This window comes from Lampetra fluviatilis, chromosome 54 (genome assembly GCF_964198595.1).
Source record: "Lampetra fluviatilis chromosome 54, kcLamFluv1.1, whole genome shotgun sequence".
Classification (NCBI taxonomy): Eukaryota; Metazoa; Chordata; class Hyperoartia; order Petromyzontiformes; family Petromyzontidae; genus Lampetra; species Lampetra fluviatilis.
In genome coordinates, this window is record NC_136328.1 from 495,650 (window position 1) to 601,723 (window position 106,074).

Below are 106,074 nucleotides of genomic sequence, written 5' to 3' on the forward strand. Positions count from 1 at the left end.
GCTGCTACTGCTGCTGCTGCTACGTGGAAGATTCTCAAATGGCTTGTGTTGTCAAGGCCGAGCGGCAGCTCCCCTCTCCCCGAGACGGCGAGTGTGCGTCTCACCGCAACGCGTCGCTCTCAAGCAATCAATCACCCAACCAACCCAACGCAGTCGTTGGCTGCGCACGTTGAATGTTGTACCGGGTCATCGCGTGTTGAACATTGAGCGGGGGTTTACATCGCTATAGCAACGTACGTGGCAGAGTTTAATTTCATAAAATAGAAAAAAAACAACAAGACATATGTACAGACGTAAGATTCAAATCACAAGATGCCGTTCCACGTGTGCATTTGTAAACAAGACTGCACATGCTCGTCTCGAGTTACGCACACTCCGACTGCGATGCGAAGAGGAGAGGGAGCACGACTCGAGTCGCTGCGGCCGCCGTCGGCCACTGAGACGCGGCCGCCGCAGACGACACCACGAGGACGGCGTCCCGGGGCGGGGACGGGGAGCAGGGCAGGGACAGAGAGGTGATGGTGATGATGATGATAATATTATGCTTATAACTACCGTCATCATTCCGCATTCATCCGAGCAAAAGGTTATTTCCTTACCGAACAGGGTTACGCCGTATTATTGAACAAATGAATACAGATATATCTGTCACTGCTTCCACTAAATATATCACTAAATATGATTAACTGTTAGCGACGTTTTGCTTGTGATGTTGCTGGGGGGACGCGTTCCACGTGTGCGTGCGTTCCCTGGCACCACACCTCCTCCTCTCTGCTTCGCCTCAACCACAGGAACCAGAGCTCGTGTTGGCTGCCGCGTTGGGAAATCGTGAACACATTCGTGATGATGTCCTCGGTGTTGATCTCACGTTAATGTGCTGTATAGGTACAGCATACACATCATTATCCGTTAGCGAATATGAACATAATCGTATTCATCCGTGGTGAACATAACTCGTATTCGGGATCATTAGTCAGACCACGTGTATGATCAATTCGGTTGTGTTGCAATGAGTGCCAAGTTACAACAATAAAGATCCCCCGCATCGCCTTAACAGGCTGCATGAAAGAGCGAGTGCTGTTAGCGAGCACCTATGAAGTCGGACACGGTACACGAGGGGGTGGGTGGCCAGCACCACGACCAGCCGCCTTTGTCTCCCGAGTGGCGATGTTGACACACCGCACCAAGTTACAACAAACCCACCACATGTCAGCCCCGACGTCCGCTGCTGCTGCTGCTGCTGCTGTTGATGTTGCTGCTGCTGCTGTGAGCGCTCGTGTGAGATGCGAACTGAAATGTTCCATTGGTGCCAGCTGGAGACCACGAGGAGAATACATCGTCGGTGTTGGCGTGGTGCTAACAACAATGCCTTCGATCAACACACGCGGCTGCCGCGCCTGCACGAGCGGGACGTGTGCCTGTACACACTCTCGCGAGATCTAATCGCGGGATGAGCTCTCACGCCGAGCTAATTGCCGGCTCGCAGATGCAATGCGCGGGAATACATTCGGGCAGTCCAGAGTGTAAGGTCCTCAGCTCTTAGCAGAGTGAATTAAGGAGATACATTCATACTAAAGGTTATGAATGTACTGACCGCCTCTCGCACATTGTAGGCTTCGCAACGTCATTGCGTAAAAGAGGTGCGAATGAAAACCAAACACCGTACCGCTGTTCAATTACCATGTAATGGTGGTTAGTTGTTGTTGTTGTTTAAGACAGCATTGCACGGTTTGCGCTGTGCTCTGTAAATGCGAGTCCAGTGATGGTCCATTAGAGCCGAGACGAGCGAGCTAATCGAGGTCACCACTCTGTGCGCACCGCCGCTGAGTGACCCGGGGCCGGCAGCCCCGGGCTGGGCCACAGCCCGGGGCTGGGCCACAGCCCCAACGCCGGCGTCTCCCCTCGGGCACGAGGCGCGCCACTCGGCAGGCACCATCGGCGTCGTCGGCGTGGAGACGATAACCACCTCGATTAGCGGACAATACTGCCTCCTTCACAGATCTGTCCTTCCAGATAAACACATACGAGTACATTTGACACATCCCATCAGCCCCCACGGCCTTCTGGGAGTGCATCGTTTCAGCAGCATTGGCTCGACGCAAGTAAAAGCCGTGGACCGGTTTCGGCATTCGCTGTCTGACCAGCAGATGTGGCCTCGCGAGAACCGATGCTGGTGAACTGCCAGATGCGGTGATAGACAAGACCCCCTCTCGCTAGGATTTGTAAAGAACACGCAGCACAATCATTCTCCACATCATTCAACTCGTCGTGGAGAAGGAAGTGGAGAATAAAGTGATTGAATGAAGTAGAGAATTAAGTGGAGAATTGCGCGATCGGCCACAACACTCAGAGACCAGTTCCACAATTGCGTCTCGATGCGTGGCCCCACCGGATGAGTTTGAGCGTGAACTGAAACGTCGTCGTGGACAGACGCTGCGGAATCTCAGACGCGGCTCGAAAAGAGCAACTGAGTCTCAAAACAAGGGACGTCACACCACAACCACGGAATAAACACGCTACAAAAGTGCCTCGTCCCTAATTGATACAGCATTGATACACGATTGATTTATTGCATGCTCTTGTTCTTGTCCGTATTTCCCACGTGTGATTTACATTTTTGGCTTCAAATGAGACACGAGGAGGAAGACTGACGACACGTTGGGTCTGGATCACACGGGGATGTCGCCCGAGCCTTTGGCCAATATTCACGCCTCTGGCTTCGTCAGAACGAAGGCAAATTGGTTCTGTCGAGGATTCGATGATCACTGACAACGGCGTGACCCTGCGCTTCTGGGGCGAACGAGGAAGCTGGCCTTGCCCTCGCTTGAGCACGTGACTCGGGATGAGCGCGCATCGCGAAACCCGAGCACGTCGGAAAAGGACGACCATGGAAGTGAAATGGCCCACATCCGACTCCCCACGCCGACCGTTGCAAATCCGTACACGGTCAAGGCTGACGAATGCCCCTCGTTAAGGGACACCGTGTCGTGAAGGATCCCCATAGCGAGTGACGCCAAGTGCGCGTGGCATCAGAGGACTGAGGCTCTTCAATCAGCCGATGTCACTCGGCGGGCGGAGGTGCAGATGGAAACTTAAATCGGCCCAATCAGGCGCACTGTGGGCGCCTCGCGGTGCTCACCACAGGGGACGCTCTAAACGACAACAAGAACAACAACAGCAACAATAAGAGCCGCTTGAAGATGGCGTGAGGAAATCCCAATTCTCGTGATATTTCCATCGAACTGAGACCGGAATGGCTCTCGGGATGGAAGCGAGGGGCCGCGAGTTCTCGCCACCGGCGTCTGCAGGGCGCCGGTTGGCAGCCGCGGCGCTCGGGACCCCTCGCTCGGTGGCTGCGTCCCCACGAGGGGCCGACACCTGCGATGGACGCAGCACTATGGGCTGCGGTTGGTAACTTAGAAACAAACTGAGGTACAAACTGTATTTAATACGCTCCAAAGAAACAAAAGTTGATATAGCAAAAGAAAAAATAAATGTTACACACTTTAACCATTCCAAAAATATTTTAAAAATAGTTTTAAAAGTCCATTCAATGCAAATTAAAGAAAATTCGCAAACTAAAAGTGGTGACAATTTAAAAATAGGTTGTAAACTTCGTATGTATTAATGATTAACACGAATGAACTACAAATCATAAGAATACTGTACTTTTGAAACAAATTAATAGTGCAAATTTAAAACAACTCAATTAACTGGAATCAATTCCAGACGAATAGCTGGAAGACATCTGCTAAAACACATAAACCGCTGCCTCTCTGTCTACAATACAGTCTGTGCACGTGGTCTATAGAGTGCTAGACCTACGTCATGCTCTGGGGTTAGCCGATTGTAAGTCAACATTAACGACTGCCCCTCGTTCCCCTGGTTCACTCGTTGGGAAGAGTGTGCTCTCTGTACAGCTTCCATTCCTTTACTTCACCGCGCAAGAGGCCACCGACAACAGCTGTCATTGCCCCCATCGCCAGTCTGTATATGGGATGAGCCCTGTTGAGATTCGGCAGATGAATAACCCCATTGTGACGTCAGTATCGCGGCCTTAGTGAACGTGCCAAGTCCCTCGTGTGACGTCCGAGCTCTTGCCTCGTGCGGTCGACGCGGCGCGACACGGTGGCGTGGTGGTGGCGTGGTGGCGTGGTGGTGGCGTGGTGGTGGCGTGGTGGCGTGGTGGTAGCGTGGTGGTGGCGTGGTGGTGGCGTGGTGGCGTGGTGGTGGCGTGGTGGTGGCGTGGTGGCGTGGTGGTGGCGTGGTGGTGGCGTGGTGGTGGCGTGGTGGTGTGGTGGTGGCGTGGCGGCGTGGTGGTGGTGTGGTGGTGGCGTGGTGGTGTGGTGGTGGCGTGGCGGCGTGGTGGTGGCGTGGTGGTGGCGTGGTGGTGTGGTGGTGGCGTGGCGGCGTGGTGGTGGCGTGGTGGTGGTGGCGTGGTGGTGGTGGCGTGGTGGTGGCGTGGTGGTGGTGGCGTGGTGGTGGGGCGTCTCTGCACGAGCCAGGGAAGCCACCCGGGAGCCGCCGGGGTGTTCTCTCTCTCTTCATCTCACGGCGCCACGCGAGGGGCGAGCTGAGCGATACAAAACGTGTCCCTCGGATCCCAGATGTCACGAAACCCAGGGAATTCCACCAACAATTCCGTTCTATTCCAAACCACGTTACGTTGAAATGAAGGTCAAAACATAACGCGCGCGCTCGCTTTCCTATCGCTCTCGCAGATGTATTCCATGTTTGGTCTAGAGATTCGCACCACTATTGAGTCCATCACATTCACACCGCCCCAGATTAAAGAGAGGCGCGTGTGTCACGGGTAATCCACTCGTGGGCGCAGACGGTGACCATTGGCCAAGCTGCGGACAGTCGAGTTTGGTGAAGCCATCCGCACGGGCGTGCACGGCGTGGAACCCTTCGCTCTCCATCTCACGTCGCGAGTCTTACGCCTATAATACGCCGTCAAGTAAAGCTGAGAATTAACTCTGCTGCGTGCTTTAGAAAAAACTCCGGTGAAAGCGCCGATCACAGCCGCGACACAAGTCGCGGCTGTCGACCTGCTTGAGACGCGTGCTACGCAGGCCACGGCGCGTCTCGCTGACTCTGCACGCGGCCATCCTTGGCGATGAACTTAACTGCAACGTTCTAAACCCCCTCGCTATTTCATTGTTTGCATAAAAAGCATTAAAATGTTAAAACCGATTCCTGAATTATTTTGATCGCAATTCAGCCGTCACTGCTTAATACTTTTTTTTCTCTTCTTTTTGTAAATAAGTTGGTACGCGCGGCTTCAAGGCCGTCGTCACCATCACCGCTCGGTTGGCTCCAGGTCACCGTGATGTGGCACGGGGCACGCGCAGTTTAAAACGACAGGAGCCGTCACCGCACTCATTTCTACGAACTTTGTTCTCACACCGTAAAGTGGAAACCCTCCGTCGTTTAGTTTTTCTCAAATAATTTCTGAAACTCGTGTTTGTCACAAAACGATTCGCTCCTTCGCTAAATAACCTGTGATTTGATACTGTCCTCAAGCTCCCACTGGCAGATAAAATAAATAAAATGATTCAATAAAAAAAACTTCATGCACAAAAGAGCATTACTCTGTACAGTGATATCCCATGGCAGACTGGACCCCGCCATGAAAACATTGAATTTCCAAAGCTGAATCAAGGTGCTCTCGTACCCATTCGAGGAGGGAGGAGACACGTTGACCTACTGTGGCTCGGGCTCCTTCGCCGCCCATCCCATCGCGCATCGCCCCTCTCCTAGCGCAGGGCCTGCGTGGGTCGCTTATGGCCACACACATCACTCGTCGTCCGCTTGCGTGCATGCGGAGAGAGGAACTCGCCAACGCACACTGCAGAACCAGCGTGGTGAGTTATGGGAGACCTTCATCCAGCAGCGGATTGGCAAGGGGCTGTACAGCACTTTTGTGTTATTATTTGAACGAGCTGCTGTTACAGAGCAATGCCATTCGGCCCTTGTTGTTGTCGTTGCTGTTGTTGTTCACTACGGCATGGCCCTGTCACGTATCACTGTGCCTACATTGTGTTGGTGGTAGTGAAGACATTGGCCACTTAATGTTACCAACAGAGCGCCGATAAAACCTTTGCTTTGTTCAAAATGGCAATCTCGGGGTCGTGTTCGTTTGGCATCGCTCAGGGGCTCCTTTGCGTTCTGCGCTCGTTTCCGTGTCAACGGCCTCTCACCCGGCGCGTTCACTGCCGTTCACCTTCCCGGCAGGTTCATCGGTAGTCAAGTGTCCGTTAGCCTGAAGGTGGATGACGATGAACCATTTACTGCAAGTGGATATTCTAGATTGTGTCTGGTTTTCGCTGCGTGGCAGCGTGATTCTGTGTGTCTCGCATTACTGACATCGCGTGTGATCGCCGGTGGTTTACGCAGGTCTCAATATTGTCACGTTTATACAAATTTGTTAAACATCACCACAAAACGTGGAATCATAAGAGGGGACAATGTAAAAAATTGTAATAAAAATGAAATAGAGAACTTATTCAAGTAAATAAACATAAAATGTTTGAAACAGTTGGTCAAATAAACTTCCTACATCGCAAAATGTGAATTATATATATAAAATAACAATGATTAATATGCTATGCCTGGACATGTAACTGTAGTAAATTTAAGAAAATATAACTTTGTCGATTTTTGACGTGATAATTGCCGAGCCAAGTGCAGAAAATGAACACTGGGACCGCTGGGCCGGATCGGGACTCAACTACTCCCCATGCAAGTCACCGCCACTCCGGGTCCCCCAAATGTTGACAAACCGCACTGACGCACCGCCCAACGTGTGACTGCTCGATGGAACTTAACAAGTCTTCCGGAAGCTTGTATCTTACACATTTCGTTTCACGAGGAAAAGAAACAAATGAGTCAGATTTTTTTCCAAGTTCTAAACAGAATGCTAACTAACGGTGGGCACAGGAGCCGTCCTACAAAGTTGTGCAAAATATGGGGAACCCCGTGGAGCTCTGCAAAGCGACATTCTCCATGGCGCGCACGGACTCCCTCGCGACACTCGACGGCGAGCCGGCGCTACGAGGCGGCGGGGCTGGCGCGTCACACCCACTCGGTCATGGAGTGCTTGTAGTGAGCCACGTGGCTCTGCACGCCTTTCTGCTTGAGCTGCAGCAGCGTGCAGGCCAGAGCCAGCACGCAGATGACGAAGATGCAGGGGATGACGATCGCGATCACGTTGATCGTGCTCGTGGACTCGTCCATCGTGCCCACAATGTCCACGTCGGCGTTGGAGTGGGGCATGCCCCCGGGGCGCAGGCGGTGGGTCGTGCCGTCGCAGCCCAGCCAGTCCCTCAGGATGGACTTGGGGTAGCCGGGCTCCACCGCCAGACGGTGGTTATTGAATTTCCAGTAGTCCTTGCCCTTGTAGAAGTACGTGTAGGCTACGGGTATACAAGACACACGCGACGTGTCAGAACGTGACCACGGAAGTTGTTCAGCATCATGTTGCATGAACATTATTATTCAGATTTTTTACTCAGGAAAGCCTCACCGGGTCTCAACACCATTTTTTAGGAGGGTCCTTCCACCTTTCCAAGATATCGAACTTGGCCTTTCTCTAATTATTCTTATTAATGTTCTTGTTATGTACCCTGTTACTATCCATACTACATTAATGTCACTCATCTTGTGCCTATCATTAATTGCCCTGCTTTCACACCCATACAGGAAAACACACCTGTATCAGTAACACCGCAGTATTCTAATCTTATTTTTCAATGCACAAAACACAAATATAAGCAAAACAAAGACACAAGTACAAACATAATACACACAGCGCATGCGTACAGTTCCTTATGCTCCACACATAATTACCCTGAGAGCCAAGGCCGCCATCCATCAGCTCAACACAAGAAGTACACATTGGTCTAAGTGCAGCGGAGATGGAATATAGATTCTGAGACATTTATAGATTGCACGTTTAATGGCCAAGTCACGTGACAAATCCAATCCGAGATAATGCCACCTCCACGATGGATGGAATCCCTGGCATGTAAAAAGAAGTCTGGCCCCGTGCTTGGTTTGACGTGCGTTTAATAACGAGTGCATGACAAGAGATTGCACGGGAAAAAAGCACAAATCCGGTTATTCATTCATTCGTTATTACATTTGTAACGCGTATGAATTGAACTTAAAAGGAAAATCAGAGGAGCGGGAAACTTTATTTGAGAGAAAGTCTAAATATTCTAACAAAAGATCGACTCTGACGCTGATGTTGGGCGCAGCGATAGAGGAGGAGGAGGAGGAGGGAGTTAATTCTAGACGAGCGGAGTTGTGACAGAGTAAGCGACGTTCACTGCATCTGGTTCGGGGGACGGGGCTGGGTAAGGAGGAGGAGGGTGGGGGAGGAGTCACTCGGGGCAGATCGCAGGTTGCGAGGTGGAATATTCTGATGAGGCTCAATTGGCCGGTGGACCCCGAGCATTGAGCCAGAGCGTTGACCCAGAGTATGGCCCATAGCGTTGACCCAGAGCATGGCCCATAGCGTTGACTCAGAGTATGGCCCATAGTGTTGACCCAGAGCATGGCCCATAGCGTTGACCCAGAGCGTTGACTCAAAGCATGGCCCATAGTGTTGACCCAGAGCATGGCCCATAGCGTTGACCCAGAGCGTTGACTCAGAGCATGGCCCATAGCGTTGACCCAGAGTATGGCCCATATCATTGACTCAGAGCATGGCCCATAGTGTTGACCCAGAGCATGGCCCATAGCGTTGACCCAGAGCGTTGACTCAGAGCATGGCCCATAGCGTTGACCCAGAGTATGACCCATAGTGTTGACTCAGAACGTGACCCAGAGCGTTGACCCAGAGCGAGCCCTGCGCTTTGTAACAGAGGCCGGCGAGTCTGTGCAGGATGCGTTGTTGAACGGGAAGCCGGACAGAGAGATTTGAGAAGCTCTCTGGTCGTGCCGAGTGTCGGGCACTGTGCGGGAGGACGCGATTTTGGAGCCACTTGAGATTTTGAGATAAATATGATTACGCTTCTTTGGGAACATTATCAGCTTGCTCTTCTGAACATATACAACAACTGGCACCTGCATGAAGTTTAATCTGTGAGCGAGTTCAACCAGAACCCGCGTCATTATAATGCACGTTAATAGGAGTGGAGTTACACTCCCCACGTGTGTTTGGAACAGCGTGGACAGAGTCGGAGTGCGGCCTGCTGGAAGGCTCCATTCCGTTGTTGTATGGTTCATACGGTAACCAGTAATGAATTAGACAACACGGTGGCCTACTGTTGCGAATGATGTTAGGGGATCTTTAATGTACACTGTGAGTGAAGTAGGCGGTGAGTTTCATGGTTAATGCACACCACCGCAGTACTAATTGGGTTGGCTGCTGGATTAGAACCGCGATCCTCTGCAACAAGCGGCGAACACGCCGCTAGCGCTGGTCTGCAGGGCCGCTCGTCCCTGGTCATCGGGAGCGTTCGTGATGGTGGCGGTGCGGAGTCTGAGTCGACGCAACAGTCTCATCAGAGTCACAGCGTCTCACTACTCAAGCACGTGACAGGGCAGCACTCGTCGCCACCAGCGGCCCCGAGCTAGTGGTGGAAGTTCCACATTCCGATGGCAGTGGCCACAGAGGCTAACCTTTGTGGATTCCTCACGAAGTGCTTCATTTTATTAAAGACACGAGCCAGAGGAGTGACACTGTGGCCACGCAACAACAGACGAGGAGGAGGAGCAGCAACACGACACGAACTCTCTCTGCTGAAGCCCTCTTGTCGTGGCTAGCAGACCTCAACATTGGCATATAGCTCACGAACAAATTGCTGCCTAGAGCAAGAATAACATTTTATCTCCGCAGCCAAATCCAAAAGTAGAATGTCACAAAAAATAAAATCCATGTATATCCGACAAGCACATCACAGTCGTCAAACGCTCCTGTCATGTCATCATGGGCAGAGTTGAAAGCAAGAAATAGTTTTCAGGTGAAAACTAAAGAGTCAGTGGCCTGGATTCCTTGCACGATGCCTCGTGGCAATCTATCTGTTATATATACACATCACGGTTACTGAAACGTGCATTTGACGATAAGAAATCTCGGCATTTGACAATACTCAAACATTTATACACTTCAACTAATAAGAGGGGACCATCATGCAGTTCGTCAGAAGCTGCAATGCACAAGGCGTCGTGTGCACATTGCTGTGTGTCGTTTGAAACCCGTGGTTTTGCAGCCTGCATTGCTTTTTCTGTTGTGATGAAGGGTTTTCTCGTCATTTAGAGTTTTAATTCGAGTCTCAAGTTCACTTTGCATAACCAGGTGAGACCTCTCAAGAGGTCAAAGTTACAAGCGTGACCTGGGCCACCAACATTACAAAAGCAAACCAGATAAAGTACAGCAATTAAGCAAATATAAATCAAGACAAAAAAACAACCGTGTCACATCAACAATTTTACATATTTCACAAACATAAATTAATGTTCATGGTTTTCTTGTGGCCTGAGTCAGCATGGGCAGAATATATTTAGACTAATCACTGCACAATTCCAAAATTAAGTTACAGAAACATGATTGTACTAATATGTAAACAGGCAAGGGTACATGATGTCAAATGATCGCTTCACGATGAATGAACGCCATCACAGTGTCCGTGTAACACTTGTCTAGGCGTCATGTGTTCACACATGACACCAATAATGCAATGGTGTGAAACGGCGCATTCGTGTTGCTACTCACCTCCTTCATTCCCAACAAAGGCACCCTTAGGGGCCTCTGGGATTCCCTTCCAAATGTTAATGGACTTGGGGTAGTCTATGTCGACAGTCCGCTTGTCTTCATTAAACCTCCAGTATCTGTTCACAAGCAGGCACATCCACCGGTCCCGTGTAACGCATCACGGCCAGACCACGAACAGTGACAGATTCGATTGCTCTCCTAAAAGGGATTGTGGTGGTTGTGAAGTCGCGCCACCCCAAGACGGACCGAGGCAGGGCCGAAAGAAGAAGGCGCCGGTCTTAGCGGAAAGGTGCCGAGATGGGCCCAGTTAGCAAGGGGTGGGGCCTCATGCGTAAAGGGGCGGGGCATAGACAGGAAGAAGCGGGGCCTAAAGAGGAAGGAGGCGCAGCCTAAGAAGAGGAAGGGCCTGTGGCGGTTGGACTTGCCTGTTGATTTACGGCAATGGAAGTGCAGAATTAAACACATACAGCAGCAAGCAGCAGCACAGCTTTAGTGCTGCAGATACAGTCATGGGCTGACTGGTAATAAATATTCATTTGGAATTTAGAAGGCACAATCATTCACAGACGATTATAGACTGCCAGTAGGGAGCGATGTTGTTACGTGAAACCCAAATTTGTCAAATTTTTAAAAAATTACCTTCAAGTCACTCAATTAGGTATTAAAGATAGCAGCAATCATCACGTGACAGTCGCCGATGTATATATAAGCCTCGAAATCTAATTAAGGAATGGCCATCACCATGTCTGCCAGCAGCAACCTGCTGGACGATAGACGTGGGCGACTCCACGAGCCGCCGCACACACCGGGGCCACGCACGACAGCGCAATGGACCGCTCCTCCTCCTACCGGTCTCCCTTGAAGAAGAACGTCTTGCTGGTGGGGTCCCACCAGAGGACGGTGTCGATGCGGTCCTGCGGCAGCCCCTTGCCCAGTTCCGAGAGCGTGCGCGGGTAGCCGGGCTCCGGCCCAGCCTCGTTAAACACCCAGAACTTGTTGCCTGCAGCGGCACGGGGCGCACAGTTGGAGACCGGCGCCGAGCCAAGATTATTGGTGTTTATTTTTTATCACCGTTGCTCTCATTACACACCTGGTTTTAATAATAGGGCACGTGCGATCACAGCCCAGGGGTATGCGAACGAGTACCAAGTCTGGAATATATAAACTTAACCAAACTATTTGTATTTTACCAAGTAAGGCCCACTGCGTGAAATAGCTCTTTTTCAGAAGCGATCTGGCCACAAACGATAGTTGAACGATATGGCTTATTACGTGGAAATTTCTTGGAGTCAAATAATCTAAATGATTCTAAGTGTGGAGGGAAAAACCGGAGGACCCGGAAAAAAATCCAAGCGAGGATTTGGAGAACACAAAAACTCCAAATATACAGCAGGCGTCAGGGTCGGAATCAAACCAACGACCTCATGTACACCAGGCGAGGTAGTTAACATCTGGCCACCGTGGCGCCCCCTGCAATAACACCAGGTGCTCGAGAAGTCACCAGCCGGAATAATCCAGACTCAACCTGGATTATTCCCGCTGGAGAGGCCATACTGAGCTGAGCAGTTCTGTTACGAGGATGACCTCAGCTCAAGGCCATTGGCAGTGGCGGCGGTGATTGGAGATCGCAGGGAGGGAACGTGCAACCTAGGGGAGCAATAACGAACATTCCTTACGCGAAACACGTGGCGGTGAGTGCCGCACACGGGAGCACCGTCACCTTTGAAGAAGGCGAGTTTCCCGTCGGGGCGCTCGTAGGCGGCGTCGATCTTGGAGGGCAGTCCGCGCCAGTACTGCCCAATGAGCATCGGGGAGCCCTCCACCACGCGGTTGTTGCGCACCTGCCAGAACCACTGGTCCTGCACCGCGTCGCAGCAGCAACAACAACAATCCACTCGCAGATACAATCAACCGTGCAGCGCACACAGCTGAATGTAGATTCACAAGTTTATCTTTGTGCAGAAGCCTGGCCATGTGCAACAAAAAAAGAATGCAACCCAGTCACTGAGAGTCACGGATAGTCACTGATAGTCACTGAGAGTCACTGATAGTCACTGAGAGTCACTGAGAGTCACTGATAGTCACTGAGAGTCACTGAGAGTCACTGAGAGTAACTGATAGTCACTGATAGTCACTGAGAGTCACTGATAGTCACTGAGAGTCACTGATAGTCACTGATAGTCACTGAGAGTCACTGAGAGTCACTGATAGTCACTGAGAGTCACTGAGAGTCACTGATAGTAATAATCATTTCAACCTGTAACGTGTTGATACCACCGAGCACGTGGGTTTAACTCCGAGCGAACGAGTGCGCGAGGGAAGGTGGCGACCTCCAGATTTCTGTTAAATCACGAACAGCACGCACGAGCCATCACCGTCGTCACCATCGACCATGGTCAATCTACTGCTGGATGAAGGCCTCCCCGTGCCGGCTGCATCCCTCACAATCCCGGGACGACGCGGTCCCAGGTGGCCGCTCACACCTCCGACACGCGGCGCGCTGCGCAACTCAAGTGCGATCGTTGTGGGCGGGCGGGAGGGCCGGCGGGTCGGCGGGCGGGCGGGCGAGACGCTCACCTTGAACACGAACATTTCTCCGCGCAGCACGGTGACCGTGTCGAAGCCGCCCTCGCAGATGCTGGGCAGGGCCCCGGGGAGGCCCGGCCGCTCGTCCAGGGGGTGCTTGGGGGGCCGCGGCCGCTTGTCGGGCCTGCGGGCGCGCGACGGCGGCTCGGGCCGCTGTGGAGGGGGCAGCGACGTCTGCTTCGTCGGGTCGGGCTCCTTGGCTGGAGGCCCTACCACGCACGGGCGCGGGCACAGAGGCGAGTGGGGCAATGAGGTCACCCGGCCACTGCTACCGTAGCGTCGGGATCGCGACGGTTCGTAACGGCACCGGCTGTCTGCAACTCTCTCCCATCGCACAGGCAGCAGCAGCAGCATCCAAGCACCATCATCGTCATCATCATCATCCACCTTAAAGCAGCAACTCTAGGTTCTGACCTGTTCAGGATCTCACCCATTCAGGATCTCACCCATTCAGGATCTCATACAAGGAACTTTAAAGTCTGGCTCTGCGCCTCCGAGTTCTCGATAAAAGATTTTGTCCGATTTGCTACATAAGTGGTTAGGCACTAGTAGGACAGAGTGGCTAACCATGCGGAAGACAGAGTGGCTTGTTGGGCAGAGTAGCTAAGCAGGTGTTGGTGGAGTGGCTAAATGTACTCTACGTAGTAGTCAACAGAGCGGTCATCTGCCATGTGATCTGCAAGACCGTTGCCATGTGCAGGATGCGGGAGGGCCGATTGCCGAGACAGCTATTGGAGTGGTCTCCAAGAGTTCGGAAACAAAGGATAAGAAAAGAACTAAGAGCATATGATGACAGACTGTCAGGGCAGATCTTTGGGTCTATCTGTAAGTGAGAGCAAATGCCAGTCTCTATGTCAGACTATGTATGGGTCTCTGCGTGGGTCTATGGATCTCTCTGTGTGAGTCTATGGTTCTCTCTGTGTGAGTCTATGGTTCTCTCTGTGTGAGTCTATGGTTCTCTCTGTGTGAGTCTATGGTTCTCTCTGTGTGAGTCTATGGGTTTCTGTGTGACTTTATATGGATCTCTGTGTGGTGAGTCTATGGGTGTCTGTGTGAGTAGACTGTGTGTAGACTAGCCGTAGCTTCAGCCGCACCAACCTTACCATAATAATAAAAAAACTCCTATCCAGGGGCCTGCCCTGGCTCCTCCCCCCTCAACCAGTATATATAAGGGGTCGGATCTCTTGGAATGTCTCATTTACTTGATACAGCAAGCGTGCTGTGACGGTTCCACCTGAAGACGGAGGCTTGTGTTGCCTCCGAAACGTCGTGATTTTTATTTTATTTTTATTTTACTTTTATTAATTTTAATTTTAATTTTTTACCTACGTGACTTTACCGAAAAAACCTAAGAATATGAATCCTTGCAGTCACGAAAGCTTCAAATCTAGAACGTCTGTGTGAGTCTATGGGTCTCTGTGTGTGAGTCTATAGGTTTCTGTGAGAGTCTAAGGACGGATCTTGCAGGTCTCTGCGAGTCGACTGTGCAGCAGCTGCGGGATGTGACGGAGAGCGGAGCGCGTTGGCAGCCACGGTGAGGTGCAACGGCCGCGGCATCAACGGCGTTGGCCGCAGCGGCTCCGTGGCCGCGGTGGCGGCCGCGGTGGTGCCGACGCTCACCGTAGATCTGCTGGATGCCCAGGACGTCGTCGTGCGGCAGCTGGAAGTGCACCGTGTCCATGTACTGGTAGAAGGGCGCCATGATGGCATTGGGGTCATTGGAGTGCTCCAACCCGAGCGCGTGGCCCAGCTCGTGCACGGCCACCAGGAAGAGGTCGTTCCCTAGCAACCGCCACCACGACGAGCCATGGGGGCAGCCACGTGCGGTGCAGAGGGATGGGGCACGGAACAAGGACACCAGCAGGGCATTTACGTCACGAATCATGATCTTCAAAGAGAAAGGCATTCCATTCCACAAGTCTGACATAATCTTTGGGTCTTTCAGTAAAGTCACGTAGATCGGTTCAAAGAAAATATGAAAAAAACTACGACGTTTTGATCGCAACACAAGCGGTCGTCATCAGGAAAAGGGGGTTAGCCTCTAAAGGCAAACTGTTGATAGAGGTTTGAAATGGGCGTAGCCCAAGTGTCAACAGCATGGATTCCTGCAGTCACGAAAGCTTCAAATCAAGATTAAGCACGTTTTCTGGAAAAGACGTAACGGCCTATACTCTTTGGTTCTTTCGGTAAAGTCACGTAGGTATAAAATAAAATAATAAATCACGACGTTTCGGGCGCAACACAAGCGTCCGTCATCAGGTGGGACAACCACAGCAAGAAACAATTGCAATTTAAGAGTCACGAAAACTTCAAATCTAGAAAGTAACAGTCTCCGCATTTCGTGGTTTCAGGATACGATATCAAGTGCCAATGTGACGATCTTAGTGACATCAGTTTGCCATAACCTTGCAGTTATATTCACAGAATGGTTCAGATTCGAAAGGGGACTAAATATCTAAGTAAACGTGAAACGGGTGACGGCGGTGCCACCCACCATCGTTGTTTTTGTTTCCGAGCGTCCACGGCTCGTCCGAGTCGAAGTGCGTGTCGCCGCCGATGCCGGGACCGGGGAAGTAGGCGTGGGCGAGGAAGCCGCCCTCCCTGTCGAAGGGGGAGCTGTCCCCGTGGAACCCCGACGCGAAGAAGATCATGATGTCGGCGTCGCGCCGCCCGCTGCGGATCTCGTGGTAGGGGATCTCCTCGAAGGCGAGCGGCGTGACGCGCTGCCAAACGTCGAACGCCCGGCGGATCGCCCGCCTCGTGTCTGCCTCGCCCACCTTTGGGGTGGAGTTCTGCAAGCTTCGCGACCCCACGCGCACACGCACGTGCGCACACACACATGCACAAAACAACAACCGCCATTAACCATTAAGTGGCAGTGACGTCACCACGGCGCTTGTGCCAGGCTATGTGCACGTTAAGGCCACGTGAAGTGTCGAATGCCCGTTGGCAGGAGGTCACGGGGCAAACCCAGGTGCCATGGGTTGACTGACTGAGATGACTGGCTGATGCACCACCTGTGCCCCCTACTGTGCCAACTTGATGTGCTTTAGCCACCCGGCACACACGCGCACACGCTCGTGGGGTAGCTGCCTACGTATTATTGTTGTGATGTGGTTTGCCCAGGCACGTCGCAGGCGTGAGCCATGTTCCGACGTGAAATCCCAATTGAGTGACTTGTGTTGTAGCCGGGTGTGACGTGTTTTACACACACAGGGTGCGCCGCACCTGTACATGCCGTGGGTGATGCACCAGTATGTGCCGCACCTGTAGATGATGCACCAGTGGGTGATGCACCAGTGCGGTGCACCAGTATGTGCCGCACCTGTAGGTGATGCGCTTGTGGTGCCACTTCTGGCCTGTGAGTGCGTAGCGGCGGCGCCGCACACCGGGGCCGTGGTCGAAGCGGTCGGGGACTCCGCAGCGCGGCCTCTTCATCCACCTCCAAAGACAAAGATCCACCGTGTAGCCTTAACAGATTGTTGGGGCAAGTGTTGTTAGCAAGTAGCACCTGTGAAGGCCGGCACAGCACACGAGGGGGTGGGTGGCCAGTGCTATGCACAGCCACCTTTGTCTCCCTAGTGCCGATGTTTACACGCCACACCAGGTACTCATTTGAGGTTGAGTCGACCACCTTCACACACGTAGAGAGATATCACACACGTGTGTAGAGCGATGACACACACGTGTGTAGAGCGATGACACACACGTGTGTAGAGCGATGACACACACGTGTGTAGAGCGATGACACACACGTGTGTAGAGCGATGACACACACGTGTGTAGAGCGATGACACACACGTGTGTAGAGCGATGACACGTGTTGAGATATCAGAGTCAAGACTTGGTCAACACAAGCGTGCAGAGACAAAGATCCCCCGTATAGTATTCACAGATTGTAGGGGCAAGTGCTGTTAGCGAGCACCTATAAAGGCCGGCACGGCACACGAGGGAGTGGGTGGCCAACACCACGCCCGGCCGCCTTTGTCTCCCTAGTGACGATGTTTACACCAGTTTGGTTGTTTTTTTAGCGACGGGAGGAGTGGAATGCCACGCAGAGCAGGGGGAGAGAAGACAAACTGTGCACGGTCGGGAGTCGAACCCAGGGCCTTGTTGCTGTGGGGCGCGCGTGTTGCCACTGCGTTGCTGCCACCCTGACGCCCAAGGAAGAGTCCTTTCGCGTTCAGGTGATCTCCTCTCTCAATTGGATTCAGCCAATTCCAGGGGAAAGAACCCACTTTTAATGCCATCGATCACTTTTAATATTCACACGAGCTTCATTAGTCAAAAGTTGCACTGCGTTTAATCCACGCACGCAACGGAAGCCAACCGTTCTGCCGAACTAACTTTTCTCTCTCTCCTATAAATGCAAGTCTCGAATCAACTTTTGTTTTAAATTGTCCTTGTCACGAGGAAATGAGGTTTGAAATGAATTGCTCAAAGGGCGCCATCGTCAGCACCGCTGGGCCGAGACGCGCGAGGTGCCACCGCCTCCTCCTCCTCCACCACGCCGGAGGGGGGGGGGCACGGCACGGGCCGGGCTGGGCCCTCCCCTCTCACGGCCCGCAGCTCTGGAGGCGAGTGTTGTGTTTGTCCTGCGAGTCGAGGACCCGGAAAATAAGAGACAGCCGTCGTGTTTGTACTCTTCTCACAATCCGACGCCTGCTGCGTCTCGGCGTTGTATACTTGTGTCGTGACACCGCGGGATGTCACTGCGTGGTGCCGGCCCTGGAGGGTCACGGCGTGTGGTGGAGCGACACCACGTGGTGTGGGTGCAGCAGCAGCCCTGGAGGGTCACGGCGTGTGGTGGAGCGACACCGCGGGCACCACGTGGTGTTGGTGCAGCAGCAGCAGCCCTGGAGGGGCTCCGTGAGCGCTGACTGACAGTGCTGGGTGGCACCACGCTCTGCGTGCAGTGCCGACCCCTACAGGACAGGGTGTGGGAGTGCCGGCCAGGGAAATGGGGTTACTAAGGGCCGTGGCGCTCTGGTTGACCCCAGAGGACTCGTGACCGGTCAAGTCTACACAGGGGCCCCAGGTGGGGGCTCGGGGTGGTCACGCGAGGCGAGCGAGGGAGACGCGCGAGGGAGACGCGAGAGGGAGACGCGAGAAGGAGACGGAGCGCTGAGGCCTGCCACCTGCTGGCCGTTTGCCGCATTTGCCGGTGGAAATTTCAACCAAAAGACGAACTTCTTATCCAGCAGTGGAATGACAAAGGGCTGTAAATGATGCGTCATCATCCTTATCGTGATTATTCACCACAGTGGTGCCTCGAGATGGGCTCTCTCACGTGAGCTCTCTCTCCACCAGCAGTGGCACGAGCAGGCAATTGCGGGGCTGCGCCTCTGACCGCTTGTATCGCGGTGCGAGAGTGGGGCGCCAGGGTTTGACGGCATCGCCGTCTGGCAGAGGAAACGTCCCCCACACGAGGTGGCCGCGCTGCGGAAGCAGGAGCTGATTGGTAATGGACTGGCAGATAAATAAATCACGCTTCGCAGTTCAGCCTCTATAGGGCTCAACGTATACAACATGCATGCCAGCTAAAGCTAAGACACACACATGATAACAAATCAAACGAGGGAACGCATTTTAACAAACAAAAAACAGCGCACACATTCTAATAATACAAACACGAGATTTTATGTAACAGTACGGTTGATGTTGATGTAAAGCAACAGCTGTAATTTTCATGAAGATGGTTGGAATTCCCTCCTCCCATCATCGTCGTCTCCCCCCCCCCGCCTCCAGCTCTTACAAGAATAACCGTGGCTCAATTCAAGAAACGCTTTACCCTCTTATCAATTACACCTTGGACGGTGCTGTTAGCTGCTGGCCGCTTGGCGTTTTGGGACATTGTGCTCAGCAACTGCGTCAAAACGACGCCCATTCATCTCCCCCTCCCCTCGACTCCCGGAGCCGGCTGCTGTGAGTGGATCCTCGGCAAAGCGCAGCGGTAGCCGCGAGACAAACAACAATCCTGGTGGACGCCTGGTGGACGTCTGGTGGACGTCTGTGCACACACCAGGCGGTCCTGGCGTCGCCGCCCCTTCTATCCATGCACAGCCCCAGTTCCATCGCGCGAGGGCTTGAAGCAGCCCACTTTGCCTTGCCTGCATCGAGGCACTGCGTTTGCAGTGGTGCACAAGCATCAATAAATAATGGCTACATTGATCGTAAAGACCACCTTGCAGTAGAGAATAGGCCGTATTTGACAACAACGCGTGATATTCGCTCATCGCTCTCGGAGAGAGAGGACGACTCGGAGGCAGCAGCAGCCACGCGAAAAGCCGGCGCCAACAACTGCCCAAGCTCTGTGTCCCTCTGTCTATCGTGGTGTTAGCAGTCAATTATTGAGTGTTTACAAGAAGAAACCCCACACGTGCGAGGGGGAAACACTCTATTCCGTACAGACAGAACAGGTGGAGTCCCAAATTGTTGCTGTTGTGCGACGCAGGGTACGGGACCTCCTGGACGCGACGGCACCTTCTTCAGAGCACGGGAAGACGGCCGAGCTCCCAATACTCCAACTTCACCACCGTTGTGAGGCAGCGTTCACGACGGACGTGTTCTCTTTGTCTGTGCTTGTTTATGATTGGCATTGAAACGGGTGTTTAAGAAAGCAGCTGTTTTGTTGTGTGCTTACCGTACTGTTTGTGCTGCTTACCATTTTGTCGAGAAATCCCTTTGATAGGCCAGGAAAACAGGAAAGGTATGTCAAAAGGCAGCATGAAAGAAAGTCTTGCAAGAGCCGAGTTGTGTAGGGAACTGTCCACGCGCCAATCAGGGATCACTCCGTCGCCGCGTGCACAAGTCGAGCGGCGCGCTGTTTGCAGTTTCATCGGAGAAGCGTAAATTTGGATAAAATAGATTCGTTTAGATTATTTGGAGTTATTTACCACAACAAAATTGGACTTTTATAAACAAAACATTGATTCTCATTGAGGCTTTCCGTAGCCATATAAATGGCATTGCACTTTTTACAGAGAGTGCCAGGCAGGCTCTAGATGCCCAGTAGAGTCGTGGCAATCAGAGCAACGTCATCATTTGCGCTACGCAGAATCGCGAGAAGAGCTACCCGACGGGGGGGGGGGGGCATGCATATTGCAGGACACGGCCACTACTCGATCGAGCCGTGACCTTTAAAAGTCCCGGGGGGGAAAACCTTTTAAAATCACTTGGAGACTTATCATCGAGATGAATATTCGCAGAATGTTCCAAACAATAATGCCGCCGTGTTTGTTTCAAAGGTTCTTGAAAACAAAACCGATCCATAATTTGCGGGGCCCTCTATAAATATAACCGGCACACACAAACACACGTGCGGCTGATGTTGATGTGGAGCAACAGCCAGAATTTTAAACTGAGGTGCTTGATGAGCCAGAAGACTGCGTCAGCAGTAGCGGAGTGGCGGGTCGCCGCTGTGACGACGACGACGACGCCTCCTGTTTGTGAGTCGGGCACTCGGTCGTTCTACGCTCCACGCCTCTGTTCTGGGTGGTGATCGCAGTTGCTGCTCACCGTCCGGAGAGATTTACATGTTTCATTTGTGCATCGTCAAGTATCCGCATCTGGCACACACCGACGCCAATAACCTCAAGTGTTCTAGAGTTGATGAGAATATAGCTCAACTACAGACATTGATTTTTGAACGTTTTTTAGTATTTTGTTTAAAGTGGATGGGGATTAGCCAACTTGGCAGCTGGGGAATTGGCTGCATATTGGCTGTACGGAAATAGTCGCCCCCTTTTCAGACTTATGAGCATCATCAATCACACGGCACAGCATCCTCGCCGATAAACACTGCGAGAGACGAAAACGAAGACGTGCGAACTGAAGAGCGCGTGGGCGGGTGTCAACGTGAGCGGCTGCAGATGGTGAGAGGCACTCTCTCTCTCTCTCTTGGTGGTGATGGTGGTGGTGATGGAAGTGGTGATGGAGGTGGTGCACGCTCGCGAGAAGGAATATTTCATCCGCAGCGCCAGGACAAGCGGTGTGCAAGTCGCAGTGCAGCAGTGACTCCCCTTCTCACGAGTGCGGGACTTTTAAACATCTTTAGACAATTTATCTTTAATCATCTTTATGCGATTTGCCATTGAATATGACCTTTGCTGTATTAAAACAGTGACTATTTACGAACTTAACGGGTTTTAAAGGGCTCTGCATCTCTGGCCCTGTGTGCTGTCGAGAAGGGCCACTGACCAAAGCATCACCGATTGCATGCCGTTCCTTTTAAAGGCCACGGAGTTGGAGGACTTTATCTTTGTACTTTTTTTGTTTTAAAGGGCAAAAGAGGAGGAGGTGGTGGTGGTGACGGTGGTGGTGGTGCTGACAGCGACGGTGACGTTGGTTGCGGTGGTGGCGGTGGTTGCGGTGGTGGCTGTGGTGGTGGTAGTGGCTGTGGTGGTGGCTGTGGTGGTGGCGGTGGCTGTGGTGGTGGTGGTGGCTGTGGTGGTGGCTGTGGTGGTGGCGGTGGCTGTGGTGGTGGTAGTGGCTGTGGTGGTGGCTGTGGTGGTGGCGGTGGCTGTGGTAGTGGCTGTGGTGGTGGCGGTACCCACTCGAGCGTGCCGTGGTCCACGCTGCCCGTCACGTTGATGCCGTAGAAGCGCTGCATGGCCGCCACGGCCTGCGCCATGGCCCGCGGCGAGCGCATTGTGGACATGCGGCCCGCCCCGCCCGGGAGGTAGCCATAGCGCTCCAGCCAGCCCTGCCACCCACACAGAGACAAAGGTCACGCGCCAAGCCTTCACGGACTGTTGGGGTTGTCGGCGAGTAGCGCCACCTATGAGGGCCGGCACGACACACGAGGGGGTGGGCGGTCAGCACCGACGCCCGACCGCCTTTGTCTCCCGAGTGGCGGTGCACACAAACCGCACCAGGAACTCATTTGAGGCTGCGTCGACCTAGGGGAGACCCAGGACCGGTTTGGATCATCGTCACCGGTGTTGGCCGTGAGCGAGAATCGAACCCGGGTCGCCGGGTTCGTAATCACTTCGCGACACAAAGCGAATAATGCAACTCCCTCTGCTCCGCCTGGCGGAGCTCGGCTTGGCGCGAGAGGAGCCGCGCGCACCCGGCGCCTCTCGGCCCAGAGGGGGTCGCACATCCGAGGGCGACTCTCGCAGAGTCCCAGCGACACGCGGCGGGGTACGCGGGCGAGGAAGCCGCCGCCACCTCCCTCCGCCTACGCCGTGCTCACAGCGGCCGGCGCTCACGGTAAGAAAAGATAAAATAAAGTAAAATAATTCAACTTGGATTTGCGCGCAGTCGTGCGATGTTCGAACGTGGCGTGGAAGTGGCAACCCTCTCTCCGCTCCAGGATGTCAGGACGGAGATGGCCTTCGCTTGCCTCGTGCCTCATTCCATCTCCCACGGAGAAGCATGCAGCTTCGGGCAGGCTGCCATTCAACTAACACTCCCAACGGCCAAATAGGCAGCCTTCGATTACATTTGTGTTTGACGGTTCAAGTCGAATCCTCTGCGGAGAAGTCGAGGAGACGCGAGGAGAGAGGCCTCACAATGCCCTCCAGTCACCACCGACCAGATAATGGCCTCCCGCTTCTGCGTCTGACGCATTATGCTGAGTGCTGCACTGTGCACGACACACAGAGCACCCTCCCTACATGCTGCACGTGTAGGGTGCTTGCAGCGCGCATACCGCTCCCCCGTGTGTGCCTTCTCCAGAAATACATTTGCACGAAAAATGACTGAATCCTGCAACACGAGTTCGATTCCCTCCCGCGGCTCACACGAATGGCGAGCGATGTCTGAAGCGGGGTCCTGGGCGCTCCACCGAACCCCCTCTGCCCATCGTGGTGAAGTGGGTCAAACAACCTCCGTGATCGACATGAAAGTGGGGAGGCCTGAATCCAGCAGTGGACTGATAGAGGGCCGTGAACACACGACTACATGAATATTCAGAAACCAAAACAATGTTGGTGCATTTTACGCGTGTGTGGTGCCACGACCGTGGAGCAACTCCGCAAGCACCGCGACTCCCCCCTGGCCCCCCACCCTGAGCACAGACACGCAGCACACACACACACAGCACACACAAACATGCAGCACACACACAGCACACACACACGCAGCACACACACATGCAGCACACACACACGCAGCACCCACACACACGCAGAACACACACACGCAGCGCACACACACGCAGCACACACACACACACAGCACACACATGCAGCACACACACACGCAGCACACACAGACGCAGCGCACACACAGCACACACACACACACGCAGCACACACACGCAGCACACACACACACGCAGCACCCACACACACGCAGCACACACACACACACACGCAGCGCACACACACGCAACACACACACACACGCAGCACACACACACACGCTGCACACATACACGCAGCACACACACGCAGCACACACACACACGCAGCACATACACACGCAGCACACACACGCAGCACACATGCAGCACACACACACACGCAGCGCACACACACACGCAGCGCGCACACACACGCAGCGCACACACACACGCAGCGCACACACACGCAACACACACACACACGCAGCACACATGCAGCACACACACGCAGCACACATGCAGCACACACACACACGCAGCGCACACACACACGCAGCGCACACACACACGCAGCGCACACACACACGCAGCACACACACACGAAGCACACACGCAGCACACATGCGTAGTGTCCCGGCGGGGGATCGCCTGGCACCACGGGTTTTCACCCGAAGGGCCCCTAGGTGGGAAGTCCCGCGGTTTCCCGGTGCCAGGAGACTGGCCGTCCCCCACAGGACAGGTCACATTGCGGTGCCAGGTGATTGGTTCGACCCCCACAGGACAGGTCACATTGCGGTGCCAGGTGATTGGTTCGTCCCCCACAGGACAGGTCACATTGCGGTGCCCCAAAATTGGCTTAAAATTGTCTGGGCGCACAACGTTTCACCGGGCCAGCCGCAATGAGTCACGCACGACATCGGGGAGGGGGCTGGGGTGAAATATTAAGCGAGCCGAGCAGACAATGAGGTCAGGGGATCCCAGCGCCACACACCGAACGCACACGGTGGGCAGGGTGCGTAGTCGCCAGCCGGACGCCCTTCCAGAGTAAACGGGCTGAGTCAGGGATTAATGAGTGCAGGTGCACAGGCAATAGGTCGAGAAATAACCGTCACAGGTAGGTGCACGATTGCACGAGTGATAGGTGAGGCTTTTTCGTCATCCTCCCTCCGACTCTCACAGCGTCCGTGCGACGCCGTGAGTACGGCTGCGAGGTACGTGGTAGGGCGTGTGAGTGTTTGGGGATATCAGTATGCTAGGCTCTGCTCGCAGAATATTCCCTCCGGGCAGTGCAGGGTTTGCACCGTGAATAAGCGTTAGCACAGAGCATCGGTGCGGTGTCTGTGATTTGTGTACGGAGCGGCTGCGTGAGGGCAGAACCGCAGCTCGAGCGCCCGTTGAGATAATCGCCTGCAGGGGCGCGTGTGTTAGGATGTAATCGCCTGCAGGGGCGCGTGTGTTAGGATGTAATCGCCTGCAGGGGCGCGCGTGTTAGGATGTAATCGCCTGCAGGGGCGCGTGTGTTAGGATGTAATCGCCTGCAGGGGCGCGTGTGTTAGGATGTAATCACCTGCAGGGGAGCGTGTTAGGATGTAATCGCCTGCAGGGGAGCGTGTGTTAGGATGTAATCGCCTGCAGGGGCGCGTGTGTTAGGATGTAATCGCCTGCAGGGGAGCGTGTGTTAGGATGTAATCGCCTGCAGGGGCGCGTGTGTTAGGATGTAATCGCCTGCAGGGGCGCGTGTGTTAGGATGTAATCGCCTGCAGGGGCGCGCGTGTTAGGATGTAATCGCCTGCAGGGGCGCGTGTGTTAGGATGTAATCGCCTGCAGGGGCGCGTGTGTTAGGATGTAATCACCTGCAGGGGCGCGTGTGTTAGGATGTAATCACCTGCAGGGGAGCGTGTTAGGATGTAATCGCCTGCAGGGGAGCGTGTGTTAGGATGTAATCGCCTGCAGGGGCGCGCGTGTTAGGATGTAATCGCCTGCAGGGGCGCGTGTGTTAGGATGTAATCGCCTGCAGGGGCGCGTGTGTTAGGATGTAATCACCTGCAGGGGAGCGTGTTAGGATGTAATCGCCTGCAGGGGAGCGTGTGTTAGGATGTAATCGCCTGCAGGGGCGCGTGTGTTAGGATGTAATCGCCTGCAGGGGCGCGCGTGTTCGCACCGCCGCGTGAGCATGAGCGGCGGTGCAGGTGGGCGTGTGTGGAGTAACCCCGTGCGGCGGTGAGGCAGAAATTTAGCGATGTCCCTCAGAGAGGGCGCTAGCGCAGGGGGGGAGATCATCCGGTCGGCGGGAGCCTGGCGGGAGCCAATCGACGCGGTGAAGGAGGAGGGAGTGGAGGAGGAGGGATTGGAGGAGGAGGGAGTGGAGGAGGAGGGATTGGAGGAGGAGGGAGTGGTGGATGAGGGAGTGGTGGATGAGGGAGTGGTGGATGAGGGAGTGGTGGAGGAGGGAGTGGTGGATGAGGGAGTGGTGGAGGAGGGAGTGGTGGATGAGGGAGTGGTGGATGAGGGAGTGGTGGATGAGGGAGTGGTGGAGGGAGTGGTGGAGGGAGTGGTGGATGAGGGAGTGGTGGAGGAGGGAGTGGAGGAGGAGGGAGTGGAGGAGGAGGGAGTGGAGGAGGAGGGAGTGGTGGATGAGGGAGTGGTGGATGAGGGAGTGGTGGATGAGGGATTGGAGGAGGAGGGAGTGGTGGATGAGGGAGTGGTGGAGGAGGGAGTGGTGGATGAGGGATTGGAGGAGGAGGGAGTGGTGGATGAGGGAGTGGTGGAGGAGGGAGTGGTGGATGAGGGATTGGAGGAGGAGGGAGTGGTGGATGAGGGAGTGGAGGAGGAGGGAGTGGTGGATGAGGGAGTGGTGGAGGAGGGAGTGGTGGAGGGAGTGGTGGAGGAGGGAGTGGTGGAGGAGGGAGTGGTGGTGGAGGGAGTGGAGGAGGAGGGAGTGGAGGAGGGAGTGGAGGAGGAGGGAGTGGTGGAGGGAGTGGTGGAGGAGGGAGTGGTGGAGGAGGGAGTGGTGGTGGAGGGAGTGGAGGAGGAGGGAGTGGTGGAGGAGGGAGTGGAGGTGGAGGGATTGGAGGAGGAGGGAGTGGTGGAGGAGGGAGTGGAGGAGGAGGGAGTGGTGGAGGAGGGAGTGGAGGTGGAGGGATTGGAGGAGGAGGGAGTGGTGGAGGAGGGAGTGGTGGAGGGAGTGGTGGAGGGAGTGGTGGAGGAGGGAGTGGTGGATGAGGGAGTGGTGGAGGAGGGAGTGGTGGAGGAGGGAGTGGTGGATGAGGGAGTGGTGGAGGGAGTGGTGGAGGAGGGAGTGGTGGTGGAGGGAGTGGTGGAGGAGGGAGTGGTGGAGGAGGGAGTGGTGGATGAGGGAGTGGTGGAGGGAGTGGTGGAGGGAGTGGTGGAGGGAGTGGTGGAGGAGGGATTGGTGGAGGAGGGAGTGGAGGAGGAGGGAGTGGTGGATGAGGGAGTGGTGGATGAGGGAGTGGTGGAGGGAGTGGTGGAGGGAGTGGTGGAGGGAGTGGTGGAGGAGGGATTGGTGGAGGAGGGAGTGGAGGAGGAGGGAGTGGTGGATGAGGGAGTGGTGGATGAGGGAGTGGTGGAGGGAGTGGTGGAGGGAGTGGTGGATGAGGGAGTGGTGGAGGAGGGAGTGGAGGAGGAGGGAGTGGAGGAGGAGGGATTGGAGGAGGAGGGAGTGGTGGAGGGAGTGGTGGAGGAGGGAGTGGTGGAGGAGGGAGTGGTGGATGAGGGAGTGGTGGAGGGAGTGGTGGAGGGAGTGGTGGAGGGAGTGGTGGAGGAGGGATTGGTGGAGGAGGGAGTGGAGGAGGAGGGAGTGGTGGATGAGGGAGTGGTGGATGAGGGAGTGGTGGAGGGAGTGGTGGAGGGAGTGGTGGATGAGGGAGTGGTGGAGGAGGGAGTGGAGGAGGAGGGAGTGGAGGAGGAGGGATTGGAGGAGGAGGGAGTGGTGGAGGGAGTGGTGGAGGAGGGAGTGGAGGAGGAGGGAGTGGTGGATGAGGGAGTGGTGGATGAGGGAGTGGTGGAGGGAGTGGTGGAGGAGGGAGTGGACGGGGCGGACGTCGCCCCCCACCTGCCCGGCGAGGGCGGTGGGGTGGACGCAGGCCCCCACACGTGTACACCACGTGACAATGTGTTCGGTCATGTTGGGTGGTGGAGGAGGAGAGGGGGTTGATGGTGGTGGTGGAAGTGGGGGAGGAGGAGAGGGAGGTGGTGGTAGTGCTGTTGGTGGCACAGTAGGGGGCACAAGTGGTGCCATCAGCCAGTCATCTCAGTCAGTCGACACGTTGCACCTGCTGGGTCTGCCCCGTGACCTCCTGCCGGCGGGCGTTCGACACTTCACGTGGCCTTAACGTACACCTAGCCTGGCACAAGCGCCGTAGTGACGTCACCGCCACTTAGTGGCGATTGTTGTTGTTGTTGGAGGTGGTGGGGGAGAAGGGGGACCGTCTCGATGCAAATTGGGCGTGGCAGATTTGGGTTCGTCACATTCCCTCTCAGAATCAGTTCAGAATTCCCTCACCCAGAATATTTTTAGATGTTTTAATTAGCCACTTGGATTCAGTTTCTTTTAATATTTAAAGAGTTAAGTTTAGGGTGTTTTTTTTACTCAAAGTAAATATATTTAGAAACATACTCCATGGCTTATTTTGTTAATTACAGTTTTCAACAGAGGTGGGACAAAGTCATTGTTATGCAAGTCCAAGTCGAGTCGCAAGTCATCAAATTCATGACTCGAGTCTGACTCGAGTCCAAGTCACATGACTCGAGTCCACATCTCATAGGTGGGACAAAGTCATTGTTATGCAAGTCCAAGTCGAGTCGCAAGTCATCAAATTCATGACTCGAGTCTGACTCGAGTCCAAGTCACATGACTCGAGTCCACACCTCTGGTTTTCAACACCTCTGCCGAGAATTTCGCCAAGAATGACCACACGTGGCCTAATTCACTCGCAACAATTTGAAGCATCGCGTCAATACATCAACGTTAACTCACAGCCCTTTGCCAATGCACTGCAGAATGTGGGCCTCCCTCAGCCACCGTGTCGAGCACGCACGGTTGTATGTCCACACGTCACGACACTGGTCGGCGCGGTTTGGTGAAGAGGAAGAGGGTTTGGCGCAGGGCCAATTCAGACATCACTCGCCACTGATGTCAGTCGCGTTCCGAGAAACGATCTCGGGTCCCCTGGTCCACAGCAGTGGTTGCAATGCGTTAACCATGCAAGCCAGACGATTGGGGATATGCTCAGGTCGCTGCGCCTCGCAGAGAGAGAGAGAGCTGAGGATGGCGCGTTATGACCGCAAATTGTTCGGATGATCTGAGGGCAAAGCCATTTACGCAGATATTGACTTATCCACATCCTCATCATCCTCTCCCTCTCATCCATTAGGGACAAAGGAGTTTCGTCGCGGTATAAATCACTGCGCATCGGTGAATCTAAACTCAACCGGTGGGATACGCGCAGCGCTGAAATGAAAGACGTCTGTCCCGCGACACGAAGGCGCGATTGGGAATGATGGATATTGAAGGCACGCTGCCCAACAGGTTTCTGAGTATCAGACAATCCGTTAAAATCTCCGCACCAAAATTGAGTGACCAAAACAGCGTTCTGAAAATGTTTTTCCCAGCTACGTTGCAACTGCCCTCCCGGACTTAGGACCTTCCGTCTTAGGACCTTCCGACTTAGGACCTTTCGACTTTAGGACCTTCCGTCCATCAGCGAAACAACACCCCCAACGCGACACGTAGAGATTTTAACACCAATAATGTAACCCATGCAGCTTATTCAACAATCGATAATTATTGTCTCATTTGTAGCAACTTATTTGTCGAGTTCATCTCGCTTGTTCTCGCTTGTTCTGTCTTGAATTGGTGCGTCCCATTCCTCCGATGGGTTATTGGCGCACATCCTGCGCATCATTTCCATTCTAATATATTTTTGCCCGCATTCAGTTGCGCATCATCCATTGTGCGAGCAAGAACTGCGATCTGAATCGGATGAATGGACACAAACTTGCAAGTGTCGACTTAACGCTCAAAAGCATGCTGATCTCTCATTGCGTCGAACCCAACCCGCAGATAAAGCGCGGTGAAGGTCAGGAGAACTGTGCATCCTCCGCACGGTGCGAGAGACAGGTGCCGGCTCTTGACAGCCTTCAGAACTTCTTCTTATTCTTCTTGTGCATGATGGACACTTGGTTCAGGAGCTTAAAGCCAATGTCGAGGTCTGCTAGCCACAAGAGGGCTTCAGAAGAGTTCGTGTCGCTTTGCTGTTCCTCCTCCGTTGAAGAAGCGCAGACTACGGAGCTTCACTCTGTGGGTTCTGCCGATCCAATCTCACTCCGTCGACGTCACTGCATCGCAGCCCGCGTACAGCGCTTTTCTTTTGCAAGACCGGGTAACTGGCTGTGTATGGACCGGGGTAACTGGCTGTGTATGGACCGGGGTAACTGGCTGTGTAAGGACTGCGGTAACTGGTTGCGTCGGTGTTACTTAATCACTAGACGTTGCTGGTGGCCACGGTGACTCCACTGCCCTCCGTGTACATCCACAGCACAAGCCGACGGTTTCGCTGCGTCCATACATTTGTAGTCGGCAAGAGCACGCAGTCTTTGCAACGGGGGGTGATTACCACGGCTTCATTTCTCTCCAAAAGCAGTCCACATTATTTACAAGGAAAAAAACATCCCAGCAGTCGACCCAGATGACAATGAAAATAAACAAGCGGGCGATGCGTCGCCTCGTGCATGCTCACGGCGGTCGATCTGCAAAACTCCACCTCTCACACAAAGCAAATGGAGGGCTAAACCACTTAGAACGGAATCGTTCACAGTTGTTCTTCATTAGCCATACGAAATCACCACCTCCACGATCATCATCATCATCAGGAACAAAGTCGGGCTCACTCGAACCGAAGCTGGTGAACTTGTAGAACATTTATAGGCAATGAAATGACCCTCTATTTTTATGGTTCCTAGTTCGACGTGAACCGATATGCATCAAACAACACAAAGTAAAGAAGCAGACATTTCGCCTCCTTCCCAAATCTGCCCCTTCGCGTTCAACCACGGGGGGTGCTGCTGCTGCCCGTGCCCCGCAGGGACGCGAGGCACGGGGAGGACGCGGCGCTGCGTGCGGAGCTCCATCCTCGCAGCGCTCGCCCCGAGTGTCCGTGGCCAGCCCTGGCATCCTTACCGCTTAATGTTGTAATAGAAATCTGCACCACTAATGCAACCACTTCATGCTGGCCATCGACAAAATCGATGACTGATGATGTCAATCCTTAACGCTACACCGATGCATTTCGTGAACTACTGTGTGTGTGTGTGTATTACTTGAAATCTGAATGTATATTCTTGGTTCTTTCGGTAAAGTCACGTGTAAAAATGTATTGTTTTATATTTATATTCTTTTATTATTTCCCTTCTACGTGACTTTACCGAAAGAACCAAGAATATGAGATGTGATCTGTGCGGTGGCTTTCTTCAACCCCATCGCTCTCGCAGGCAACACGAACACTGCCCCCCCTGCCTCCACTGCACCGCAGCAGTTGACCCCTCTACCCTTCCGAAGTAGTTTACGGAGGATGTTAGCAACCTCCCCTGCTAACAGGACGTGTCTCAGTCTCCTCGCAACCCCGTGCATTATTCACAAGGCTGCACGATTCCACACAGAGTCGTCAACACCTCTGCCCTCAGAGTGGCCATGGCGACAGCGTGAGTGGAGTCATCGGGGAGTGGAGGCCGAAATGGTACCCGGCCCCAACCTGCGGAAGCCTTCAGTTGCCCGATGGCACCCACACACGAAAACAAAAAAATAAACGTAAATGTCCAACTTTAATTCATTTTATGAACTTGGATTTCTATCGCACTCGAGGTCTGTCACGAAAACGAAACGTTTCGGAGCACAGAGCCCCCTCCCGGCAGCTGCCCCTGTGCGGCACGGAGGGACTCGGCACCGGGCTGGGCGATGGGCATGAATCTGCCGGTAGGGGGCGATGATTGTTAAATAAGTAAATTGTGGGTAACATTCCAAAATGTTGCAATTTTAACCAACATTCACATTGTTTTAGTCATGCGGGAATACCAGGAGAACAACACACTCCACTCTGACTCAGTCTCTCTCTCACACACACTCACAATCTCACACTCTGCAGAACGGGGGGAGAAAGAGCGTACAAACTCCAGTCTCTCTCACACTCACAATCTCACTCGCGCACACTCTGCAGAACATACAAACTCCACACAGAAAGGAAGAAGAGGCTGGGTTCGGGAATCGAACCCAGGTGGCTCTTGCTGGGAGGCGCGGGTGGCCGCACTGTGGCCACCACCCTGCGCCAAGCCAAGCCTCGATCTCGCCCGCTCCTCGCGAAGCCTCGAGAGCGAATCTCGATCCACTGCCTTCCCTTTCTCTCCTTCGCTTTTTGCAGATACACGGAAATCTGCAGCCATTTTAGGACCGGGGGGTCCCATGAATAATGCAGCGGTGCGCTCTGCTCGTGACGAGCGCTGCGCGCCGCGTGCGGCGGTGCCGAAAGCGTCGAGCTGCGCTCAGCATCTTTGCCTAATGGGTCAAGGCTGGCTTCTGAGCGTGGACACGTGCACCCAATCCGGCACTGCGAGTCCATTACAAACACAAGGCAATGTGTTGGTTATTTCACCACACTGCACGATTCACTCAAACGGGGATGTGGTAGATTTGAATGCAGCGCTGCTCATCAAAGCGCCGTTTAAATCGCGCTTTTGCAGGGCCGCACACACAGGAATCGCGGCCAGTTGAGTCCGGCGTTCAGCTCAAGAGTAAAATCAAGATGTTGTTAAGGCTTAAAACTGCTTTATCCAGAAGAGCTCAACTAAGTCCGAGGACTCTTTTCAGGAGGCTGCTGCATTGGGTTTTTATTTTAAGATGTTTTCAGCCAAGGAATGATGATTGCTTATTATACACGAGTGGGTGGAAACCGGAGCACCCGGAGAGAGCCCGTGCACACGAGGGGGCAACACTCTATCTCCGTACAGATTGAAACAGACGGCGATTAGCCCACGCGCGGTACTGCCTGTCCTGGCGAGCCAGAGTGCGGCAACTCCTCGAGGCCCACAGAGAGGGAGTCCCACAACAACGTCGCTCTGTGGGGGGGGGGGACCCACCGACCCAACGACCCTCCTCGCCGCTGCTGCCTCCACACTGCCCCGCATGGCAGGCGGCCAGGTGCATAGCCCCCACCGCCCAGCTAATTGCACGGAGTTCTAATTACTCAAATACAATTCTGTTTGGGAATTACACGCCCCCCCTAGCACGCAGTAGCAGCTGCAGCAGCAGCGGTGGCCGTGAGGTGTGCGACAATGGGCGGCACCGTCGCCAACGCCGACGCGTTCAGCAGCAGCAGCGCCGCGCGGCGCCGCAACCTGCCAGTAGGGCAACTCGGGGAGGTTCGGCACGCTTCTACCCACAGGGCACTCGACTCGGGAAGTGACACTCACCACAGCCCCACCCTGGCACGGTGACTCTCATCACAGCCCCACCCTGGCACGGTGACTCTCATCACAGCCCCACCCTGGCACGGTGACTCTCATCACAGCCCCACCCTGGCACGGTGACTCTCATCACAGCTCCACCCTGGCACGGTGACTCTCATCACAGCTCCACCCTGGCACGGTGACTCTCATCACAGCTCCACCCTGGCACGGTGACTCTCATCACAGCTCCACCCTGGCACGGTGACTCTCATCACAGCTCCACCCTGGCACGGTGACTCTCATCACAGCTCCACCCTGGCACGGTGACTCTCATCACAGCTCCACCCTGGCACGGTGACTCTCATCACAGCTCCACCCTGGCACGGTGACTCTCATCACAGCTCCACCCTGGCACGGTGACTCTCATCACAGCTCCACCCTGGCACGGTGACTCTCATCACAGCTCCACCCTGGCACGGTGACTCTCATCACAGCTCCACCCTGGCACGGTGACTCTCATCGCACGTGGACCTGGACCCGAGCTGTGGTCTCGGTCCGGTGTAGAAGTTACCACGTGGTAACTAATGTAGCTAGCCTGGTGGTCACCACGTGACTAGCTACACCAGTCACGTGGTAACTAGTGTAGCTAGTCACGTGGTCACCACGTGGTTAACTACACCAGTCACGTGACTAGCTACTCCAGTCACGTGGTAACTAGTGTCGTTAGCTTGGTGGTCACCACCACAGGTTGCTATTCTGTGAAGGAGAACGTTACCCCGTGTGTTGGAGTTGAATAAATGTGTTGCCTCCACGTCTACGTCTGCGACAAGGTTCAACTCACTACACTTGCGCTCGGCATTCTCTTTGCATGGAAACTTAAACGACTGCTGAGCACCACACGACATAGACAGTGTCCAGCACCACGCGGTGTGCGGCAGCACCACGCGGTGTGCGGCAGCACCACGCGGTGTGCGGCAGCACCACGCGGTGTGCGGCAGCACCACGCGGTGTGCGGCAGCACCACGCGGTGTGCGGCAGCACCACGCGGTGTGCGGCAGCACCACGCGGTGTGCGGCAGCACCACGCGGTGTGCGGCAGCACCACGCGGTGTGCGGCAGCACCACGCGGTGTGCGGCAGCACCACGCGGTGTGCGGCAGCACCACGCGGTGTGCGGCAGCACCACGCGGTGTGCGGCAGCACCACGCGGTGTGCGGCAGCACCACGCGGTGTGCGGCAGCACCACGCGGTGTGCGGCAGCACCACGCGGTGTGCGGCAGCACCACGCGGTGTGCGGCAGCACCACGCGGTGTGCGGCAGCACCACGCGGTGTGCGGCAGCACCACGCGGTGTGCGGCAGCACCACGCGGTGTGCGGCAGCACCACGCGGTGTGCGGCAGCACCACGCGGTGTGCGGCAGCACCACGCGGTGTGCGGCAGCACCACGCGGTGTGCGGCAGCACCACGCGGTGTGCGGCAGCACCACGCGGTGTGCGGCAGCACCACGCGGTGTGCGGCAGCACCACGCGGTGTGCGGCAGCACCACGCGGTGTGCGGCAGCACCACGCGGTGTGCGGCAGCACCACGCGGTGTGCGGCAGCACCACGCGGTGTGCGGCAGCACCACGCGGTGTGCGGCAGCACCACGCGGTGTGCGGCAGCACCACGCGGTGTGCGGCAGCACCACGCGGTGTGCGGCAGCACCACGCGGTGTGCGGCAGCACCACGCGGTGTGCGGCAGCACCACGAGGTGTGCGGCAGCACCACGCTACTGCCGTGGAATTTCCCGTCTTTAGGGGTCCAAAGCACGCGCAATGCATTTCGGAGCTCTCTGCGTGTCTGTGTTGTTTACTTGCATAAATAAATTGTTTTAGTGTCCCCACACTTGTTTCAGTTGATGTTGACATTCAAATCCGAGATCTCCCTGGCGAAAAACGCGGTGGAGTCGTCCCGGTTTAGACGACTGAGCAGCTTCTCATCACTCTACTGTAATACACTGTACATGTACCCACATACCCTCTACTGTACTACACTGTACATGTACCCACATACCCTCTACTGTAATACACTGTACATGCACCCACATACCCTCTACTGTAATACACTGTACATGTACCCACATACCCTCTACTGTACTACACTGTACATGTATCCACATGTGCAGGAATAAAACGCTTTTGGTTTTCAATAACCGTATTTGTAAAATCCCATTATCTAGTTACGACAACGCTTCGTCTTTATTCCGTTTTGCAAAGGTAATTTAAATAAGGTACCGTGAACACCGTGTTCGGTAAAAACGGACTTCAACCCATTTACAAATGAGGAACTGCTACGTTACACGCAGAGAGTGCTAGAATACAACTCTGGAGGGTTGGGGGCGCCACACAATGCGATGTACTCTCACCGTGGTTATTTACAGCTCCATTTGGGGATATCGGTCCACAATTAGATTGGACAAACGGAAACGGCTGAAACGTTAATGGAGAAAAGTTTAGGAATCTCCGCTGTTTTGCCGATGACACGGGTCATGTTGACGAGCAATGTACATTCATCGTCGTTATTATACTTTACACGACGACGTGTCACGTGGCGCGCCAGCAGGCCGACTCTGCAAGGAGACGGCACCGGCACTTCACGGCAGTGGCCCCCGCGGTTCAGCACCACGCAGTGTGGACAGCTCCACCTCCACGCTCTCCACACAGCTCCACCTCCACTCTCAGTGTGATCAGCTCCACTCTCAGTGTGATCAGCTCCACTCTCAGTGTGGTCAGCTCCACTCTCAGTGTGATCAGCTCCACTCTCAGTGTGGTCAGCTCCACTCTCAGTGTGGTCAGCTCCACTCTCAGTGTGATCAGCTCCACTCTCAGTGTGATCAGCTCCACTCTCAGTGTGATCAGCTCCACTCTCAGTGTGATCAGCTCCACTCTCAGTGTGATCAGCTCCACTCTCAGTGTGGTCAGCTCCACTCTCAGTGTGGTCAGCTCCACTCTCAGTGTGATCAGCTCCACTCTCAGTGTGGTCAGCTCCACTCTCAGTGTGGTCAGCTCCACTCTCAGTGTGGTCAGCTCCACTCTCAGTGTGGTCAGCTCCACTCTCAGTGTGGTCAGCTCCACTCTCAGTGTGATCAGCTCCACTCTCAGTGTGGTCAGCTCCACTCTCAGTGTGGTCAGCTCCACTCTCAGTGTGGTCAGCTCCACTCTCAGTGTGGTCAGCTCCACTCTCAGTGTGATCAGCTCCACTCTCAGTGTGATCAGCTCCACTCTCAGTGTGGTCAGCTCCACTCTCAGTGTGGTCAGCTCCACTCTCAGTGTGGTCAGCTCCACTCTCAGTGTGGTCAGCTCCACTCTCAGTGTGATCAGCTCCACTCTCAGTGTGGTCAGCTCCACTCTCAGTGTGATCAGCTCCACTCTCAGTGTGATCAGCTTCACTCTCAGTGTGGTCAGCTCCACTCTCAGTGTGATCAGCTCCACTCTCAGTGTGATCAGCTCCACTCTCAGTGTGGTCAGCTCCACTCTCAGTGTGGTCAGCTCCACTCTCAGTGTGATCAGCTTCACTCTCAGTGTGGTCAGCTCCACTCTCAGTGTGGTCAGCTCCACTCTCAGTGTGGTCAGCTCCACTCTCAGTGTGATCAGCTTCACTCTCAGTGTGATCAGCTCCACTCTCAGTGTGGTCAGCTCCACTCTCAGTGTGATCAGCTCCACTCTCAGTGTGATCAGCTCCACTCTCAGTGTGGTCAGCTCCACTCTCAGTGTGATCAGCTTCACTCTCAGTGTGGTCAGCTCCACTCTCAGTGTGATCAGCTCCACTCTCAGTGTGGTCAGCTCCACTCTCAGTGTGATCAGCTCCACTCTCAGTGTGGTCAGCTCCACTCTCAGTGTGGTCAGCTCCACTCTCAGTGTGATCAGCTCCACTCTCAGTGTGATCAGCTCCACTCTCAGTGTGATCAGCTCCACTCTCAGTGTGGTCAGCTTCACTCTCAGTGTGATCAGCTCCACTCTCAGTGTGGTCAGCTCCACTCTCAGTGTGATCAGCTCCACTCTCAGTGTGGTCAGCTCCACTCTCAGTGTGGCCACGCGCTCGGGCCGTGAGGCCACCGCTCGCTTGTGCAGCGCTCCGTGTCACGTTCCGTGCACTTGGCCGCTATCGTCTATGTACGTACTGTACTAGATCGGACTTCTTTCGCACCGTACGTAGTGAACCGTGCTAGGGGAAGGACAACTGAGTTTTAAAGCACTTCTAAGGAAATTAGTTTTCTTTCACCACCACAACACCCTCCTCCTGTACCCTCGTCGCCTCCCTCAAACCCCTCGACCTCTCACTCTCCCCACACGAAGCCGAATATGACAATCACTGATACTGGCATTGGTCGCAATATTAAACTAAGATCTTTGAAATATCTTAAATCTCGGTGCGAATTCCAGTGCCAATAAGAAATGACTGCCACGCTCATCGCGACCTCCTGTACACACGATCAAGTCATCAAAACTAGCACACTATTGAGCCACCTTCCAACTTCCACACATCCGATACTGCACCCCGACTGGACATCTGTGAAAAGAGCTTCATAGCTCATCGGATTCCTCCAGGACAAATCAATATCCTGACATACGCACCCTTGCTGAAGCAACGTCTCCGTCAGCTTCACAACACTGTCGACGTGCACGCTGCCCGCTCCCACTTCTACCCCCCCCCCCCCTACTTACTGGGACCTGCAACAACGGCGCTTGACCCACGCGGCCACCCCTCGCCAGCACGCCAGCGTTAGGGTCGCTCACCCCGAGGCACCAGTTTTCAGCATCACTGCCTCACACTGCCCCACGCTGCTGCCCTGCACCGGAGAAAAGCCCTCGCTTCAAACCCGCGTCTGTCTGGATACCCTAAATAACCTATATTGGGTATGAAGGTTTCCACTGTGTCTAACCCGTCCGAAGATTAATCAAAACACAAGCATGCACGATAATACACAGCACCTTGATTGTAGTTCCCTGCGAGAGCATCACTCTTTGATGGCAACACAGAGCTTCATCTTCTTCATACGGCTGATTTCGATGGAGAGCAACAGCTGTGATTTTACATTGAGGTGGAGCCAAATGATTGCGTCAGGAGTAGCGAAGTGCATCACTGTGAAAATGCCTCCCCTCCTTCGTCCAACACAGTGCTACGAGCATTTTAAGCAGTTGCTATTTGGATTTGTGTTTTTGCAGGGCCTGAACAACGATGATACTCTGCATCCGATCTAACTCTCACTCTTTATTCCTAGATTATACTACAGTAGTCTCACAACGTGTACCTGATCTACAGCTGCACCTATTCAATATACATAATTCACAAACACAATTAGATCATAGTAGGGTATCACTTTAAAACGAATAAATACAACTTTTCTTTTGTGTACGATGAATAACTTATTCATACTACAACAACCTCAACACTTATCTTGGATTTTTGGGCGATTCCTGATGGGAGGATGTTACACTGATTTAACCACGATCGTAAACTGCGCGATCTCCACACAAACTGACGTAGGGTGACTTTAGTTCAAGCAGTCTTTAGTCAATTGTTGCGCAAGTTAACCCAGGAAGGCCTCGCCGAGTCTCGTGACTCGCTTTCAGGAGGGTCCTGCCATGCCGTCGCAGTAGGGGGGGGGGGGGCGATGGCTGTCTGTGCGTAAACGTGCGGCACGCAAACCACTTCACGAGCATCGTCTTGAATCACGATCACACTCTCTATATCACATTGTCCTGAGACAAAAGAGGGGATTGAGAAGATGGAATTACCCGTATGCTTCTCTGGCGTGTAGTTTACTTAAAGGGTTTATTGACACTTGAAATATGACCTTGAACGTATAACAACTGAGCTTAAACTATACTCATCAACCAGCCCTCTACGTCATCGCTCGATTTGCTCCACTTTGACATTGAAAAGTCTACTGTTACTCACTGGAAAAACACGCGTTTGACTCGTTAGACGCGCGTTTGAGTCGTTAGACGCGCGTTTGAGTCGTTAGACGCGTGCTGCGATCGCCTCAAAGACAAAGGTAGGCAACAGCGGTATTGACTCGTGTTTTAATTTATAATTTATTTTTATTTGTTACAGGTGTGATGTCGTTTAGCCAACTGCCCGGCTATTTTACACGGAAGATCCGTGGTGCGTGAGCAAAACAAAGACGAAAACGTACACTTAGCAGAGAACGAGTACAGGGTCCTTAACTTAATGTATGGAGAGATGGAAATACTGCGTGCAAACAGCCACACACATATACTGCACTGTATTCATGCTGTGATACTGGACGTCCACGTGTATGTTGATGGCGGTTTGTTGGCTGCTGATCGCAGCTTTGACTGCACACATTCCCTGCACGACACACGCGGACCGAAGCCCTCCCTGTCTGTGTCGGCAGGCCACGGTGAGTCTCAGGAGGGTAGCAGCAGGGCCCGTACAAACGTGAACGTCTCAGTTGAAGTACTCGTAGCCTGAGCAGGCCTGACCCCTCACCCCTGAGAAGGCCACGAGCATCATCATCATCGTCGTCACCATTGCTCGATGGGCACCATTCACGGCCGTGGTCCGGTGGTGAGCGCGTGGTCCCAGCCAGAGGGATGACTCAGAAGTGGCACGCGATTGCTCGTGCGATCAAGCAAGAGATCTTCTCCATGTTTTGCCTGGGTTGTACTAATGCACGCGAGATCCCAAGAAACGCTGCCAACGTTGGGTCAACGTCCTGCTGAGGATGTCTACTGGGACCACGGCTGTTCCTCGCTGCGGCAATGGAGAGTGCAGCAGCTCTGGTGGCGTTGTTGTCGCGACACTGCGGCTCGCTGTGGACAATGATTCTACTAATAATGCTGCTGCGTTCTTTCGTCAGCAGGCCACGGGGCAAACAACCACCCACGCACGGTCGGCGCCTCGTCTCTCCACCACCTCCACACACACAGCAGCCCATTCATCACGGCGAGCCGTGTGCCACCCACGGTCTCGTGTCCCGCATGGAGATTGCTTTGCGCCCGCGCCTTTTGTTTACAACCTCAGCAGAGCGCCGCTGTTACCCGTGCGAGGACGACGAGGAGGAGGATGAGCGGGTTAATGTGAACATGTGGAAGCAGCAGCCATCTTTACTGCACGAGACACACACGGGGGGAGCTGCGGTGCAGCGGCCACCGCGACACTTGGATACACACACAGACACCCCGGGTAGCCTTGACAGACTGTTGGGGCAAGTGCTGTTAGCAAACACCTATGCAGGCCGGAGCCATGCACGGCGGGGTGGGTGGACAACACCACGCCTGGCCGCCTTTGTCTCCCACGTGGGGAAAACCCGTTCAGATATTTCTCACCGATGTTGGCAGTGGATTGAACTTGAGTCGCCGGATTCAATTGCGCAGCTACTAACCACTGCACCACCGCTCCCCATGCAAAAACACACACAGAGACACGCGTATAAAGGGACGGATCGCTGAGAACTCAGACGACAGCGTGCACCACCACACTGCGCTACCACTTAGAGACACACTACACAGCACGACACCGAACTACATCAACAAGCACAGCCGCTGCAGGGAAATCACGGCACAGACCCAGGTGCCATGGGTTAACTGACCGAGGTGACCGGCAGTTGCACCCCGTGTGCTCCCCACTGTGCCAACGACATCATACAGACATCACAACACACATCACCACACATCACAACACACACATCACAACACATCACACCGCGCCTCGTACCACAAACCACTTACCTAACACACCACTCATCACTGCGCACACAGAGAACACCCCACACACAGCTTGTCACACCACGCACCCTCGTCACCCCACACCCCCTCGTCACCCCTCGCACCCTCGTCACCCCTCGCACCCTCGTCACCCCTCGCACCCTCGTCACCCCTCGCACCCTCGTCACCCCTCGCACCCTCGTCACCCCTCGCACCCTCGTCACCCCTCGCACCCTCGTCACCCCTCGCACCCTCGTCACCCCTCGCACCCTCGTCACCCCTCGCACCCTCGTCACCCCTCGCACCCTCGTCACCCCTCGCACCCTCGTCACCCCTCGCACCCTCGTCACCCCTCGCACCCTCGTCACCCCTCGCACCCTCGTCACCCCACACCCCCTCGTCATCCCTCGTCACCCCACACTCGGCACTCCGCCACCGCCGGCGTCCGGTAACGCACGCCAGACGGACGCCACGGCGCGCATACTGATGATGATGGTGATGATGGCCCCTGCTGCCACAGGCCAGACGCGGGGGGCTTGGACTCGGGATGGAGCTCGGGGAGACTCGGGGGGGGGGGGGGGGCGCTCACCTCCACGCTGAAGGGCGACGCCTCCACCCCGAGGAGCAGCAGCAGCAGGAGCAGCAGCGCGAGGCGCGGGGCCCACGGGGTCGCGGCCTCCATCGCGGGGAGCCCGTGGGGGGGGGGGGGCACGGGGTGGCCAGGGGACTCGGAGCGAGGTGAGGAACGGGGCCCTGAGGTGGAGGAGGGGGTGGGGGTCTGGGACGAAGCCGATCCGGGTGATTGGAGGAGGCTCGGGGTGAGCGCGGACGGGCGAGGTTGGTTCCCGGCCCGGGCTACGGCGCGCACTGAGCGGGCATCTCGCGGGCGGCGCGGCGAGACGCCGGGGCTCGCCAGGGGAGAGGGGGGGAGGCCGTGGATCAGGGGGTGGATCGTAAATTGAATCAGAATGGGAGGGAGAGACGTGGATCGGGATGGGAGGGGTGGGAGAGGAGAGGGGTGGGGGTGGGAGAGGCGATGGGTGAGGCTCGTGGAGGAATGGCTGGGGGGGTGGATCAGGTGGGGTGGTGAGAGGTGGATGGGTGAGTCTCGTGGAGGCTGCGTGCCCTGGGGGTGCGGCTGGGCGCGAGGCGGCTGGCCGGGCAGGGTCAGGCCGGGCAGGGGAGCGAGAGGCCGGGCGCGAGGAGCGGCGGGCACGCGCGGGCGGGAGGAGCCGCGCGGGGTCCCCCGTCTCGGGCGCGGAGCCGGGGCCGGGGCCGGGCAGGAGGAGCCGCGCGGAGCCGCATCCCTCGCCGCGACACCCGCGCCGAGACGACGAGGAGACGACGACGAGGAGGAGGCGAGGGATGTGTGGAGAGGGGGATGAGGAGGCGAGGGGGGGGGATGTGTGGAGAGGGATGGAGCTGCAGCAGCGGAGCTCGCCTCCTCGCGCTGCACTGCGCATGCGCGGAGCGCGGTGGGTGGGGGGGTTGACGCGAGGCGAACAACAACAATAGAGCAGAGCGCACTGAACAACAACAACAACAGGAACGCAGGGCTCACTCCACAACAACAATAGCGCAGGGCTCACTCCACAACAACAACAACAGAGCAGGGCTCACTCCACAACAACAACAACAATAGCGCAGGGCTCACTCCACAACAACAACAACAATAGCGCGGGGCTCACTCCACAACAACAACAACAATAGAGCAGGGCTCACTCCACAACAACAATAGCGCGGGGCTCACTCCACAACAACAATAGCGCAGGGCTCACTCCACAACAACAACAACAATAGCGCGGGGCTCACTCCACAACAACAACAACAATAGCGCGGGGCTCACTCCACAACAACAACAACAATAGCGCGGGGCTCACTCCACAACAACAACAACAATAGCGCGGGGCTCACTCCACAACAACAACAACAATAGCGCGGGGCTCACTCCACAACAACAATAGCGCGGGGCTCACTCCACAACAACAACAATAGCGCGGGGCTCACTCCAACAACAACAATAGCGCGGGGCTCACTCCAACAACAACAACAACAATAGCGCGGGGCTCACTCCACAACAACAACAACAATAGCGCAGGGCTCACTCCAACAACAACAACAATAGCGCAGGGCTCACTCCAACAACAACAACAATAGCGCAGGGCTCACTCCACAACAACAACAACAATAGAGCAGGGCTCACTCCACAACAACAACAACAATAGCGCAGGGCTCACTCCACAACAACAACAACAGGAACGCAGGGCTCACTCCACAACAACAACAACAATAGAGCAGGGCTCACTCCACAACAACAACAATAGAGCAGGGCTCACTCCACAACAACAACAACAATAGAGCAAGGCTCACTCCACAACAACAACAACAATAGTGCAGGGCTCACTCAACAACAACAACAATAGCGCAGGGCTCACTCAACAACAACAACAACAATAGAGCAGGGCTCACTCCACAACAACAATAGTGCAGGGCTCACTCCACAACAACAACAACAATAGTGCAGGGCTCACTCCACAACAACAACAACAACAATAGAGCAGGGCTCACTCCACAACATCAAATAGCGCAGGGCTCACTGAACAACAACAACAATAGCGCAGGGCTCACTGAACAACAACAACAATAGCGCAGGGCTCACTGAACAACAACAACAATAGAGCAGGGCTCACTGAACAACAACAATAGCGCAGGGCTCACTGAACAACAACAACATAAGCTCAGGGCTCAGTGAACAACAACAACATGGGCGGCAGTGCTGACACTCGTGCAAGAAGGTGCCGGGGTTCGATTCCCGACTGGGTAGGAGTTTGCATTCTCTCCCCCTGTCCCCCGGTTTCCATCGCTAAACACAAACATCCACCACGCAATGTCAACCCGGCGTCGGCCAAAGCAGCCCAAATCTGGAAAAGAACCCGCCCACAACTCGATTGGGGCGAACTTGCTCCACGGAGCAACTTCGCCCCCTGCCGAGAGAGAGGGGGGGGGGAGCCTGGGCAGGAGCCGCCTCAGAGAGACTCGGGACTGCGAGCTCGGCTCCACAGGGCGGGCAGGCGCCATGAATAAACAATCACCAGAGGCGAGCTGGAGGTCACACAGACAGAGGTCACACACACACAGAGGTCACACAGAGATTACACAGAGGTCACACACAGATCACAGAGGTCACACACAGAGGTCACAGATCACACACACACAGAGATCACACACAGGTCACACACACAGATCACACACGAGGTCACACACGAGGTCACAGATCACACACGAGGTCACACACGAGGTCACACAGAGATACGCGCGTGATAAGCGAACGCGACACCAATGCACAGGAATATTGTATCCACCACTTCTGTGTGGAGTATTCGCGTGTAATGTGAGCTTAAGAATCAATAATAATCGATGGATCGATCGATGATGCATCTTTACGTCCCCGGTATCGAGGGGGCTGCTGGTCGCGCCCTCTCCAAGGGGCAAGGCTGCGTTCCGCTGCCTCGCGGCGTCCGTCTCGGCCTCCCTCGGCTCAGACACGAACACCCCACTGCCATTATGACTACATCGCAGCTCGGTCACTACTGCCACAACGCTCGTTTTGTATTTCATTGGATTCCCTTCACACGCGACAGCCCCGACTCTCGTGAGGAGACTGCGCCACGCGGTGGCTACGCTGCACGCGGCTGGCTGCCGAGAACCCAGCCGTGTGGAGGCAGCAGCGAGGCTTCAGACAAAGGACAAAACAATTTAGCGATCGAGGTGCAGTACCCCGACTCGCCAGGAGGCGGCGGTACAGCAAGGGGACCAATCACCATCTGTACGGGGGTAGAGTGTTGCCCCCTCGCGCGCGCGGGTTTCCTCCCAAGTGTCTCAACATCATTAAAAGATAAAATAATTTTAAATAAATATCCAATGTACCAGCAGGACGCTCCTGAAAACTTGTGTGGCTCTCCTGAGTAACTATTTTTAATATCTGGGTGTAGTTCATGTGTAGCTCATTTACATGGCCCTATTCCTTCGTGACGAAAACCAAGAACGCACTCGGCCAGACCACAGCGATTTCTCAAGTTTGTTTATTTGCGCAAAATTCAACGGCGACACTGCTAGGTGCGTACGTGGGTGTGACGGCGGCGTGCAACGCAGAACGCAGACACACAGCGCAGACACAACGCCGCTCCCCGTATATACACACAGCGTGAACTCGGTGGCGACCGCCGCTACGATAGAACGCCATTAGTAAATATTCCCCTGATAAAACTCTACACGAAACGTTAACTTCCCTGGGTTGTAGAACGCCACGGGTGAGCCAGTGATGATCGGATAGCCTAGGAAGACGGCCGGTGATTGGCCGGTGGGGGAAGGCGGGCCCAGCCTAAAAGTGACTCCGAGTGAATTTAGAACAAAGCCAAAAGGAGCAGAGAGTGCTCGATAACCGTGACACACGTGGGTTCCGTGAGCTGCCACTCAGAGTGAAATTATCATCCCGTACATTCAAGCCCAAGTGTGTCCCAATTAGTTCAGTCACACAAAGATCCCCCATGAAGCCTGAACAGACTGCTGGGGCAAGTGCTGTTGGCGAGAACCTGTGAAGGTCGGCATGGCACACAAAGGGGGTGGGTGGCCAGCACCACGCCCGGCCATCTTTGTCTTCCTTGTGGAGATGTTCACACACCGCACCAGCTACTCATTTGAAGTCGAGTCGACCTAGCGGAGGCGCAGGGCCGGTTCAGATAATCGTCACCGGTGTTGGCCACGAGCGGGAATCGAACTCGCATCGTCGGGTTCGTAGCGCAGCGCGCTGTCCGTAATACTCCCGCTCCCCAAGGTCACTCACAACCGCACACGCTCAATCTGATGTTAAATAAGTATGTCTGGAGGTTGTGGGGGGGGGGGGACATGGTTGATTACATTGCACCTACACAAGGTGACCATCACACTTACAGATCCACACAGACCACAAAGATGCTCACACTCTCACACACATACAGACCCCCCTATGTAGTCTTTGGCAGACTGCACTTGGGGCAAGTGCTGTTAGCAAGTTCCTATTCACATGCACACATAACATTACCCAGACCCACACCCCCACACACATTCACACACACGCACTTGCACACACATACTGACTCAAATCGCACACACCCATACCTAATTGCACACTCGCACTAATTCGCAAACACTCACACCCAGGACTCGCACACACACATGGGTGGCAATAGTGCACCTAAGACACCGCCCCCCCCCCCCACGTTCCCCACATTGGGGGAGGTGGGTGGTTATCTGCACCCATCGCACGCCCCCCTCCCCACCCACACCGCCCCACCCCCCAATCACACAGGCTGCTGCACCAGCTTCCCGTCGCCGTCCGTGCCGCCCCCCGTCTCTCCGGCGGCGCCATCAGCCGGCGGCTGCCGGTCGCGGTTCCAGTCCCGGAGGCCCTCGGGCAGCGAGGTGTCCTCCTCTAGGCTGCCCGTGCCCTCCACAAACTCCTCGTACGTCGACTTCTCGGCGAACGGGCGAGGGCCCAGCAGCTCCACCATGTCCGCCTTGTTCAGCACCTCCTTCTCCAGGAGCCGCTGGGCGATCTGGGGGGAGAGAGGGCGACGGAGAGGGGGGAGAGAGAGGGGGGAGAGAGAGTGACGGAGAGGGGGGAGAGAGAGCGACGGAGAGGGGGGAGAGAGAGCGACGGGAAGGGGGGAGAGAGGGCGAAGGAGAGAGGCAGCGAGCGAGAGGGGGGAGGGAAGAGAGAGCCACGGAGACGCCACGGCAACTGTCAGACACTGCTGCTCTGAATAGCAACGGTTGGTCACCAGGACGATGATAAGCAGCCTCCCCCACGCCTTGTGAGACTGTGAGGGGTGTTTGTCCATACTTCACCATGCTGGTCACTCGCATTGGTAAAGGTGGGGGGGGGGGGGAGTCCAGAACAACAATAGATGTTGCAGCACTGCCCACTGCTGCCCACGACGCCTCTTACTAAACCTGTCCTTTGTGCTTGGTGGTAGCCGCCCACCCAAGCACAAACTCCTCTGAGACCCCGCACACTAGTGCGGGGTCGCCGTGCGAGACAACCCGATGAAGCGGAGGTCAACTGAAGGCCGCTGGCAAACGCCGTGGAGATTTCTGCCGAGGTTCCCAATGGAAGCCTCGTGGGCGGTCCCCTCACCGCTCCGCGCGGCTTGGTTCTGCCGAGAAAACCGTGGCGGCCCGACCCGACCTTGAAGCCCAACCCGACGTGACCGGACGACCCAGTGGACTCGCCTTCTCGATGTCGTCCTTCTTGCTGGTGAGCAGCTCCATGGTGCGCACGTACGCCTTGTTGATGAGCTCGCGCACCTCCGAGTCGATGAGCCGCGCCGTCGCCTCGCTGTACGGCTTCTCCATCAGCATGTCGTCTTCCCGTGGCATCTTGAACGACACCTGCCCCACTTTCTCGTTCATCCCGAACTGCACGATCTGCACACGCACGGCGGGGGGCACCAGCGGGGAGCGGGGAGCGCCGCCACAAAGGGTTCACGGCAGAAGTAACGGCGGCGGCAATGGCGCTCCGCAATGGCGCCACGGTTAACAGCAGCGAAGAGAGCAGCACTAGGAGCAGCAGCCTGGTGGCTCTGAGGTGAGAGCGCCGAGCTGGCACCGCTGGACTGCAACGGACAAAACCGACCAGACACCATGACGAGATAAACAATTAGATCGAGACGGAGCAAACTGCTGATGCTTGGATCAAATGGCACCCGAAATTCCCAGCATCCGTCTCGGACAACTGTGCGTAAATGCCAACAACTCGGGAGAAAGCGAATGCATCGTGGGCAGGAAAAGGGTGGAACATTGTGGATGGAAGGGAAGTACTTGTAGATAGAAGGGCATTACACTGGGTAGAACACAGCAGTGCATTGTGAGTACAAAGGTGGTGCATTGTAGGTCGGAGGAGGGCGGCAGAGTGACGGGGTGCGGCGAGCGCGTACCTGCGCGTAGGCGCTCTGCGTGACCTTGCGGAGGTCGTCCTGCGCTCCCGTCGTGATCCGGCCGAAGAAGAGCTGCTCGGCCACTCGGCCGCCCAGCGTCATGCACATGCGGTCAAAGAGCTGCTCCTGCGAGTACAGGTACTGCTCCTTGGGCAGGTACTGGGCGTAGCCCAAGCCCTTGCCCCGCGGGATGATGGACACCTGCCGTGGGGCGGAGGCAGGGGGGAGGCGATAGACAGACACACGCACGGTACGACGTAACCTTTAACACTGTTAGTGAGCAGAAGGACGGCATGGCACACGAGGAGGTGGGTGGCCAGCACCACGCCCGACCGTGTTTGTATCCCTAATGTTTACATATCACACCAGGTACTCATTTGAGGTTGAATTGACCTAGGGGAGGTCCAGGACCGGTTCAAATATTTGCCACTGATATTGGTCGTGAGCAGGAATTTAACTCGGGTCGCCGGGTTCGTCGTGAAGTGTGCTAACCACTGTACTACCACTTCCTGCAATTCATTCATGGTTATGTGTCCGCGTACACAAGCACGTATGTATGTGGAGGGAGGAGAGGTGCTCACAACAACGAGCGGAGCGCCGAGCGGCTAAAACACAGCGAGGTGGCAGAGGGGGGGCACAGGTGGGGCATCTGCCAGTCATTTCGGTCAGTCAACCCATGGCACCTGCGTCTGTCCCGTAACCTCCTGCCAGCAGAAAACCTTCCACACTCGTGTGATAGCCCCCATAGAGCACCTAGCCTGGCACAAGGGCTGCTGTGACGTAACTGCCACCTAGCGGTGAACTTGCGCCTGTTGTTGTTGCTGTGCGTGTCTACATGTGCGCAAATGCATCTTCCAGCAGCTGAAGTGTGGTTGCCCGCCAAAGGTATTTAACAGTCCTATTCACCCCTGCCTGACTGTCCACCACGACACCCACCCATGCCCCCCCCCCCCCGTGCCCACCGCCCCCCCCCCACGCCGGTGCACCTCACTCTGCCTCCCACTCACCTTGAGGAGGGGGTCGGCGTGCTCCAGGTACCACCCGGCGACGGCGTGGCCGCTCTCGTGGTACGCCACCGTGCGCTTCTCCTCCGGCTGCAGCACCTGGGTCTTCTTCTCCAGCCCTACGGGTCACAGGCGCTAGGTCAGGCACGTCTCAGGCGAATGCCAATCCAGCAATTTTCGGTGTCGTTTTACTAATTTTGGCAAATTTGGACCGTGACGCCGGCAAACTGCGGCCCGCTCTTGCGAATGACGCCACGGGATCTTTAACGTCCACCGTGAGTGAAGCAGACGGCGCGTAGTAGACGTAGTGTTGTACGGTTAATACCACACCGCAGTATTAACCGGGGTGGCTTCCAGATCAGAACGGTGAGCCTTTGCACCAAGCGGCGAACACGCTCCCGCTGGGCCACGTCACCGCCCTGGCGACAACGACGATGAAACACGCACACACGCACACACGCAACATACACACAAGCGCGCACACACACACGCGCACACACACACACACACACCCTACTCACCTCCGATGACCCGCTCGATGGCCTGCTCAAAGTGCTTCTCGCTGATCGCCTCGTTCAGGTGCCGCGCCGCAATGAGCGCCGCCTCGTTACACACATTCGCAATGTCCGCACCTGCTCGGCCAGGGTCGCGGGGTCACGGGACACGGGGTGACAGGGTCAGACAGCAGAAACTAAGGTTATGGCTCCCACAATCGTCGAGACGTCAAACCACAAGCACCCAGCAGCCAGCCGCCTCTCCCTCTGTGCCACTTCCTTTCTCAAAGATGTCGGCGATTGTGACCTTCCTTCCACTCAACAACTTTGCGACGGCTGCTCCCAGTTGCATTCAACTTGTTCTAATTGCTCGTGCAACTTAATTCGCTGTCTTCCCCGGCTTCTATGATGTTTTCAGTGAAAATCCATTCATATTCAGTCTCTGGCTTCCTCATCACATGTCCAAGAGGTTGAACCCGGACGCCTAAAGTCTGGGAAAGGCTCTTATCGCCCGCGAAGGACACTGGTGGCCAGCGACATCGTGCCGAACGACACGCGGCAACACGACCCCAACACGCGTTGGCGAACAGCCAATCGGCTTCCTGCGTCGCCACGCGGCAGGCGCGTCGCCGACCGCTGACCTGTAAAGCCGGGCGTGAGGGCGGCGAGCTTGCGGGAGATGGCGGCCTTGTCGAGCGCCAGCTCCGTCTTGAGCGGCTTCAGGTGGACCTTGAAGATGGAGGCGCGGCCTTTGATGTCCGGGGCCCCTGCAGCGAAACCGCGCGGCCTTCAGGGTGAGCGAGCGAGCGAGCGAGCGAGCCCGCCCCCACGCTTCAGGCCCCTTCCCCGGATTGCGTGACTCCCGGTAAAACAATATTAAAGCGGCAGGCATCTGTGTGCATTTCCATGTGTACGTGCGTGTGTATCAAAGTGGGCCTGGCACAGGCGCCATGGTGACATCAATGCCACTTCGTGGCGAATGGTGGGTGTTGTTGTTGTGTGTTAGTGTGCATGCATGTGTGCGTGTGTATTTTTGTGCGCATGCATGTGTGCAATTGCGTGTATACGTGCGCACGAATGCATATACGTGCGCGTATGTACGTGCGTGTGTACATGTATTTGTGCATACGCATGCACGTGTGTGCGTACACGCGTGTGCGCACGTACCGACAAAGATTTGCCGGTCGAAGCGTCCAGGCCGCAGCAGCGCGGGGTCAAGGATGTCGGGGCGGTTCGTCCCGGCCAGCACCACGACGTTGGTGGTCGTGTTGAAGCCTGCGTCCCAACGCGGAGAGACGCCGTGACAGATTCCACGAATTGTCACAGCTCGATTCAACACTCACTCATTTTTTACAATTTTCGTTGCGACCATCGGTGGAGCCTTCCAGCGGCTACAGAGACGACGTGAACTCATTCCACAGCGCACGCACGAATCGGAGTAAAATGAATCCTCACTCTCACAATGCTGAGGGAGTGCGCTCACCAATAACAACATCCTATAAGCCGCTGGTATTTGTTTAGCAGGCCTGTGCCGAGGAGCCCTAAATGGAACGAGGCCAGAACATTTAAAATTGGGGTTGAATCGCGGTTTTCATTGTTCTGGGGAACACCGCCAGGACGGCCGTTCTGACACGATGGGAACCGTCGCGGCCAGGCCCAGGGCACGCTGGGGCAGGCGCACGCTGGGTGAGACCGGGGCGCGCGGTGGCTCTGTAACCGCGGGTTGGCCGGGCCGGCAGTACCGTCCATTTCCACGAGCAGCTGGTTGAGCGTGTTCTCCTGCTCGCTCTGGCCCCCAAAGTTCCCACGGCCGCGCTTGCGCCCGACGGCGTCGATCTCGTCGATGAAGAGGATGCACGGAGCGTTCTTCCGCGCCAGCTGGAACATGTCACGCACCTGTGGAGGCGGCAGGGTGAGTGGGGCAGAGGGGGAGAGAAGAGTGAGGGGGTGTGGGGAGGGACAGCAAACCTAGAAAAGATATGGAGCTGAGTGGACTTGCCCAAGATTGGAACCAGCAATCAAGATCAGCCTCGATGGAGGAGGCTCGTGCAGTGCGCTATTTGGCAGATGGAGGGAGCTGCCCTCCAACAACAATGGAGGGCAGACGCTCACAACAACGAGCAGAGCACAGGGCGGCTAAAATGTTGGCACAGTAGAAAGCACAGGTGGTGCATCTATCTACCAGGCATCTCAGTCAGTCAACCCGTGGCACCTGGGTCTGTCCCGTGACCTCCTGCCAGCGAGCCTTCGACACTTCACGTGGCCTCAAAGTGCACCGAGCCCGGCACAAGCGCCGTGATGACGTCTCCCCCACTTAGTGGCGAATGGTGGCTGTTGTTGCCGTATGTGGAGCGGTGCGTGCGGCTGCCCACACCCACCCTGGCGGGGCCGACCCCCACGAACATCTCGAGGAACTCGGAGCCGTTGACGGTGATGAAGGGGACGTTCGCCTCCCCCGCCGTGGCCTTGGCCAGCAGCGTCTTTCCCGTGCCGGGCGGGCCCGTCAGGATCGCTCCCTGCGACACACACACTCGCCCGCTCACCTGCCACGCTCACTCGCCCGCCACGCTCACTCGCCACTCGCTCGCCCACTCGCTGTGCTCACCAACGAACCACACTCACTCACCACGCTCACCTCTATGGACGCTCGCTCACCACACTCAAGAAACGCTCGCCCACAATGCTTCTCTTGCGGTCCTATTTGCGAGAAATGGAACCGATAATCGGCGGGGTGATCGAGGAGGCCGCCTCGAACCACGACCTCTGACCTCGCCGCACCTTGGGGATCTTGGCGCCCAGGTCCTGGTACTGCTTGGGGTGGCGCAGGAAGTTGACGAACTCCATGATCTCCACCTTCGCCTCCTCGCACCCGGCCACGTCCTTGAAGGTCACGTCAATCTCGTCGCGCATCACCTGCGCCAGGGGGGCAGCACAACACGGCGCCCGTTCGTTCGTTCGCTCGCCCGTTTGCCGACGGGGGCCGACGCGGTCGTGCCCCTTTTTCGATGGCACAACAGAGCCGAGCCACCGCGGGAACCTTACGGCACGGGTGGCTTTCCGCCGACCGTTTGCCGGATTAAAAACTTGGCTATGCCGCCTTCGCAAGCTGTCCGAATCCGGCTCGGGCCGAGCAGGGCCGGGGCCGGGGGGTAACGACGCATGGGTCGAGCGCGACGTTGGTCGGTGCGCACAGGGGGCGTGCGGCGTGGCCGGGAGCGCATGGCGAGACCTGCCTTGGCCGTGGTCTCCCCCACGCTGAAGAGGCCGCCCATGCCACGGCCCCCACGCCGCGCACCCATGGGGCCCCGGCGCATGGAGAAGAGCAGCAGCCCGATGATGAGCACCGTGGGCAGCATGCTGAGCAGGAACGAGCTGCACGGGGGACACGGGGAGACAAGGGGTCAAGGGGGTCACGGGGGACATGGGGGGTCACGGGGAGGCACGGGGTCACAAGGGGTCACGGGGGTCACGGGGACATGGGGGGTCACGGGGGACATGGGGGGTCACGGGGGGGCACGGGGGACGCGTGTGGTGAGAGGTGAGGGGAGTGGGGGGTGGCGGGGAGGCACCCGTCGGACTGCGTGGTGTAGATGACCGAAGCGCGCTGCTCGGGCTCCAGCCCCATCTCCTGCTGCACCGTCTCCAGGTTCCGCTCAAACGTGTCCACACTGCCGATGGTGAACCACAGCTGGGCCTGTACGCACACACAAGACAAAGGCTCCATTATAGCCTTCATCGAGTATTGGGGCAAGGCCGGCACAGCACGCGCCCGGCCGCCTTTGTCTCTCTTGTGGCGATGTTTACACACTGCACCAGGCACTCATTTAAAGATGAGTCGACCTAGGGGAGGCCAAGGACCGGTGGTGGCCCAGAGCAGGAATGGAACTCAGGTGCGCTAACCGCTGCGCCGCTGCTCCCCACACAAGGGCCTGTGAAGGCCGGCACGGCGCTCTAGGGGCAGCAGGTGTCTCGCGAGGTCAAGAATCGACGCTTGTCGATGAATCGACGCAGTTTCACAGACGCAGCTCAGCACGCGACTCACCCCATCAAGACTAGCCTGGTCGGGGTGCAGGACGACTCTCACGTAGTGCTTATTCACTACCTCCAGCCGCTCCACCTGCAGGGTGGATCACAACATCACCATTAGCACCGACGTCATTGCTGTCACCATCATCGCTCATCATCGGCACTAGAACCACCAAAGTCTCAACCATCACAATGATCAAAATCCCGACTCGCGTCCACCACCACTACCAACAACACAGCCACCAACGCTGCCATCACAACCACAATCACCACCTTTGCAAACCACCATCTCCTCCACCATCGCAATAACCATCACCACCATCACAGTTGCGACTTTCCCCCCCCCCTCCACTAGGGGTCGTTTTCATGGCGACTCACGGCGCCTTTGGCGAGGTAGAGGTTGAGGAACTCCTTCCAGCTGATCTCGCGGTAGACGTCGCGTAGGAAGAAGTAGTAGATGCCGCCGGCCCATGCCGCCGCGGTCAGGAACAGGTACGAGCGGAACTCCTTGTCGTCCCACGGGAACTCGCCCTGCCGGGTTCACGGGGGTCGCACGGAGGGTCACGGGGGTCAAAATGTCACGGGCATGCTCACTATAATCGAGCACGTTTGGTATTCGCATCATTGTTACGGCGCAAGGCTATTTGCCAACCACGTGACGTTGCACAGATGGGCGGAAATGCCACCGTGCGGATTTATCTAATTAATTGGCGAGTAATTTGTCAAATTTGGCAGCTGTTGCCGTGAAGGAGGCGGCAGGAGCAGCAAAAGAAACACTTGCCATTGTGTCGCCTTGTCGCCAGGGCAGCCGGTCTCTATGGAGACTGTTGCCAGGGTAACATGGTTCCTGTGGCAACGGCGCTCACCTTCTGCACCCTAGAGTACCACGAGTCGTCCTTGCGACCTCCACCCTTTCTTCCTCCTCCGGCGCCCCCGTCACCGTTCCCACCGCCGCCGCTGCCGCCCCCATCACCGCCGCCGCCGCCGCCGCTCTTGGCTCTCCGTGCCGGCCCGGTACTGTTCTCCGCCTCTGTGTAACGGATAACGCTCATTAGTCGCCGTGACGACAGCATTAAAGGGGGTTTTCTGTGAAGTGCCCCCCCCCCCGTCCCATCTCTCCGACGTGTGGCACTAATGTACCGGGCTTGCTGGCCGGCGCCTTGGTCTTGCCGTCGGGTTTGTTTCCCCCCGGGAAGTATTTTTCGAACCCTGAAACGGAAGCATCATCATGAGCAGCAGCAGCTTCAGCAGCAGCGTAGTAATCGTCATCATAATCATCATCATCCGCAGCAATTAGGATCAAACAAGATCAGCTTCAAAATACCATCCTCTGCCGGAGCAGCATCATTGTTATCATCATCATCATAATCAGGGTACCATCATTGTTCTCGGCAACATCGTTATAATCATCCTCAGCACCATCATCAATCACATTTATAATCTTTAGCATCCTCATCAGCGTCATGATCCTCAGCAGCAGCAACATTATAATCATCCTCTGCGGCATTATCAATAATCATTATTCCCCGTATCATTATGCTCAGCATCATCATCGGTGTTTCACTGCAGTGGCACCACCACCACCACCACACGGTGCCGCAAGCTTCTCTGTCTGGTGAACATCCCCAGCTACTGGGGTCCCAGCGATGGACAATGTGCCCCCGTGCGCGTCCCCTCGCTCTCCGCACCTTTGGGGGGACGGGAGCAGAAGCGCTCGTACGACTCCAGCACGGAGCTGCAGAGGCGCGACGCCGCAGCCGCCACGATGGGGGGGCGCAGCCCGGGGGGCCCCGCAGTGCAGAACTGGAAAGGGGAGTGCAGTGGGCGGGGGGGTACAAAGTGGGGGGTATAGAGTGGGGGGGGTACAGGGTGGGGGGGGGGGGGGTACAGAGTGGGGGGGGGGGTACAGGGTGGGGGGGGGGGTACAGAGTGGGGGGGGTACAGGGTGGGGGTGGGGGGTATAGAGTGGGGGGGGTACAGGGTGGGGGGGGGGGTACAGAGTGGGGGGGGGGTACAGGGTGGGGGGGGGGGGTACAGAGTGGGGGGGGGTACAGAGTGGGGGGGGGTACAGAGGGAGGGGGTACAGAGTGGGGGGGGGTACACAGTGGGGGGGTGGGAACAGAGTGGGGGGGGGGGTACAGAGTGGGGGAGGGGGTACAGAGTGGGGGAGGGTACAGAGTGGGGGGTGGTACAGAGTGGGGGGGGGGTACAGAGTGGGGGAGGGTACAGAGTGGGGGGGGGTACAGGGTGAGGGGGGGGGTACAGGGTGAGGGAGGGAGAATGAGATGCATCTATTTTGTCTGTTTTGTCAACACAACTACCCACTGACGCACGAGTCGATGTTAGTGTTTTGTTTACACGCGTGGCGCCTTTATGGCACGAATCTGCCACTCAAAGCACCATCACATAAAACTCAACATAAAATTAGAAAGATTATAAACAACGAGTTATATATTTACAAACTATCGAGTTGTTGAAAGACACCACCACCATCGCCCCTGAAACCTGAAGAGACCGTTGGGCAAGTGCTGTTGGCGAGCACCGATGAAGGCCGGGACGGCAGATGAGGAAGTGGATGGCCAGCTCCACGCCCGGCTGCCTTTGTCTCCCTCGTGGTGATGTTTACCCACCGCACCAGGCCGAGGGACCCGTTCACATATTCGGCACTGCTATTGGTCGCAGTCAGGAATCGAACTCGGCTCGCTGGGTTCGGAGCGCAGGGTTCTAACCACTGCGCCACCGCTCCCCACTGACTACCACCCAGCCACGGTATGGGGTGGCATCCAACCAGCAGTGGATTCACAAAAGGACTGGACACATCTGTAGTGATGACAACGTGTCCAGCCCAAATCCTGCGTTTTCGAAAGTTTCTCGCCGGCAATGACCAATCCACTGCTGGATGAAGGCCTCCCCCCAAGCCGCCGCCGTCTCTTATGGTCCTGCCATGTTGCAATCCAGCTCAAGGCAGCCGGTCTCTTGGCTCCATCTCCACACTTGGATCATACTTCTAGTCTGGACGGAGACGCGCTCGGAAGCACGTCCGTCGCGGAGATGGAACGTTCAAATTAGCACGTGTGCAGGTGCAGGCTGGATTATTACGACATCATGAGAGATGGCGACGCCTTGGGAGGGCCTTCATCCAGCAGTGCATTGATCGCGGCTGACGATGGTGATTATGATGAAATGGACAGACAATTGTCAACATAATGTAAAATTATCAACTCTTCATTTTAAACCTCAAGAGTCGAAGTGGCGGCCTGAGATGGCTGCAGGGGCGACGTGAATCCATTTCGGACAAAATAAATTAGAGTGCACAGCCCTTGGTAAATCCACTGCTGGATGGACGCCCCTCACCCCCCCCCGTGCCCAGCCGTGGCCCCTCCCGTCACGAGGTTCAGACGCTCCTGAGCCGTGACCACAGCCGCGAGTTCTTTGTCCGCAGCCGAAACTCATTTTCCCTTCGTCAAAATGACTCAGCAAGAGTGCCGGCACGGGCTATGGCGGAGCGTTTTTGGTGCTTTTTTTTATTGTATTTTTGTTTTTGGAGATTACACTTCCTAAAGTTATTTCGTATATCGCCAATAATTATCGCCAACATATAAAATAACGCGTTTCATGTCGAGAAATGAGGATGCATTGAATAAGTGTGTTTTACCATAATACATAATTGACGCTTGTAAAGCGCCTTTCATCAACTCTCGAGGCACTCTATCGATGTATATCGCCGGAAATCTCACAGGTGCATGACGAATCAAACGCAGCCAGGAGGAACAGGACGTGTGCGGTGTTTAGCCGCACGTGCGCAGTGCCAGCCAGGAGGGGAGGAGGGAGACCAAGGAGTGCAGGCTGGCGAGGTTTGCGCCGGCCCATCAGTCGGTACAGCACAAGCGGTAGAACGAGCATCGGCAACGTTCAAGAGCGGCGTGTTTACGTTGAACAATTAAACACGATTCATACCTTCATTTGAAGCTTTTGTGACTGCAGGAATCCATAGTCTTTGGTTCTTTCGGTAAAGTCACGTGGGTAGAAAAATAAAATACCGACGTGACTTTACCGAAAGAACCACAGAGTACGATTCATACCTCTTGATTTCACTATCATGTGGATAATTGATGCACTAAATAAGTTTTATGGTGCGATAACTGAGGATATACAGTGCTAAATAAAGTGTGTTAAAGGATACACTGCATTGTACAAAAACAAACACATGCGTCTTATAAACCGGTAGATGCATGTTGTGACAGATTTGTAGAACTGCATTGACGTGGGGGACACATTTGGGATGCGTTTTTACTGACGCGTCTCATCATCGGAACGATGCGGTGGCATCGCAGTCGCAAGCACGGAGAAGCGGGTAGCGAACTGCACTGCAAATTTGACTCCTGGCCACGGCTAACATATCAATTGTGATGATCCGAAACTGGTCCTGGGTCTCCTCCCCCATCCGATCTGTCCAGGTTAACGATCAGGAAAATATTTCCACACCCGGCACTCCACATCCAGGACGCCTCTCGTAAAATGTCAGTGACGTCGCCGTGCTGAAGCCAGCAACCGCCGATATCCCAACTTTGAATTCGAGTTGAAGCTCCGCGAAATACAAACTAAAACTCAACATTGTCCAAAACGTCGCCTGCTATAATTTAGTTATTTTATGCTGACAGAGTTGTTGTTGGTGTGTGCTTGTGCACCAATGCCAACGCACCATCGTCTCGGCTCAATTGCCGATGTTTAAACAAATCTCACCCGGGGTTCATTCTTGAATGACAACCTCGTTGCATCATCACGGTGATGTGCGCCCGGTTTCATCAGAGACGCGAGCACTGCCGAGCCTGACACTCGGCGCTTGGATGAATGACCAACACGCACAAGGCAGGTTTATTATTGAGTTTAACACGGAGGCTTTCGCCACCAATATCATCCATAATACAGGTTGTTTAGGTTAGATCGCGTAAATGTGTCGTTAAACCCGCCACCACCCGAAACGTCGTGCTCAGATTGTAAATGTTGTGGCTTGGCTCTCCAACACACAACCGGTTAGTGCTGTACTAGTATACTACATTATACACTACTATAGACTACAATATACACTACACACTAGTGCTGTACTAGTATACAACACTATACACTACTATACACTACACTATACACTACACACTAGTGCTGGACTAGTATACTACACTATACACTACTATACACTACACACTAGTGCTGTACTAGCATACTACACTACTATACACTACACACTAGTGCTGTACTAGTGACGAATTGGCCACGTTCTGTTTACGTGACAACCCTTACTAGTTGGCTGTGTCGGGTGGTGGCGGGTTTTAACGACACATTTATATATTTACACAATCTAACCCAATAAACCCCCTCTATTATGGAGGTGTATTATTATTATTTGCATGCGTGTTTACCCAGGCAAGGCCTCAGTCGACCTCAGGCTGCTGCCACTGGGCCATGAGGTTGGCACCAGAGGACAGTGAGATTTCAAAATAACGTCTCCGACAGCACCATCGAGATACATCACCAACATGGTCACTCTACTGCTGGATGAAGACCATCTCCCACGATCCATGTAACCATAGCTTGAGAAGCAAATGGGGGACGAAATAGCAAAACAAAGTTTGGTAACAGTCAACAACCCATCCTGCTTTCTGGCTCCCTCTCACGCAACAACGCTGCCCTGTGCCGGCGGCGAGGGGGGGTCACGGGGGTCAAACACGAACCTCTCGCAGGGTCCCGGGGGTCGCGATGCCTCTCCGCGCTCCTCCGCGCAGGAGGCGGCAAATCCCGGCCACGGAGCCGCAGGGCCGAGCCATGGCAGCCGGGGGCGAAGCGCCAGGCCAAGCGGCGTGCTCCTCGAGGCGTCTCTAAAGGCGTCCGTCCCGGGGCCTCGGCGTCTGCGGGGTTGTAGAGGTTCCGGTGCGAGTGTTAGGGGGCTTCAGGGGTATCGGTACCATTCGGGGTCCCGGGGTTTCAGTGTTATGGTTTCTCGGCGTCTCGGGGTCTCGATGCTAAAGGGTCGCTCCGAGTCTCATTATCAGGGCCTACAGGGATGCCAGTGCGGGGTTTAGGGATCGCGGGGTCCGAGTGTTACAACTTCAGGGGTCTGGAGGTCTCCGTCTCGGGGGTCTGTCGTGGTATCAGCGTCAGGCTCTCGGGGTCTCTGGCGGTGTCTCTGGTGGGGTCTCTGTGGGTACCTGACTACCTGTCGGGGTCCCTGGGGGTCCGTGTGGGGGTCTCGGGGTCCGTGTGGGGGTCCCTGTGGGTACCTGTCGTGGTCTCGGGGTCGGTGTGGGGCCTGCGGCCTCCTCTCGCGCGCTGTCTCTCTCTCCCTGACTGACCGCACTGTCTGTCTGCACTGTCCGCGTGTCTTGCGTAAAGAAGCGGCGGCCCCACGTGACGCGCGCCCGCCGCGCTTCCCATTGGACGCGGGGTGGGGACGGGCGCGGCCAATCAGAGGCGCGGACACTGCGGCGCCGGTGACGTCACGGCGCGAGCTCTGATCACGGCCGCGCTTCTCCCCTCGCGCGATTCACGGCGACATCAGCGGCAGCAGCGGCAGCAGCAGCAGCGGCAGCGGCGTTGAGCGTGAGAGAGAGAGAGGCCGGAGCGACACCACACGAAGCCGCGATGCTCATCAAAGTCAAGGTGAGGAGCGGGGGTTGGCGACGGGGGAGGGTGGACAGGGAGCGGCACCCCGCGGAGGGAGCGCGACCCAGGCCCTTCTCAGACCTGACACTCGCCTAGTCCCGGGGACACAGAGACAAACCCAGGGACAGAGAGACAAACACAGGGACACAGAGACAAACCCAGGAGCAGAGACAAACCCAGGGACAGAGACAAACCCAGGGACAGAGAGACAAACCCAGGGACAGAGAGACAAACCCAGAGACACAGAGACAAACCCAGGGACAGAGACAAACCCAGGAGCAGAGACAAACCCAGGAGCAGAGACAAACCCAGGAGCAGAGACAAACCCAGGGACACAGAGACAAACCCAGGGACACAGAGACAAACCCAGGGACGGAGACAAACCCAGGGACGGAGACAAACCCAGGGACGGAGACAAACCCAGGGACAGAGACAAACCCAGGGACATAGACAAACCCAGGGACAGAGACAAACCCAGGAGCAGAGACAAACCCAGGGACAGAGACAAACCCAGGGACAGAGACAAACCCAGGGACAGAGACAAACCCAGGGACAGAGACAAACCCAGGGACAGACAAACCCAGGGACAGAGACAAACCCAGGGACAGAGACAAACCCAGGGACAGAGACAAACCCAGGGACACAGACAAACCCAGGGACAGAGACAAACCCAGGGACAGAGACAAACCCAGGGACAGAGACAAACCCAGGGAGAGAGACAAACCCTGGGACAGAGACAAACCCAGGGACAGAGACAAACCCAGGGACAGAGACAAACTCAGGGACAGAGACAAACTCAGGGACAGAGACAAACTCAGGGACAGAGACAAACTCAGGGACAGTGACAAACTCAGGGACAGAGACAAACCCAGGAACAGAGACAAACCCAGGAACAGAGACAAACCCAGGGACAGAGACAAACCCAGGGACAGAGACAAACCCAGGGACAAAGACAGACCCAGGGGCAGAGAGACCCAGGGACAAAGACAAACCCATGGGCAGAGACAAACCCAGGGACAGAGACACCCAGGGACAGAGACAAACCCAGGAGCAGAGACAAACCCAGGGACACAGAGACAAACCCAGGGACGGAGACAAACCCAGGGACGGAGACAAACCCAGGGACGGAGACAAACCCAGGGACAGAGACAAACCCAGGGACAGAGACAAACCCAGGGACATAGACAAACCCAGGGACAGAGACAAACCCAGGGACAGAGACAAACCCAGGGACAGAGACAAACCCAGGGACAGAGACAAACCCAGGGACAGAGACAAACCCAGGGACAGAGACAAACCCAGGGACAGAGACAAACCCAGGGACAGAGACAAACCCAGGGGCAGAGACAAACCCAGGGACAGAGACAAACCCAGGGACAGAGACAAACCCAGGGAGAGAGACAAACCCTGGGACAGAGACAAACCCAGGGACAGAGACAAACCCAGGGACAGAGACAAACTCAGGGACAGAGACAAACTCAGGGACAGAGACAAACTCAGGGACAGTGACAAACTCATGGACAGAGACAAACCCAGGAACAGAGACAAACCCAGGGACAGAGACAAACCCAGGGACAGAGACAAACCCAGGGACAAAGACAGACCCAGGGGCAGAGAGACCCAGGGACAAAGACAAACCCATGAGCAGAGACAAACCCAGGGACAGAGACACCCAGGGACAGAGACAAACCCAGGAGCAGAGACAAACCCAGGGACAGAGACAAACCCAGGGACAGAGACAAACCCAGGGACAGAGACAAATCCAGGGACAGACAAACCCAGGGACAGAGACAAACCCGGGGACAGAGACAAACCCAGGAGCAGAGACAAACCCAGGGACAGAGACAAACCCAGGGACAGAGACAAACCCGGGGACAGAGACAAACCCGGGGACAGAGACAAACCCGGGGACAGAGACAAACCCGGGGACAGAGACAAACCCAGGGACAGAGACAAACCCAGGGACAGAGACAAACCCAGGGACAGAGACAAACCCAGGGACAGAGACAAACCCAGGCACAGAGACAAACCCAGGCACAGAGACAAACCCAGGGACAGAGACAAACCCAGGGACAGAGACAAACCCGGGGACAGAGACAAACCCGGGGACAGAGACAAACCCAGGGACAGAGACAAACCCAGGGACAGAGACAAACCCAGGGACAGAGACAAACCCAGGGACAGAGACAAACCCAGGGACAGAGACAAACCCAGGGACAGAGACAAACCCAGGGACAGAGACAAACCCAGGGACTGTTTAACTCGGGACTTTAGAGAACCCGGGGCAGAGCGATACCCGGGGACTGAGAGACACGGGGACTGAGAGACTCCAGATCTGGGGAATCTAACACCTTAACTCTAAGACTCGAGACACTAAAGTCCATAAGAATGTGACTTTAACTCTGTAACCCCTTTACTGTTTCGACCATAAACACCTAATATACCCAAACACTCGTATCCTTCAGACCGTATCACTGAATCACTGGGATCCCTAACACTGGGACTATTAGAAACTGAGATCCCGAGATCTCTGAGACTCGGACCCCTAGAGATCTAAAGACTGTAACCCAGAGAATCCTGAGACGACATTACCCCGAGACCTTTGAGTCTCCGAAGCTAAATAAGTGGATTTTGTATGTATGTTGAATTTATTTCACACCGTACATAGCCAACCGTGTTAATCGGAGGTATGGGGGAAGGACAACAAACTAAGCACAAAAAGCAGTTGTAAATAAATAGTTTTTTTAATTTAGAAAATGTAAAATACAGAAACTTATATTGGAGCCTGCAAGAGTTTCTGACTCATAACTACAGACTCGGGGACTGCGCGCTGTGTCTCATCATGTCTCCCCGTGTCACAATGTAACACGTCTCACAATGTAACATGTCTCCCCGTGTCTCCCTGTGTCTCCCCGTGTCTCCCCGTGTCTTGCAGACACTCACAGGGAAAGAGATTGAAATTGACATCGAGCCAACGGACAAGGTGCGTACTGCTCCCCGCTCTCTCCCATGTTACGCTTTGAATCGCGTGTTAGCATCAATGATTTTTTACTCGTACACGTTATGTCTGGGCGACCAGCTTCTTGAAGCTTGGTCAGACAACCCCCAAGACCAACAAGATTTGTCTTCTGAGCACTGCATCGGCCCTCTACCCCCCCTCACCTCCCGCTTAACCCCCCAGGTGGAGCGGATCAAGGAGCGCGTCGAGGAGAAGGAGGGAATCCCCCCTCCTCAGCAGCGGCTCATCTTCAGCGGCAAACAGATGTAGGAGCTCCCTTCTCTCTCCAGCCGCATGGACCTCTCTCGTTGTCTCCGTTTCACCAGACGGCGGGAACCCAGTCAGACTTCTAGTTTGGTGCCAGGACAACCAGCGGCGTCAACAGCAGTACTATCAGAATCTAGATGAATCGACGCACGAGTATACTCATGACTCACAGCAAGAAGGGACCTGGATTCGATTCTTGACTCGTGTGCCTTTCTGTGTGGAGCGTGTATGTTCTCCCCCTGTTTAGTTTGGGTTTCCTCAGTGTTCTCCAGTTTACTTCCCCATAGTTAAAAAAACATACAATGTCATTGGTCCATAATAGAGGTTTTTTGGGTTAGATCACGTAAATATATGAATGTGTCGTTAAAACCCACCACCACCCGACACAGCCAACTGGTAAGGGTTGCCACGTAAACAGAACGTGCCAATTTGTCACGTGTTAAACTAAATCGCCCCTCCTGCAAACACTTGTCAAGAGCCTACTAAAAAATAGTCTTGAGACTCATTGAGGCTTCCCTGGGTAAACAAGTGTAATGTTAATAATAGTTAGTTGTGGTGATTTGGTTCAAGGAAAGATGTGGCCCTTTGGTGATTTTTACAGTGATTTTTACAGTGAGCGTGACTTGCGAAAAGGGAAGGCGTGGTCCCTAGCCGAGTGCGGTTAGTATTTGAGTGTGGAGTGATGTCAAATGTGACAGGCGTATTTGTAAGGCTTGTGAGAGGTGTGTGTGCTAAGTGGTTGAATGCTGCATGATATTTGAGTGCCGATTAATGGTATCGGATAAAAAGGCTTAATGTAAGGCGGCAGGGGCTTCTGAATCTTGTTTGGTATAGCTTACAGAGGCCTACCCTCGTGTCAAAATTACCCTGCACGGCGGGTTCCGTGCCACAGCCTGTGCCGCCTCCCCGCCCCACAAAAGGTTTTCCTCGAGCTGAGAACAGCTGTTGTAAGATTTGTGGGAAGGGGAAATGTGGTAAATAGTTAAATGCTGACAGATTTGATATTTTAGTGTGGTAGAATTGTGTATAATGTATAGATGCTTATGAGAAGGGGAAGTGTGGTAAATGTTTTAATACTTTATTAATCTTTGTGTGGTTTGATGTATACGCTCGAGAAGATGCGAATATGCTGTTGCGTTAATTGACAAACCAATGCATTGCTGCTGCCAGTGCAGTCCTGTAATTATTACTCAAATGAGTTTCTTGCCTTCACGTTCTGCCCGAGAGCTTCCACATGCTGACCTCGTCCATTTCCTCGTAGGAACGATGAGAAGACGGCCGCCGACTACAAAATCCAGGGCGGCTCCGTGCTGCACCTCGTGCTGGCGCTAAGGGGCGGCGTCTGATGGCGCCGCCGCCATCGCACCCCTCCCCGCCTGCTGCTGGTGGTCCCAACCCCACCCGGACCCATTGACCTCAACCCATGCCGATGCATGCCACCCACCTCGGTTGCGATGTCCACTGCAGCCAGCGCGATTGCGTTGTCTCCCGACGCAAGGGCGACCTTCCAGCCACCTCCGCGTAGCTCCCCCCAACGTTTACGTTTGCCCCTCGCACCGCAAGGCTCGACGGCCTGCCACTCTATCAACGGCGCCCCCCCTCCGCCCCTGCCCCCCCACTTACAGTTCATTCTCTTCCCCGGTTATATTGCAGATATGTTTGTAAAAGCTCCATTAAAAGTTTGATCCTGTTGTTGTTGACGCCCGTGTGTGCATCTGTGGCATCCAGGCTGGAGCGACGGTGCAGTGGTTATCAAACTGCGCTCCTCATCCAGTGGCGTGATTCTCGCCACGGATAATATCTGTTCTGACCATCTGAACCAGCACTGGGCTTCCCTTCCAAGGTCTCTCCGAGTCATCCACCCAGAATATATTTCCACATTCAGCACACCTCTCGTGATGGCTGTGGCTATGAGTCACGGTGACAGTCGTTAATCTACCAGCAACCCGGAAAATATCCGGTGTGAAAGTCAGCCCTGGTGGTGTCACTCGGGATCCGGTGTCTAAAGGTGCTCAGGGTTGAAGCCATCACCGTCTCCCGGGCGTCACCTTGAGTCGAGTTCACAGGTCGCCTGCAACAGGCGGTACGGCTGAGGTTGGCGCAACCTCCACGCGTCGCGGTGGATAACCTAGCGGGGTTTTGCTACTGCAGGCCTCAGGCAGTGAACAAGCCGAGACGCGTGCAGGCGATACACAGGTGTATACAGGGACACGCACACTCATTCAAGTACATGTGCACTTGCGAAGATCTCGTGTAGTGCAAACGGGCTGTTAGGGCAAGTGCTGTTATCGAGAACGTATTAAGGCCATCACTGCGGACACGGTGGTGTGTCTATCATCATGCTCAGTTGCCATTGTCTGATTATACGCAGGTTTTTTGCGCATCAGTGGAGTTGTGCAGATCATAGGATCTGCGATGTTTGTACCCTGGATCACACCGGATGAGAGGAGTTCTGTACTTTGCTTCCAAGTCTGTGCTCCATGCCTTCAACCCACACTGACGAGCATGGCCAAGGATGGTCAACCGACCACTTCGACCGCAATAGATTGAAGACGAGGCTGGAAATGTAGCCACTTGGTGCTCTCTACGTACTTCTGTATTTGGGCCTTGCAGTGTTCACGAACAAGGCAGCCCAGCATTTCACTCTTGTCATTCCATTCCTTGCCGACTCCTGCCGGATCCTCCGTGCAGGACTGGCAGTAGGGGGCTGCTGGAGTGGGCCCTGAACCACCAAATGTCCCTTTGGCCAACCCCAAGCTCGCTCTCCTCCATCGCGGTGACCCACTGTGGTGGGCCCCACACGGTCACACTATCCGGGACCCCCTTCCAGAGGAGCTGCAGCTGCCTCCGAGAGCACCACCCGACAGTTCTTCCTCGCTTGTCCCTTTCCTCCAGGCTGCCGCAGCAATGCCTCCTCCAAATGGACCGATACAATAATACAAATGCACTGACATCTGCCAATCAACTGCTGGGTTCAGGCCTCCCCCATGTTATGTCAGTCGAGGTTGTTTGACCGAACCTCACGCCGGTGAGTGCGGATCGGTGAAGTAGGTGGTGCCCAGGACTGGTTCGTACATCCCTGGTCACCGATGTTATCTGTGGCTGGCACCTGACTTAGTATGGCGGGTTTATAGCGCAGCGTGCAAACCGCTGCAGCCCCACTTGCTCCATCGAGCCGGTTCCGATATTGCGTCATCACGATGGGGGCAGTTGACTTCGTAAACCGGCATCAGGGTCGGCATCTCAAGACGCGCTTGCATGTAGATGCTGTCTAAATCTGTGGTGCAGGGGCTACAAAGTGCGTGATGAACCCGTCGGCCCGAGCAAGTTTCATTCCCGGCCATAGCCAATATCGGCGGTGGGCGATATCCAACTTGGTACCGAGTTCCCATCCCTTGGCCTACCAACACGAACCGGTGTGGTAAAACTTCGTCGTACAACAGCCCCACGATGTGCACAGCGAGGGGAGGTCATGGATTGACAAAAGGAGCCATGCATTATCATTTTATTAAATCCAAAAAAGCCCCCGTGTTTGTATCAAGAGAGGGCGGCACGGCGGTGTCAAGCATACTCTGCGTTTATTCATCCGTTACAAAAAACATAGAAAACGAGCGCGTGGAAGACGCGAGGAGGCTCCATCTGCTGGCGCCGCGCACCGCTGCCCGGCGCGAGCCCTGGCCACTGGGGCCACCTCGCCTCGCCGGTGCCGCCCGCATTAGCCGGGAGCGGCACGCACGGCCGCTCCGGGTCGGGAATGGGGGAGGGGGCGCGGGAACATAAATCTCTTTGGTTTTCAGCATTCAAATCGAGCGGAGGGAGGGGATGACGAGGGCACTGCTGCCATGCTTGGGAAATAACGCGGAGGCCAAATCAGAGTTGCGGTTGGGTCTACGATTAAAGATCAGGGTTTGGTTTGGGATAGAGTTGGGGTTATGGATATCGTTAACGACAGAGATATGGCTCAGAGGTTAGGAATTGCTGTATGGTTTGGGTCGAGGCTACCGATTTACTGCAGCGCCGTTTTCCAAATAGGTCATCGTTTCGCGGCGACCTCGGCACCCATCCCAACACCACCGGCAAAGACGCGTCGGTTGCCGCCATTACCCAACCGGTCCTAGTCGAGATGCTCGGCCGCACCGGGCGGCGGTGACCGGCTGCTCGTGTGACCGATGGGCAGGGCTTGCCAGACAGGCTGGTGCGTCGAGAGGAAGATGCGGCGAGCCGAGTCGGCGGAACGGATTCACCGAGGCGACTCCGCCGAGAGAGGATGCGCGGAAGGCCCCGCGCGCCGTGGCCTCATGAAAAAGCCTCTTGCTGAAGGCCACAGTAAACCCCACGGCAAATTCAGGGCAATCGTTGCCGGCAATGGTTGCTGCATCATTGTACTATTGTAAATTAAATGTAGTCACCCAAATCTGAAAAAATCTCATCGCTGCTTCAAGTTCCGATCAGACGGCGCCGGTACGCGACTACCCGAGGTTGGATGCTGCGTCAACCAATCACAGTTCATCAAACGCGCCGTCTTCAAACAGTTTTTCACTGGCTGGACAAAACCCCCAAATCGCTCTTCGCCACTACCGTAACAAGTTGCCATAGTTGCTCAAAGTAAACGTGTTCCTGGCGACAATTGCCCCAACGTTGCTCAAGCGCATCATGGCTTGAACGCAACTTGGGAATCGATGATCCTCCTGCCCCGAGTGGCAACACGGGAAAAATAACAAGAACAGCATCGTAATCATAACAATAACATGAGCAACGACATTGCCGGTAATCTGATTTCCATCAAAGCCCAGTGTGAACATTCATGCAGGCGAAGCTAGAGCACCCTCCAGTTCATTCGTATATAAATATATAATATATGTATAGAAAACACAAACCTAACGCCTGTACAATTGACACCGTTATTACTATGAAAATAAGCATGGCTTTCTCAAGGCTTCGTCGGCTGTGGCTGCGCCGGCCCGTGGCATCGCCACTTGCCTGGCCAGGCACGCACAACCGCCGCATGTATTGCTCGATTCTCAAAACTGAGGAAGGCACTCGTGAGTCGACGGCGAGGCGGCGAATCGCTTTTGTGACATATTCCCCAAAGCGCCATAATCCGTCGGTCGCCAAACAGCCGGCGTGTTAGCGGTTTGCTTCTCTCGCTGGTATCCGGGTCGCTGGTGCAGTGACCGGGGGACGAAGGCAGAAGGCACTGTCCCCCCTTGGCTGCTCCCCTTTACCCTGGGGTCTCCTGGGTCCTCATGGACCCCTGAGTAGCCCCCGACTGTGTAGCGGACGTCCTCCCAGCGCTTCACGATCTCGCCTGTCACTCCCCCGCAAGGCACCGTCAGTTTAGGGAAGCGAAAGCTGGGCGGGGCGGGGCGGGCTTGACGCGACCGCTTGCGCTGCCCCCCGTTGCCGTCTTAACACAAGGCACAACACGGTGGACTCTGGCCGCCCCTGGCTGCCCCCAGCCGGCGGCCGTAGCCTAAAGAACCCGACCCGGTGACACGAGCCACTCGCGTCGTCGCCACATTAATACTGCCTGCTCCTGGCGCGCACACGCGGTCCACGCCGGCATAAAGTGCCGCCCGACCCGAACCCCGTCGCGCCGGGCCCCGTGTCGCCAAGTACCGGCGCCGCACGAGCCACGGCGGCGCCCGGAGACCAGCTACGCGGGAATACTGCGTGCGCGCTCGTGCAGGGAAGGAAGACGTCCCAGCGACGGCAGGAAGATGGAACCGGCGTGGCTGACCTCCCGACCTCCCGCGGTGCGCAAACCCCAAATTTCACCTCGGACGGAGCGGACTATTGAGCCGATGCGTCGGCGGCAGCGCTCACACGCCGAGCAGCTGTGCGGCAGAGTCGGCCGACTCGAGCATCTGTTCCAGGACGGTGCCGTCGGGCAGACCCAAGAGGCTCTTGATGATGTCGGAGCGGCGGGCGCGATCGCGGGCCGCCGCCAGGCCCCCGGAGGCACCGGCGGCGCCGGCGTCCGCCGTTCTCCCGGCGCCCAGGGCTCCCGCGGCGACGCCCCAGCAGCCCAGCGTAAGCGTCGGAAACGGCACGGTGGCGCCAACCTGCAGAGAGCGGCACGAACGCGTCAAGTGTGTATGCGGCCAGTCATAATTTGATTCCTCACCTAACGGAGCCCCAAGGCGCTTTATAAGAACGTAGTGGTGGGACTGGGGGGAGGGAAGCGACACCATGGAGCCGAGCAGCCGGAGCTGAGCAGCCGGAGCCGGGCAACAACAAAGACGGCGACAAGCCCCAGGGGCAGCACCGATGGGTCTCAATTCCCCCGCCCCCTCAGCCATGTCGCTGCTGTGCGTAACTACGCCGGTGATGCAGATGCACTGCCAAACAAACAAAGCGCAAAACGGCCTCCCTGCGGCCGGCGCCCCCACAAAGCCACGCACGCTCACCGACTGGAAGAACGAGCCCTGGATGACCTCCCCGGGGTCGCGGGTTTCCCGCGGCGGGCTGGGGGCCCCGTCGTTCGGCGGCGGCGACGCCGTTCCGGGAGGCTGCGCCGCCGGTGGCGGTGTCGTCGGCGCCGGCAGGAGACACCGGGGCCCCGGAGGCCGCCAGGCCTCGGCGCGGCCGCCCTTGTCGTGGATGCGGCGGTGGCGCACGAGGCTGTGCTTGAGGGTGAACGTGCGCTCGCACGTGTCGCACTTGTACGGTCGCTCGCCTGGAGGTGCAGATGCCACACACACAACACGGCCGCGTTGACAATCCGACACAGCACTTGTGCGTGGAGTTAAACTTAAAGTGTGGGCTTTTATAGGAGGGTCCTGCCAAATTTTTAGCAGTAGGGGGAGACGTTGCTGTTTGGCATGTTTTCCAATACCACTGTGTGTATTTTTGTAGCTATAGGAGGAAACAGCAAAACCCAGGGGAAACCCGCACAGAACAGGGGGAGAACAGAGGAACTCCACACAGGAAAACGCCCGAGTCGGGAATCAAACCCAGGTGCCTCTTGCTGCGAGGCGGGAGTGTTGCCACTGCGCCACCACACTGCTGCCCATAAATGGATCACCCAATGGCATGGCGTGCGGGAAGAGCGACGCGTCGCGAAGGCCTCCTCACCCGTGTGCGACCTCATGTGCCGCGTGAGATCCTGCAGCGACCAGAACCGCTTGTTGCAAACCTCGCACACTTTCTTCCTCTTCTCTCGCTCCTTCCCCCCCCCGGCCTCGCCCCCCTCCGGGGCTCCGTCTCCACGCTCGACGTCCCCGGCCGCCGTCCCGTCCTCCCCGACATCCTCGCCGGCCCGAGCGGCACCGTCGCCGTGCTCCGATCCCCGCGAGCCGTGCTCCCGAGACTCGCACCGCGCGTCCCGGGAAGAGCCGCCGCCGCGACGGGCACCGCCACCGCCCCTCTTCCCCCGCTTGTCCCGCGCCGTCACGGCAATGCCGCCGCCGCCGCGAACGGTGGCGGGGACGACGGCGTCGGGCAGCGGCCCCGACGGGAGCAGCTTGGCAAGCGTTTGCCGGGCGGCAGCCGCCGCCGGCGCCGCCGCGGCGGCGTGGCGCTGCGCGTGCCGCTGCAGGTTGAACTTGGTGGTGAAGGTGCGTTCGCACTGCGGGCAGCGGAACGGCCGCTCGGCCGTGTGCACGCGCCGGTGCCGCGCCAGCACCGCACGGTGCCGGAACGTTTTCCCGCAAGACTCGCACACCAGCAGCGCCGCGGGGACGCTACCCGCCGCCAGGGGCCTGACCGGGCCCCCCAGCGCCGCCGCCGTGACCTCCGTCGGGATCGCCAGGCCTCCCACGCCGGTGCCGCCAGGGCCCAGCTTGAAGTCGATGAGTTTGGCGGCGAAATCAAGGTCCAGGCTCTTGTTGCTGGACGTGTCGTCATCGGGGTCGTCCCACCCTTCCGACCCCTCCCCCTGCTCCTCCTCTTCGTCGTCGTCGTCATCGTCGTCCATGTTGTTGGCATCGTCGCAGTTTCCATTTGTCGCGGTTGCGAATCCGTTGGCGAGCGCCGGGAACTCCGTTTTGATTTTTTGCGGCGAGATGGAGGTCCCTGCATCGGCGTGAGTCACGGAAGAGATGGACGATGACGGCGGCGGCAGGGGCGATGGTTGTGATGGCGATGGTTGTGATGGCGATGGTTGTGATGGCGTTGGTTGCGATGGCGATGGTTGCGATGGCACCGTCGGTAGTGGTGGTGGTGGAAGTGAAGGTGGTGACGGCGAAGACGGCGGCGTTGGTGGCGGTGCTAGCCCCGGCAGCGGCGATGGAGCTGGCGACGATGGCAACGGAGATGGCCGCGGCGATGATCGCGGTGATGGCGGCGGAGAGGTCTTAGTGGCCGGTCCCGTGGAGCCGCGTCCATCGTCACCCTCATCATCCTCAACGATCTCCAGTTTCACGGCGAGTCCCGGCTCCATCACCTTCTCCTCCACGGACTCCATGCAGATACACCGTGGGGAATCTGCAAAGGACGGCCATACCCGTTAGCACTTGGAACGCATTCAGTGGACTCGCAGACGCAAAATCAAACTTCTAACAACACGGCACACACACGGGCAGGCTCCCCGACACGCCGCCCGACTTATTTAGAGCGAGACCTCCTCGGTTGCCAAACTGGAGCTCGTCATGTGCACGCTGCCACGGTTACGGTATGGGAACTCTACCTCTCCGCAACTCTACCTCTCCGCAACCGGCATTGCTCATGGCGAGTTGAGGGGATGAAGCACTCGATGTCACAGGCAGGTTCTTTGTCTTGTGAAAAGTTCAGAAGATTTTCCAACTCACCAAATCATCAGCATACATAACAGGATCGATCAGTAGGAAGACAGCAGAACCACCCTGCCATACCTCAGCCCCCCAGGAAAGCTCAAAACAAGATTCTGTCAGGAACAGAAGGCATCTGTGTCACACCCCAGGGTGAAGACTTACAGCTTAAATGGGGTCTTTATGATCGTGAGTCGAGAGCAGACAAACACCAAGGTCCGCGATATAGCCATTTGTCTGTTGGGCCAAGTGTTTATAACGAGCACCTATTTAGGCTGGCACGGTGCATAAACGGGTGGTGGATGATCAGCACCACGGCCAGCCGCCTTTGTTCCCCAGTGCTGGTAATTACACACCAGCATGTACTGGTGGTAGTGAGCAGGAATCAAAACTCGGGTCACCAGGTTCCAAGCCACAACACTACACACTGCCCATGCACAAAGATCTCCCATATGGACTGTGGGAGCATGTTCTGTTAGGGAGCACCCGTGCACCCGTAAACACACGCACACACACGCGCGCACACGAGCACACACGCGCACACACGCGCCCACACGCGCACACACACGCACCCGGTGGGCTGGCCTGGCCCCCGATGGCGCCGTCGCACCCCAACTGCCAAGGCGTGGCGGGCGTGCCGCCCTTGCCCATGTGTTTGCGTGTCAAGTGGCGCTCGCAGTTGGACTTGGTGGAGAAGAAGGCGCTGCAGTGCGGGCACGGGTACGGCTTCTGGCCTGGGAGGCACGGGCGCGACACGCGTGACACGATCAGTGACACGCGCGGCGCCGTCGCGGCGCCGGCGCGCTCTCCCTGCGCGACGCGGGGGGTGCGGCTCGCGTGGCTGGCGGCGAGCGCAGCGTGCGGCGCGTGCAGCGCCGCCCGTCCCTCACCGGTGTGCGTCAGCATGTGGCGCTGCAGCGAGCTGATCCAGGGGAAGAGGCGCGGACAGTGCGGGCACTTGAGTCTGTGCACCGAGTTGGAGTACGTGTTCCTCTTCAGCCCGCCCTGGCGCTCAAACTCCCCCCCCTCCGCCCCATCCTCATCCTCCTCTTCCAAACCTCCGTCGCCACCGTCGGCGCCGTCTCCGCCGGCCGGACGCCGCTCGGGGGTGCGGTGGCCCCCGTCGCTCTCCCCTTCCCCGCCGGACCCCCCAGATCCCCCGGTGCCGGCCGAGGGGACGCGGGGACGGGGCGGCGCCGGTGGAATTATGCCGGCGCCGGCGGCTTCCAGGAGCACCATGAAGCGACTGGAATCCATCGAGTCGAGCATGCGCTCGATGCTCGCAAACTCCCCACTCGAGTCCAGGTCCACCGCCTCGGAGCCCACGCCCTTGCCGCCGCCGCCAATGACGCCGCCACCAATGACGCCGCCGCCGCTCTGACGTCCGCTCCGGGCGCCGGGCTCGTCCGACCATCTCCGACGCTTGGCTGCCGGCCGAGGGCCGGTGCCGTTGGCCAGGGCGGCACGCGCGGCGTTGGAGGGGCGGCCGCGCTTGCGCACGGCGGGCGCCGAGCCGGCGGCGGTGCGGCGGCGCCGTTCGCTCTCGAAGCTCGGCGGCCCGGATTCTCGGCGCGTGGCGCCGTTGGCGCGACCCGGGTCGCCCCCCTCCATCTCCTCCCCAGCTCCGGCCGCCGCGCCGGGACGCAGCAGCACGGGCGCCGCCGACACGGACGAAATGATCTGAGCGATGGAGGCGAGGGGGGGCGGCTCCTTGGAGGCGACGGCCCTGGCGAGCCCCCCGCCGGTGAGGAACAGCTTCTCCGGCGACTCGCCGGTGCCGCTCGCCGCCAGGATGCTCCTCAGCAGGAGGCTGCCGGGCCGTCGCCGTACGTGCGGACCCTCGCCGGGCCCTGGGGGCCATCCCCCCGCGTCAGCCGACAAAGAAGCGGGAGAACGACGAGGAGCGGGGTCGGTCTCCGCCGCCTCCTCCGCCGGCTCCTCCTGCTTCAGGGTCCCCAGCGGCGGCGACGGGACGGCCGCATCTCGCGGCGAGGACGGCAGCGGAGGGGAGAGGTCAGCCGTGCCATCGGGGCCCGTGCCGCCGCTCGGGCACGGCCCGGGCGGCGGCGGGAGGAGCCGGGCTCCGGTGGCGCCGGTAGGCGACGGCGGCGCGGCGGGGCCGCTGGGGCCCGAGTGCTTGTCCAGGTTCGCCTTCGCGCGGAACGCGGCCGAGCAGCGGAACGGACGCTCGTCGGCGTGGGGGCGAGGAGCGGCAGGGGCGGCCGGTGGCGCGGGCGGGAGCGCGGGCGCCGCGGTCCCAGCGCCGTGTTTGGTGGGAGCACCGTTCGATTTCGGCACCGACAAGTCGATGGGCTCGACGGCGTCGCCGGCGCCGGGGACGGTATCCGCCGCCACGACGGACCGCGCCGGCCGAACGGCAAAATCCGGCACGACGGTGCCGCCGCCGCGCGCCACCGCCCCCTCCACCCCCAGCGACCCCTCCGCCTCCCCCGTCGCCGTGGCGACCGGCGGGGCTCGGCACGGCGCTAGCGGCGGGGCGCGGCACGCGAGCGCGGACGCCGCCTGCGTGGGCGACGGCGGCAGCGGCAGCAGCGTGCCGGTGACGACGAGCGGGGCCGCCGCGGTTACCGACGGCGGCGCGCGCGGCTTGGGCTTGAGCGCCGGCATGAGCTTGGTAGCAACGGTGGCGGCGAAGGAAGAGGGCGGAGCGAGTGGTGGCGCTTTGCTCAGCGGCGGCAGCGGCAGCAGCACCCCCGTCGTGCCCGGCGATGCCGTGGCCGCCATGAGCAGGATCTGCTGGATGTCGGCCAGCTCGCAGCTCGGCCCCGATGGCGCGCCCGCCGGTACCGGCAGTGGCGACCTCGCGGGCCCCGCCCCGGGGGCCGGACGCCGTGCCACGAAAGCCCTCGGGGGCGGGAACGGAGCGGCTGCCACGGCCGTCACCGAGGGCGCCGGCGGCGATCGCCCCTCCCTCGAGGCCTCGACCCGTGGCCGATCGGCGCCGGAGGCCGCCGTGCCGGTGGGGCGGGGGGTCGCGACCTCCGTCGCGCGGCGCAGGCCCAGGTAGCCCATGAACGCGACCATGGCGTCCGCCGGGTCAGATGGGACCGTGCCGAGGACGGCGCCATCGGGCCGGAGGGGAGCCGGCGGGTGCGCCGCGGGGTCACGGTGACGGTGGAGGCGGCGCTCGCGGTGGGGCTGGACGGACGTGGAGCGGTGCAGGTTGTGGTGAGTGCGGTGGTGCAGCTGGAGCGCGGCAGCCATGGGGAAGGCGCGGTCGCACGCCGTGCACACGAAGCGGTGAGACGCGCTGGCGCTGCGCCGCGCATTTTCCTCACACCAAGCCTGGAGGGGGGTGGGGTGGGGGGGTGGGGGGGTGACGTGCACCAATTAAAACATTTAGACCCCAGTGGTGGTAGCAGCAGCAGCAGCCGCAGTTCACAATTGGAGGAGTTAGGAGGAGGAGACTGCTACTGAACCAGGACACGCCTGGTTTGGCGGAAGGGTGGTCTTGCAGGACCACGAGGGATGGCAATGGACTGATCATGGCCAACAACGATGATGACGGTGAACTTATTTGTATCAACTACGGGTGGAACCAGTCACGGTCCCAGGTGATCCGATAATTATCACACTGACGTGACCGTGAATGGTTCGTCCACGCGTACGATTCAACACGTGTACCGAGAGCTTAGAAACCGACATGGGTCGGGGTGAACCGAGCTGCACCGCTGGCAGAGCCGGCCGGTTGACTCGCGCTCCGCTCACCTTGGCGATCAGCGGGAACTTCTGGCAGCAGAAGTCGACGAAGCCCAGCTGCTGGAAGCCGCTCGGAATGCTGCTGGGATTGCTCTGGATGTGCGCGGGGTCGAGCGGGGGGCTGGCCGTCGTCGCCGCCGTCGGTGGCGGAGGGGACGGGGACATGGGGGCCGCACGCAGTTTGGGGGGCCCCGAGTCACCGTCGTCGTCGTCGTCGTTACTCGGGGTCGTGGCGCCGCCACTGAGGCCGGGGCTTCCGGCGCCGTGAGGAACGCGGTGGGGCTCCGTCGGGTCGCTCGTGGAGGTGGCGGAGATATTGGTGGAGGTGGTGGAAGAAGAAGTGGAAGAGGTGGAAGTGGAGGAGGGGACGCAGTGCTCGCACCTGCACAGAACACGCACGGAACGCGTCGCGGGCGTGAGAACGCGCGAGACGCAGCTCGGGGGTGGTGGCGGCGTGCGTGCGAGCGAGTGTGTTTGTGAGTGTGAGAATTATAGGGAATGGTAGCGTAGCGGGTTAGCAAGCTGCACCAAGAACTTGACAACCAAAGTTTGATCAGCGTACCCATCAAGCCTTAACATGTGCTCGCTAACAGCCCTGAGTGTATGTGGCATGCTTCACCGTGGGATCGTGCCCAGTTGCTCCTCCACGGCTGAGTGCTTGAGGCACAGGGGGCAGCGCCACAGTGCCTCCTGGGGCCCGCCCGGCGCCTCATGGCACTCGCGTGGCCCCTCTGTGGCGCCAGGCCCACAAGCGCTCCCCACGCTGCCCGGCCTCTCCCCCCCCTCCACCTGCTCGTGGGCCACCTGGAATGCCACATGCAGCAGCAAACACCAAATGAACACGGGAAAAGACAAAGATCCCCTGCATAGCCTGAACAGCCTGTTGGGGCAAGTGCTGTTAATGAGTGTCGAGGGGAGGTCCAGGACAGATAATCACCACTGGTGTTGACCATGAGCGAGAATCCACAGCTCAACACACACGCTACACACACTACACACACTACACACAACACAATACGCACAACACACAGTTAAACCAAGTAACACGAAACACTCATTACCCTTTTGGAGGACCAGGGCTCATCCTCGGCCTCAGCGGGGCTCAGCGGACGCTTGGCAGTCACGGGGGGCCCCAGGAGCGCGATTGGGGGGGCCGAGAGCTCCTGCACAGGGGGGCAGCCGAGTGGGTGCTTTTGGGGAGGCGCCATCTGAGGCCAGGGGTCTGGGAGTCCCGGCTCCTTCTCGTGGATCTTCATGTGCCTGGGGACCATGGGGGGCGGTGGGGGGCGGGCAACGCAGATGGCAACGAATGATTCGCCAACCTCGCGATTCGTTTACTCGTAAAGACACCAACTTTGCGCGTGGCCGGGTGTGCGCCCTGGCGAGCCGCCGCACCTGTGCATGTTGCCGTTGGTGGTGAATGCCTGGCGGCACACGGGGCAGCGGTAGGGCCGCTCGCCCGAGTGCACCAGCATGTGCCGGTCCAGCGAGCTGGCCGAGCTCAGCGCCCGCCTGCACACGCGGCAGACGTGGCAGCCGGTGCCGCCGTCTCCCGGTGCTCCCGGCGACGTGTCCGTCGCCGCGACGACCGGCGCCCCGGCGTTGCCGACCACCGGCCGCCGGGCGCCGCTGCCGCCGCCATTTTGCCGGTGGGCGCGTCCCGGAGCCGGCGAGAGCGAGCGCGGCGAGAGTGCGCCGTCGATCGTGGCCGCCCTCCTTGCCAGCGCCGCCGCCGCCCCGGCGATCGGCCCGCCTCCCACCCCCCGCTCCCCGGCGTCGCGGTCGATATCCAGGTGGTTGCCGTGGTGACCGACGAGGTGGGCGTGAGCGCCGGGCCGGGGAAGCTGCGCCGCCCCCATCACGGCTGACATCATGGCGCTCACCGACGACAAGTCGTCGTCATAGCAACCGTCGGCGTCGTTGGCGTCGCCATAGCAACCAAGCGCCGAGCCCGCCTGGAGACCCGCCGCTGCGAAGCCACGAGGCGCCATGACGACGCCCATCTCCATGGCTACGGTGAGGGGAGCAACAACAAGAAAATTAAACCATTAAAAAGGTAACGGATGCGTCTTTGGTTGAGGCGGCACCGCCGCTGCCAAGTAACCAGCGCCGGTGCTGCAGGATCGTGGTTATCTTTACTCGCACCTGCTTGACTCATGCAACTCATTATGACACCGCTGGCATGATGAAGTATGCTTTACAGCATCATGGTAAGCGTGATTTTTCGTGGTGACTTGACGTGCAATATAAATGTTAATAGACATCTATAAATATAGTTCATCGTTATTTACGCGACGTTCATCACGAAATCTTGGCACGAACACGGGACACGTGGGGCGCCGGCTATCTTACCGAGGGTGCGGGGCGCGTGCGAGGAGTGGGGCCTTCGAGCGAACGCGAGCCCCTGGGAGCCCCGGGGCCCCCGGGGGCCCTTGGTGGAAGCGGAAATTAGGGCGGAGCGCCCGCCCCGCTCCTCCGCTGCCGTCCCCTCGTCATCCTCGCACTCTACCACTGCGACCGCCAAGGGGAGCAGCAGAGGAAGGGGAGGGTGGGTGGGAGTCACAATCCACCTCTCACTCACAAGCGGAGGCTGCGCACGCACGGCCCATTGGCGAAGGAGAGCAAACAACACGAAGGAGGCGGAGAGAGACAAACAGACAACAAGCTGTGGACTTGGGTCACGACCTTTAATCCTGCCAAATCATCCAATCTCTTGGGGCGGGGGTGAATCTTTACATGCCGAAGGGAGACCATAAGAATGTGGAATTTCCACTCCCAGCTCAGGGAAGCAATGCCGCACGTGCGGTGAAGCAGGAAGAGACTTGCCGGGTTTTTTTATGGATGACGAGGGGGACGAGGGGGATGATGGGAGATGTTTCGGCACCAGAGGGCGACACTGATACTCCAACCCCCACAAAACACACAACCTACATCCCCCACCACTCACACCCTCTCTACCACGAACAATCGCCAACACTCGCACTACTCCCACCCTCACGCACACACTGTCACAAAACTACACAAAGACAAAGCTCCCCGCATATAATGTTATATACTGCTGAGGCATGTGCTGTTAGCGAGCACTTATTAAGGCCAGCACCACGCACTAATGTTTACACACTGCACCAGGTTCTCGCTTAAGGCAGAGTCAACCTATGAGTGTCCAGGATCGGTTCACACATTTGCCACCGTCATGAGCGGGAATTGAACTCCGGTTGCTGGGTTAATCACTCCACTAGCGGCTCCACTACTCACCCTTAAGGACACACTTTCACAAACTTACACGATTCCTAAGCGTACTGCAAAACACAATCTCACACACTGACACTCATATCGCTAAAACACCAAACACTCTCACAAACACATACACACATTTACACGCATCACTTACCCATACACAAACTCCAACCCACCACCTCCAGGCACAAACTTCCCCACTCTCCATCACTCTCAGTGATCACCTTATTAAGGCCGGCGAGGCCGGGAAGGGGGTGGTGGGTGGCCATCACCACGCCCGGTCGCCTTTGTCTGCCGAGTGGCCATGTTTACACATTACTCATTTAAGTCTGAGTCGACCTAGGGGAGATGCAGGACTGGTTCAGATAATCGTCACTGGTGTTGACGACGCCACCCTTCATACACCCCATCACCACCACACGCAAACACCCACACACTGCACCATGACCACCACCTACACTCACTCACACACTGCACCATCACCACCACCTACACACACACCACACTCTCCTCACTCACACCCGCCACCACCAGATACAAAGACACACATCCCCACACCCAGGTCGTCAGAGCCGTGAGGAGACCCTCGTCACAGACTGGCCCGGTTCAAACCCACAAACTCCATCAAGCAACAACCACAGCCCACTGGGTGCAGAGCACCACGCACACAGCCATCACACAAGCCTCCCAGTGTGTGGTGTGTCCATGTACCTCCATGTGACACACCTACTCACTCTGCAGAACACACGTACGCCAACACACTGTTGGCGCAAGTCACTAACACACACGTGTGTCGTCCACGTTTCAAGGTAACTTCACGAATACGTCACTTCCAAACGACTGTACGTGTAATCCACCTATGTACACAGAGCCATGCATATGCTATATATATACACACACGTGCATGCGATGGTGTCCATGCACACGCGTGTGCACACGCGTGTGCACGGACACCGCGGTGTCGTGTCAGCGATCCCGGAGAGTCGCCTCGAGTGTTCGTCCCCCTCCCTCCCTCCTGCCGCCGCTACCCCCACCCCCGCTACCCCCACCCCGTCTAAGATTTCCACGAACCCACCCACGGTGGCGAGACACACAAACTCTCCTGCTGCTGCTGCTCCTGCTGCTGCTGCCAGCGGCACACCACATCCTGGGGAGTGGTGGTAGGGGGGGGGGCAGCAGGGGAGAGGGGGTCCACGCGGCTCGGTGACCTCGTCTCGTTAATGAGGGCAATTAAGGAGGACGAGCCGCGCCCTCGAGGGGCGGTGGAGGGTGAAAGAGTGGAGGAGGAAGGAGTGGAAGGGGGGGGTCCCTGGCTGGGGGGGGGGGTCACTGGCTGGGGGGGGGGGTCCCTGGCTGGGGGGGGGCAGCTGCCGTGGCACATCACGGCCGGCGTGACACCCACCGCAGCACGCGGCCCGCCCCCTCCTCCTCCTCCAAGCCGCGGCGCGAGTGGTGCCAAGGAGGACGGGGCCCAGCGGATATCTGGACCAGCAGAAATCCGCGGCAGCTCCAAGGGCTATATATATACACATCCGTGGAAGATTCAACCTAACTTTTATTTTTCTTTGTAGAGTTGTGTAATGCGTGAAGAGCATCTAATAGGTCAAAGGACTCACCTTTAACTAAAGTTTCGCTATAAATCTACACGAGGTGTAACCCGTCTCAACAAGTGGTCACAAAGAATTCTAAAGGTTGAAGCGAAATTGTGGTTCTGATAGCATTATTAATACTACAGTATTTACCAAAGCACGAATGCTCAAACTCGAATGCACTTCACGGGTTTAAATATAAACACAGTCTACAGAATCGCTAACTTGCCGTCAACAAGTTTCCTATTTAGAAATCCGCGAAAGCCCCATACTGTCTTAAAGTTTGCTCTTGCGTTGATGTGCTTACTGCTGTTGAAACTCTAAAAGTAAGTTCCCTGCAGTGCGAAATGCAATGATATGATGAAGCCTTGGAAGTTCTAACTTCAACAGAAGATTCCTTGCATAGAAATCCGCGGAAGCCCAACCCCTGTTCTCCCACGAAGTCTGCTATTTTAGTTTTCGTACACAGTGTGCCCACCCCTCTTCTCCTTGAACGTAATGCGAGAGAGCGGAGATAGGGAGAGGGGAGAGAGGAACGTGTCAATGAGAGAGGAACGTGGAGAAGGACGAGGGCAGAGACAAGAGCGATGTGAATAGGAGAGAGGCGAGCGAGACGCGGATAGGAGGGAGAGAATGAGACAATGAGGAGAGGGGCAATACAAGCAGGCAGACAAGGCAGACCTGAGGGACAAGGACACGCGTGGAGACATTGAGTCAGTGGGACCTTTTAAGTTTGGATCCTGCCTCTCCCCCCCCCACCACCACAAATCTTCCCTCGCCTGCTTCCCCTGCCACCCCGACGCGGCTCCCCGTGGCCCGGGCCCCGCTCCCCTCTCGCTTCCTTCCTCCTCGGCCCCCCCCCGACCCCCTCCGTGTGCTGGCGGGGGGAGCGGGCCCGAGTCCCGCCACGTGTGCGCCCAGGGGACACGACACGACACACAGACACACACAGAGACATACCGACACACACAGACACACGCCACGACACACACACACAGACACACGCCACGACACACACAGACACACGACACAAAGACAAAGATACACACACAGACACACGCCGAGGCACGCCACGAGTCTCACAGATGGGACACACCGAGACAAGAAACGGTGTCCATGATGAGTGAGACAGACCACCCCAAGACACCCCGCACCACAACTCCACAAGCTACAACGCGTACCACGATCACGGTCTTCAACCACCACCACCAACTTCATCACCGCCAAATGCAATTACTACAATGCCTCAATAATCACCACCACCACAGAGGCACACAATGACCATCAACCCACCACCAAACACCATCAACACTCTGGCACTATCACTGTCATCAACTCCATTTTCACTTCCAAAGAAGACCCCCCCCCCCCATCTTCTTATCGGAGACGACCTGGAGAGAGAGAGAGGGCCACTGTTGCGTCTCTCTCATTGTTGTTGTCCTTCACCCGCACCTCGATTAGCTCGGTTGGCTACGTACGGTGCGAAAGAAGTTCAGCACAGGTCACTGACCTCTGGGGAACTTGACGACTCCGCGTCGGCGCTGGTCACGCTACCGGTCGCCGAGCGTCGCTGCTTTCAATTTGGTCGTCAATTTGACTCCATTCTCAAATTCACCATTAAAGACTCCAACACTCTGCCAAGTGGTTCGTGTAGCGGCCTCTAGTGGCTGCGAGGTGCCACGTGAATCGGATATCGATTTAACAACCAATTCGATGCGAATGTTTTACTGCATTGCGAACCGAGGAATCGATTCACCTCTCAAATCGATATGCCCTCAAGATAAATACTCAAGAATCGATATAAATAATCGTCGAATCGATTCGCCCTCAGCAACAGCGCCGCCCCACAATTGGTCAGGAGTTTCCATTCCCGCGTCGCTTGGCAACGGCCCTGCGGCCACGTGGGCGGGGTCACGTGGGCAAGGTCACGCGCGGGGGGGGGGTAGGGGGAGGAAGAGGGGGCGGGGTCGCGGGGGGTACCGCGGGATGTGGGCAGTGGGGAGGGAGGGGCTGGTGGAGAGGGGGAGGGGGCGAGCGTGAACCAACACCGCCATCAGTAGCCACATGGTTTCCTCTACCCCCCCCCAACAACAGCCCCCCGCCCCCCATCCTCGCCCCCCCCGCCCCCCGCTTGTGCAGGCAGCACGTGGCAGGCAAACAAAGAGGCAGTGTCTCACTGTCTCCCTGGTGTCTCCCTGGTGTCCCACTGGTGTCTCACTGTGTCTCCCTGGTGTCTCCCTGGTGTCTCGCTGTGTCCCACTGGTGTCCCACTGGTGTCCCGCTGGTGTCTCGCTGGTGTCTCACTGTGTCTCCCTGGTGTCTCCCTGGTGTCTCGCTGTGTCCCACTGGTGTCCCACTGGTGTCCCACTGGTGTCTCACTGTGTCTCCCTGGTGTCTCCCTGGTGTCTCGCTGTGTCTCCCTGGTGTCCCACTGGTGTCTCACTGGTGTCTCCCTGGTGTCCCACTGATGTCTCGCTGTGTCTCACTGGTGTCTCACTGTGTCTCACTGTGTCTCCCTGGTGTCCCACTGGTGTCTCACTGGTGTCTCACTGGTGTCTGTGTCTCCCTGGTGTCTCCCTGGTGTCCCACTGGTGTCTCGCTGTGTCTCACTGGTGTCTCCCTGGTGTCTCACTGGTGTCTGTGTCTCCCTGGTGTCTCCCTGGTGTCTCCCTGGTGTCCCACTGGTGTCCCACTGGTGTCCCACTGGTGTCTCCCTGGTGTCTCCCTGGTGTCCCACTGGTGTCTCCCTGGTGTCTCGCTGTGTCCCACTGGTGTCTCCTTGGTGTCTCCCTGCGTGTCTGGTGTCTCGCTGGCGTCTCCCCGGCGTATCGCCCATCTCCCCAGTGTCTCCATGGTGTCTCCCACAAGTAACATCACATTAGACAATTAAAGCCGCAACTGCAGCCGCATGTTGGCAGAGTAGCAGTGTGCACCACATTTAGAGTGAACTCGCGAGGCGACTTTTACGCACAACGAGATTCACAACAAACTTGGGGCCTGCAGCTGTGCGGTCCCCCAGCCCACCTACCCTCCCAGCGCGGAGGCTTCGCGTCTCCCCGGCGTTGGGCGAGACCAGGCTCGTCCCACTGAGTCCCCATCCCCCCACCCGCCGGGGATTAGCGCGAACCGGGCACGGGCAACACCTCCCCCCCACCGCCGCCACCCGCCCCCCTCCAGCATCCATCATCAATTTCACCATCATCATCCCAACCACAATGGGCTCCACTCACAACACAGGTGGTGACATCATCATCATCATACACAGCAGTCGCTGGCAGCCCACTTAGCCTTGTGACTAGTCCCCACCATCACCCCCACCGCTCGTCATCAGCCATGGTCTATCCACTGCTGGGTGAAGACCTTCAAGCCATCGCCATCTCTCACGGTGCTTCTGCTCCTGCATGCGAGACGACCCCGTAGCGCCATCTCCACGGCGGGCATACTCCCGGACGCATTCCATCCCTTGGCTGCCACCCATCGTTTTTGACCACCATCCATTCAAGCGACGTGTCCTGCACAAGCCCCACTTCTCATTTCTTTCAACGTTGTCATCTGGAACAGTAACTGGCTGCCTTAAAACTGGTCACCATCACTGCCATGGAGGGCTTCATTCCTCTTGGAATATTTTCCGGGGCCCCCAAACCTCCAACTCCCTCCGGGAGGCAACTCCGAATGCAATTAAACTCTGAACATCACCATCGCGACCATCACCATGATGGGTGGCCAAAGCTGCGAGTCCAGGGCTGAGAGAGAGAGAGAAGTGGGGCTCACTTCTCCCTCTCTCAGGCCGAAAGGGAGCTTGCTCCGTGCTTTGTTGCGACACAAAGCGGTCGGGATTTGCTCTTCGTTTAGAATAGGTAGTGAAATTGCACTCCAAATTGAGCCTCTCTGTACTCCCCTAAGTGCCTGGATCTTTGCGCTAAATAACAAGATGAGGAGAAAAGGCAAACGCCGACTCATCTAGACACCCCGCTGTCCCCCCGTGGCCCCCCATCAAGTGCCCCCCACCCCGAGTTAACTCCGGCCATCAAGGGACCCCCCCAGAGGACGTACCAGAGAGATAATGTAGTTACAAACTCATGCTTCCCATCTCTCCGATGCGTTCTGGGGTTGTACCGCGTTATGTTCGGCACAATTTCCAACGTTTCGCTGCACGTGAGTTACTGTTTGTGTGAATTTGCGAGTTACTATTTGTGTGTTTGTATATGTGTGAGTTAGTGTATGCGTGTGTATGTGTAAATGTGAGTTACGGTGTGTAAGTATATATATGTGTGCGTGTGAGAGAGAGGGTCTCTGTCTGGGGCCCTCCCGGGCGGCCACGCGTCCGCAAAGACAGGTTTCAATTACCCAGCCCTGCCACTGTGCACGCGCATTCCGAGAGCCACACCAACTGTTACACTCCCGTGCCAACACACTCACTGCCCTACCAACACACTCACTCCCCCACCAACACACTCACTGCCCTACCAACACACTCACTCCCCCACCAACACACTCACTCACCCACCAACACACTCACTGCCCTACCAACACACTCACTCCCCCACCAACACACTCACTCACCCACCAACACACTCACTGCCCTACCAACACACTCACTCACCCACCAACACACTCACTGCCCTACCAACACACTCACTCCCCCACCAACACACTCACTGCCCTACCAACCAACTCACTGCCCTACTAACACACTCACTCCCCCACCAACACACTCACTCCGCTACCAACACACTCACTCCCCCACCAACACACTCACTGCCCTACCAACACACTCACTCCCCCACCAACACACTCACTGCCCTACCAACACACTCACTCACCCACCAACACACTCACTGCCCTACCAACACACTCACTCCCCCACCAACACACTCACCAGAGGTGTGGACTCGAGTCATGTGACTTGGACTCGAGTCAGACTCGAGTCATGAATTTGATGACTTGCGACTCGACTTGGACTTGCATAACAATGACTTTGTCCCACCTATGAGATGTGGACTCGAGTCATGTGACTTGGACTCGAGTCAGACTCGAGTCATGAATTTGATGACTTGCGACTCGACTTGGACTTGCATAACAATGACTTTGTCCCACCTCTGACACTCACTGCCCTACCAACCAACTCACTGCCCTACCAACACACTCACTCCCCCACCAACACACTCACTCCGCTACCAACACACTCACTCCCCCACCAACACACTCACTGCCTTACCAACACACTCACTCCCCCACCAACACACTCACTGCCCTACCAACCAACTCACACCCCCACCAACCCCTCCACGGCCCTACCAACACGCGCACTGCCCTACCAACACATACACACACCTCAATACACACAGTTCCCCAACACAATATACACATTAACTATATATACACCTCCTGCAACACCAACACCACCTCCCAACATCGTACCCACCCCCCACCAACTCTCACCCAATTTCCCAACTCTCTCTCCCCCTTCCCAACATCCACACATCCCGTCAAAAACACACCATCATACCCCAACAGACATAAACCTCCCTACATCCACACATCCACTGCCCAACATAGAAATAATGTACACACCACACAATTACACACACCTCTTCTACAACATACAATACCATGCACTTCCCCTCCACAAATCACACTCTTCAACATTCCTCACACACACCCACGGCTCCCCCCGACAGCCTCAACCCCTATTTCCATCACACACAGACACACAGCCACTCCCCAACACACACACACCAAGATCCCACTACAACACAGGCAAACACCAACGTCCTCTACACCCACACAGCCCTTCCCCAGCCCACATAACACAAACACACACACTTACCCGACACCCGCACATCCCTACAACACACCAACATTGCTCACATACACACACACAACTCTCAGAGACCTTCAACTCCTCTCTCCATAACACCCACACGCAACCTGACACAAATACTCTTAAAACACACACACGCACCCATCCCCTATATCCGCACACCGGCCACAACACACACACAACACACTCAAACACCACCCAACAATCCTTCTCCCCAACACAGACACACACCCTCCTAGCGCCCCCACACGCAACCTCCACAACACCCCAACCACAACTCTCCCCAGCACACACACATACACACACACTCCACTCACTCACACACACAAACCAGCCCAGCCCCACTCCCAAATCGCACGCACACTTTCCGGCCCCCGCCACCCCATCACCGCCTGGCCCCCACCCCTCCTCCCCGCATGTCCCCTACGATGATAAACCACCCGGGCCCGGGCGCAAAGCCCCCCCCGCCAGCCGCGGCACGCAAGCCCCCAACCCCAACAACTCGCCATCAACCCTCCTCCATCCATCCCTCCCTCCCTCCCACCCACCGCTCCGGGCGGCTCCTCCCCCCTAGCAACAAGCCCCGCCCATCAACGACCAACCCCCGCCCCTCCTGCTACTCCCGCCCCGCCCCCTTCTGGTCCAAACCGCCCGCGTCTCGCGCGCGACCCCACCCCGCCCCGCTCCCTGTGCAAGCCGCGCCCTCTCGAGCCGGCTCCCAGCCAATAGGATCGCAGCGCGCGCGGGGTGTGGGAGGTAGGGGCGGGTCCCTCCGCCGTTGCCAGGGCAACGGAGGGACGGCTGCGTGTTTGGGCCAAACACAGCGCTCTCCTCCCCCCGCGCCCCCCCCCCTCCGAGAGCCCCCACCACCGCCCCCCCGCGAGCCCCGCCCCTCGGACCAGTGTCCACTCGTTCAATGGTTCCACACGGGGTTGTTATTCTTTATCAGCTGCTGAGCACAGACTCAAAAACGGAAAGCGGCCAGCAACAAACGGCACTTTGAAAAAATGTCACAAATAAGAGTTCACAGGGTTTCTTGACTTGAGCGAGGTAAGAACTTGGGGGAAACGATACAATGATGGGAGAGAATTACGAAGTGGAGCAGTGCGGAGGAATCAGCAGACAGAGAAGTGTTGTGAACTGCAGTGTGGTGGGTGGGTGAGTGAGTGGGTGAGTGAGTGGGTGGGTGAGTGAGTGAGTGGGTAAGTGAGTGAGTGGGTGGGTGAGTGAGTGGGTGAGTGAGTGAGTGGGTGAGTGGGTGGGTGAGTGGGTGGGTGAGTGAGTGAGTGGGTGAGTGGGTGGGTGAGTGGGTGAATGAGTGAGTGGATGAGTGGGTGGGTGAGTGGGTGAGTGAGTGAGTGGGTTAGTGGGTGAGTGAGTGGGTGGGTGAGTGAGTGAGTGGGTGAGTGAGTGGGTGGGTGAGTGAGTGGGTGAGTGAGTGGGTGGGTGAGTGAGTGGGTGAGTGAGTGGGTGAGAAACAGTGTCGAGTACAGGCCGAGTCCTCAAAGTGGGTGGAAGAATCAATGTGTAAAGTTCACGAGAACAGTAACCATGGCAAAAGCGATGGAAGAGTGATAAGGAGGCGATTGACCGCCCGGTGAGCGAGAAACAGGAGTGAATCGGTGAGTGCTGAATCATCAATAAACCGGACTGCTTCATGTTCTATTCAATCAAGGGCAGCAATGTGGATAATCATCCAATTCATCGATGAGATGAGCAGAGCTGCGCTGCCGTGGAGCTATCGGGGTTATAAGACGCGACCCCCCCCCTCCACATACTGTAAAGCAAACGCGTAACTGAGTGTGTAACTGAGTGTGTATGGGCATGTGTATGTATATGTGTATGTATATGTGTATGGGCATGTGTATGTGTATGGGCATGTGTATGGGCATGTGTATGGGCATGTGTATGGGCATGTGTATGTGTATGGGCATGTGTATGTCTTTGTCTATCAGTGTGTCTGCGCGTGTGTGGGGGGAGCGGAAGTGTCGTGGTTAGTGCGAGTGAGGCTATGACAGTGTCTGTGTTTTTGCGAAAGAGAATGTTGTGAGTGTATGTTGTGTATGTTTGTGTGTGTTTGTGAGTGTTTGTTGTGAGTGTTTGTTGTGAGTGTTTGTTGTGAGTGTTTGTTGTGAGTGTTTGTTGTGAGTGTTTGTTGTGAGTGTTTGTGAGTGTTTGTTGTGAGTGTTTGTGAGTGTTTGTTGTGTACGTTTGTGAGTGTTTGTTGTGAGTGTTTGTGAGAGTTTGTGAGTGTTTGTGAGTGTTTGTTGTGAGTGTTTGTTGTGAGTGTTTGTTGTGAGTGTTTGTTGTGAGTGTTTGTTGTGAGTGTTTGTGAGTGTTTGTTGTGTATGTTTGTGAGTGTTTGTTGTGAGTGTTTGTGAGTGTTTGTTGTGAGTGTTTGTTGTGAGTGTTTGTGAGTGAGTGTTTGTGAGTGTTTGTGAGTGTTTGTTGTGCGTGTTTGTTGTGAGTGTTTGTGAGTGTTTGTTGTGAGTGTATGTTGTGTGTGTTTGTTGTGAGTGTTTGTTGTGAGTGTTTGTTGTGAGTGTTTGTGAGTGTTTGTTGTGTATGTTTGTGAGTGTTTGTTGTGAGTGTTTGTGAGTGTTTGTTGTGAGTGTTTGTTGTGAGTGTTTGTGAGTGAGTGTTTGTGAGTGTTTGTGAGTGTTTGTTGTGCGTGTTTGTTGTGAGTGTTTGTGAGTGTTTGTTGTGAGTGTATGTTGTGTATGTTTGTGAGAGTTTGTGAGTGTTTGTGAGTGTTTGTTGTGAGTGTTTGTTGTGAGTGTTTGTTGTGAGTGTTTGTTGTGAGTGTTTGTTGTGAGTGTTTGTTGTGAGTGTTTGTGAGTGTTTGTTGTGAGTGTTTGTGAGTGTTTGTTGTGTATGTTTGTGAGTGTTTGTTGTGAGTGTTTGTGAGTGTTTGTTGTGAGTGTTTGTTGTGAGTGTTTGTGAGTGAGTGTTTGTGAGTGTTTGTTGTGCGTGTTTGTTGTGAGTGTTTGTGAGTGTTTGTTGTGAGTGTTTGTTGTGAGTGTTTGTTGTGAGTGTTTGTTGTGAGTGTTTGTTGTGAGTGTTTGTTGTGTATATTTGTGAGTGTTTGTGAGAGTTTGTTGTGAGTGTTTGTGAGTGTTTGTTGTGTATGTTTGTGAGTGTTTGTGAGTGTTTGTTGTGTATGTTTGTGAGTGTTTGTGAGAGTTTGTTGTGAGTGTTTGTTGTGTATGTTTGTGAGTGTTTGTTGTGAGTGTTTGTTGTGAGTGTTTGTTGTGAGTGTTTGTTGTGAGTGTTTGTTGTGAGTGTTTGTGAGTGTTTGTTGTGTATGTTTGTGAGTGTTTGTTGTGAGTGTTTGTGAGTGTTTGTTGTGAGTGTTTGTTGTGAGTGTTTGTGAGTGAGTGTTTGTGAGTGTTTGTTGTGCGTGTTTGTTGTGAGTGTTTGTGAGTGTTTGTGAGTGTTTATTGTGTTTGTGAGAGTTTGTTGTGAGTGTTTGTGAGTGTTTGTTGTGAGTGTTTGTGAGTGTTTGTTGTGTTTGTGAGAGTTTGTTGTGAGTGTTTGTTGTGAGTGTTTGTGAGTGTTTGTGAGTGTTTGTTGTGTATGTTTGTGAGCGTTTGTGAGTGTTTGTTGTGAGTGTTTGTGAGTGTTTGTGAGTGTTTGTTGTGTGAGTGTGTGTGAGTGTTTGTTGTGTGAGTGTGTGTGAGTGTTTGTTGTGTGAGTGTTTGTGAGTGTTTGTTGTGAGTGTTTGTGAGTGTTTGTTGTGAGTGTTTGTTGTGAGTGTTTGTTGTGTATGTTTGTGAGTGTTTGTGAGTGTTTGTGAGTGTTTGTTGTGTATGTTTTATTGTGACTGTTTGTAAGTGTTTGTGAGTGTTTGTGAGTGTTTGTTGTGAATGTTTGTGAGTGTTTGTTGTGAGTGTTTGTGAGTGTTTGTTATGAGTGTTTGTTGTGAGTGTTTGTTGTGAGTGTTTGTTGTGAGTGTTTGTTGTGAGTGTTTGTTGTGAGTGTTTGTTGTGAGTGTTTGTTGTGTATGTTTGTGAGTGTTTGTGAGTGTTTGTGAGTGTTTGTTGTGAGTGTTTGTGAGTGCTTGTTGTGAGTGTGTGTGAGTGTTTGTTGTGTGAGTGTTTGTGAGTGCTTGTTGTGAGTGTTTGTGAGTGCTTGTTGTGAGTGTTTGTTGTGAGTGTTTGTGAGTGTTTGTTGTGAGTGTTTGTTGTGAGTGTTTGTTGTGTTTGTTGTGTATGTTTGTGAGTGTTTGTGTATGTTTGTGAGTGTGTGTGAGTGTTTGTGAGTGTGACAGACTGAGCGCGTGAACGCCTCGCGCCACTCGGCCACAATCAGGCGCCTTGTGGCGGCCTGCGCTCAATTACAGCTCCACACACCCAACACACTCACTCCCAACACTCCCCACTCACTCCCAACACTCCCCACTCACTCCCAACACTCTCCCCCCTCACTCCCCACTCACTCCCCTCACTCCCAACTCACTCCCCTCACTCTCCCCCCCCTCGCTCTCCCCTCACTCCCAACACTCCCCACTCACTCTCCACACTCCCCACTCACTCCCAACACTCCCCTCACTCCCAACACTCACTCCCAACACTCCCCACTCACTCCCAACACTCTCCCCCCTCACTCCCCACTCACTCCCCTCACTCCCAACTCACTCCCCTCACTCTCCCCCCGCTCTCCCCTCACTCCCCCCCCCCTCGCTCTCCCCTCACTCCCAACACTCCCCACTCACTCCCAACACTCTCCCCCCTCACTCCCCACTCACTCCCCTCACTCCCAACACTCACTCCTCACTCACTCCCAACACTCCCCACTCACTCCCAACACTTCCCACTCACTCCCAACACTCCCCACTCACTCCCCACTCACTCCCAACACTCTCCCCTCACTCTCCCCCCGCTCTCCCCTCACTCCCAACACTCCCCACTCACTCTCCACACTCACTCCCCTCACTCCCCGCACTCTCCCCCCTCGCTCTCCCCTCACTCCCAACACTCCCCACTCACTCCCAACACTCTCACTCTCCCCACGCTCTCCCCTCACTCCCCCCTCACTCCCCACACTCTCCCCCCTCGCTCTCCCCTCACTTCCCACACTCCCCACTCACTCCCAACACTCTCACTCTCCCCTCGCTCCCCCCTCACTCCCCCCTCACTCCCCACACTCTCCCCTCGCTCCCCCCTCACTCCCCACACTCCCAACACTCTCACTCTCCCCACACTCTCCCCTCGCTGCCCCCTCACTCCCCCCTCACTCCCCTCACTCCCCACACTCCCAACACTCTCACTCACCCCACACTCTCCCCTCACTCTCCCCACACTCTCCCCCAAGCTCTCCCCCGCGCTCTCCCCTCGCTCCCCCCTCACTCCCCACACTCTCCCCTCACTCTCCCCCACTCCCCTCACTCTCCCCACATGCCCCCCCCACAACCACTATTCTCACTCAAGCCACACGGCCTCCCTCTCCCATCTCCCCAGTCCTCCCCTCACCGACTCTCCACAAACTCACGATCCCCCCCCCTGACTCTATCTCCCCGCCTTGACTTCATCGGGATTGAAACTCTGACTAGAGCGGGATTGTAACTTTGGCAGAGACGTGTGTAACACAACGCCCGAATCCTGCCTACACCTGGCGCTAATGTCTGGAGGGGCGTGGGGGGGTTAGGGATGAAGGGGATTAGACGAGATCCCCCCTCAGCTCCCCCTAGCTCCCCCACAGACACACAAGTGACAGCAGCGACGCAGGCGACACTGTACCATGAGCAGTCCGTGACATACGCAGTCTGCAGCAGGTCCCACACACATTCGGCACGACCCAGACACGTACAACAACAGGTGGGGGGGGGGCTCTATGTCCACTCTTCAGTGGAATCTGGGTTAGCATGGTGCCTGGGTTATGGTTAGGATTGGGAGGAGTGGTCCGAGTCCGGGTCAGGGATAAAGGTGGGCTTAGAGTTAGGGTCTGGGTAAGAGAGTTAGGGTCAGGGTTAGAGAGTTAGGGTCAGGGTAAGAGAGTTAGGGTCAGGGTTAGAGAGTTAGGGTCAGGGTAAGAGAGTTAGGGTCAGGGTTAGAGAGTTAGGGTCAGGGTTAGAGAGTTAGGGTCAGGGTTAGAGAGTTAGGGTCAGGGTAAGAGAGTTAGGGTCAGGGTTAGAGAGTTAGGGTCAGGGTTAGAGATTTAGGGTCAGGGTTAGAGAGTTAGGGTCAGGGTAAGAGAGTTAGGGTCAGGGTTAGAGAGTTAGGGTCAGGGTTAGAGAGTTAGGGTCAGGGTTAGAGAGTTAGGGTCAGGGTAAGAGAGTTAGGGTCAGGGTTAGAAAGTTAGGGTCAGGGTTAGAGAGTTAGGGTCAGGGTTAGAGAGTTAGGGTCAGGGTAAGAGAGTTAGGGTCAGGGTTAGAGAGTTAGGGTCAGGGTTAGAGATTTAGGGTCAGGGTTAGAGAGTTAGGGTCAGGGTAAGAGAGTTAGGGTCAGGGTTAGAGAGTTAGGGTCAGGGTTAGAGAGTTAGGGTCAGGGTTAGAGAGTTAGGGTCAGGGTAAGAGAGTTAGGGTCAGGGTTAGAGAGTTAGGGTCAGGGTTAGAGAGTTAGGGTCAGGGTTAGAGAGTTAGGGTCAGGGTTAGAGAGTTAAGGTCAGGGTTAGAGAGTTAGGGACAGGGTTAGAGAGTTAGGGTCAGGGTTAGAGAGTTACGGTCAGGGTTAGAGAGTTAGGGTCAGTGTTAGAGAGTTAGGGTCAGGGTTAGAGAGTTAGGGTCAGGGTTAGAGAGTTAGGGTCAGGGTTAGAGAGTTAGGGTCAGGGTTAAAGAGTTAGGGTCAGGGTTAGAGAGTTAGGGTCAGGGTTAGAGAGTTAGGGTCAGGGTTAGAGAGTTAGGGTCAGGGTTACAGAGTTAGGGTCAGGGTTAGAGAGTTAGGGTCAGGGTTAGAGAGTTAAGGTCAGGGTTAGAGAGTTAGGGTCAGGGTTAGAGAGTTAAGGTCAGGGTTAGAGAGTTAGGGTCAGGGTTAGAGGGTCAGGGTTAGAGAGTTAGGGTCAGGGTTAGAGAGTTAAGGTAAGGGTTAGAGAAGTGATGCTGGTATCGCAGTCATCTTGGTATGGTGGTTAACTCTCTGACCTTAACTCTCTAACCCTGACCTTAACTCAGGGTTAGAGAGTTAAGGTCAGGGTTAGGGTTAGAGAGATAACCACCATACCAAGATGACTGCGATACCAGCATCACTTCGATACTGACATTACGACGATGTGAACCTTATGGCGGTACCCCGGGGTACCATAGTACCCCGGCTCTCGCACAATGTCCGTGATGCAGTCACTTTTAGTCTGTTGATGACTCATCTCAACGAGCTGTACACGATTCACTATTCAAAGTTGAATTTTTCGATAGCGGATTTTTTATGCTAATGTGTGGTGTTTTTACATCACGGAGTAGCACTGATTTCGGATTGATTGGTACCCCAGTCGCGGAGTGAAGTTACGCCCCTGGAAAAAATAGTGTCCCGGAAATAAAATATTTAATTGCCTCGGCCATTTTGTATTATTTGGTACCCCGGGGTACCGCCATAAGGATCACGTTGCCAATACCCTCACTGACACAAGTGCTGGCACCACGCCGGGCTAGCAGCATCGCCACATCTCCTGTCAATGCCGCGCGATTCCAGACTCAGCTTGGGTCCCTCCCCCACCTCCCAGCTCCACCTTCATCCATATCACAATTCCATCTTTCTCCACATCCCAGCTCCAAGTTTGTGTGTACAAATATACAAGTGTGTGTATACAAGGATGTGTGCACACAAACACCCACACTCTGCCGGTTTGCAACAGTCAGGCTGGCCTGCTTACAATCCATCCTGGATTTAACCAGACTAGATTGTGTGAGGAGCTCACAGATCCTTAAAAGTTCTGCACACAGACCCATCAGTGAGCCCCTCCAGCAGGCGAGGCTGCTTTGGCTGGGCCACGAAGCCCGCATGCCCAGCCACCGCATTCCCAAAGCAGCTTCTGTTTGGTCGGATAGAGGGGGCTAACCGGGCACGGCACAGGCCAAAGAAGAGATGGGCTGATGCGATATGCAATGATTTGGATCTGGACTTGCCCATGGCTGGGACCAGTGGTGTAAATATCAACCTCTTTAGAGGAGGCTCGTGAAGGACGCAACTGGGTGTAAGGTTTAAGGTTAGGGTTAAGTCTAGGATTAGGGGTTTGGGTCAGAATTAGGGTCATGGCTAGGGTTAGAGCCAAGGTTAGAGCTGGTATTATCTGTGTCAAGGTCGGCCTCTGTGGAGGAGACTTGTGAAAGTGCGATACTGTGCAATTGGAGGCAGTCACCTGCCCTCCAGCAACAACAGGAAAGAGTAAAAGCGATGCTCACAACAACAAGCGGAATGCCGGGCAGCTAAAACGCAGCCATTTGGCATAATGGGGAGCGCAGGTGATGCATCTGCCAGTCATGTCTGTCAGTCAACCCGTGGCACCTGCGTCTGTTCCGTGACCTCCTGCCTGCGGGCCTTAGACACTTCAAGTGGCCTCAAAGTGCACCTAGCCTGGCACAAGCGCCGTGACGTCACCGCCACTTCGTGAACGGCGGTTGCTGTATGTGTTTCAAGTATTAGTGTATGGTGTCTGTATGTGTAAATAAGTGTATTCCATGTGTCAGTGTGTGTGTAAAATATATGCACGCAAGTCTGTGTACCTATATGCACGTGTATAAAAGTGTGTGCATGTGCGTATGAGTGTACTGTATATGAATGTACGAGCGTGTGTGTGCGAGTAGGATAGGGGTTAAGGTTGGATACAGATAAAGTCTGGATTGGGTCAAGTCCAACCAAACTGTTGCTCTCATCAAATTTCATCACCACTTCTGCTCGTGTTATTATTTTGGTTGCTAGTGTTTGTACAATTCCGTACCATGTGATTAACCTTTGCATCTGTTACTGTCCCATGTCACCCTGGATAGACCTGGTTAAACATATTGGCGACTCACCCACCCACTCACCCACTCACCTATCTAGGTAACACAAGTAAACGTGTCAAGATGCACTCACCTACATACTCACCCACCTACCTACCCGCTCACCCACCTCTCTACCAAATCACCTACGTACATACACACCTACATACACCCACATCCACCTTTATATCTACCCACTCACCTACAAAACCACATGCTTATCAAATCTACCTACCCAGCTATATACCTACACACACGCCAAGCTGCCTACCCACTCAATGCATGCACACCATCACACACTGCACTGGGAAACATATGTTCATTGCAGCTAACACAGATCCCACATTATTTGCGAGCGCCTATTGAGAGCGGCAGCTATTAGGGATGAGGAGGTTGAAGAGGCGGTCTGGTCAAGGCCTCGGCCTGGGAACGGCGACAGCGGCGCTGTGTCTTTGCCCAGAATTGCAGCACCGCGTCCCAACAACCACAACCACCGCTTCGCAACCACCACAACCACCGCTTCACAACAACCACAACCACCGCGTCCCAACAACCACAACCACCGCTTCACAACAACCACAACTACCACAACCACCGCGTCCCAACAACCACAACCACAGCTTCGAAACAACCACAACCACCACAACCACCGTTTCCCAACAACCACAACCACGGCTTCCCAACAACCACAACCACCGTTTCCCAACAACCACAACCACCGCTTCACAACCACCACAACAACCACAACCACCGCTTCACAACCACCACCACAACCACCACAACAACCACAACCACCGCTTCCCAACAACCACAACCACCACAACCACAACCACCACAACCACCACAACAACCACAACCACCGCTTCCCAACAACTACAACAACCACAACAACCACCGCTTCACAACAACCGCAACCACCGCTTCACAACAACCACAACAACCACAACCACCACAACCACCACAACCACCGCTTCCCACCGCTTCCCACCGCTCGAGTCCCGACAGAAAGTCCCAAAGGCAGCGACGCAAACCGGTCGGGCGAGAGACGCCAGCCCCCGGGCAGCGCGCTGCTTGTACGCAACCCACAACAACTCATATACTGACACACACACACTCTACTACACACACACATACTCTTATACACATACACACACACATACTCTACTACACACACATACACATACTGACATTCACACACATACATTCACACACATACTCTACTACACATACACACACACATATACAGACATTCACACACATACATATACTGACACACACACATACTCTACTACACATACACACACATACTGCCATTCACACACATACTCTACTACACATACACACATACTCTTATACTGACATACATACATTCACATACATACTCTACTACACATACACACACATACTCTACTACACATACACACATACTCACTCTTATACTGACATACATACATACAGACATTCACACACATACTCTACTACACATATATACATATACTGACACACACATACTCTACTACACATACTCACATACATACTGACGTTCACACAAATACTCTTCTACACATATACACATATATATACTGACATCAACATACTTTTCGGGCAAGTGATGTTAGGGAGCCCCAGTGAAGGGACGCACGGTGGCACACGAGGCGGTGGGTGACCAGAACCACGCCCGGCCGCCTTTGTCTCCCAGGTGCTTCGGTTTACACACCGCCCCGAATACTCAGCAGAAACACACATACATACTCATACACACCCATACACACCATACACACCCATACACCTACTGTATACGTACAAAACAAAGATGCCCCTACAGCCTGAACAGGCTGTAGGGGCATCACACACACAGACGTACACACACACTCATAGACGTGCACACAAGCAGACACGAATGCACACACATACATACACCCTCAAAAGTAAACACAGGCACACACTCAAGACACCAATACACACGCGTACAAAGGCACACATTCACATAAACACACTCATGTAAACACGCATACTCATACACACACACACCCTCACCCCAACCTCCCTCTACCCTCACCCCCCTCACTCCTCACCCACCCTCACCTCCCTCATCCGTCTCCTCCTTCACCCCTCACCCCTCCCTCACCCAGCCTCACCTCCCTCCCTCACCTCCCTCCCTCACCCCCTTCCCTCACCTCCCTCACCCACCCTCACCTACCCTCCCTCACCCACCCACCCTCACCCACCCTCACCTCCCTCCCTCACCTACCCTCCCTCACCCACCCACCCTCACCTCCCTCCCTCACCAACCCTCACCTTCACCCACCCTCACCTCCCTCACCCACCCTCACCTCCCTCACCCACCCTCACCTCCCTCACCCACCCACCCTCACCTCCCTCACCCACTCTCACCTCCCTCCTTCACCCACCCACCCCCACCCTCCTTCACCCACCCACCCTCATCTCCCTCACCCTCCCTCACCCCACCCTCACCCTTCCTCACCTTCCCTCACCTCCCACACCCCACCCTCACCCTTCCTCACCCTCCCTCACCCTCACCCCCTCATCACTCACACGCATTCAAGTCTCACAGCAGCAGTAGCAGCTGTTGCCGCTCACACCGCCACCGTTCCTGTTGCCCCAAACACCCTGCTGCACTTTACAAACCACTACTACACACCACTAACATGTAACATGGTTAATGACTAACTACTACACACCACTAACATGTAACATGGATACTAACTACTACACACCACTAACATGTAACATAGATACTAACTACTACACCCCACTAACATGTAACATGGATAATGACTAACTACTACACACCACTAACATGTAACATGGATACTGACTAACTACTACACACCACTGACATGTAACATAGATATTAACTACTACACTCCACTAACATGTAACATGGTTAATGACTAACTCCTACACTCCACTAACATGTAACATGGATAATGACTAACTACTGCACTTTACCATCGACTCTGATGCACTTTATACTAATGCTGCTGCTGCTGCAAGCTGTGATCATTAGCGTCCTTGTGGACAATATAAACACGTGAACAATCCACATCCCTCATCATCACACGTCTGTCCCGTCACTTAAACAATACATGTATTTCTTACACATCCCATCAGCCACTCCGCCTACTACAACATGTTGCTTCTAAGCATGAACACGAGACCGGTTTCGCCATGCGGTGTCTCATCAGCAGAGTTCGGGTCTCTTGCACCAACGCTGGCGAAATACCAGACGTTTATAGACAAACATCCCCCCCTCTCTCTCTGCTAGATAAGGGTCCTGGTTTTCACACTAAACTCTACAACACACGAGATCACCACGTGGAGAACACTGCAGAAGCGACACGTGTTGAACTCCCAGAGGGCCGAGTGGCTGATGGGATTTGTTAAATATACTTGAAAGTTTGTACGTGCTGATTTGGCTTCACTATTACTGTCGCTGTTGCTACTGCTGCGAAATTTAAGGCTAACAAAGCTGCACTTGGACTACTATCACTGCTGCACCATCAGCGCTGCACCATCTCCACAGCGCTGTTCCTGCTGCACGCACGCAAGGCCACTCTGAGCCGCTACTCCGTGCAGCAGTGTCTGTAGCTCCTGGCTGAGTTGGTAACACTCCGGTTTCAACAGATGGTCACCACGATTATCAAGATGATAGTTGCTGATGCTGCTGATGATGCTGCTGCTGATAGTGCTGATGCCGATGCTGCTGATGATACTGCTAATGCTGATGGTGCTGATGCTGCTGCTGATGCCGATGATGCTGCTGCTGATACTGCTTATGCTGCTGCTGATGGTGCTGCTGCTGCTGATGCTGCTGCTGATGATGCTGCTCTTTCTGGGTGCGCGAGTCTCGGGTCCCCGTCTCGAGGAGTCGGGTGGGGGGCCGAGTTCGGCCCCCCCCCACCCCCTCGGAATCGGGGGGGAGGGGCTGGGTTCGGCCCCCCCCCGCCCCCCACCCCCTCGGAGTCGCGTTCCGAGATGCGGGGTAACCAAGGCGCTGGCGTCTCCATGGCGCCGCGGCGTCTCCACCACAAACAACGCGGCCCCGGTGCTCCCCTCCTCCTCCCCCCCTCCCCCTGCTGCTGCTGCCCCCCTCCCGCGTGTACTCAGTCCACCACACACCACATCGTGTTCACCACACACCACCACCACACACCACCACCACACCGTGTACTCAGCCCACCACACACCACATTGTGTTCACCACACACCACCACCACACACCACCACCACACACCACCACCACACACCACCACCACACACCACCACCACACACCACCACCACACACCACCACCACACACCACCACCACACACCACCACCACACACCACCACCACACACCACCACCACACACCACCACCACACACCACCACCACACACCACCACTACACCGTGTACACAGCCCACCACACACCACATTGTGTTCACTACACACCACCACTACACACCACCACCACACACCACCACCACACACCACCACCACACCGTGTACACAGCCCACCACACACCACATTGTGTTCACTACACACCACCACTACACACCACCACTACACATCACCTCTACACCGTGTACATAGCCCACGACACACTACGCACCACCACTACACCGTGTACACAGCCCACCCCACACGACATTGTGTTCACTACACACCACCACTAAACCGTGTACACAGCCCACACTACAGCCTGTACACTCCGCCATCACTACACACGACTATACACAATAATACACCATGCACACTACACACACACACTACACACCACCACTACACCATGTGTACACTTCTGTACACTTCACCTAACACCCCGTGAATTATACTACAGTACACCCACACCGTGCACATACCATACCAGGTACACTCACACACACCTTGAACGCGCTACACTCACACACAATACGTGTACCACCACGTGTACACACACACCGCGTGTACACACACACCGCGTGTACACACACACCGTGCGTACCACCACGTGTACACACACACCGCGTGTACACACACAACGCGTGTACACACACACCGCGTGTACACACACACCGTGCGTACCACCACGTGTACACACACAACGCGCGTACACACACACCGCGTGTACCACCACGTGTACACACACAACGCGCGTACACACACACAACGCGTGTACCACCGCGTGTACACACACACACCGCGTGTACACACACAACGCGTGTACACACACACCGCGTGTACACACACACCGCGTGTACACACACAACGCGTGTACACACACACCGCGTGTACACACACACCGCGTGTACACACACACCGCGTGTACACACACACCGTGCGTACCACCACGTGTACACACACAACGCGCGTACACACACACCGCGTGTACCACCACGTGTACACACACAACGCGCGTACACACACACCGCGTGTACCACCACGTGTACACACGCGGCCGCACCACGGTAACCTCGCGTCTACGCAGTAGAGTCATGACATGAGACGAGCAGCGAGACAAGGGACACGGCAGACACAAGACACGGGGAGAAACGTGGAGATGTCAGGAGACAGTGCCAGCAGAGGGTGACATGTACGCAGATCGACAGCGGCAGGCAATGGGGTAGACGAGCAGGGAGAGACATCGGCAGACGGAGACACTGGGACAAAAAAGACGCGCAGAGAGACACAGCGAGCGACGAGTCAAGGGAGATACGGGGAGACGTGAGACGAGACACACTTAGAGACGGAGACAGAGGGATACAGACAGGGAGACAGAGTGAGACAGAGGGAGACACAGACAGAGGGAGACACAGACAGAGGGACACAGAGAAACAGAGGGAGACACAGAGACAGGGAGACAGACAGAGAGACACAGAGAGACAGACAGAGGGAAACAGACAGACAGAGGGAGACACACAGAGAGACAGAGGGAGACACACAGAGAGACAGAGGGAGACACACAGAGACAGAGGGAGACACAGACAGAGTGAGACACAGACAGACAGAGTGAGACAGAGTGAGACACAGAGAGAGTGAGACACAGACCGAGGCAGACGGACAGGCACGCGACGGGGGCGACGCTGCAGGAAAAGTTTTGACTCCATTTCTGACTCGTACTTCGCTCTCCCCGCGGTCCGAGATAAAACTTTTGGGCACCGACCCCAAATGATCCCCCCGACCCCCCCTGACCCCCCCTGACCCCCACCTGGTCCCACCCGAGCCGCACTCACACCGCCGTGACCCCGGTTGGGGTTCGCCTGTTTTCGGCGCGACATGCTGCTGATGATGTTGCTGCTGCTGATGCCTGCTGCTGATGGTGGTGACGACTCCGCGGCGTTGTCCGGGGGAGATGGGGAAGATGGCAGAGCAGCCGCAGCCGCAGCCGGGGCATGGACTCGAGCCGAGCCCCGCGTCGCTCTGGAGACGAGGGGGGGGGTGTCCCTACTGCTCCCTGCTGCTCCCCCTGGGCGGGAGGGTCCACGCCGCTCCCTCCCTCCCTGCGGCTCCACCACCACCACCACCAGCGCGCCCTCCCCTCCCCCGCTGCCCCGGGCGCGACTCCCGATAACTCTCCTCTCCCCCTCCCTCCCTCCCTCCTCCTCTCCCCGTCTCCCCTAACACTCCTCCTCCTCCCTCTGATGCTCCCACTCGGCTGTCTCCCGTCTACTCTGCCGCCTCCTCCTCCTCCCTCTGCCCCCCCCTCCCAACTCTCCTCCAACTCCCCTCCCTCTCCCCGCCCTCTCTCATAACTCTCGCCTCCGTCTCCTCCAACTCCCCTCCTCTGTCTGATGCTCTCCTGTCTCCAGTCCACTGTCCCCACACCCTCCCCCCACTCCCCCGGCGTTCCTCTACCACTCTCCTGCCTCTCCCCTCGCTCTCCCTTCACTCTTCCCTTCTCACTCGGCCTCTCCCTCGTTGCCTCTCCTCTGCTTCTCTCTCCCCTCCGACTCTTCCTTCACCTATCTCCCATCCGCTCTTTTCGCCCTCTCTACTCCGTCTATTCCCCCGTCTCTCTCCCCCGTCTATCCCCCCCGTCTCTCTCCCCCGTCTCTCTCTCTATACCTCTGACTCTCTCCCCCCGTCTCTCTCCCCCGTCTCTCTCTCTACCTCTGACTCTCTCCCCCGTCTCTCTCCCCCCGTCTCTCTCTCTACCTCTGACTCTCTCCCCCGTCTCTCTCCCCCGTCTCTCTCTCTACCTCTGACTCTGCTCCTCTCCCGTGACTCCCCCCCCGCACTCTCCCCCTCCCCTCGCTCACCCCGTCACGTGTCTCGCGGCGTCGCCAAGGCACGGCGCTCCCCATAGCAGCCGGGAGGCAGCATCCACACCAAACACCCCCCCACCCACCCCCCACCAGCCCCCACCCCACTCACCCTCCCCCCCACCCAGTAACACACCCCTCTCCCCACCCACCCCACACACCCCTCTCCCCACTCCACTCACCCACCGCTCTCCCCACTCACACCCCACCATCACTCACCCACCCACTCACAACAGCACACCGGTCACTCACCATCATCACCACCCACTCACCACCCACTCACCACCACCATCACCACCCACTCACCACCCACTCACCACCACCATCACCACCCACTCACCACCCACTCACCACCACCATCACCACCCACTCACCACCACCATCACTCACCCACTCACCACCACCATCAGTCACCCACTCACTCACAACAGCTCACCGATAACTCACCCACCATCACTCGCTCGCAACTCACCCCCCTCCCTATTCTATTTCCACCCAGTCACCACCACCATCACTCACCCTCTTTCCTTACCCACTCACCACCACCATCACTCACCTACTCACTCACAACAGCACACCGGTCACTCACCACCATCACCACCCACTCACCACCACCATCACTCACCCTCTTTCCTTACCCACTCACCCCACCTCCCGACTCACCCATCCACCCACTGTCCACCCCTACCGGGGGGGTGGGCAGTGGGGCCCGGCCTGCAGGGCGGGGGGCGGGGCTGAAGGGAATTTGGGTCCCAGGATTGGGGGGGGTCAAGTTGAGCAACAGATGAGATGCCCCCCCCACCCCATGTGCATCGTCGTTTCTAACCATCATCACCAGCTCACTGCCATCACCATCGTCTCGCCTCTCCTCCCGCTCTCCACGTGCACACGCGCGGCCCGTACACGTCACTCCACTGCTGGTGGTTATTTTGAGCTTCTCCACGACGGTCAGCGCGGCTTGGTGGTGGTGGAGAAGAGGGGGGTGCAGGGAGTGCAGTGAGTTTCACTGCACTGCTGCCCTCTACTGCCCACAACGCCCACTGCTTCGTCTGCCCTCTGCGCTTGCTGTAGGTGGCCGCCGCCCTTCAAAGGGCTTGGTCCAGGCTCCAGCCTGCTGAGCCCGGGAGCTCTCACGGGATGATGGGGGGGGGGGTAAAACGTCCAGTATGTAAAATTAGCCAACCCTTACCTACCAACTTTATGCTGATGTTACGCCTCTTGAAGCACGGGTGGGCGCCCTTATGTAAATACATTAGCAACTATATGTGCAACTGTATGGAAACAGCGTGAGAGCTGGCGTCCCGGGCAACGCCAACCCAGGAGCTCCCACGGATGTCTTTGTCCACGCGTGGTGCCATTCACGCGTGTGATGTACAGCAGCAGCAGTGGCAATATATTGAGGAGCTAAATGCCAATGTCGAGGTCTGCGATCCACGACGAGAGGGCTTCAGCAGAGAGGGTTCGTGTCGTGTTGCTATTCCTCAGTTGTAGGGGCGCTTTACTCTCTGGCCCATAGTTCGGATTGCATGGCCGCATTCGCACTCCTGTGACTGGAGCATTTGATTTGCCATTCATAAAGGAGAGGAGCGCATCTGCCTCTTGACGTTACGATGCGGTTGATGGCGACATCAGCCGCACGTGAGAGTGGTTGAGCGGGTGGTGGAGTGGGTGGGTGAGTGAGTGGTTGAGCGGGTGGGTGAGTGGGTGAGCGAGTGAGTGGGTGAGTGGGTGGGTGAGTGAATTGCTGAGTGAGTTGTTGGTTACTCCAGTGTCTTCGAGGAGGAATGTAAAGGCGATGAGGAGGCGTTCGACGATGTTTGGGTCTCGAATGAGGCGTTCTGAACTCCATGCGTGTTCACACGGCATGCTGCTCCTGAGTACGGCCATTCCGTACACCCACAGGCTGCCCCGGGGTGGGCAGCAGAGGGCAGTGCAGCAGAGCTGCATTGTTGTACCGTACTCTGTGCTCCAACGTCTATGCGTCTAGCCTCCCGCCTTGTCTTCAAGACCCTGCGCTAAACCATCGGTTACAGCGCTGCGCTACGAACCCGGCGATCCAAGTTCGATTCGCGCGCACGGCCAACACCGGTGACGATTATCGGAACCCGTCCTGGGCCTCCCCTAGGTCGACTCAGCCTCAAGTGAGTACCTGGTGCGGTTTGTATACATTGCCACTGGGGAGACAAAGACGGTCCGGCATAGTGCTGGCCGCCCACCCTCTCGTGTGCCGTTCCAGCCTTCATAGGTGCTCGCCAACAGCAGCACTTGCCCGAACAGTCTAATAAAGGCGATATGAGGAATATTCGACTTTGCTCTGAGTCCAGATTGGTAGGACTTTACTGACACTGGGTACAAGTTTGAGGTACCTATTACTTACAGGAGCGTCTCATAATCCGATGAATACGGTGAAGTGACCGAGTAGCTTTGTGGGTTCGGTTTGTAATTGTGAGTGACGTTTGCTCATTAAAAGTGGGGGGGGAAAACAAAACGACTCAACCCATATCCGTCAGAAACAGTGTGTATGTGGCCTTAAAAAACAAGAAAATATAACAGCCGACGTTTCGGGAAATAGCCCTTCCTCATCAAACATGGGCTGGCTCAACTAACTAAACATCTGGCAGTTTACCAGCATGGGTTCAAGCGAGTTTTTGCTTGTGCTGAACCAATTCTGCTGAAATTATACATTACCATGGCAACTCTCAAGGAGGAGACACGGCCATTGTGAGCATCGCTAATTAATGCTCATTAGCACGTGAACACCCCGCGTGCTCAGAGCCTGGCACCGCAGCAGGCGTGTGAGCGCGTTCACGTCACAGGCGCATCCGTGGGGGTGGGGGAGACGGGGGAGGGAGGAAAGGGAAATGGGGGAGGGAGGGGAGAGGAGAGACACGAGGGAGGAAGATGAGGGAGGGAGGTGGGAGAGTTGTATGTAATTGGAAGGTGCGAAGCGTTGGGTGGGAGATGTGAGGGGTGCGATGGAGATGAGGGATGGTGGAGGAGGTGGAAGATGAGAGGGTGGCAGCTCAGACGTGGGGGAGGTGAGAGGCCGCAGGGAGTCGGGGCTGTGAGGAAGGTTGGGGAGGGAGAATGTCGGCGGGCGTAGGAGGAAGGCGAGGAGGGAGGTGGACGAGTGGTGGAAGGTGCAGGAGAGTGCGGAGGAGAGGAGGAGAGGGAGATACGTGGTGGGAGAGTGTGGCGAGCCCATGGATGATCTTGAAGACGGTGAATGAGATCTTGAAGGTGACCTGGCATGGGATTGGGGTCAGGGGCCAGGGTATTTCGAGCGATGTGGTCCTCCGGGCTGCGGGTGCGAGGAGACTGGCAGCGGAATATTCAATCTCGATCCGGGCCGACTTGGCTTCTTGTGCAATGCGCTGTTAATGACTAACTTGCGGTGTTTTAATTGATTTGTTTATATTCACCGCTGCCAAACAGGCCATTAATGTTTTGTTTAATTTCATATTAAATTGTCGCCCTGTATTACAATTACGCACGCCAGCTGTGGGTGATTCATCGGGTCCAAGGCTACATCTCACGTAAACAACCTTTGCTCATTCCACCACTATCATGCCATTACAACTACAATGCCGTCACAACCACCATGCCATGACAACCACCGCTATGCCATCACTACCGCTATGCCATTACGACCATACCATGACAACCACCAGGCCATCACTACCGCTATGCCATTACGACCATACCATGACAACCACCAGGCCATCACTACCGCGATGCCATCATCACGATGGAAATCATCACCACCACTCCCCGAGAGTGTGGAGTTCAAACATGCTTCAAAATAGCAGCCGCAGCAGCAAAGCATCTCGCCCGACTTCACCCTCCAGCCGGGAG

The 106,074-nt window shown here is 56.2% G+C and overlaps 4 protein-coding genes across 8 annotated transcripts; 1 reads left to right on the forward strand and 3 right to left on the reverse strand.

Moving 5' to 3' along the window:
* Positions 1 to 226: 226 nt before the first annotated feature.
* LOC144949553 (matrix metalloproteinase-16-like) lies at positions 227 to 41,998 on the reverse strand. Of its 3 annotated transcripts, none has more exons than XM_078879483.1 (11): positions 41,133 to 41,997; positions 21,865 to 22,013; positions 19,974 to 19,991; positions 16,635 to 16,751; positions 15,804 to 16,108; positions 14,930 to 15,091; positions 13,301 to 13,509; positions 12,444 to 12,582; positions 11,573 to 11,723; positions 10,724 to 10,839; positions 227 to 7,418 (listed from the first exon to the last, which is right to left on the reverse strand). In XM_078879483.1, exons 1-11 carry the CDS (start codon positions 41,223 to 41,225, stop codon positions 7,078 to 7,080), a joined length of 1,800 nt encoding a protein of 599 aa, XP_078735609.1. In that variant the 5' UTR covers positions 41,226 to 41,997; the 3' UTR covers positions 227 to 7,077. The 3 variants fall into 3 exon arrangements, with proteins under 3 accessions (XP_078735609.1, XP_078735608.1, XP_078735610.1); XM_078879482.1 differs by having other exon boundaries at positions 13,301 to 13,518; XM_078879484.1 differs by lacking the exon at positions 19,974 to 19,991 and having other exon boundaries at positions 13,301 to 13,518; positions 41,133 to 41,998.
* Positions 41,999 to 44,607: 2,609 nt separating this feature from the next.
* Positions 44,608 to 59,439, reverse strand: AFG3L2 (AFG3 like matrix AAA peptidase subunit 2). Its single transcript, XM_078879485.1, has 19 exons — positions 59,317 to 59,439; positions 58,771 to 58,944; positions 54,730 to 54,844; positions 54,182 to 54,250; positions 53,908 to 54,071; positions 53,420 to 53,572; positions 53,058 to 53,132; positions 52,585 to 52,709; positions 52,249 to 52,387; positions 51,794 to 51,928; positions 51,394 to 51,531; positions 50,758 to 50,911; positions 50,183 to 50,290; positions 49,657 to 49,782; positions 49,043 to 49,153; positions 48,525 to 48,640; positions 47,518 to 47,718; positions 46,814 to 47,008; positions 44,608 to 46,137 (listed from the first exon to the last, which is right to left on the reverse strand). The coding sequence occupies exons 2-19, from the start codon at positions 58,861 to 58,863 to the stop codon at positions 45,883 to 45,885; spliced, it is 2,472 nt and encodes an 823-aa protein (XP_078735611.1). The 5' UTR covers positions 58,864 to 58,944; positions 59,317 to 59,439; the 3' UTR covers positions 44,608 to 45,882.
* A 69-nt stretch (positions 59,440 to 59,508) lies between these two features.
* NEDD8 (NEDD8 ubiquitin like modifier) lies at positions 59,509 to 64,655 on the forward strand. Its single transcript, XM_078879395.1, has 4 exons — positions 59,509 to 59,695; positions 62,634 to 62,681; positions 62,880 to 62,962; positions 64,225 to 64,655. Exons 1-4 carry the CDS (start codon positions 59,678 to 59,680, stop codon positions 64,307 to 64,309), a joined length of 234 nt encoding a protein of 77 aa, XP_078735521.1. The 5' UTR covers positions 59,509 to 59,677; the 3' UTR covers positions 64,310 to 64,655.
* Positions 64,656 to 66,524: 1,869 nt separating this feature from the next.
* Positions 66,525 to 77,921, reverse strand: LOC144949555 (uncharacterized). 3 transcript variants are annotated; one of them, XM_078879487.1, is made up of 10 exons: positions 77,765 to 77,921; positions 76,808 to 77,423; positions 76,474 to 76,672; positions 76,032 to 76,216; positions 75,422 to 75,794; positions 72,583 to 74,998; positions 72,265 to 72,426; positions 70,041 to 71,390; positions 69,374 to 69,642; positions 66,525 to 69,028 (listed from the first exon to the last, which is right to left on the reverse strand). In XM_078879487.1, exons 2-10 carry the CDS (start codon positions 77,419 to 77,421, stop codon positions 68,786 to 68,788), a joined length of 5,811 nt encoding a protein of 1,936 aa, XP_078735613.1. In that variant the 5' UTR covers positions 77,422 to 77,423; positions 77,765 to 77,921; the 3' UTR covers positions 66,525 to 68,785. The 3 variants fall into 3 exon arrangements, with proteins under 3 accessions (XP_078735613.1, XP_078735614.1, XP_078735612.1); XM_078879488.1 differs by lacking the exon at positions 72,265 to 72,426; XM_078879486.1 differs by having other exon boundaries at positions 72,265 to 74,998.
* Between the last annotated feature and the right edge of the window lie 28,153 nt (positions 77,922 to 106,074).

What these genes read in the sequence shown, in the direction of transcription:
- LOC144949553 (XM_078879482.1), bottom strand. Translation starts at nt 41,225, where the DNA reads ATGGAGGCCGCGACCCCGTGGGCCCCGCGCCTCGCGCTGCTGCTCCTG. An exon ending in GAGAAATGTTCGTGTTCAAG is followed by an intron (nt 12,583 to 13,300) that starts GTGAGCGTCTCG and finishes GACGCGGTGCAG; the next exon opens with GACCAGTGGTTCTGGCAGGT. An exon ending in TTCTTCTTCAAGGGAGACCG is followed by an intron (nt 10,840 to 11,572) that starts GTAGGAGGAGGA and finishes GCTTGTGAACAG; the next exon opens with ATACTGGAGGTTTAATGAAG.
- AFG3L2 (XM_078879485.1), bottom strand. Translation starts at nt 58,863, where the DNA reads ATGGCTCGGCCCTGCGGCTCCGTGGCCGGGATTTGCCGCCTCCTGCGC. An exon ending in TGGGGGTCGGCCCCGCCAGG is followed by an intron (nt 50,912 to 51,393) that starts GTGGGTGTGGGC and finishes CCGCCTCCACAG; the next exon opens with GTGCGTGACATGTTCCAGCT. An exon ending in CGACCGGCAAATCTTTGTCG is followed by an intron (nt 49,783 to 50,182) that starts GTACGTGCGCAC and finishes GTTTCGCTGCAG; the next exon opens with GGGCCCCGGACATCAAAGGC.
- NEDD8 (XM_078879395.1), top strand. An exon ending in ACATCGAGCCAACGGACAAG is followed by an intron (nt 62,682 to 62,879) that starts GTGCGTACTGCT and finishes TTAACCCCCCAG; the next exon opens with GTGGAGCGGATCAAGGAGCG. An exon ending in ATCTTCAGCGGCAAACAGAT is followed by an intron (nt 62,963 to 64,224) that starts GTAGGAGCTCCC and finishes ATTTCCTCGTAG; the next exon opens with GAACGATGAGAAGACGGCCG.
- LOC144949555 (XM_078879486.1), bottom strand. Translation starts at nt 77,421, where the DNA reads ATGGAGATGGGCGTCGTCATGGCGCCTCGTGGCTTCGCAGCGGCGGGT. An exon ending in CAACTGGGCACGATCCCACG is followed by an intron (nt 75,795 to 76,031) that starts GTGAAGCATGCC and finishes TGTTCTGTGCAG; the next exon opens with GTGCGAGCACTGCGTCCCCT. An exon ending in GCACATGAGGTCGCACACGG is followed by an intron (nt 69,643 to 70,040) that starts GTGAGGAGGCCT and finishes CTGCACCTCCAG; the next exon opens with GCGAGCGACCGTACAAGTGC.